Below are 113009 nucleotides of genomic sequence, written 5' to 3'. Positions count from 1 at the left end.
TAAGAACTGACATACTATGAAATTAATGATAATTTCCCCCAAATTTTGCTACACAAGGGTTCCTTACATTCCTGGGCACTATTCAATGACTTTTAGACACGAGAGTGAAATTTACCAATTTATTCACAGGCTTTTCTCGGTATTCCAAATGGCGGCGTGAGAAGACCCTGACAAATAACAAATCACGTGACCTCAAAATTTCCAATAGATAAATAGATAAGCTCAATCACTAATTTGACGCCTAGACCACGAGCAGTGCCATATCAGGCTTCCTTCAAGCGAGCGAGATTGCATCCTGCGAAGAGGCGCGATGGGCGAGAGAAACAGAATTAAACTGCTTTTTTCACGGAACATTCCATGAATCACTGAGTGTTACTGTAATTGTTTCTGTCCTGACATTTTTATCACTCGTCGTAGGCTGTGAACCTTTTCAAAACATTTCTTTCTTCGCGAAGTCCTTCCTTGCGACGTTTATATTTTTTTCACACAATCTCGACGTCTTTTGGCAAGAGCCAGATTAGAGAAGAGGATTTAAGAATTACATTTTCTTCTGAAGCTTCTCAGCTTCATGGTGGTACGGAGCCCCAAATCCTTGAACCTGATTGGCTAATGCCACGCAATCCAGCTATCCAATTTTTTCATTCGGACCCCACGTAACCCCCACGTACGGACCGCCGCTCGAAGCGCGCGAACAAATTACGGTAAACTCCGACAAAACGGCGGATTTGCCATTTTCTTGGACTTTAAGAATGGAACTTTTCGTTAACCCAGGGTTGTAGCTAAGAAATTTCTCTGCCGGTTAGCTGAGAAATTGAGCCGGCTAAAGAACGCGCGAAGTGCCTTCTGCCGTCGGCATAGCCGACTGAGGGGTAGGTATGGGAGGGGGTCACCCCCTCCCATTACGGGGTCTGGGCGGCCTCCCCAGAAAATTTTGAAAATTTTAATTCAATTTTTTGCACTCTGGTGAAATCTAGGGGCTCTTTTATGCAAAAAGAAACAACCATTAAAGAGAAGGTCGGCTGTGGTGCCGCAGTTTGAAACGTGTGGTACAGAGGTTCACCCTGAATTTATTCAAAATTTTCTCCCTCGCTTTGACGTTTCCATATTTCCTTCGTGTGGTTTTCGTTGTTTGGCGTTCCTTGAACTCTCTACCAGGTCTGTTCAGTGTGCCCCTAAGGAGAATGACAGACCTGGCTTCTGAGCAGACAGTGCTTTGTTTTACTTCAGTTCGTCAATCTATGCTGTTTTCTTAATTCTCTTTTTGGTGAGCTCACTAGAAGAATAGTTCTTTATTTAAACACGGTAAAATCCATCAGGAGTATAAAAATCAGAAATAACATAACTCTCCTAAACAAAATTCAAAACCTAACTACAACTAATCTAATCTAACTAAAACCCGTTTTTCATGAATGCCGTGTATACTCTAACATTAAAAATGAAAATACGTGCGTAAGATTTTCAACATTTACTTAACATTAAAGTAATGAGAACCAAAGCTACATCGCATTCCGCTCATTCCGAAAAGGTAAGTGCTTTTAAGTTTGCACTAGAATATCAGAAAATCGATTCTTATAAACGCTTAGAACTGCAAACAAAAGAGCTGTCCACTCGGTCGTTCAGCTGTTCATCCAGTTTCGCGGGTTCGTTCACGCGGTTTCTCGTTCGTTCGTTTTCGCCGGCGAGCACTCGGCGGACCGTTTACGTTTCTGGTTTGTTCAGTTGTTCCTCCATTTGCCCAGTTCTTCTTGCTATTCATGAGCATAAACATGTTATGAGCAATAAAATTTAACCAATTAAAAGCTGTGTTAAAACATTATGGAGAAGTTCCTTCATGTTTTTTTCTCTGTCATGCTACAGAGAAAGACTTCTTCTTTCTCCCGAGATTTGGCACAAATACCTGGTAACAAACTCGTTCCCAATCTTTCGCAACGCCTAATGCAGGGCCACCAAGTTTCGTGTTGACAAGATGGCGGACGCAGAAAACGGAAAGAGGACACGGTAAACAAGTTCTCAAAACAAGACTTTATTTCAATTACTTTATGGCATCGATACTCAAGGTAGTCAGGAGTTTATTCAACCTTTTCACTTAAAATATATTATTCTAAATCGAACAATTGCTTGTGGGTAACTAAAGAACTGTTCATGCCCTTTTAACCGAGTGCTTGCCACCCAAAATTCAGCCGGCGATGACCTCTTTCCCAGCCGGCGAATTTCGCCGGCAGCCGGCGCTTAGCGACAACCCTGTTAACCGTTGTAAAGTGAGAGAAAAATTCAGCAGTGGAGCTGAAAGGGCTTAAAAGTCCTCCAAAAAGGCAAGTATTTACGTGATTTTTCATAAAAAAAGTTAATTTGTTGGCTTATAATTAGTTCCGCAATTAGTTTCCTTTTGGTCCACGCCATTACGGCTTCACTTCAAATCAGTCTTTTGAAGGTTAACTCCGTTTCTTGGATGAAATGTTCTTTATTTCGCTCAGATTTTTCTCTCCTAAACTAATCGCATTAACTTTCAGCTATTTTCATTCACGACAATATTCGAACATAAATTTTCAAACGAAAGAATTTTTGCAAAGTGGTACCGTAGATTTAAACCACCGGCAAGGTTTTCCGTAAACTTTCAACTGAAAAGCTTTAAAACTCGCCTAGTTCAGCATCTTTGATTGAAATTCTTCTATGGACTTAGCACACAAATGGCTAACATATGGTATTATGGTAGAGATTTAAACATATGAGTCACGGTCATTGAAAGTCTTTCGCGTTGTAGTAAACCGTACTGATTTCAAAGGTCAACATGATTAATTTTGCACGTTTTCTCGACCATGTTTCCGCAAAATTTAAAATGAAACATTTAGTTTTCTATTTCTATGTAAGTTCTTCCTTGTCATAAAATATCACGGTTTCGTCTTATCATTTATTGTTCCATGATGAACTTAGAGTCTCAGGTTGAGAAAGGATGTCTTAAAAAATATCGTTTCAACTGACAGAGATAATTCTAGTTAAATAATACACAAAGAAATGTTGTATCCAAACCAATTTACCTCGCTTATGCTCGAAGAAAGTATATATATAAAAAAAATAAAAACCTTATTTACTGGCCTAGGTCAGTCTGTATAAGAAAAACTGTGCCCTCGGTTTTGAGTACGGCCCTTGGCTTTTGCCTCAGGTTCAGTTTTTCCCTATACAGACTTCCCGATGGTAAATAATATTCGGGAGATTTAACAACGACAACCTACGGCGACGGCAGCGAAAATGTGACTATTAAAATGAATCGCGTTTTTTTAAACGTCGTCGAGATTATTCTAATTCGCTTCAGGTGAAATTTCCTGGAGTTACATTCTTGGAGACCGCACCCAAGTTTAAAAAGAGAAAGAAAAATTTGTCGTCGTTTGTTTACCTCCTTCATAAAACGTGCCATCAGGAAATTTGACGTCTTAGGCGTGCAGTGGCGGCAAAGAAATGTACCAAAAAGTGCAATGCACGTGCAGAGTTGTTGTTTTGGTTATTAAGCCTATTGCTTTTTTGAGGTTTTCGTTGCGGCCGTCGCCGTTGCTAAAGCTCCAAAATATATGCACTGAGGTGTCACCTTTTTTAGGGGTAGTGGGCTTACACAAAAACCACTTTTCTGAGGAATGACTTGTTGGCTTTACTTTCAAATGGGAAATTAAATTTTCTGTTCGAAAGAAGTCCGCGTGGTTACTTAACAAGAGCAGGTTGGTCTGAATATTTTTTGCTTCTTTCCATCCCCTAGCCATAAAGCCAAGTTTACACGTACGACGCAAGCATAAGCATAAGCATAAGCACAAGCACAAGAAACCTACGTGTAAACCAGTGCGACGCAAGCATAAGCGCCTTGTGCTTATGCTTGCGTCGTCCTGGTTTACACGTACGACGCAACGACGCAAGCACAAGCACAAGAGAATGGAACGATTTCCATGCTCTTGTGCTAAGCACAAGCACAAGGAAAAGAAACTGAAAACAGTGACAAGTTGTCAGCGTATATTCTAGTCTGCCATGTTGGAATCAAATCTCGCGCGATTCTGCCACATTTTTATGCTTCTGCGCTTGCGTATGTCACCTTATGCTTATGCTTATCGCACGTGTAAACATCCTTGTGCCTGTGTTTGTGCTCACGCTTATGCTTGCGTCGTACGTGTAAACCAGGCTTAATCCTCACCTTCACGCAAATAAGGGAACTGGTCATAACAAGTTTGTTCGAAGAGGACCAACCTTGTCTTGGGCACAGGGTTTTCGAAAACACCACCTATCTCATGAACATTACCAACAAACTATTATTGGCTTTAAAATTTGAGTTGACATAGAAATATTCAGCTACCAAGAGTCAGCATTGCTAGATAAACAAGAAAAGTGAGCTTTGAATCTCAATGTCACCTTTCTACTGCTGGATGGAGAATTGGCTATGCAATAAAGACACCATCTTTTGAGGTTGGGGAAGGGGGAGAGTGGGGGAGAGGGGGGGGGGGGGGGGGTTTGCAGACAGAAACAACCATCTATTTTGTGGTTTGGTAGGTCCTACTTGAGTATAGCAGTTTTCACCATTTCCCTCATTCTGTCAAAGATAAAGTCAAACTAAAACGACAAACTGAATAACTCCGTCTTGTTCAGACTTATGTGCATCAGTTCTCAGTGGACTACTGAGTGTCCAGGATAGCTTGTTTTGTGATATATATATATAATATTTTTCCAACAGTAGTGTTAATTTCTTAGCAATTAACCTAGCCAAGAGAGTAATTTCCGTCGAAACTGGCTCATGGGGCTACAATCAGTTTCTCATAAAAGTCCCTTGCATTGATACAAGGATGTAAAATTGAAAATTGCGCCGACGATCCATAACCATTCACCTTTTGAAACCGCAAAACATTTAAAATTTTCCAGAATAGCGTATTGTGTAAATTTTCCCGGTAGGCAACAGAAATGGTTGCTTAGCAACTAACCGTGTCAGGCTAGATATTTTCGACGAAAATTGGCATTTTGATTGTTCTTTCTCCAAACAAACTGAATATCTTAAAACTGTGTTCTACAGCTTGACTACTACAGTCAACCTTGTCAACATAGCATATTTGGAATTATTTCTCATACGATAAAATTGATTCCTTGACAATTAAACGGAGCCAAGCAATAAAGCTATCGCCAGGTGCCAACGATGACATGCCAAAATTTTTTTAATCAAAGGGAGCGATGCAAATTCAACCATCAGTTGCATTTATCGTGATTATGTACTTGATTGTTTATCTGTGTGATATAAATACTGCACACTTAATCATGTGCAGGCCCGAGCAACAATTCAACTTAGGTTCGTAAAAGCTCATTCAGTGTGAAAGGACTGTGGAAGTGAAATTTCACTTCATGTACACGTACATCGAAAGGATGGGTTTAAAGGAACAGCGCAGTCAAAAAGGAGCAAGAACCAACAAAAGACTCAATCAACATAAAAAATCACCCATGAAGCATCAGTGGGCGGTACGCTTTTTAAGTTGCCCAACTCTGTAGAACCACACAGGAACATTAAATTGCTGATAGCAACCCTGCTTGTCTTAATTATTGTTTGTCAGTTGCTGATAGTTCGTGTTCCTTGCGAAGTATGCTGTGTAAGTTTAAAAGGGACCTCTTCGATCCTTGAAAGTCTGGTTCACTTTGGGTCATTAAAACGTTTCTCACTTTTTCAGACAAACTGTTATTAGTTTACTTTGTTCCGATTATTTTACTTTATTCATTACGTATATTGTTGTGTTACTAATAAAAATCGTGTGATGAAAAAGAAATATAAAAGATCAATCGGGCAGCAAGTTCTCTCAACACTGCACGTGGTTTATCCAACTGCAGCTGCGCTGAAACCACACTGAATTCAGTTCAATATGTATTTTATTTATATGTTTTACAGGCCAGTGCTGCGATTCGAAATTGAAGCCTACATTTTCTATTTACCTGCTAGTTTTACTCTCATACGAAGCATAAACAAACCAAAATATACGCGCTTTAAAAACGTACGAGAAACGTCGGCTCTATATTGCGCTATTTCGACTGCATAATGTCAATCTTTCTTGATTAATCTTTAGAGTACAAAGACAAACCGTGAAACTAACACGACACATTGAAGTATGGTTGGCGAGCAGCACAACTGATTAAACATGAAAAAAATTTAATATCCGTAACCGGAAACCTTGACACCTGAGAGTTCCCATATATAATTGGTGCATTCACAAGATAATTTAAGATCGTATATTTCTTCTGTCATTGCACGAAAGCAGTTTAATGTAAGCCTCTCCCCTTAACTCACAAACAACCAATCGAAGGCCACTAATTTCAGCTGTTATTTTTGCCTTAAGTTTAAGTCGTATGCAAACATTACAAAAGGCGAGTTTACATTGCCGACATTAAGATTTAGGGGCTGAGTTACAGTGCCGGATATATACTCATGGCAAATACATCGGATTGTACTGGAGAAATCTCTCTCTTTTCATCTGTGTTTCTTGGGATTTTAAACGGAATGTCCAGTTTAGCAGCCATAACTGGAAATGTTATGGTGTTAATAACCTTCTTTAAGAATCAGTCACTCCGACAGCCGTGTTACTATTTAATGGTGTCTTTGGCCACCATGGACCTCTCGGTCGGACTGTTGGTGAATCCATTGTACATCGCGTTAACGAACTTCGTCTCATGGCAATACAGAGAAGAACATCTGCTGCAGTTAGAAAGCTTTTTTGCCATGACAAGCTCCATGATTATCATGCACACCTTGACTTGCATGAGTATTGAGAGATATATCGCGGTAAATTATTCCTTAAGATATCATACACTTGTCACAGAAAAGCGAAGCTACATTGCAATCGCGATCGTATGGATCTTCGGTTTCTCTCTCAACGCCATGTTCTTCGTCACAAGCAACGATGACTTGCCAAAGATGTGGATAACTTGCGGAGTGTTAACCGGGATAGTTCCAATGATAATCATCTTTTTCTGCTACGAAAAAATTTTGCGAGCAGCACGCTCTCAGTCTCGAAGAATCGCTGACACAGAAAGGTGTGCTTCGTATTCCTCTTCACAAGACGAGGTAAGCACGGATAACAACAGCGAGAAGCGCGCTGCAAAGGAGGCCAAACGGGCCAGGAAGGCAGCCTGGAGTGTAGGAATCGCTATTGTGGTAGTGATGCTTCTTTCCCTGCCAGTAAGTGTGGTCAGCATCATGCAGGTGGTGTCCATGGGCGATGTGTGTCGCCTGAGGTTCAACAATCAGGTTTGGATGTGGTGTGCGACGTTGTCACTTGTAAGTTCGGTATTGGATCCGTGGATCTACGCCATGAGAATTCAAGAGTTTAAAGAGTGTTTTAAGCGAACTATGGGATTTAACTGACTTAGACTGGCTGTACATGTGATGCCGTCACTTCGGCATTGGAAGCGTTGGTCTGTGCAATGGGAATCCAACAGGTTAAAGATTGTTTCAAGCGATTTATGTCTGAGGGCTGTAAACTTATAATTAGCAACAGGCCAATGCTTTGGAAGCGTGAAATGCAAAACTTTAACGATTGTTCTAAGCCAACTTTGCGCTTCAGCTGAAAGTGGACTGCAATGCTTTCAATTCTAAACAACGTAATAGATAAGTCGCATTGAAGGCTTAAAGTTATTCGACGAAAATCCAAGAATTTAAAGTCAAGTTTTGTAAGCGATCTGTAAGCTTCAATGAACTGATTTAGGCGGGTCGAGATGCCACACCCCAATATTCGACAGTAAAGCTCAGCTGACATCTGATCTGGTCTCACTTAAGATTTCATCCACAGGCTCATGTTGGAATCACCTTAAACAGCATAATAAACAGCACCACAAGAAAGGATTGCCCAGTAGCTTTCACACTTTAAGATTTCATCCACAGACTCTTATATTAAAACCCTGTACAGCGAAGCTCTAATAAGTTGCTTTGACTTGATGAGACAAGCACTTTAGGATTTCATCCATGGACTTTACTGAACTAGCGTGCGGCCCGTATTAAGCACATACATTAGTGATTTCGGGATCTAATCTTCTTGACTAGTAGGACCGTAAACGGCACGAGATCAGTAGTCCCTTAGCCCACCAAAAAGCAGCTGAATTCTCCACTATAAACTCCACTATATTAGGAGTTCTTAAATTGCTACATTTGCAGATTTTAAGGTATATTTATGGCGCATCTAAGGTGCATTTTAAGGTAATTCCTCGAAACAAAAGTTGTGAAATTTTACTTAAACTTCCGGTGATTGGCTACTTCTCTAAAAAATGTAATAGAAAACATAGGTCACCATAGAGTTACGCCGTTATCTTGGCTTTTTCCAAACTTCTCTTTAAGATATACTGGCGCTGAGTAGTGAACATTGCTATGTAAATATTTTGATTGGTTCCTTCATTGCACTGTGAACGATTTTCATTTTTTTAACTTTTTAATTGTATTATAAATGATTTTTTCTTAATTTTTTGGTACAAGTATCATCTTAACATTTTTAATATTGGAGAGTAATCATATGATGGGAATTCAATTTCCCTCAGTTATTCTTCGGTCATGTAAGTCCTTCCCCCAACCCTAGACTGTAGTAATATAACATGACATAAAGTATTATTAAAACTTAAACTTTCAACTTATAATTGCTTGCAATATTCGCTTTGACATATGAATCTATTTGATCAGTTTTGCCACGTCTGGTGGTAACAGAAAGCAAAACTTAGAAAAACGTCATACATAGAATGTATCATGCGTAAGAAGCAATTAAAAATAAATTTCTTGGCACGCAGGCAAACATGAAGCTGTGTTGATCCGAAACGTTTCTTGCGGGCGTGTTCTCAGTATCACTATTTTATGCCCGCGAGCCAAGCTCGTATTTCTGGAAATAACTCATTTTTCTGTCTTCAATTTTTTCTAAAAATCTTTAAACATAAAGAGGCTAAAAGCTACGTTAAATTAATGAGATAAAAGAGAGGTCATTGTGCTTATTCAGGAGAAAATAACCGACTTTTTAATTGGCTGGGCTTAGCGTCATGGGAACACACAATGTTTTCAACTTGACGCCAGAAATTATGCGGTATAAGAATGCGCAAAGCAATCCAATGGAATCACCTTAAGATACATTTGAGGTACATTTGTGACGCAAAGCCACAACGTTCTAGCTGGTATAGAAACAATTTTTTAAGGTCAATTTCTCGGAAGGTTCGCGGAAAACTGTGCGCCATACACAGGGAAGGGTTCTTCTCAAACTCACTAATAATTCATCGAGAGAAAACAAAGAAAATCACTACTGTGGCCGTGGTTTGGATATATGTTCCTAATTATCATTTAAAATTTTGCCATCTTTAGCCTTGAATTTCTCCAAGAACTATTGATCATTTGAGAAGCCATATCAAACACTCGAAGGTGTGTTTCATCAGATATCCAAACACCTCGAAGGCATTTAAAAAAACACTCGGATGCGCCTCGTTTTTTCAACCTACTTCTCAGTGTTTGGATATCTGATGAAACACGCTTTCTCGTTTTTGATATATTACATCACTAACGCAAACAGTTCACTTTGTGAGAATACACAAACTGACTGAAAACAAATCATGAGTGGCAGCATCTTAGCCTTCTGCATAATGTTTTAACTCCTCCACCCCCAATTTCCTCCACTTCGGGAGAGGGACGATAAAATCGATAAAATACAGTATGGCAAAATTCGGACCGCTAAAGAACCAATCAGAAGTCGCCATTTCAATACGGATCAGCTCATGCACGCATTTAATACGGCAGTAAAAAAACAGTATCGTAGCTTTCATTTGAATTTGTTTCATTTTAGGATAACATCCAAACTCAAAAGTTAGAACCACATTGTGCAGCATGATAAGCAGCACCACATGAAAGTACTGCTCAGTAGCTTTCATTTGAATGGTCACACTTGAGGATTTAATCCACAGACTGAAGAGTTAGAACCACCTTGTACAGTGTAATAAACAGAACCACAGAACAGTACTGTTCAGTAGCTTTCATTTGAATGGTCACACTTGAGGATTTCATCCGCAGAATAAAAAGTTAGAACCACCTTGTACAGCATAATAAACGGCACCACAGGAAAGTACTGCTCAGTTGCTTTCATTTGAATGGTCACATGCACTTCACGATTTCATCCGTAGACTAAAAGGTTAGAACTACCTTGGACAGTATAATAAGCAGCACCACAGAAAAGAACTGCTCAGAAGCTCTCATTTGAATGGTCACACTTTAGGATTTCATCCACAGATCATCTAATACGCACACACATTTAATACGGCAGTGTAAAAAACAGTATCGTAGCTTTCATTTGAATTTGTCTTATTTTAGGATAACATCCAAACTCAAAAACTAAGAACCACCTTGTACAACACAGGAAAGTACTGCTCAGTAGCTTTCATTTGAATGGTCACACTTTCGGATTTCAACCACAGACTCAAAAGTTAGAACCACCTTGTACAACATAATAAATAGCACCACAGGAAAGTACTGCTCAGTAGCTTTCATTTGAATGGTCACACTTTAGTATTCAACACTGAGACGTGAAAGTTTATAGAGAAGAAATCTCTTTGCTCTCAGTTTTGAGTCAAGATGGCGACTGTACACGATCTGCCAAGTGTTGTCATTTGTTTATGTTCTCGGCACTCGCAACATAATGAATTTAACCTCGGTAAGGTCGGTTCTAAGATCTTCCGTCAGGTTTCAATTTTCATTTCGTTGTTATTGACTTTATGATATGCCATTCAATCAAACGCTCTTCACTTTATTCATTTGCATTTAGCACTTTTCATTTGATGGACATCACACCGCACAAGATGATAGCCTTAGAATGGTTTCAACGCGCACAAGAATAAAACAACGCTAAGTAAACGGCTGTCCCTTGAACTGTAAAAAGTGACAGCTCTCACTGATATTTTGAACAGTTTCAATTTTTCATAAAAATTTACAAGATGAAGGTTTATTGAAACAAATAAAACCGAACCCAAATGAATATTGTCACGTTAACCTCCAGTTGCCCATAACACTAAATCATTCGTTAAGGGTATTTCCTGAAACCTGAACTGAAAGCTTATCTTTATGTTCTGCTCAAGTAACTAAAGAGAAATAAGTTCTTTAGACACCTTCTTCACCCGATCCATATTTGTTTAATTTTAATCGATGTCCGCATGTTCGCTATTGAAAGATGCAGAGAGAAACTAATTTTCTGTGTATGTTTTTTTGTGTTACGGCGGTAGTAATCGGTCGTCAATTACTCACACTGATGGTAAATCGCAGCTTAGCAATTTTCAACTACAAATTACTTTTGCTGATATCAACAGAAAGTCCTTAAAAATATCGGATATTAGGTTTACACAGACAAATAAGGGAAAGGAAAAAATATATATTACATTGTAAAATTGATTTCCTCGGCCGGAAGGGGGCATGAAACTACTGAATATTTCATTTCGCCACTCGAGTTTTGTGATCATGGCCCAATTCGAAATATCGCGTAGTTTTAACATTCAGCCACCTATTGTTTAAAGAGAAGCACTTAGCATCTTGATTGCATGGGTACTGAGCGCAATTAATTGCCTTATGTCCTAGCAAATTTAGAAATTAAAAGCTTGAATCCATTGTTAGAGTCGGACACCTTTTTGCAGGATCAATTTCAAACATAATATCAGCAATTTGGCTGCTATAGAAAAGCCAACGAATCATATGGCAAAGCTACGCTACCCTTCAGGTGACCGTTTTGAACCGTAAAGATGTCACTTTGCTAATTAATCAAGGCACTTGTTTGAGGAGAAGCGTTTGATTAATCTTGAGAGAGCTCATAAGTCGCACAGGCTTTCGGTTGCTTTGTAAATGCAAATTTACATCCACTCTTCGTCGGACACCTGAAAATCATTTCAGGTAAAAGCCTCTAAAACTTGTAACAGTGTGATGTCTCTAATCCTTCAAACCACGGCGTCACTATTGTTAAAGGCGAAATTTACTAGTTTGACAATTTGCAATCAGCCATCGGTTCTTAACGACGTGCTATAGCAATCAACGAACAAACGTGTGCCGGATATAAGTTCACCGTAAAAAAGGTAATCAATTTAGACGTTTCTGAGACTGAGTCAACGTACGGGGACAAAGCTTAAAGTGTTACACTTTTCCTCATATGAAATTGAAACGGAACGGAATTAGCGAAGTCGATAGCAAAAGAGAAAAGCATGTCCGGCGAAGAGGACTGCTCCGGCGAACTCCGTTACGTGATTTCCATCATCCTCGCTGTCCTCCATTCCATATCTGGATTCATGTCTGTTGTCGGCAATCTTGTTGTTCTTCTTTCGGTTTATCAAACTCCAGCCCTTCATACAATTTCAAATTATTACATTGCGTCGTTGGCTGTTGGCGATTTTCTTGTCGGAATCATAATTTCTCCATTGTGGGTTACTAAAAGTGCGCTGAATGTGTGGCATAATGAACACCCTTTGACAGTAGCCGCAGAACTTATGTCCGTGCAAACATTGATCACCACCACATTCAACTTGGCTGCGGTAAGTCTCGACCGATATTTAGCGATAACTAACTCGTACTACTACTTGCAAGTTATGACACTGTTTCGTTGTTTGCTTTCGATTGGCCTGATATGGATATTTTCCATTGCCTTTGCCTGTTTTCGTCTCCTCGTTACCGAGCCTACAGATCTGCCAAAGCTATGGATAGCCGTGGCAATTGTTGGTTATACTCTCCCATTCGTGGTCATCAGTTACAGCTACTATTACATCTACAAAGCAGCGAGGCATCAATGCAGGAGGATCGAAGCTGATGCGAGAACTGTGACAGTCACTGCTTCCGAGGCAGGGCAGCCTGACAGTGCTTCTTGTAGCATTGAAACGAAACGCAATCGAAAGGCAGCCAACACAATCGGAATAATAATTGGTATCTATCTTCTCTTGGCTCTTCCAAGTATGGTTATAGTTGGAATTCAGCTGATAACAACAAACCCCTGTTTAAAGATTCGTATTATTCGATTTTGGTTCTGGGGAGCGCTGTTTTCGTTCAGCAGCTCAGCTGTCAATCCGTGGATTTACGCCGCGCGAAACCGTGATTACAGACAAGCGTTTAAACGGTTGTTCAAGGGCTGGTTTTCCAGCACTAGACAGATTGGCAATGACACTGTGAGATCCACTCAGACAACACAGGTCCATCAACTACCAAGCCTACCAAGCTATGGATGAACAGTTAAGCGTTCAAACACGCATTTTCAAGTGCTGGTTTCACAGCACAAGAAGTTTTAGAATCAATCGACTATAAGATCCATTCGTCCATTATCTTACACAGACCGCCACCTACCTAAGGAAGATCAGGTGTAGGTCAAGTCAAGATCAGGTCTACGTAACAGCGGCCATTCATGGCTAAGGGATATTCAGAATAGACGTGAGTGAACGGTTATTAAACTGGGACAGTATTCATGATAAAACAGCAACAACATGCAACAAAACAATAACAATACTCGGTGGAAGGTTAAATTTTGGGCCAGTGGACGGTTGATGGTTAATAAGCTTGGGAGAAATCCTCTAACGGATCGATTGGTTTGAGTGTTCAGTGTGATGTGTGTTAACTAAACAACCCTTAAGCGCTAATTCGGCTTTTATCAGATCCTTGTTGTATTCGGCAAGATATGCACAAAGAAGTAATGTACTGATCCGGGAGAAACTTGAACAATGGATGGTAACAATTTCTAGAAAAGATTTGGGATGTGAAGTCACTGTATATCAGTTTGGAGAGTATTTGACGAAGAACAGAAACCGCAGCAGCCGTTCTCAGTTAACAGTAGAGATTACTGGCTCTTGTTTGACGGCTGATGGAAAAATTACGGACCGTTTTACGCTTGAGCCGGTTTAAGGACCCTTGATTAAAGAAAATTTTCTCGGTGCCAAAGTTTGGATCGTTGTATTTCCAGCCTAGAGTTCGTTGAATTCTTCCCGCACCATCTGTCATTTTCCTACATCGAGGGTTGTACTGAAACGGCAAGACTTTATAATGCGGATAAAAATATAGTATAGCTAGTCAGTTTGAGAATATTTATACATACATTTATTGCAGAGCTCTATAGCAAATTTTTTTTTTTCGATGGCAAAAAAATTAACGTTGCATCAGGCGGGTGTTAGTTGTCGCAGAAAGTGATTGAAAAGAAAGTGTGTGAGTTAAAGGGGAAAAATCACGAAAATTTGCTGTCATTTCAAAACCCAAAAATGTTTGACTGTCGGCAGAAACAACGAAATAATTGTCAAGTTTGTTAAAAATTATCACCCCAGTGCAATAAAACTGTCGATTAGTGCCTCTGGCCAGAGACAGAGTAGGCCGGTTTGGATTGAAACTTGAAAAATGTTAGGCTAATGTTTTTCAAGATCTCGTATTTTTGTTTCCAAAATGCACTAGAACAAACAGATCACGAGTTGTTTCTTTCAAGAATTGAGTTGATTTCGTTCCTCTCGTCATTCTAGAATTATTTGTCAGGTGATTGAAAGTCTTATTTCATCATTTTTAACAAAAGATATCAAAAACCCCATGATACTTCCCCTTTAAAAAAATCTATTCTGTTGCTGTTTCAACTGAATAAAACATTATAAATAATTTATGATGTTGATATATGCTACTTTTTAACCAGTAGTTCGTTATACGCTGTAGAAGGTATATCCTCACACAATGCAGCAATCTTCTTTTGGGCACAATTATCTCATTTTAACGTCTTTTTACTGCTTCATTAGTGTTCCTCCAGGCGTTTTTTATCAGAAATGGCTAGGAGAATTCTCATTTACGATTTATAAATTGCAGTAATAAAAGTGCAACTTGGCTTTGAATCAGTTGTTACCACAAATCTTGTGACCAATTATCGTGAAAAGTTTATGTAAAGTTAATGGTCTCTTCGGCCATAAAATTTTTACACCCTCAATTATGAACCACATCATCAACGTCACAAAAGCGACTTTTAAAAAAAGAAAAATGACCTGCACAATGCTTCTTTTAAAATATTGTACCTTGATTGATGTCAATCAGTTTTAAATCATATTCAATAAATCATCGTTTTGCTTTCGTCGCTGATAATCACGGACCTGGCGAGAATATGCGTGGGTGTTCTTTTCGTTTTCCATCGCAGGATTTTGCATAATTCCTCTGAGATTTTTCGGTGCTGATCACTTCTGTTTTATTTTACTTTAAGTTGGACTGAAATACACAAAAACAGATAGGTGAATAGATGCAAAACTCCGCAGTTTTGCTATACAAAAATCGCAACGGGATTATAATCAATATGTTTTCATGAATTCTTGTGTTTCGTTTACTCCCAAAGATATAAAATGAAAAATAATTGAATATTTGGCAGGTGAAGATGTCTACCACGTCAAAACAGCAACGGGGATACGTTAATTCGATTGTTGGACTTTTAATTTCCGCGGCTTTCTTCATAAGCAGTACCAAAAGAATTGACATTTACTTATACCTTGGCACACGTAACGTTTATCTAAAAGGTGTCAAGTTGTAGGGGAACAGAATGGATGATCCCCTCCACCATTTAGCGTGTCTCCCTCCTTTGCGCTCCACGCTTTTTTCGCGCCCTATATATTTTCCACGCGCCTGCCACGCGGGCTATAGCAGGTCAGCAAATAGGAGAAATGTTTTGAATGTCAAAATCACAACGGGAATCTAAATCTTTCATGCGCTAAATGGAATGTTGTGTTTTCGTTCCCGCTGTAATCATTCAAGCGAAAACGCTTATTAAGTTAGTTGTTATCTTTTAGTCAACCTATTAAATTTCGAACGTCATCTAGTTCAAACATTTCATAAAGATTTCTCTTAGGCGAACAACGGCCAGTTTAATTATTGAGCAAGTCAATCCAACATGCCACGAGGCTTGAAACGTTTGATCAGCAAGCTATACCTAAGTACCAGAGCCGGTCATTTTTTAATACACCTGAAAACGTTTTGTTGAAAGCCTCCTTTTTTAATAATAATAATAATAATAATAATAATAATAATAATAATAATAATAATAATAATAATAATAATAATAATAATAATAATAATAAAATAAATAATATAATCTTTATCAACATATACCAAGCAGCTGAAATTGTTATTTACAAGTTAAAAGTTGAGAAAAGAACTATTAAAACCTATTTACAATTCATTCCGATTTCGAGACTAATTTTCAAGCATAAACTTTTCAAAAGAAAATACAAATGTCATAATAATAATAATAATAATAATAATAATAATAATAATAATAATAATAATAATCGTTAAACAGGGTGCGTTCTCACAAAAGTGGTTTTCAGAACGGCCCTGCATAAAATAAAGAAATAGATAAGAATAAAATAAAATAAAATTTACAGACATTACTATAACAATGATATAAGATGAAGGATAAAATAGCTACATTACTATACATAAAATTATAATTTAAAAAGGTAATAATTGGATATTAACAAAATACTACGATAAAAGCTGCACTTTCTTTTTAAACAATAAAAATGATTCAGTTCCCTGAATTTCTGGATTAAGATTGTTCCAATCTTTTGATGCCTGGTATGTTAGTTTTTGTTTTCCCCAGTTTGTTTTGGGAGCTGAGAGATGCAGTTTGTTACACTGGCGTGTATTACAATTGTGAAAGACAGTGTTATGCTTAAAATTAAAATCAAAGTCAATGATGTGATTCAAGCACCTAAAAATAAAAACGCATCAATGCATACCTTTCAGTGAAAGAGAAGAGGGCTTAGTTTCTAAAGAAACTGTGGTTCTGCGTCGGTGGGGAGTAAAAACAAATGTTTGGTGTTATCAACAGAGTTGATAAGGTAATTTGGCGACTACAAAGAGATTCGAGTGCTGATATTTCGAGCGTTAGCCCTTCGTCAGAGCGAAGAGAAAATTCAGTGAACCTCGGTAAAAGCCGTAAGCTTGTGTTTAAGTCTTTTAATAAAGTTTGAGTCTAGCCACCTTAACCTCAACTCCAAAGCCAGACAAAATTTAAAATATCTTACCTATTGAAATCCTTTTGTTTGACAATCTTAAATTTATAGCAAAATGTCGCTTGTAATAAATTAAAATTCATTCGTTTTAACCCCGTTGAATAAATACTAAAGAACTACAAATTAAAACTGTCCGAAAATGTTTGGTTAAACCACATTAAAAAAAATTACGGAATTATTCCACGAGCGCGCGTTGGATATGAAATGGCTATAATCATCTCACATCCAACAAGGGCAAGTGGAATAATTGTTTTATTAAAAACAATCAAGAAATATTGCAAGATCTTGCTGATTTCGCTGTGCGAGAGCAACCAGAAGACAATTTAATTTTCGCTATTTCTCAAGCATGGTATAATGGCTCATATACCATGGCCGCTAAGCCAATCAAACCCCTGGAAATGGTCGAATTGTTTACCCGGCTCAACGGGAAAAGATTTTGACCCAACGGTCAAATTTATTGCCCAACAAGCGAATAATACTGTGAATGATCCACCTCAACCTACGAAAAATAATGTAAATCTACTGGAATTCTGTCAGATCTTCTTCCACGTGCAATTTCATAGTAAGTGACGTTATCGAACGCGTGGATATCCTGGAAAATAAAAAACAAACGAACTGCGCATGCTTCCGATCTTTCATCCGACAAATTTTGCATTTTTTTCGCTATTGTAAAGAATAGTGTACATGTGCTGCCTTGTTTACGCTCGCCAGCAATAAATCTTCAATAAGGAAGCATACATCACAAAGTGGTTTACAGAAGGGTCCTTGCTTATTGGTTAATCGGCATTAGGAAATCCGCCTAGACTGACAGAGTCACTAATGAATATATTGTAGCTTATAAATCTTCAATAAGGAAGCCTGCATCGCAAAGTGGTTTACAGAAGGGTCCTTGCTTATTAGTTAATCGGAATGGAAAGAATTGCGTTCTTTAAATAGTTTTAAAATATTTCGTGCATTCTACTCTTGCTAAACTAAAATAACAATTATATGAATAATTTAGTCCAACGGCAGTAAGATTCTCCCGCATGCATGTAAAGTGAAGCTAGACTAAGTGCTCTTAATTGTTAAAGATGGTTTCATCCGGGTTATATGACGTCCAAAACATGTTTACAATGTTGAAATTGCTGCTTGTGTGAATAGAGCCTACTAAGAGCCTATTATAAGTACACAGATTAAAATAACAAAAGAGAAAAAGAGAGTGAAAGTATTCAATTTGCTCCGACCCAAACATACATGTATCGCCGATTCTTTGGGTTAACTGTTTCTTTTCCCACTTTTTTTTAGTTTGGAAGATTTCAGCTTTTTTAATATTTCTGCTCAACGTCTTTATCGAGTTTGCCGACAATGAAAGATCATAAGTTTCCCAGGACCAAGTATTTGTGTTTTAATACGCATTGTACTGTAAATGTATTTCAAAATGTCCTACTTGAAGAATAACGGCATTACAATACAAAGTGGGTTATTGTGCAAGGCTTGCACAATACGTGACCAAGACGCCAACAACAACGTATAAAATAAGAGTGCATTTTCATGGTTAAAACGCCCTGACCACAAGACAAAACCTAAATTTTCCTTAAACAGAATGTCTGTCCTCGGACGAGCAAGACACTCGTTGAGATTATGAGGCTATTAAGTGATCCACGTTCCTTCAATTGAGCAATCAAAAACCCAAGGGAATCCCCTGGTGGGAATAATAATTGTGGGCCAGTGGATACAGAGCCAATCATAAGCGTGGAAAGCTGATTTCCAAAAAAGAAAAGAATGCATTGATCTTTTAAAGTTGGCGTCCCTTTAAAGTTATTTCAGTCTCGCCTGACTTGCACGCAAGAGACGCTCCAAACGACGCTTAGCCCGGCTTTGACTTCTTTGCACGACAACCGATTTTGAACTTACTTCCATCTCCGACTATCATTTCAAGATGACTAACCTTCAAGAGGCCACTGGAGTAGATTTTGAGATTGCTCTCGCAAAGTTCCAACAAGATCTAGAGGATATAACAAGAAACCAGAAAACAGAGGTAAGTCTCGTTTGTTTACCTTCAGTTATGCACATAACGAAAACGTTTAGCTTTGAATTTCCATTTTCTTTAACAACCGAAGACACCTAAAGAAAACCTAGCATCTTTCTGGCAGCTTAGAGAAATAAGATTGGGAGCTACTGCATTTTGCAGAAACAAGATCTCTGTCATGTGCTGGCATCTTGTGGGTGTGGTTAAGTTGTTTCAGAAATGTCCTCAAAAGCTTCGATCGTTGTTTACTGTTTATTGATTGCTTGTTAGTTAAACATCTGACGATAAAACATGACGAAACAGTTCAACTTAGCTTTTAAAACTGTCGGAAAAAAGGCGAAAATAATGCAAAACTCGCAAGGAATTCAGTCTTCTTTCCAAATTTGCAAAAGTTCTGTTTACGTTGCGCAACCCAAGTTTGAAGAACTCTGAAATTGCGATTACTTGGCAAATTTGTTTGAATTTTGTCATTTGACGTTTTGGTTGTTAAAACAACCACAAAGGATTATTACTTTAAAACTATCACCATTTTCGATCTGTTGTGAGAAATAACAAGAGTTTTAATTAATTAATTTGTTCTAATATGCTTTGTGAATTTAAAGACGTTTTGTGCAAAAGTAAAACCTCTCCTTCGCAACTTTTTGAAAACTGCAAGTGTTTGTAAAATTTTCATTTGAACACCATACAGTCGATGTAAAACATAACAAAAAAATGTCACATTACGTGACTTCTTTCCACAAAACTAAAAGATTTAATTAGATTCGATTTGGTGCTAAGAAGTAAACGATAATGTCGCCAGGGCTTCTTGCATTATGGCTAAAGTGAATTTTATGTTGAAGAAAAGTTTGAAAATGTTTTATCCAATCTTCGTCTTACAACTCAACTTGATGGCCAAGTAACACAACTCTTTAAATTGATGCAAATAGAACGATCGAAGGCCTTACGAAAAATCAACCAGTTCACTGAATTCCCTGGAGCTTGATTGTTTTTGTTGTTTACATGGTATATCAAAGAAAACATTGCTGAGACTCAGTGTGCCAAAAGAGATCACAATAAAAAACGAAACGAATTAAACAATTCAAACCAGTTGATATGCTGCAGATATACATTTAAGATGATTTCTATTTCGTTGAAAGGTTTTCTAGGAAATTTTGGTTATGATTGTGTGACGATTACAAAAGACGCGAAATTAGTCGGCAAATTTACATACCTTTGGCCGATTGACTGATGAAGCCTATTAAAAGGGGAGTGAATGCTAAGCCAGATCCGCAAAGCTCTCGCTGTCAGTTTTCAGAAAGCCTTAGACTCAGCGAAATGTTGGCGACTTTATTTCTGCAAAACACAACTAAGCTGATTTTGGTTACACACACTCTTCAACCACTATAACAAAAGCTTATGAGCGTCTTTTGAAGTTATTAATTGTTAACAATCGATTTAAGAAAGGTCATCATGATGAACTAAACTCGAGGACTACTCTTTCAACGACTATTAATAAAATTTACAAATGTTACAACAAGTACATAGTGTAAGGTAGAAGTGTTTCTTGATAAAATCCCTACAAATTCCCGTAAGTTGGTTAGCGTCCTTCTTAATTGTCATTGAATTTAAGCCTTTCAAAAAACAAAAGATTTATAACTTAATTCTTCTGGAATGTTACTTTACAACTTCCAGATTACTGACACCAAACTTCTTCATAGCCCGGCGTTCCCATTATTTAACTACGAAAATGTCATTGTATCAGTTAACGAAGTAATTCGACGAAGTTTTTCAAGAGCGAAACTTTGTAGAAATAGCAAAATGTCAAGGACCGCGCTTTTGTTCAAACTGCCGCTGATTAGTGAATGAGGGCCTATTATAAAGCAACTTAAAACAGAATCGAGAAACAATTTTCCACTCGACGGTGTAAAGCAATAAAATACATTTAACACAGCAGGCAAAATTAAACTCAAGGCCAATCGTTCCAAACATATAAACAGAAAACTAAAACAAAAAACGTTTGTTCCGTGAATGCAAGGCTGACTCTGACTCAATGATCTCTTCCGAAGGGATCTTTCTTTCTTTGTTTTTTTCAAGTGTCGACTTTTAGAAAACGGACGCCTCGATAATTTGTTTTCGGTTTCTAACCATTAATGGTTAGTTGAGCTACTGATTAATTGGAACCTTGGAAATTTTAAAGGAAATAACAAAAATGCAGCCGCAAGTACATTTCGCTGGAAGGATCACAACCGTCCTAGCTATCTCACTAACTCTATGAACAATCTTTTGTTTTAATTTTACAAACTATGCTTTGTTGTTTGTTAGTTACACCAACTCAATCAAAACTACATGGTATTCTGTGCAGGTTAAAAGCCAAAACAAGGAACCAAATACGTAGGAACATAAGTTTTGTAGGCTTCATAACAAGGCATTGCCTCTTTTAAACTCTGTTATCAACAAACTCTGAACTTTGCATTCCCAGTAAGACAAACAAAAACAAAACCGGACTAACCGACAAATAAAGTTTGAGAATTCAATCATTGGTGCTTTTTCTCGATTACTTATTTATCTTAATTTTACATTAATTGTTTAATTACCCGCAAATAGCTAGCAAGCTAATCGAGGCGGGTAGCGGAACGAAACTTGGTAAATAGCGTCCATGTTATTACAATAAATATTCACAAGTACTTTTTAACATTACGTGGCTTTTAGAGTACATTTCAATTAGCATAAAGCTGTGATTCAATTTAGCTTAATGAGCATGAAACATCACATCGAAAATAAGAACCAGAGCGCATTGTTTTCTGTTAATTTGATAATTCTGACAAGCTCTAAAAACGATGGTCGAATTTCAATTTAAGTATAGAAATGCGCAATAGAAAAAACACGATTTCTCAACGATTCTCCTGTTTGCTTGGTCAAAATACATTAGTACAATAAGTACCTTTGGTTATACAATATATGAATGTTCTGTGAATACCTGTGGAAATTACGAATGAAATTCTCGAAGGGGGAGCAAATTAAGTTTAATACGTTTTAAGAGATAAATAGTCAGTAATTTCTCAAAAACAGACTCAAATTCTTCCAAATTAGTATTGTTTTGAAAATGAACGCTTCAGAAAATGAAATTTATCCAAACCATTCTCCAACAAGCCCACAAGCACAGCACTTCAGTGGTTTTGTTTGACACACTTTACAAGATAGCTAATTCTAAAGTGTAGCTATTAAACTCACTTTACCACTCCCCAGATAGTACTTGCTAAATGATGTTAGTATTAATGTTTGTATTATTTACTTGACTAAATAAACTGAATTAAACTGAGTTGTATTTAACAAAAACCATTGAGCTGCACTTTCCTGCGGTGCTGTTTATTATGCTGTACAAGGTCAGTTATATATTTTTGGGAGTGAATGAGACAATATGTGAACATTCAAATGAAACCTTTTTAGTAGAGTTATGAAGTTTTGTTATGTTTTCAGAACCAGCAAAATAAAATTTGGGATTTTTATAGCATTGTGATTTTCAGTCTCGAATCTATTGGGGTCTGGGATTGGAGATTTAAGGTTCAAATTGCTAAACTAATTTTTTGTTGTTGTTGTTTTAAGGATGCCTTGTCGACCATGGAGAAAAGCGAAATGAAGCAGGAAGTGAAAACCTTGTACGAACAAATTCTCTCCTTGTCAGAGTCTTTCAGCAGTGTGCACTTGGAGAAAGGTAAGATTGACGAGGCTTTTGATCAATTGAGGAAAGCCGCCAGTACTGGAGAAGATGGCCAATTCGACAATCTTGACCTGGCCACAAAACGAATCCACGAGCTTCAAGAGGAAATCAGGCAAATGAAGGAGGAAAACGAGAGCAAGTGCAATGACAATGGCAGCTCCCTCAGTCAATTTTCTTCCATGGAAACTGCCCTTAAGCACAGCAAAGAGAGAGAGGCTGAACTGCAACAGGAGGTAGTAAATGCAGAGAAGAGAATCTCCAATTTGGAGTTCCAGCTGAAAAAATCCAAGGAGCAGCTCAGTACTGCAGAACTCTCCGTCAAGCATTCCGAGAGCGAGGTTCTTACACTTAAGGAGGAGCTCATGGTCGCTATGAAGAAGGATGCAGCATTGGCGGATACCAACAAACAGAGGGAGGGCCTGCAGAAAGAAATCGTAGAATTGAAAGCAAGCATCAACGAGTATCGTCAAGAGCTGTCTGACAAGGAAGGCGACATCAAGCGACTCCGTGCTACGATAGCAGACAAGCAAAACATTATGGAGGGGTACGTTGGCGAGATTACAAGGATGAAGGAAAGTCGAGTGCGGAGTGAAAGCTACTCGAACAAGGAGCACGAGTCCGTGAAGCTCAAGTTTGATGAGGTTTGTAAGGAGCGGGATTCCTTGCAGCGCGAAGTTGCCCGCTTGGTGGCTAAGAGGCAAACAGACGTCTCCATCCAGATTGAGAATCAGACTGATAGCTACCGCAAGCAACTTCGGGACAAAGATGAGACCATCGATCGACTTCGCACTGAGAGTATAACGATACAGTCCGAGAACGATAAACTGAAGAGGGAGCGATCGCTATCAACGCTATCTAGTCCTTCTCGTTATGATGAAAAGGAGCACGAAGCTCTGCAACGTCGGTATGACCGCATGTGGAGTGAAAAGGAGTCGCTGAAGAAGGAGTTTGAGGAGTTTAAGATGAAAAACCGCAGTTATTCCGTAGATATCGAAAGTTCCCGTCAAGAGATCAGAGAGAAAGAAATCTCCATAGACAGGCTTCGTTCCGAGAACATCACCCTGCAGGCTCAGATTGAGGCACTGAAAAAGGAAAACGCTGAAGTCAGCATAAGGTCTGACTACACAATGAGAGTTCAGTCCAGTGCAGTGCAGTTAGACAGCAATGAAGACTTTTATCGGCAGGAGATCAAGGATAGGGATGCTGTTATCGACAGGCTGAGAGGCGACGCGATCACTCTGCGTGCTGAGATAGATGGATTGAATCGAGATATGAAGTCGTGCTTCAGTAGAACCGAGTATGAATCTCTTCAAATGAAATACGATGGGGTTTTGGAAGACAGAGATACCCTTCGTGAAGAACTGATAGTCGCCAAGTCAAGCAGTGAACGAGATGTGTCCATCCACATTGAAAGCCGTATGGAAACGTTCCAGAAGAACTTGAGGGAGAAGGATGTCTTGATTGACAAACTACGCGCAGAAAACCTGACCATCAAGAACGAGTTTGAAACGCTAAAGAGAGATATCACAGGGAAGGCCTCTGTATCAGATGGTTATCTTTCAGAAATCGAGCGTCTCCGCCAAGAGATCTTATCTATGAAGACCAGCGTCACCGACTATGAGTCCTTGAAGAGAACATACGATGATGTCTGCAAGGAGAGGGACTTTGTAAGGAACCAACTGATGGAGTACAAGACCCAAAGTGAACACGAGATCTCAGCTCACATCGATAGTTATTCCGAAGCGTATCGACATGACGTCAGAGAGAAAGAACTTGCCATTGACAGGCTGCGGGCGGAGAATACGACGTTGAGGGCCGAACTGGAGGGTTTGAGAAGAGAAATGTCAACCTTTTACAACAGAACAGAATACGAGTCCTTGAAGCTGCAATACGATGCAATGTGGAAGGACAGGGACGACCTGCGAGAGAAGTTGATAGATGTCAAGTCAAGGTGTGAGAGAGATGTTTTGATCCAGGTGGAAAACAAGACTCTTATTTTCCAGAAAGAGATCAGAGAGAAAGAAATGGAGATTGGAAAGTTTCGCTCCGAGGGCATGTCAATGCAGATGACCATAGATGGGTTTAAACGAGATTTGGAAAGCAAGCAATACCTGATTGAAGGCTACCAAGCCGAGATAGAGCGGCTGAAAGGCGAGATCGCAAACCTGAAGTCTACAACAGTTACCATCACCGAATACGAGTCTGCGAGGAGAATGTACGATGACGTGCTGAAGGAAAGAGATGCCATTCGAATGGAGCTGTTTGAATTCAAGTCCAACAGCGAGCGCGAACTCTCCCTTCAGGTGGATAATCAAGTGAAGATTTACCGAGAAGAGATTAGGGAGAAGGAGGTGATCATCAACAACTTCCGTTCAGAAAGCACAAAGTTCCAGGCAGAGAACGACAGGCTGAAGAGAGAAGTTGAAAGCAAGCAATACATGGTTGACGGGTACTTGGTAGAGATTGGCCGCTACAAGGAAGAAATCGGTATATTGACCAAAACTGTTACAGAGTTTGAATCACTGAAGAGATCTTATGAAGATGTCTGCAGAGACCGAGACTACATCCAAAGGCAGTTTACAGATTTCAAGTCAAGGAGCGAACAGGACACAACCTTCCAGATTGAAATCCAAACAAATGGCTTACGACAAGAGATCAAGGAGAAAGACCTGGCGATTGAGCGATTCCGCACGCAGAACCAAATGCTAATTGAAGAGGTTGATGGCTTAAAGAGGGAACGAAGCAATTTTTACAGCAAATCAGAGTACGAGTCCTTGAGGCAGCAGTATGAAAACATGTGGAAAGAAACAGATGATCTTCGTGGACAAATTGCCGAGCTCAAAACCAAAGGAGAAAGGGAGCTTATTATTCAGATAGAGAGTCGCACCGAGACATACCGTACGGAGATTAGAGAGAAGGAGACAGTCATTGCTCGCTTGCAATCAGAGACCATGAAGTACCAAGCAGAAATCGACGGATTGAAAAGGCAGCTTGGAAACCAAGAAGGCTATCTGGTTGAAATTGAACGCCTCAAGAAAGAAGTAAACACACTGAGATTCCCTGATATCCGTGGAAGTGCAGAGTATATGTCCTTACAGCGATCATATGAAGAGGTTTGCACAGAACGAGATGGACTGCGAGCACAAATTATTGACGTCAAGATGACAGGTGAACAGAACCTTGAAAACCAAGTGAAAATCTACCGTGAGGAGATAAGAGAGAAAGAAGTGGCATTTACCCAACTTCGCTCAGAAGACATGGCACTCAAAGCTGAAATCGAAGGTTTGAAGAGGCAGTTGGTTAGCCAAGAAACCTACCTGGTTGAAATCGACCGTCTGAAGAAGGAGGTTAACACACTGAGATTCCCTGATATCCGTGGCAGTGCAGAATACGTGTCCCTACAGCGATCTTATGAGGAAGTTTGCAAAGACCGAGATGGACTACGAGGCCAAATTGTCGATATTAAGATGAAGAGCGAGCAGAACCTTGAAAACCAAGTGAAAATCTACCGTGAGGAGATAAGAGAGAAAGAAGTGGTATTTAACCAGCTTCGCTCAGAAGACATATCCCTCAGGGCTGAAATCGAAGAATTGAAGAGGCAGGTGGTTAGCCAAGAAGCCTACCTGGTTGAAATCGACCGTCTGAAGAAGGAGGTTAACACACTGAGATTCCCTGATATCCGTGGCAGTGCAGAATACGTGTCCCTACAGCGATCTTATGAGGAAGTTTGCACAGAACGAGATGGACTACGAGGCCAAATTGTCGATATTAAGATGAAGGGCGAGCAGAACCTTGAAAGCCAAGTGAGAATCTACCGCGAAGAGATGAGAGAGAAAGAAGTCGCATTTAACCAGCTTCGCTCAGAGGACATGGCAATCAAGGCTGAAATTGAAAGTTTAAAGAGGGAACTAGAAACCACTAAACAGAGAGGCCAAATAGAGGTGGAACGCGTGCGAAAGGAGTCATCTGTTGTTAGCACTTCAGTTATCCGTAGCAGTGCCGAGTTTGTCACTCTGCAACGATCATATGATGCCATCTGCCAAGAGAGAGATACCTTATGCCAGCAGTTGGTGGAAATCAGGACAAAGAATGAACGGGAAGTCACAATTCAAATCGACAATCAAGTAAGAGTTTATCGTGACGAAATAAAGGAGAAAGATCTGACTTTGGAAAGGCTGCGTTCTGAGACCATTACACTTCGATCTGAAATGGAGTCTTTGAAGAGAGAGCTAGCGAGCAAAGGAGCCTACACTGAAGGATACACGATTGAGATCGAGCGTTTGAAGAGGGAGATCGTATCCAGCAGGGGAGACTATGATTCACTGAAACTAATGTTAGATGAGGCCAAGAAAGAAAAGGATCGTTTCGCAGCGATGAATTTTACCCTGGAGCGTGATCTACGCATTGCAAAGGAGACGCCAGTTCATGACCCGAAGATTGACCAAGAACTGTTCAACCTGAAGACCAAGTATGCCAAGCTGCAAGAAGAGTACAACAGTATTATGCTGGCGAAGAGTAAGATGGAGGAAGAGATGGTTATCAAAGTCAACAGCGGAATCGCTGACAAACAAGATTATATCTACAAGCTTGAGAAAGAAAACCGAGAGCTGAAGTCCGCGAACGAGTACTACGAGAAGAGCACTGACGAGAAAAATGCTACCATCGGAGATTTGCGCTTGAAGATCGCCGAGCTGCAGCGAAAGGCTGAAACCTTGAATAAAGATAGATTCATTGCTGATGAAGCTTGTGAAAAAGCAGAGCTTCGATTGAAAGAAGTGCTGAAAAGTGAATACTCGCCAGTCACATCGTATGAGATCCTTCGCTACAGAACCACCTCAACAGCGACAAAAGAGGAGTCGCCTAAGATAGATTACAGCACTTCAACGTCTACATACAAGGTGGACAAGAAGATCAGTGATGCTGATGCTTCGCATTTCAGTGCCACATCGACTCCAATTGCCTTGCGTACAAAGTCCATGGTTGATGGTGAACGTAAGGGTGGGGATGCTCCCATCGATAGCGACTTGGCCATGGCAGAGGGAACATTCCAGAGCTCAACGACAACTACCAAAACCGATCACGATGGCGAATCTGATACTGCAAGTGTGACCTCTGCAAGTGGCAGGAGACACTTTTCGACATATTACACCCAGCCGAGCCGCAAGGCCAGTTCTAGCACAACCTACCGCACCACAACTGGCTACACAACAGGGCCCCGTTCTTCCGTTTCTGGATACAGGTCAACCTACTCAACCGGGCGCAAGTACTCTGGCCGTCCCTCAGTGACCACCAGGAAGTTCTACTAAACAGAAACAGGACTTGCAACGAAAATAAGACACTCATATCTTGATATATAAGTAAAAGATAACGCAGTTTTAATATACTGCCAACAGTTACCGGCGATATGATTTGGCTGTGTCCTTGTTTTAGGCACGCTACTTTGCGCAAATTAACATTATTTTAGGCGATTTAGCCACGCTGATACATTATTTTAGACGAAAATTAGTCACACTTGGAAAAACTAGTTTAGATGTTTCTGTCGAACTAGGATATACTACTTCAGCTGAAAATCTGTCCCGCTATGTCACACCATTGCGGGCGATTCTGCAAAAATTTTTCATGGATTGTAAGATGAATTGAAACAAAAATTACTTTTCTTTGGGTTGTGAAAATTAAGTTGCAATGGCGCATTTGAAATAAGTACACTGTTTTTAAGGCTCAGAATTTTGAACTATTTATCTGTGTACGTACATGCACTTTCTTGAATAGTGCGACCTAGCGTTTAAGATAAACTCAATACTTGTAAACACTTTTTCAACACTGATTTTCATTCACTTACTTTATAGTCTTTCTTTCGCCTTTTTGTATAAAGTTAACTTTATGGAGTGAGAAATTGTGCTAAATTGTGTTAAGAAGTCAATCATTTTTTTCCTCTCAATTAAGAGAGACTAGTTTTTAATCAGATATAAACACTTGAATTTCAAATTGTGTGTTGGCTAATATGGGTGATAATTATGCATGCATTGGCACATTACTGTTTTGAGAGTTTAGTAGGAGTGTCAAAACATTTTGTGGGAAATTTCTTAATATGGCCTTCACCTGTAATCCAATATTTAAACAACCGTTTTCAGTCATTATTTCTTAACTAAGGTCTTCTTAAAGCTCCTGACAACTACTTCAAAGCCACATCTTTGTGGGCGATTACTGCTGTCTAGTTAACGTTTTGTAACATATATTTTACATTCTATCAAGTTCCCAGTTTGAGGAGCTAATAACAGCATTTTAAAGGACCACTGTCATTGCATATGGTTATGTTTTTCTGAAAATTTGAAAAGCTCAGGTTCTCACAGGAATGCCAAAATTCAGTGATGTTTGCACACTACTAGTAAAAAAAAGGGATAAACGGAAAATGTACTTAACGTATTCTTTCAGGTTTTACTCAGAATCTTTCAACTCAAGAATCATCTGATGTTCCATCCTATATTGAATCTGTTAAGTTTAACTCATATTCTAAACTTTAGACTTTTTTGTGAGTCTGTTCCATCAATTAACACACTGTTTTTGGGAGAAATATCCAGTGACAGTTGTCCTTTTATTTGTCTGCGAATCATCATTTCATTTTCTTATCATATTTTTATATTATATACACTATAATCATGTTTTTCCTGTTCATATAATTCATTTTCATTGGACATTAAGGTTAACAACTAAAATAGTGTTTGAGGCCAAGATTTATTAACAACCATATTTTTCATTGCAATGTATGTAGGTGACAACATTGGGCTACAAATAACTTTAGCATGGGCATTAAGGTTAGCCCAACCACAGTGTGTTTTGCTTGGTTTTAAACTTGCTCTTGGTACTGGGCTCAGATGTTGTAATTGCAGCAATCATCGTCGGTTGGTGTAACTTACTTTTAATTTGGTGAGTGCAAAAAAAAAATAGTTATTTTGCAATTTCTTCAATTATTGAAGAATTATCGCAAAATGCTGTGGTACTGTATAAAGTGTTGTGACTTGTCACTGAAAAAATCTTGATACATGCAAAACCTGATGGCTGTTCATAAGTTTTCCCTTTTAACATGTACCCAGTATTGTCATTGTATTAATTCTTTTATATTTTTACATTTTAATAATAAAATAAAATTGTTATGGAGGAAGGACTGTTTGAGTGTTATCATTTATTTGCGACACTTTGATGAAGACTCTGAGAGAAACCTGCCTTAACATAATAATAATTATACATTTCGTGGTGGGTGGTCCATGTGGTCAATTTTATGCATTCCAGCCGTAACCTTGGCAAGAAATATTTTTTACACCCTGATAGTAATAAAAGCAAAAATTCAATATTTAGGATGCTCTTGTCCAGAGCTTATAACAACAATAACATTAACAATAATAAAAGTCGTTTTTTAAAACCACTCCAAACAGCAAATGCATTTAGATGTAAAGACATGTAATTTCTGAGGGTAAGATTTTTCTGTTGCCACTTTAAAAAAACAACACAAAACAAGGCTTCCACATTTTGACAGCTCCTTCAAGCAAAAATAACGGGATCTTTTCATTACAAAAACTAACAATCTTTAATTTAGGGGCAGCAAGGGGAAGGGTATGGGGAGGGGGTGAGGAGGTGGGGTGGTACATGATATGGATAAAAATGATTATGAATAATGAGAACATCCCTGGGGATGGTCCTGGCTAGACCAAGAACTCAAAAATCAAATCTTAAAAGTGCTATCCCTTCATAGCAAAAAGTAACAATCTTTAGGGGAGCAGGGGGAAGGGTAGAGGAGTGGTGGGTGTGGGGGAGGGGGTGTATGGATAACAAATGTATAAAAGGGAACATCCCTGGAGATGGTCCTGGCTAGACCGAGAACTCAAACAATCAAATCTTAAAAGTGTTATCCCTTCATAGCAAAAACTAATAATCTTTAGGGGGAGTGGGGGGAAGGGGAGAGAAGTGGTGTGGTGGGGTTGTATGGATAACAAATGTATAAATGGAACATCCCAAATCTCAAATCTAAAAAAAGAAAAACCGAAATCTCAAATCTTTATTTTAACACGGTAAAAATCCATCAGGTTTAGGTGCAATATAAAATACAACTACATAACAAAATACATTATTTATCCCTAGGGATACATGGTCCTGGCTAAACCAAGAACTCAAACAATCAATCTCAAAAGTGTTATCCCTTCATAGCAAAAACTAACAATCTTTAGGGGGAGGGGGGAAAGGTCAAGGGAGAGGGAGGGGGGTGGATTGTGCATGGATAACAAATGAATACAGGGAACATCTCTGGGGATCGTCCTGGCTAGACCTTAAAACTTTATCGTTCACTTGAATAGAAGCTTATAAAGTGTGCAAAAGATCTACCGTACGCGTATTAAAAACAAAATACACCGACCTTTCCAACCTGATCAGCCTCCAAAACTAAGGCTTGCCTTTAAACCGTACCACAATATATTCTAACCAGTTCGCATGAAATCAGGTGGCAGAAATACTGTTGTGGGTAACAAGTTTTCTTTCCTGGCTCAGGCAAAGCACCGGGGCAAAGCAAGGCGTTTAAAATATTCCGCCATTTTGCCAATCTCGTACCCAGAGTCTTCAGGCTTTTTGGTCAGCGGGGCAACGCCGGGAAGACTCTGGGGACATCGAAAAAATTCAATTTTTTTGATTGGCTGTTCCGTAACGGTTTCCATTGTTTTACCGCAGAAATCCTGCGGTAATAAAATTCGATGTCCCCAGAGTCTTCCCGGCGTTGCCCCGCTGACCAAAAAGCCTGAAGACTCTGGGTACGAGATTGCCATTTTGCTCTCAACCACCTTTGTAACCGCTCCATTGTTCCCAGGGCCAGACAGTGTATGACACAGGCTACCCAGTATGTGGTTACCATAAAGGAGGATGAATTGGAGTTGTTGCCGACATAAACGATTTTGTACTTGTTTGCAGTTTAAAATGAAGAAATGTGAGGCGATCGTAACAAATATAGCTTTAGCCTACTGAACGGTTACTGAACGGGAAAGTCTTTTGCCATGGGGTCAGTATAAAAAAAAATACCCTGCGCTTCGTCTTACAACGTTGTGTTCCAGTAACCGTGACGAAGTAAATATCTTATTCTAATCCTCACAGCACCGGCGATAACAAACAATAGCCGCGAGGCGTGTGACAATGTGCATTTCAGGGCAAGTTACACTGGGGAAAGTTTTTTTTTCGGGGTTTTTGTACAACTTGCCAACTTATATTTATGTTGCAAAAAAATTACAATACGAACTGAAAAAAAAATAGTACATAAAATAAGTGTTCGTCATCATCATCATTATCATATTAATTTTGCGATCTGTACTAGCTACCTCAATAATAATTACAGTGTTTTCAAAATATACCCTAGAATCATAATTTACTGAAAAAAGGTTTCTATTATATAGTAAGTAGGATTGCAAAGTACTTAGGCTATCCCAGCTGAACTCTTGCTTCGACAGGGATGTTGTTCCGGAGGACAGATCTATCCTCTAAAGTGAAGGCTACATTTAGCAATCTCCAAATTAGGTTTAGGAATATGCAAATAAATTGATGGATTTCTCAAGTTATAGAGATTCTTTCTTGAAAATCTCTCTTAGATATGATAGAGGAATATTAATGACAATTTTGTGCGCTCCTATGGTTCAATCTTTCCCAGCCTAAGTCATTCACACTGTCAGTAAATTACTAGATCGTGCTTCATAGTTTGAGAGCGATATTGAAAAGTGTGACAGGTTTCTGTGTGACATGTCCTTTGTGGAAAGAGTGGTGACCAGCAGAGAAAAGAAAAAGGATAGAAAGTGAAAAAGAAAAAAAGAAGGAACAGTTATTAATAATCAATTAAACAGTTATGTGGCGCACTCGTTAAAAGAACTGAACAGGCAAGAGTTTAATCTTACTAATCGCGTACTTTTTAATTGCCCCTTACTAAGCTAATAATTCCTTGCATTTAGGTTTAGCTTTTCTGCGTACATGTGACAGCGGACGCAAGGAGAGAAAACTGGAGATGGCCATAAAGTGGAAGGAGATATTCAAGAGCTTCCTCTACTCCCTTTTCGGTGTCGCCAAGTAGGTAGTAATTACCATTAACTTCTGTAGAGAAAAAGTTAATATAGATAGGTATTTTATGGACATTGAAAGCGACTGGCATAGATATTTTAACCATATTGAGAGTATGAGTCGTGTAATTCGACCAGATCGTTACGGAGTACGTTGACTGCATTAACCGGTTTCCACAGGCTTAGTAGGACACTGTCCCTCTAATAGGCCTTATCACGGTTTTCGACGCCATTTTGACGGGTAGGCAAACAGGCTTGAAATAACAGTGTTTGTATGGAAATCCGATGTCAAATAATTTTCATCAAACATCACTTCTGAAAAATTCATGAATTGGAAACTTTTGGCACTAGAAAAAGGATTTTAAGAACAAAATTGGAGGGATGTAGCTGTGACAGAAAGCGTCCAGTCGTGTTTTGAACTTTCCATACATTTGTCTGTATAGCGAACCAGCCGTGAGCTGCTGCTAAAAATAGATTGCGGGAAAAAATACAGGGAAATGTATGGAAAGTTCAAAACACGACTGGAGGCTTTCTGTCACAGCTACATCCCTCCAATTTTGTTCTTAAAATCCTTTTCCTAGTACAAAATGTTTCCAATTCATGAATTTTTCAGAAGCAATGTTTTATGAAAATTATTAGACATCGGATTCCCATACAAACACTGTTATTTCAAGCCTTTTTGCCTACCCGTCAAAATGGCGTCGAAAACCGTGATAAGGCCTCATTAAAAATCTGATGGTTGCAAGCAATCTGGGCTGGGTAGTTCAGAGACTGGCCATTTTAATTTCTATTCAAAAAACGTTTTCTCAAAAATTACGGTCCTTAACTTTTGAATCTGACTTACATTTTTTCTACCTTTAGCTTAAATTTACCTTTAAAAAACCTTTCCAACTAGGTAGTTGGTTAACTTTAACGTTGGACTAGCGTTAATTGCTTTTTGAATTACCGTGTACTGATTTATAAATTTGTCATTTCATGATCGTATCTTCCGGTTCTTCAATCGATACTCCTTGATATTGCACTTCACACTCCTCTTCATCATCGTCTTCATTTCCAAGGCGAGATATCACATTATACATGATCAATATTAGGAAGGCGAGAACCCGCAAGCAGTTGATAAGCTGCTCGAATGCCAATGAAGCTGATAAGAGTTCAAAAAAAGATGGCACCGCCTCCCAAACCTGCACCCATGTATAGACCAAACAGAATTCCTGTGAAAGAGATGTAAAAACGGAAGTATTGGCATTACTTCGGCCCATGGGTCAATTTAATAAAACATTTACACTTGTATTTTACAACTGACCTGGGTGGTTGGTTTGGTATGCATAAACAAAAGGAAACACACAATGAAACGTTCAACTCATACTTTGCAACCAGAGTTTAATAATCCTCGTTAATGACTTCAGTAACAATGTTTACTGGGTTCACTTTCTGCATGCGCTGTCGAATTACACTATGGTTTGTTTTTTGTTTGTGCATTGCTATTGAAAAGTACATATTCAATCACTGACGGTAAGAAAACAACAGAAAACGATGTTCCTCTTGTAAGGAGACACCGTGAAACGAATCTCTGCTTTGAAAGGAATCTTACGTGTGCGCAAAGTCGTCGACTGTGAGTAGTCTCTTTCTTATTTCTACTAATTTATTAAGCGTACGTTGGATTACTGATTCAGCAAATGACGAAGACGAGAACCGCGACAAACGTAGGTTCAGTCTCTAGCCGAGGGTGGCTCCAAGCGCCTGCAGTCTTCCCACCCGCGCAGACGCATCGTGACACACAAGGCTGAAGATTGAGCCTATGGGGAATGCCACTAATGGGTAGGATTTGAGGACTAAAGTACGACTGCTCGTATTCTAGCCCAGCCAAATAAACCGGTCAGATGAACACTTTTTCACACTTTTTAAGGTCAGTGTAAAATGTTCACTTTCTTATGGTAGGGAACAAAATAGTCCACAATGGAAACCGGTTTCATCACTATGGCGTCATTTGCACTATAAAACGATATATAAGCATACTTCAGCTTTATGCTGTGCAGTAATAACTATCTCGGTCATGATAGTAGGTTCACCCCACCAGCTGTACTGTATCAAGAATGGTAAATGTTGCCAGTATCCCTGTTGGTTTTGTATTTCTATCAGTTTTAACCAACTGGTTCCAAAATCTCATACCACCTAGGAAACGGTAAAAGTAACAATGACACATGTATGTAAATTTCTCATCTTGTTTTGGGATGAGATTTTCAGTCGTAGCTGAAGCACGTCCCTTTCAAACTGATGCAGTCCCCATTTTCTTCGCAAGAATATTCTGGCAACAAAACAGGAGAGGCCTCAGCACTGACGCGCCCTGAAAAGTTTCTGGCCGTGCTGGCGGGATATGAGGACAAGAACTAGCACCTCAGAGGCACATTGCCTTGTGCAGAAGCTCCTAATCCAGCTGATGAAGATTTCAATCCGACGTATGCCACGCTTGGCACCCACGAAATTGCGAAACCACTGCCAGCCAAAGCGTGCAAAATGAGACCAAGCCATGGGGCCTGAATGACGGTAAAGCATGCAAAAATTACAGCGTACACGGCCAAGCTAAGGCTTATCATATTGGCGTAACTTAGAAAATCTAATACATAGTTTGCCAGGAAAAACACCACCGCGGTGAAGGCGTAGTGGGAGCTTGCCGCCAGACCTACAATAACTGAAGAGGCTCCCAGGTCATCTAAAAACCACGTAGTAAATTCCGTTTGAAATCCTTCTAGAATCCCAAGGCAAATGGACGTGATCCAAAACGTGGTTTTTTGCAAAGAAGTGAACAGGCGTCTGATTCCATTAACGGTAGCTTTGTTTGATGACTTGCAGCAATAGACAATCTTGATGAAGAAGATGCTGACAAAACCGATTGCCATTTGTGCAGCAAAGAAGTAAAAGGCAATTCTGTAGTTGTCCGCAGTAGTAGTAAGTTGATTCATTTATAAAAAGTCCAATTGCTAACGTGCCCAAGGAGATAGCAAATGAACTCCATAATCGGATCCGCCCATAACGACTTCTTTGGTCTCCTAGACAATCAATGAGACATCCATCAGCCACGGGATGAAGTATGGCGGAAAATATCTCGCCAAGTATGGTCAGAGCCGGGAGAATGTAAAGGATAACTATCATTTCTCCGTTATTAATGTTAAGACTGTAAAGGGCAGAAGCTTTAAGACCACTGGACGAAGGTTTAGAGTCTTGTTCGGTGTCAGCCAGCTTGGAAAACGTCGTCCACTACTGTTGTAATCCTTCTCGTTTCGCGTTTTGGGCGTTTTCATAAATCCAGGTGATACTATATCTTTCTGCTTATTTCTTGTGTGTGAATTACGCTTTGTCATAAACATCTTCCAGTTAAAAACACGATTCATCATTTTTGAGTCAAGCAGTGGTTGCCTTCCACGAACAAGGTTCTCGCTAAGTGCAAAGTTTGACATTGAGTTATTTTGATGGATTACAAGGCATTCTTGATGCCTTGGTTGAACAGCTAGTATGAGCATTGTCTTCAATGTCCAAGCTAATGCTCCCATGAATAAAACATACCTTCGCTTTTGATGCCTGTCTGCGAGGAGGCCCCAAAAAGGTGAAATAAGAGCTAAACATAAAGGGCGAATGCTGACCAAGATACCAGTTTCGACAGCTGAAAATCCGAGTTGTTTGAAGCACAAAGGAAGATACGGTATAAGACAACCACCCGCACCATAAATGGTCGCGTATAATAGTTTGTAGGGAATAAAATCTCTGTCACTTTGCACAGCGTCTAGAAGACGGCCAAAGATGCTCCTTTTATCATCCTCATGTTTCTGCAGATGGCTGGTTCGTTTGGTGTCTGATTCCATGAAGACAAGATCGGTTTACTCCACCGTCAGTCTCTTGGAACAATTGGTAAAGAAGCTTTAGAAAAATAATTCTCAGGTCAACTGGAAATTAAATATGTTTTGAATTTAAATCCAAGATCCCCTTTTGCTTAATCCTATCAACAATTAAAAGCCAAAAAGGTTCTCTGGTTAAAAATATCCTTAAAGAAATGAGCTTTCTGCTACCAGTCTGCAGCCGTTGACGAATGATAAAAAGCGCGCTAGTCAGTGCATGAATATGTAACTGAGCCTTAGTAAGTGCGAAAAAATAGCGGAATAATAAACTAATTACGAGTAGGTATTTTAAAAGAACCGAGTATTGCCTAGGAAACAGAATGGAATTGTTTTCTGTTTTGCATTAGAAATGTTTGATCCTTTGTGGGTAGTTTGGCAATTGGGTATTACGATTTTAGAACTAGTAGCTTATTTTATCGATCGCTTTTCAAAGAAGAAGCCGAATTCGAGCTACTTCGGATATTCCATCCATCTTCAGTACAAGGCTGGTGGGTGTGATATAAATGCAAGAAGGATTTAATCAGTAGTGTTTAGAATATTGCTAATTAAAAACGTAACAATAAATGAAGAGCATATAACTAATTACAACGTGGCAAAAGAAAGCAAAAATATAATTAATAAATATAAATAAAAAATAATAAATATAATAAAAAAATAGAAAAATACAAAATACATACTGAGTAGACAAACAAAACTAAATAGCCATTGAAAGATTGACAAAATTTGCGTGTTGAGTGAGGATTTTTACTAATGACTATGCAATGCCTCTTTGATTTGAGCTGCCGAAGGGGGTGGAGGCGGTGTCCGAGACTTGAGTCTTCAATCCTCCTTATGCTCGGGCTCTCCGCTGCCCAGAAAACATGTCTAGTTTTGACTGTGTAGAACTGGATCAACTATGCGAGAATTTCTTTGAAGTTTGACGAGCCATTCTAGGATTTTAATCTTTGTTTTATTTGACTACCCAGGCTCTATTGTATTGTTAGCTAAGATTATTCTCTATAGGAGTTCAGCAACCTCGTTCCCAGGGCTTTCTCCCTTTAATATTGGGAGGGGAAATTTTAAAGGGAAAAAGGCCTGGGACCGAGGTTGGGAGTTCAGTGCTTTCTGGCCTGTAGAGAATCCGAACTGAATTTGATACATGTACTTTCGATGGTTTTCAGCAATGGGATGTTTAAGCTTATACCCAGTAGCCCTTCACAAGCATCCACATAACGGGGGGAGGGGGGGGATCAAAGATAAGAGAACTGGTCATAAAAAGTTTGTTTGAAGAGGAAGCACCTTGTCTGGGGTAGGGGAGTTATTAAAGATACCATCTATCTCATAAACATTACCGACAAAATTTTATTGGCTTAAAAATTTGAGTTAACACGGAAATATTCAGCTTAAAAGAGTTGATCAGCATTGCTCGGATAAACAAGAAAAGTGAGGTTTGAATCTCATTTCCATTTTTTTACTGCTGGATAGAGTGGTGGCTATCCAATATATAAAGACACCATCCGTTTTGAGGTTGAGTAAGGGGGCTGCAGGCAGCGATAACTATCTATTTTGTGGGTTAGTCGGTCCTGTTAGAGTATAGTAATTTTGACCACTTCCCTAACTGAAGCGACGAAAAATATGGCGGGGGAAAAGGGGAGAGAGGATTGTAATGTAATTTTTTCGCGTATACATGTCGACCCTACCCTTTTTTCGCTCTCCACAGTGCAAGCCTGGAACAGGCTTAGGCTATTTACAACTCTTTTAAAACTGATAAATCACAAAATACGTGATCCTACGATCGTTTTTCATGAAGTTGCATGCAGAATTGTTTTTCTTTTCTTAGCAGTAAATTACAAATATATATTTTGAGGAAAATTTGGAACACGAATATCATACCAGTTTTGCCCGAATAAAATCAGTAATTTCCTTGGCTTCTAGTAAAGAGAAGCAGCAGGCTCTCCCACCCCGCCCCGCCCCATGCTCCGTACGCTTATGAACGAGCCGCGATAAGGCTGGTTCCAAACGAAGGCGTGCTCCTTCACATGTGAAACAAGGACTTGACCGAAACCAAGAACCGCGCATGAAAGTCTCTGGCACCCGGGATACAACTTCAGACAATATTTCCAACAATTTAACGTGAATGTGTTATAAGAGTGGACGTTCCCTTTAAAGAAAAACTTTTCTGCCACGTTAGAAAGGAAACACTAAGCAAAGTTTGTCGTACACACGCGAATATAAAACATGTCAAGTTATTATAAGACTTGGGTTCAACCTCAACCGCACGAGCAAGTCTGTCTTTGTCACTCAGCAAGGTTTTTTACAGCCGGACTTCTCGAGGAAAATTGAAACTAGCTTGTCCAGTTGACAAGTTTTGTTTTACCAGTTTAACAAGGTGGTGTGTCAAGGAAAAACCTGACAGGTTTTGTCTTGGACACGCGAGTGTAAACTATGACTTGTCAAACGCTTCATAAAGCACAGAATTTCATTGAAGCTTATCTTAGCCAAGACATCATAACGGGCGAGAGCACTTCCTCATTACATCCCTCATTCTAACAAAAAGGCGTCTTGAGATATTTGAAATCGCCTTAATTCCAAGAGGGCTAGGCAATAGTCAATATTATCCCATCTTTGTACTGCGCCTCGACCAGAAAAAAACATCACGCAACGCTGGTCGTCACACTATCTACTAAGGACAAGTACGTGCTAAGGAATAGGCCTTATCACGATTTTCGACGCCATTTTGACGAGTAGGCAAACACTTCTGAAATAACAGTGTTTGTATGGGAATCCGATGTCAAATAATTTTCATTAAACATCGCTTCTGAAAAATTCATGAATTGGAAACTTTTGGCACTAGGAAAAGAATTTTAGGAAAAAAATTGGAGGGATGTAGCTGTGCCAGTAAGCGTCGAAAACCGTGATAAGGCCTATTCTTCCTAGGTCTCCTACATTCCAGAGGTTTTTATATACGGTAAAACAATATATACGGTATAACAATGCAACAGTGAAAATAAATCTGGTTGTAATCGCTCTAAACTTAGAGCGACCTAATACAGTTATCGCTTTAAGGCAGACATCTGTGTTGGCTTGTCACGGTCTACCTTGCGGTCTACCCTAGCCTCGTATGCAGAAGTTCTTAGGCTCGTCACGTCACGCACTCCTCCCCACGAGGAGTGCGTGACCGCCTGACGTGACGAGCCAAAGAACGTCTGCGATATAGGCTAGGTCTACCCTGGGCGCTAGAGGCATGGCTGCGCGGTTTCCGGTTCTGTCGAAGGCATGTCGATCCCGAGTCTTCAATGGTGCGCGAGAAACAACCTCTTTTATCCAGGGTAGTCACAGTCCGATTTTTTCAGTCCTCCAGCAAAACTCTAACGCATCCCTAAGGGTTGCATATAGAACTATAGTCCAAACAGTGCTCGCTTCAGCGAGAGCTGATTGTAGATCTTAATAATTCATAAGAAATGAATCAGGGAGGCAAGAAAAGGCGTTTTTTGTAGGACTTTTTTCATTTAATGGCCTAGTTCTCAGGGTCTCCTATAGCTCAGTGGTAGAGCTTCGGAACTAGTAATCAGAAAGTCTCAGATTCGACTCCTGATAGGAGCACTCGGATTTACCTTTACCGAGCATGCCTGTGTCAGTCACTGAAAAAATACATCATTCTCCCAAATACGTTCGTTAAATATTCATACAAACTTTTAAATGTTACGCTGTCTTCTAGGCCAAGTGCCTTACATCTTATTTCTTGTGCAAAACGTTTTCATACATTTTAATCCAAATTCAGTCAGCGTGGGATCTGCATACGTGTTTTTTAATTAAATAAACGTGTATTGTAAGTTCATTATTCTTCGTCAGCGTCTTCTTCTTGACTTGGTACCGCTCGATAACTTGACGTTGAATCACCGCCATCTTCATCAGTGTTTCGCCCTTGCCACTGACAAGCAAGGAACAAGAACACGGCCAAGGCGAGGAAGGCAGCAAACAGTCTGTAGGTTGTCCGAATTCCTATCTGACCGACCAATAAACCACCTATCATGGTTCCGCTTCCACTTCCGACACCCACGAAAAGACCATTCAGGATTCCTGTGAGATTAGAATGAATTAAAATAAGAATTGAAACCTGGCTTTCCAAACGTTCTGTGACTTCCCCGGCGCAGTACCAGGAAATTAGCCCGCGTTCCTGTAATCACGTTACAGGCTTACGTTCGCGTTCTGTACCGAGCTACCGTGTATGCCGCTACGTCCTGATAAGGATACGCGCCCATTCATTTCCTCCACTTTGGGGAGGAACAAAGACCAGACTCGATAGAGCAGCTGGAAAAGAGCCTGTTTCAGCCCCATAGTGTCAATTTAGCCCTCTTGACCCAAGAGCTGATTCAATCCCTTCTTCTTTTTTGAGTCTCAAACATACCCTGAAGAAGAAAGGCCGTGCCTTTCGAAATATTGGAAAATATACTTCCCTGACCGTGAAATCAGCCTTGCTCTTTTTTTAGATTATTTCCTTCTATAGGACCATTTTGGTCAGAATTTGAGGAGAAATGGCATTATGAAAATTTCAGCCCAATCTCCAAATCATTTTATCCTTAGAGACATTTCAGCCCTTTGGCCCTAATTTAGGAAAGCCAAGTTAGCACTGAAAAGAATTTACAGTGCAGCTTACTTATTTATTTATTTATTTATTTATTTATTTATTTATTTATCTATTTATTTATTATTTATTTATTTATTTATTTATATATCGAGGGACAAAACCCATGGACAATCAACAATAAGACACAAGGTCCCTTACAAGGGTCGACCTCAAAAAGTATACATGAGCGCTAAAACTAAACAGTAAAAACAGTTTAGATGAAATCTCATTTATGTATTTTAGTTCTGAATGAGATGTTAACGCTTATCCTAGATCAGCTCAAAAAAATGTTTTGAGTGAAGGAAAATTAATAGCTGACATGCAATCTAAATTCAAAAGTTCTCTTTCAGTCCAAACATTGGGGTCGTTTTGGTGCTTATTTTGTGGACGGACCTTATTTGGCTCTCCTACATTGCGGGCAAATTAGCTTAATCTCAGGGACTGATTCGCACATAACTCTAAAAATGGGTCCCAGCGGGGACTGAAATGGTGTTTGAAGGCAAATTTGTCTTGATAAATGACGGACAAACTAGCTCTAATTTCAATGTGTGAATTGCTCGTACACCAAACCAACCCATGTGAGAATGAGCAGGCTTTTGCAATGTAGTATTCTAAATGATCATATGACCTGTGCTTTCTCTTTCATTGAAAATTATTGAGAAGATCCTCGTGTGAAGGCAGTACGTATTAGCGCGAGTGAGGGAGGAAATTCAAAAGCGTGCATCATTGTAACTTATATGCGCGCTGTAGTGTATACCTTGTGCTGCTGCTCCCAAGCCAATAACAGTCGATATCGACCCCACATACGCCACGCATGCCGTCCACGTGACAGCAAACACTCCTCCCATGAAAGTAAAAAGGACAACTGCAACCCACGGGCTTCGAGTAAACGAATAACACACGAACACCACCGAGTACGAGGCGATCCCGACTACGATAGTCTTGTTATAACCAAGCACTTCCAGGATATAATTCGCGAGATAGAAAAACAGAGCACTGTTGATGAAGTGCAATGCTGCCGCCAGACCCACCTGCAATTATTGCACTTGATTAGCGGTAACACTTGGCTCAAGGTCAGAAATCAGTTTTACTTCAGACTTCAATATTTCTCTCATCTTTCCTCTCCCCATCCTCCTCCCTCAAAAACAGCTCATTACATTTGCCACTGTCGTTATATATTTCATCCTGTATCCACCCTTGTGGAGGAACTTTCACGGCAATTTTGTTGTATTTTGGTCAAAGCAGCTCAAATATTTAACATGAAATTGTTCTGAACAATTTCATGTTGTTTCCGAATTTCAATTGTCCAGAACTTGCAAGAAAATATTATTTCTCCGATGAAGAACAAATAACAATCAGGTCTTGGCCACTTCTCTAAAATACACCTGAGAAAAAACCTTGTAAAAAAAAGGCCACGCCGTTTTCAAGACGTAAACCATTTCCATTCTAGCCATCCTCAGTCAAACATAATTAATACTAGTATCTTTGATATTGTACTAGTAGTAGGGTTATTGTTAACAAAATTGAACCATCATTTTAACGATTCCAACGATCCAAATACGTTTTTTGGCAATTCAACGTGGCACTGCCCCTATAAGCCTCATCGCGCCTCATAAGGTTAGTCGAAGATAATCTAAACTGGAAAAAAGGGAGATCGATAAGTCTACCTTAAATACCATATTGTATCTTTTCCTTCCTACGCCGTTCGTGATTTGACCAACTGAAACAGACCACAGGGCATGGAGTTCAGTGAACGGCTCTCACAAAGGCGGACACCATCGGAAAAGACTTTTATTTGTCAGCATTCTACCGACCAAGCTCAGTTTTCTTTTTTGCGTCCACTTTGAGAGAATCCACTGTGGTCTGTTTCCAGTAGCTCCAATCACGAGGGGCGTAGGAAGGAAAAGAAAAAATATGGCAATGTTAAATAGTGCTACCGATCTCTATCTCGCTACTGCACATACGTTCTGCGCATCTCGAGATACTCGGGTTTCCTATGGGTGGTGCCTACTAATACTGGGATATTTTTGCGCGGTTTAAAACTAAGCGGAGAAAGTAGAACTCAGCAAGTGCACTTGGTATCCAAAATGAAAATTGGGGTAACCATGCATTTTTAAGAGATAATAAAGCTTCAATTTGGAAAAAAAAAACGCCATACACTGATTTGTATTTTACGGCTTTTTAGAATAGTTGTTGCTTAATTATCTCTAAAAAAAAAAGGGGTGGTTAAACCCAATTTTCTTTTTGGATTCCAGTAACCCTTGCTAAGAACTGATTTTCCCGCATAGTCATAAACCACACAAAAATACTTCGGTATTAGTAGGCACCGTCCTTAAAGATATGTTTTTCAAATCGCCAGACATCTTTCCTTCGTTCCTCATGATTCAGTAATCTGAAAACTCGGAGCAAGCTAAGGGACGGAGTTTTGAACCACGCATTATGTGTCATTTTTCAACATTTGTAACACTGGTCAAATATTTCAACAGTATCCTACGATATACGTAATTTTGTGTGGCGGGAAGAAAAAAATTTTTTTCTTTAATTCTCTGCTATAAAACTTGACTTTGTTATCAATATGTTGAATAATAAAACAACTATCCTGCTTAATCTTGCGGAAAATTTTTAGCCAACTCATGCTCAGCCAACGGACTCGTTGGCTAAGTATCAGGCGATATTCCGCGCGATATCGCTGGATAATTGTTCAATATCTACCTGAAATGATGTCGCCTTAAGATCATCAAGAAACCAAGAGTTGAAATCGGCTTGAAATCCATCGCCTATTCCAATGACAATCGCCACGAACCAGAAGGAGACCTTCAACGGGGAATTGAACAAGTTCTTCACCCCCGTCAGGGACTCTTTTGGTGTATCAGAATACACGATTTTCAAAAAGAAAAGGCTTACGATCATGATCGCCATAAAAGCGGCGAAAATGTAGAAGGCAATTGCATAGTGTTTGCGGACCTCCCCGCAGTATTGATAGGTGTAGTGATTTATAATCATACCGGCCATGAAGTTTGTCAAGACCATACCCACGGATCCCCATAAGCGAATCCGTCCGTATACTTTCCTGTCATCTCCAAGGTAATCAACGGTGCAGCCATCCAACAGCGGATGAACAATCGAACCAAACAACTCCCCTACAATCACCAGAACCAAAAAAATGTAGAATATGTCCGCGAGCTCTTCATTGTCCACTCGTAGGAATTCCTTGTGTTTGTCAAGAAGAAGACTTGTGACCGATGCAACCGATGGCAGGGTATTGTTAAGTAATGAGGCGTCATTCACTGGTTTTGTTATGCAGACTTGATGCTTTGGTCGTATGACTATAATCAACATATTCTTAATCAGCCAAGCAGAGGAACCAAGGAAGAGAATCACCTTCCGCCGTTTGAACTTATCCGCGAGAATGCCCCAAAATGGCGCCCCTATTGCTTGGCACAATGGTCGAAGACCAACGAGTATCCCAGTTTGTGAGGCTGACAAGCCTAACTGTTTGAAATACAACGGGATGAAAGTGTATAGGCAAGCAAACGCACCATAACACGCAAAGAACACAACTTTGTAGTGGAACAGTTCGAGCGTGCATCCATATAACAGGTTCAATCTTTCGAGAACGTTTTGTTTTCCTTTACCGATTTCTTCAGAGACTTTTCTCTTTCGCGGTTTTTCTTCCATTTCGATTTATCTCTTTGCCCATTCGCCGGCTTAAATGAATCCAATGCTTGAATATTCGTGTGATCTCATTCAGCTGTGGGATGTGCAAATAAACGTTGAACTGATATGCAAATTCTTTTGGTGGTCAAAGTTAACTAAAATGTGAATAAATTTCATGGGAGAAAGAGCAGCCGGCTCTCTTGAGGAAGATATTAATTATAAGTTTAAGGGCATGCAGATATATCTTATTTTAATCTCCCGTCCCCTTTTACGACGAAAAACGGGAAATAAAAGGAGAAGTACGCCAGTTGCAAGATAGAAAAATGATACAAGGGAAGAATCGGAAGTCGTTTAATTCATTGTTCGAAATCATTAACAATTTATTGATTCACGAATAAGGGTGTCAAGACTTTCAATGATAACTGTTCAATTTAAACAACTGTCAGCTGAATCCTGTCCGACTGGATGGAAGTGCAATGTGAATTGCACTTAATTTCTTGGAGACCGGAGTTTTCCTTACAAATTTGAAGAATTTGATTGTTACTCTTTGTTATAAAACGAGGCTAAAATATAATTAACAGCAACCCTTTGATTCTTCAAGTAATATATCAAACACGAGGAAGAGTGTTTCATCAGATATCCAAACACTGAGAAGTAGGTTGAAAAAACGAGGCGCAGCCGAGTTTTTTTAAACGACTTCGAGGTGTTTGGATATCTGATGAAACACGCTTTCGAGTGTTTGATATGGCTTCTCAAATGATCAATAATTCTTGGAGAAATTCAAGGCTAAAGTTGGCAAAATTTTATGGTAATTAGGATCACATATCCAAACCACGGTCACGGTAATGATTTTCTTTGTTTTCTCTTGATGAATGATTAATGAGTTTGAGAATCATTATTCTGTCTCTACCCTTCATACGACGAAACGTCGCGGAGACTTCAGTTTATCATTGTCTGTTTTGAAGTGGTCACCAATTCTTACCCGCATGTCCTATTGAGGGATTTAGAGTTGTTTACGGAAAACAGCACGACCACTGATATATATTTATCCTATATTTGCCGCTCGCTGTTTTCAGTTTCTCAGTAAAATTGAGTAGTTGTGCGTTAGCATCAAAGGCCAGAATTCAGGGTTTCCACTATTCTCATCTATGTATTCATTTTTTCAAGAAAACATAACCGTGAATTTCCCGTTTGCCGTTTGCTTCAAACGCGATTCTGAATTTCTCTTCTTTTTTTGTTTTGTTTTTTTTTTTCACCACGACATACAAACATAGAAAGTTACAATGAATAATAGACTAGGATTGTACATAAGTTAAGAGTAAATAATAATAGTAAAAGAAGAAGTAGGAAGTGGCGAGGAGACCTTAAGAAACCCCCGGGCTTGTACTGAGAGGTCTCCTCGGAGACATGTTAGGACTTTAAGAACAAGAATTTATGAACAAGGTCCTCAGTGATGTGCTAAGAAATTTTAGCTCTTCGCTAACGATGTAAACACTTATTAAGGGAACTGCACAGAATACCAACCGACCCGATTTTCCGGCTCGTTTTAGTGCTTGATTTCCCCCATCCTCGTAGTTAATCGTCCGGCGTATTGGTGTCAAATGAGTCTCAAATTGATGGCTGAATTTTTATAATAGTTGAACGATAAACGAGGATGTTTTTGAGGCGCTGTAAGGAAGTTTGTGCACTTTCGTAGTCTGAATTTCAAAAGTTGTCATTTCGCCTTTCGTCCATAAGAAATTTTGTTTTATCTGGAGTGATGTAACAAATAAAGCATTTAAACATTAAAAACTCCTGATTTACCAGACAGATCACCTTAACATTTACTGGTGACTTGTCCAGCACAACAACTGAATTGGAGAAGAACTTTTTTTTTTATTAATATCAGTGCCTAGCCGGCCAGCTATGACAAAATAATAGAAAATGTCCTAATTCACCAAGAGGAATGGGAGCTCAGTAAGATTTAGGATTTTTGTCTCTACGAAACAATCGTGAATTGTAACTTGAAAATAGCATTACTTTACGTTGCTTAACTTCGGTTGACGTACATTTGTTTGTTGGTACAAGACTAGGTATTGATCTCCGAATTTTAAAACAAACGTTTTCTAGTTTACACTGAAGGTGTCTTTATAAGTCGAAGGCGTCTGGTTTTACAATTTTAAATTATGATCCATCCAGCCGTATAACAAACACATCACGTTAACTTTATTTCTATGGAAGTTGAGTATTTGCATAATTCTTCCTCAAATTTCTGAATCTTGAGATCCTAAGCTTCAACATACTCCAATCTTATAGAATTTAGCACATCGTTTCTTTTACTTTCAAGTGAGCTGTTCTTTTATGTTGGACAAAACATCTTTGCCGTCATCAACAATTTCCTACTCGACCGACAACATACATCACCCCCACATGATCGCGTTTATCGGAAAATTTTGCTTCCTTTTCTTTTTTCTTCGCCTGGCAATTTTCTTACGTGTTCTGAAGTATTTTTCCCTTCAGTAGGATCAAGTTTAATAATTTGGTGTCTACAGAACAATTAAAAGAGTGGCGAATACTCGAGTGGACTTATGAACTGGCTTGCGCTACTTAATTTTTTTATTTATATATTTTTTTTATGAGACAAAAGTGTAGATAGACCTTGGGTCTATTTCACTTTCCACCAATCACAACATAGCTTTAAGGAGTCACACCGAATGAGGAAGAGTGTCCCTGTAATTTTCCAGATTTTCCCGTCAAAACTCACTTTTGCTTGAGAGAATGGATCAACGAAGAATCTCATTTACTGCTTGGTTTTGAGAGAGGGATTGTGCACTTCTAGCGCGATAGAAGGTATTACTGAGAAACATTATAATGAGATATGACCACGTGAATATTTTAACCTACATTTGCCCCTTGCTCAAATCGAGTAGGTTTGCGTTAGCATCAAACGCCAGAACTATTCTCATCTTTGTACTCTTTATTTCAAGAAAACATAAACGCGAATCTCACGTTTGCCGTTTGCCGTAAACGCGATCCTTAATAACAATAACATTTATCGCGGGGGTCCAACTCGCCAAAGCGGGCTACAGTTTGTTTCAAAGGAGCAATTTCAGAATACCTGTCCACTCGCAAAGCACATTTTGAAACCTGTGGTCCGTGCTACCGCGCTCAACAGCGCCGGGTTGTTCGAAAGCCGATTAACGCTAATCTACGATTAAAAGTTAACCGACGTTTTCATCTCGCTCTTTAAAAGTGGTTTTAAAGGCTAATTTCAAGCTAAAGGTAAAGAAAAGTCTAAGCCAAAACTGAGGGCCAAAAATCATTTGAAAGAATCTTTAGCGATTAGCAATTACACTCGAATAAAAGTTCACGTAATCCAGGATTAGCTTAATCGGGCTTTGAACAACTGGGCCCGATGAATAAGTAATTGATCTAATTATTTAACTGGAGTGCTACCGCGGTCCGCAGTCCCGTAGTGGATGAAGTAATCGATCTAAGTATCAACTGGAGTGCTACCCCGGTCCGCAGTCCCGTAGTGGATTAAAGAACGAGGACATGGTTAGGGTGAGCAATAATAAGCTTATTTGTTTGTGATTTTTAATTCGATTTCTACTAGACGCTCCAGGCATTTAATTTAAATTTTAAATATTAGCCATTCGATGGAAACGTAAATCAAACGACGTTCGATGTTTTTGTTTGCGTGTAAAATCTCTGATGTAGTCACAGACCACCAGATCGGTATGGACTACCCCGATAGACTACCCTTAAAATGGAGTACCCCTAAAAAATACTTTTCTAAATGAATACTAAAGAAGCTGCTATTATACTTACATTGCACGTACCTTGTTTATTTTCGTCTGTCAGCCGCCATTTTGAACACAAAAAAAACAACCGCTGAACACAAAAAGCGTAGACTCATGCAACATCGAGCTCAGGTACCCGAGCTTTGCAGTGGATGGGTCAGGTAAGATTTCATTAGTATTTCTTAACAAACGTCGTATGATATTGAGCTGGGAGCCTCAGAAGCCTTTCTAAGCTTGTCTAGGAGATCCTCCATTCAGTAATATGACAATATCATTTTGATGACTATTGTAAATAGGTTGGTACACTAGGTACTTCAAGTGCACTTGAGTCTTTAGTGTGAACCCACCTAACAAGTTACAGTAAGCTTATAACATGTAAGTATTTGGATTCTGATAGAAGAGCTAGACAAAGACATAATTACCTGATTTGTTAACATAAAGCAGGATATCCTAAAATATTTCTGAAATGTGAACTTTTTTTATTTTTCTTGCTTAAAGTCTCATGGGGTTTTTGACCTGTTTGGTTAAAAATGGTGAAATAAGACCTTCACTTTGCTACAAAACAATTTTAAAGCAACGAGAGGAAAGAGATCAACTCAATTCTTGAAAAGAACAACTCGTGATCTGTTCTAGCGCATGTTGAAAACAAAAATGCAAGAACTTGAAAAAAGTTAGCCTAACATTCTTCAAGTTTCAATCCATTCCAACCTACTCTCTCTCTAGCCAGAGGCACTAATCAACAGTTTAATTGCACTAGGGTGATAATTTATAACAAATCTAGGCAATTATTTTATGTTTCTATTGACAGACAAACATTTTTGAGTTTTGAAATGACATCAAATTCGCGTGATACTTCCCCTTTAACTTTCATTATCAAAAATCTGTTTCCAGACCTCTCAAGTCTCACGTTTTTGCCATGGTTTTCAGTTCATGCCAGTCTCATGGTCTCACAACAAGACACAAAAATCTGAAGGGATACAATTTCCTTCTATAATTTCATAATTTTTTGGCTTGCTTTATAGCTGACTTCTTGCGCAATAGGCCTTATCATGGTTTTCAACGCCATTTTGACGAGTAGGAAAACAGGCTTGAAATAACAGTGTTTGTATGGAAATCCAATGTCAAATAATTTTCATAAAACATCGATGCTGAAAAATTCATGAATTGGAAACTTTTGGAACTAGGAAAAGGATTTTAGGAACAAAAATTGGAGGGATGTAGCTGTGCCTGAAAGCGTCCAGTCATGTTTTGAAGTTTCCATACATTTGTCTGTATAGCGAACCAGCCATGAACTGCTACGAAAAATGGTTCGTGGGAAAAAAATACAGGGAAATGTATGGAAAGACTGGACGCTTTCTAGCACAGCTACATCCCTCCAATTTTTTTCTTAAAATCCTTTCCCTATTAGTTCATTCACTCAGTTTTAACTGTTTCTTTGTTCATGCTGATGGGTGTTCTCTGGACCATTTTATCAGTAACTTGGTCATTTGGCTATCCGTTTGCTCATCCTGTTTGTTCATTTGCTCGTTGTTCTGCTTAGACTGCATTTGTTTGCATTAATTTCTGCTTAAACAGTTGTTCCTCCATTTGCCGGTTTTCCTTGCAATTCATGAGCCTACAATGTAAACATGTTATAAACAATTAAATTTGGTTAATTGGAAGCTCTATTAAAACATTATAAAGAAGTTTCTTTATGTTTTAATGAAATGGCTGTTATGCTATAGAGAAAGACTTATAATCTTTCTCCATTTATCTGATCCACAAAACGTCTCCAGACACCGATGTTCTCCTAGCTTCTTCCTTGTGTTACAAATTGTCATGAGATCGGTTTTGTACTGCAGTCAAAGATCTTCTGCACTACATTCCAGCCCATACGATTGCCCCTCAGGTCTTGGTCCTGTGATGTGCAAAGCCCTCCCTTCCTTTTCCTTTGACTGTATTGTTATCATTATTATTGTTAGTGTTGTTGTTGTTATTATTATTATTATTATTATTATTATTATTATTATTATTATTATTATTATTAGAATTAGTGAGGGTCAGTATGTACATATGCCAGGATGATTGTTGCAGTCAATAATATTACCCTGACTTGATGCAGCTGTAGATTGTCAAAACTGGCAGTAAATATAAATAAATAAAATAAAAATAAGTTAACCTTTCTGAGCTACTGTGTAGGCCTTAATTAAAGTAAGGAGAATTAAGACTTTTAAATGTTTATTTCTGCAGGAGCTCATATTTGCACTGTGATTACCACACCAATCGTCTTGTGTTTTGGCAAAAGATTTTGGGTGGCCATGGATTTTTTGATGTTTTTGGTATGTCCATTGTATGTATGTTCTAATGTTTCTGTGATTTCGATTTTGACAAAGTCTGTAATTTTTAAAACTAAAGGTTTATTTACATGGACAGATTAGTCAATTTTACTTGGCCCAATTTGACAAAGAAAACAAATGAGTAGATGAAAACCAGCTGATTTATAAAAATCTGTGGCCAGATTTTTTTAATCATGCCAATTTTCACCTGACACGTTACACAAATATCGTAACATACAAACTGGCCAATGCCATTGTACCAACTAATCAGGTAACCTCATTCCTCCCTCTAGCTAAAACATGACTGCCAATGAAAGTTTGGAGGCTACTGGCTATACATCTAGCACACATACATGTAAATTATACTCAGAAAATTTTTTCACTTGCATTACAGGTTGGTTTTGTTGCTGCCCTTCCCTATTTTGCCAATTAGCAATGGAAATTGAAGTTAGCGGACAGGTAGCCATTTTCCTGCATAGAAAGTGAGTTCTAAGTACATTGTGAGACAAAGATAATATAATTTGTTGGGTCAATTCAGTTGGTAAGCTAATTGTACAATTTGTATACATGTATGTTAGCATTATAGTTGGGGTGACACTATACAGTCAGAACCCTTGACCCATAGACCTTCACGGATAGATTACCACTGTACATTTTTCTTAGTTGTGCATTGCATGGACTATTACTACCCCCTTGGTGGAATGCTTGTCCATCACAGGGTAACCCTTAGCGTTTTGTTGTTGGTATCTATTTAACAATTAGACGGCGAGCTCGAGGTTTCTATCGGCTGATAAACTATCAAAGGCGACTGAAACCGAGAGCGAGCCATCTAATTGTTTTAGCATACCTCAGTGATCAATCTTTGAAGCAAAAAAATCTCTATATTTCATAAATTTTGATACATTTGTGCAATGATGCACGCTAAATCGCGCGCGTCTGACAAACTGCCGTCGATGGATAGACGGCACCTGTGTAGCCAATCAGATTGCGCGTTACGCGATAGTCGGTCACTGAGGTATGCTAATTACTGTAAGTTACACCCAGGTGTATAACAGAGACCTTGACTCATAGACCTTCATGGATAGACTACCATTGCACATTTTTCTTAGTTGTGCATTGCAAGTTTAACCCTTTAATCCCTAAGAGTGCCAATTGGCACATAATGCCATAACTCTGTCAATATTTGACAGATTTCTATGAATTTTTGACACCAAGGTGGTCTTGTGAAAATCTTCTTATTAAAAGGATGAAAACTTAACCCACTCCGATATGTGATAAGGTTGACCACCGCCATAACTTTTCAACTTTCCCCTAGAAGTTGTGGGTCTTAAGGACGGTGCCTACTAATACCGAAGTATTTTTGTCCGGTTTATGACTATGCGGGAAGCGCAGATCTTAGCAAGGGCTATCGGAATCCAAAAAGAAAATTAGGGGTAACCATGCATTTTTCAGAGATAGCTAAGCAATAATATCTCTAAAAACCGCCAAAATATAAAGCAATGTATGGGATTTTTCCCTAAATTGAAGCTTAATTATCTCTGAAAAATGCATGGTTACCCCCAATTTTCTTATGAGATACCAAAAGCATTTGCTAAGTTCTGCTTTCTCCGTATAGTTTTAAACCACGCAAAAATATTCCTGTATTAGTAGGTACCCCCCATAGGAAACCCGAGTATCTCGAAATGCGCAGAACGTATGCGCAGTAACAATAGTAGGCACCGTCCTTAAGACATCTCTCACATTAATGAAGATGTTGAGAACTGCAAAATAAGCTATAGGGGTATACCTAATTTACACAATGATTGACACGTTTTTGAGATGTTAAATTTTGGTTTTAAGCCCATTCATCTCAAAGCCATAACTTTTCTCATTTATAATTATATGAGTTATGAAATACACTCATGAGAAGCTTTAAAATGGTATATCATACTTGTACATTGAGTTTGTATTCCTGGATCTGGAAAAAATGTTGTTTTGCCTTAGGTGTTAACAGGGTAGGTAAGGTAAAGTTACGTTGAAATATGAACCAAAGTGGCTATAGAGCTTAAACAGGTTCGAAGTAATATATCAAACACGAGGAAGATTGTTACATCAGATATCCAAACACTGAGAAGTAGGTTGAAAAAACGAGGCGCGGGTGGGTTTTTTTAAATGACTTCAAGGTGTTTGGATGTCTGATGAAACACACTTTTGAGTGTTTGATATGGCTTCTCAAATGATCAATAATTCTTGGAGAAATTCAAGGCTAAAGTTGGCAAAATTTTATGGTAATTAAGATCACATATCCAAACCACGGTCACGGTAGTGATTTTCTTTGTTTTCTCTTGATGAATTATTAATGAGTTTGAGAATGGCATATTAAGCAACTAGGACAATTTTCCGCCCTGGATATAAAAACGTTTTGGAGTTTTGACACCAAATTTCTATGACACTTTTCCTTTAATTTATTACAAGATAATAAATCCCTGTTCCTTACATTAATGTCGTACATTAGTATGTGGAAATAAAGAAACTTGAAACTTGAAATTTGGGGCTCTTCTCAAGTGCAAATAGTACGCATTAAAAAGAAATGTGTTGTTAAATAATTTTACTAATTGAAAAAACGATGGTACCGGCTCAGATTGAAAGCACTTTGGAACAAATGTAACATCCAGCAGACCTATGAGTGTGTTGAAATTCTGTGTGCTAGTGATAAAAGATGAATACTGAGTTACAGTTTTTCTTTCAAATATCTCTCAGATGAAATTAAGGTGGCTGGCATCGGCTTGCTGCTCTTTTTAGGACTTATACTTTGACGGAAGAATACTGCCACTCTTTGTCATTAATACATCAATAATGGTATTAAACAAATGTCTAATTATCCGTGAACAAGATATGGTTATTTTCGCAACATAATAGGTTACCATAGCAACAAGATAACCTGTAAGAAACACCCCTAACTTTAGCTTTAAGTAGTAAAAACTCAAAACGAGCTCGATGAGCATGTTCAGATTTAACCTTTTGCAAAGTCAAGTTCAAGTTTTTTCAAAAATGCAACCAGGAAAAACAAGGAAGTAGACTGACCCGCAAGTAGCGAGAGCTAATCTTGGCAGGCCAGACTTACAACTATGAAAGGATAAAATTATTATTGAATCTATCACAATCAAAGACACTTAGAACGATAGAAACGGAATTTAGGGAAGGTAAAGAAAACATGAGGAAAACAAAAATGTTGAAAATTAAGGAGTTGTAACTAATTAGCTAGACCTATTTTCTGTATTATAATAGGTGTTTCAATATAGTCATTTTCGTTTGCCAAAATATTGAAAACAAGCCGGCGAATTTCTCTTTTGAATACTTTCTCAGGTAAATCTCTTATACGGCGCGGTATCTCATTCCACAGTCTTACGCCAAATCGAGAAAAAGAACGTTGATGTATTTCTAGCCTTATGTTTTGGACGCAAAACTTTCCAGAGGTACATGATCGCGTGTTGTATGAATGGACGTTGGAAGTTTTTAAAAAAAAGTTGTAGGAAGGTGTTCAGAGCCACTTTAATTCTGATTGCCTCTTGATACTGATGTGCTTGGTGAAGATGATAATGAATTTCGATTGAGAAGAAAGAAGACCCGTCAGGGGCTAGGTAATAAGGGACCAGTAAAACGACGTTAGATGCGTGAAGTTTGAGATAGGCTTGCAAGAACACAGGCCCCAGTTGTTCAAAGGCGGATAATGTTTTTCCACTGTTCGCTATCCGGCAGATAAAATGTGTGCAAGATTTTCACGATAGTCCTATAATTTGTGAATAGAGTAGAAGCATATGTCAAATTTAAGAATAGGATTGTGCGGAAAACTTGCCAAAAGCATTGGTTGGAATACATTGGCTCCGCTGGAAAAGGACCTATCCAGTGGATAAAGTTATCCGCTTTTTCAACAACCGGGGCCAGATCTCTAGAAAATTCCAGTAAATTTGCGAGATATTTTTGTCGGAGTGCCCCCTTGCCAACAAATCACAACAATCTAGAATGGATACTCTCGTCTCTGATTAAAATTATTGAGATCAGCCCAGATGCTCGCTTTTCTCGTGCGGGTTTTGATTTCTTTGGCAATTTTCGCCAATTGTTATTCTTAATCAGTGATTGGCTTCAGTTTCTAATCCATATTCATAACGCGCTTGTGAGGAATTCGTAGACTTGCGAGTCTTCGTTCGAACGATTTGCCTAACGGTCATCCAGAAAGAAGCAAAATAGTCAGATATGGAGGCATAAAGCAAGGAAATATGTCTGTACGTTAAGTGAAGGTGAGCTCTGCTTTGCAAGTATCATTAAAACGTTGTTTCGAACAGCATAAACCAGCATAAATCTGTTGCTAGCTGACTGAACACGTGCGCTAGCTTCACTTGTGCGATTTAACCGTAAACGGAATCTACACAGTATAAACCTTATTCTTATTCGTTAAATCAGCGTCTTTGTAGACATATTATATGTATTTTGTTCAGTTCACTTCAATATTTGAGTGAACTTGGACACTGTTTTTCCTGGACAAACAAGTTTCGACAAGTACATTATTTAAAGTATAACATGCATACGACATTTGCTTCTTAAATTAGCTGTTTTTAATACCGGACAGTTTGAAGCGATAACTTCGAAACCTTCAGCATAAATGTTAGATCAGGAGTTGATAATTTTAACTGATATTACTGCCAAAATTGAAATTGAAAGTAAGTTAAAATTTATGCTAGTATTGTGGCAGTTTCTGGAAATATGTTAAAAAATAATGTGTCTACCTTCCAATGATTAAGTTAATAATTTGTAATTTCAGGAAGTTTCTCAGTAAATTGGAGGAGGAATGTGAAAACAGAATTCAAGAAAACAAACTGGAGTCAGAAACTAACACCTCGAAGGTAAAACATTGTAATTGTATAATTTGCTTTCAGGTCTGCGATCGTCTGCGATCATATGGAAACTACTTCTGCGATCGTCTGCGATCCTGCGATCGCGATCGCGATCGCAGACGATAGAACCATGTTCTATCTAAAGGCTGGTTTCCATATGATCGAAGACGATCGCAGACCTTATTGCGATCTGCGATCCGTGATCATATGGAAACCAGCCTTTACTAGTTATCTTATAGCGACGGGCGACGTGAGAAAAGATCAAGACATAGGGCATGATTCTTAGCGTTATTTTTCAATTGCTTTTTTGTTTGTTTTTTTCCGCTTGCCGAGACTTGTAAGTTTTACGCACCCGAACACAAGCGATCTGATAACGTTCAGCCGAAAATAAAAAAAGGAAGCTCATGAAGCGCGATTCACGTACTCGCGAATTGAAACATTAACAAGATGCCTATACGGGCATTTACGCGTGATGCAGATTCATTTATTCCAATTGTATGCTTCGCAGATTGATAAAACTATCCTTGCTAATGGAATAGTTTCAGTCACGATGATCGCGTTATGTTGTTTCCCTTGTATTTGTACTGGAAATCCATTAGTGATTACCATTTACGATAACGTAAGCTTATAAATGACCTCTTCTTAGTCTCATCGTGGTTCTACAAATGTCAAACAAAGCATGATTCCTTCGCCAGGAACTATTTCCACTGTGTTAAATGTCGAGTGCTTCTTGGAAGTTTTTCTTTCGATTTACCGCTTTTACCGCGGAAAGTGCCATGTCACGTCGTAAACAAAATTATGCAAATTTGTGGTGAAATAAACATATATGATGCAATTCAACCTGACTTGCACGTGATTCGAAGTTGCAGCCAATAAAAACCACGCAATTCTTTCGGGACGGGCACGGGATACGGGAAAGTTAAAAAAACAAGGCAATTTTTGACTCCCAAGACGACGAAAGGAATGCGGTCCCGAATTTAAGACGCTGGCTGACTACGTCATCCCGCGTAACAAGCGTGTCTCCAAATATTCGCTTCGCTGGAAGATTTTAAGACCTTTACCTACTTTTAAGTGTAGCTTAAAGCTATTGTCTTCTTTTATGTCAGTGTCGTACTCGAACAAACGCGAGTTCGTCCACTAAATACAGGATATTCGAAGTGCGAGAACGTGAGGGATTCAAGACTACAGAAAGACCGTTCGCGCAAATATCGCAACGGGTGCTTACACCGGCAGAAATATGCTGTCAATCAAAGTAAAATTTAACTTCCGGTGGAAATCGCTTACGTCCCAATTTCTCGGCAAATACTCACTCTTTTTCGAAAATTCTTTTTTTGTTTGTAAGAACTTACTGGGAGTTTATTTTTATGTAAAAAAATGAAAATCCAAAAATTTTCCCTCTAAAGGTACACGGTAACTTTAAACAGTTAAATTGGAAATTTTGGCATTTTAAAGTCGTAACAGGAAGCACAAGCAGCAGAATGATTGATTTTATGATTTATATTTTTAGGAAGGCCAAAAATGGAAGTGGAAAGGAAAGACTGCGTCAACAAGACAGAATCATTGGAAAAAGAGGAAGCATCACAAACAAGGTAAGAACTTTGAAAGTATTTCGATAAACTAAAATAAGTAACTTAAAAAAATTGTTGATTGCTGATTCGAATTTCATTTTGTCATCTGTTTTGATTCCGGTTGGATTTGAATTGACTGTGATTTGACTCGAATAATGAAACAGATGGATCACCAGCAATAATTAGTTAAATCTGGAGTGAATGATGTCGGCCGCTATTTTTTGAAAAATGTCGGTAAAATGGAGATTGAACATTTTGCGATCCTTCGCTTACAACTGTACAAAATTGATATTTTACCATTTGTAGCTACTCAATTTATCTGCTTGGTATTTGCGCCAGTATTCATTAATAATAATGATGATGATGGTGGTGATGATGACAGGGCCGAAGCAAATACGTTATAGTCTTCATCCAAACTGGTAGTTTGCCGAATACTTTGGCCAAAATTGAAGCAAAGTTTAACTTTCCCGATTACAGCTCGCTTAGTTTTCAAAGAGCAAGTCACTGTTTCGTAACAGCTCTTGATGACGCCATGTAGTTTATTTGTTATTGAAACACACAAAAAGTGCAGACATTCAAGACTGGTTTACCTCAGACAACAGGCAATAGGTTGCTGGGCATTTTCTAAGTTTGGCATCAAACAGTATTTTGGATTAGACTTGAAGCATTTTATTTAAGAAAGTTGGACTCCTAATGGACTTGAAGAACGAACAAAGAGCAAAAGTCACCACATGCGAATGCAGTTTTCATAGAAATTTTCTTGTTTTCCACCTTAGTTAGGCTTGTAGCAACTCAACAGTAATTTGTCTTTCTGTAAATCATCATTTGGGCTAAAAGGGTTCTTGTTATCTCATCACATTACAGTCGGGATCTTAATCTTAATAAAAAGCGGTTAGTTAACATGATACCAGAGCATTAACCACAACATCAACAACTAACAAACAAATGGACTTGACTCAATATAAATGAAGCAGATTTTGTTAAAATTTTCCACAGAAACCCTGAAAAGAACTGAACTTTGAGGAAATAGGGTTGCTAACAAAGTAAAAACAAAAGTGATTTAAATACAAAACGTTCATTTAGCAATTTAATGGTATTTCAATTTTTTTACATGCAAGTTGCAGGTTTTCCTTACAAAGCACTAATTTAAAAATAGATTCTCATCGACCTGACACACGAGCACGAACCTCGTTAGAAAAATTGGCAGGAAAATCTTCGTGTTTCCTAGTAAGCGCGATATCTAATCAGTTAATCAGTCGAAACGGTTTGGCAGATTTTCTGTTGCTCGATGATGTATTGCTTCACTCTAGCAAATATAATTGCAAAAGAAGTATTAAAAAGCTCAGATAATTTTGGAATAATAACTTTAATGACAAACTTTCTTTTAATTTGATCTATTTCATGCTTTTTTTTTTTACCCAATTTAGCTTAGGGTTTTGTTTCTTCGTTCCTATAGCTTGGGGGAGGGGTGGGGGCGGCGGTAGTGGCCGTTCAAGATCGTTGAGGCTATAAATGGCAATGATCACATCACTTGTTTTTCACAGCCTTCATCATAGATTTGTCGATACCTCCCAAACCTCTGAAAAACGTCCAAATTTTGGTTTAAAATTTATCAAGTTACGAGAACAAACTTATGACTTTCTCATAAAAAAGGTTTAAAAGATCCAAATTAAAAAAAAAATGGCTGTCAAGATCTTGCTGCTTTGGGAATATCAAGTTATCTGACCAATCAATTATTATATCAAATTGTTGCCAGATAATTATTAGGAAAAGTCACAAAGTTTGGTGATGTTTACGTTAATATTAAAAACGTTATGAATATTGAAAGTCAGCCCGGGCACTTTCTGTGCTCCCTTCTCTCTACTCTCCCCCCCCCCCCCCCCTCCCTCCTCCACATGCATTTTTGTAGGCTGAATAGGGTTTATACATGTAGACACAAAGAGGGAGCATCATTTAGCCTAAGACATTTTTGACAATTTTCGCCTTGGACTATCAGAAAATGTCTCATAATGATTTTGGGAAAAGTAAGCTGATGAGCTGAAGCAATCTGTTTTTGGACAAAAATAACGAGATTAATGAGCAATTTTTACAAATACAAAGAGAATGTTTTAAAATTATGACTACTTTCTTTTGCAAGCTTGTGACAAACTGCGAGATAGTACTTTGAAATTGCTCCAAATAATGGCGATTTTGAATCGCGATTAAAAACCCCAAAACGTGGCGTAAACTTACCGTCAGTTTACTGTCGATGCCTTATTGATATATTTTTCAGTGTCATTTACAAAAAACGCAAAAAAAAATAATTGGACTGAACAACATATGATTTTTTTTTAACCAAAAAATACAATGTTATAGTGAGGTTTTCCGGAAATAATTGAATTGTAACAAGTTAAAGTTTCTGAACAATTTTCATCAAACCTTGTTCGCCCACAGAGATGAATACACTTAAATTGATCTCATAAAACAAGAAGCATCTCCTAACCGTTTCTTATACGGACATAAAAAGTCGTATATCATTGAACTTCGAACAGACGTTAGGCTCAGACCAGTAGAACTTTGTTTTCGAACAGCTGAATGAGAGAGTTACCGTTACCGTATACTCTAGATTATTTTTCATCGATTCAAGAGAAACATTTTTAGTCTTGGAAGTGGTGAACAACTTTTGGTTGAGGAGAAAAACAGTGGTATCAGTACATTTAATTTTGTTAAATGTTCGAAGCATGAATAAGGCTTGACACCTTGCAAGTTCGGAGTTGAAATTCGTCTGAAGATTTTCACGCTTATTCAGTGCTCGTAATTGGTTTTATCCGTCATTTGCTGTTTTACGTTTTTACTCCATCTTGCGAGTTCGTAGTTGAATTCGTCTGAAGATTTCCACGCTAATTCAATGCTCGCAATTGATTTTTTTTTATAAAACATTTTAGTCTTGAAGTGGCGAATAGCTTTTAGTTGACGAGGAAAACAGTAGTATCAGACTTGAGTAAAGTTTATTTTTGCTCGAAGCATGAAGAACGCTTGCCATCTTGCGACTTCTAAAAGTTGAAATTCGTCCAAAGATTTTCTCGCCAATCCAATGCTCGCAATTGATTTTATCTGCCTAGTGTCTGTTAAGTGTGCCTTGAATTTATCGAAGGCAAAAAAAATAGTTTCAGCCGAGCTGAATCCAGTCTCTACCGAGACAAATCAATAAATTTTACTGCGATTGGCCTCGTATAAATGTCTAGAAATTTTAATGTTGGGCTGCTACAAATGTGTCCTTGTGCTGATTTTTAATGCAAAACAATTTTAGCAAAAACGAGCAAAAGAAAAAGAAAAACAGCTCGATAAATAATGAAACAACTTATGGTTAAGAAAAAAAAAAAAAAAAAGCAAAATTGCTGGCTGCATCGGGGCTTGAACTCCAAGCCCCTCGAAGCAACCTAAATTTAACGACGGCAGAGATAAGGCCGTCGTTGTCTAAATCCGGGCGTGTGCTTATCCACAAGACCACCGAGGCATTGCGTGATGAGTGAGGGTCAAAATTCCCTGCAAATAGGTTGTGGGTCCTATTGTTTACAGTGAATCTATTAAAATTAATTAGTCCGTTCAGCTTGAGTGCTTTGTAACCATGACAGCAAGGTCGTGAACGCGTGCGAATTGTGAATAATAAAAAACATTTTTCAAAACAATAATGGTTGGTGGAAAATTTATTGTGATTTTGTAAAGTTTGTTCCGCGAAGTATTTTCATCGGCGTCAAGGATCGCTGTTCCGTTTCCGATTTTACTGAAGCAAAAATGGCAATTTCTATGAAAAAAGCTTGATCTTGTAACTAATGAATTTCTCAGTGTGCACAAAACAAATAATTCAAGCCGTCATACGCTTTTGATCCACGATGGTTATTGTCTTTCTGAAACATTTGAATGAAGGCGGATACAAACATATGATTTTATACAAAATAAACTTAATCTATGTAGAGATGTGTTGTATGCGCTAGCAAACATCACGCGAAAAAAGTACAAAACTGAATGTATTGATTTGTTACGAAAATGAGCAATAGGCCATTTCCGAGTTGCTTTGAACCTCATTATGAAAGTGAGGCTAAGTGCAAAGTTTTTGTTATGAAAATTAGTTTCCATTCATATGCAAACAAAACTAATTTTCATATGAAAAGTTTTGCACTTAGCTTCGCTTTCATAGTGAGGTTCACAGTAACTCGGAAATGGCTTGTTGTAAAGTCCAGTTAAATCAAACGTTGTCGTAATTTACCCGACTAAATTTATCAAACAAAATGTGTGAAGGCTGTTTATGGTGCAACTTGTGTTTAATATTGATTTTCTTGTTGTTCAGTTGTGAAGCTTAAACAAGTTGGATTCGACGCAAGACGAAGAATAGAGAGAAAGCGCTGTCGAGCAAGCAAGGAAGGAACTCAAGTTTACAATATTGAGACAAGAGAGAATGAACATGGCGAAACATTCTGGACCAGATAAAGGTAGAAAATGTATCTTGAATTATCATTCAGCTCGATCGGTGCTAAACATGAAGTTCCACTTTTAAACTTCTTAGATCACTAGCCTTAAAACCGGGAAATGGACATTAAAGTTTTGATAGCAAAATTCAACAAATAAACTGAATTGTTTTGTTAACTAAATTTACACTAAAAACACTTAAATTTGAATTACTTGGCTGTCAAAAAGTTTGATTGAATAGAAATTGGATGGAGACACGTTTGGCTCGAAGATGGTTATCCGTTAGGCCGTTTTAAAAAGTGCAACAACAACAAAACTTTAGTACAGCACACTAGACAAGTTTATACAAAAATTCTTCCACCTGCATGTAACTGGCTAATCGAGGCCGAGGAAGAAGAAAAAGAAATTGCAAATAACTAGAAATCATTTTTAGAGTGGAACTTCTTGTTTACAATGCCTGTTCAGTACTGGAACAAAACACGTTTTCGGGATTCACTCGTAAGTGCACGATACAAAATCTTACACTAGTACAGCAAAGGTTCCTTGTTTCTTGTAATCATCCTAAATTTTGCCCGGTTCTCTCCTGGAATCCTCTTCAAATCATTGCTTGTAAGTTCGAGACGTAAACTTTTACTAAAAAACAATGGAGTTTTGAGTGGAAAATGTATAGAACGCTGTTTAAATTCAGTTTGTAGAAATATTTAGAAAAATGCTTCAAATCTCAAGTCTCCTTAAGGTTTAAATTCTTATTATATAAACAAAAATGTAGTTTTCAAGACGCACCGGAATACTTTCAGCAGCAAAACGTGAGCTTTGTATCGTACACTTATGATTTTCTTCGGTTTCGGCAATTCGTAGAACTTTTTTCTTGTCTTATACAAGTTCGTATTTTGTTATTTTCAAAGGGTACAAACATGGCTTGAATGTTGCGTTTATGTGGAAATTCAAAACATTTTCTAACCAAATATCGAATTTTATCGGTAAATATTTTACCAGTCAGTTATTCAGTTTAAAACTTGAAATTTTATCGTTTGATTTCCACACAAACTCAATTTTGACCATGTTTGTACTCTTGAAAACAGCAAATTTGTCAAACAAATTGCCAAAACTAGTTTGAGACTTCAGACCTCAGTGTCAACAAAGATTTATTCTTGAAGTTTTAATTTTCCAAGAAAGACTTAGAATAATTTTTCCTTTTTGACTTCAGTAATTCCTTTCACAATATTGTCAACCAAAATATTATTCTTGAAGCTTCATTTTCCAAGAAAGACTTAGAATAATTTTTCGTTTTTGACTTCAGTAATTCGTTTCACAATATTGTCAAGTTCAAAGTATTTTTATTATCACTACTTAAGTAGTTACAATAACTTGTAATTAAGATCAATTAGTCAATAAAGAATTCAAAACTATTTCATTGTTCCACTTTATTTGTCTTGCATTCATTACAATGATAATAAATGAAAAAAAATTCGCGCTTCTAAAAGGGGCCTGGTAACTAGTCATTTTGTAGGCTATCTCTTTTACTTTTTTTTGCCTAGGAGAGGTTGCCGAGAAGAAAAAAAGTCCTGCGCTTTTAACACGGGGTCTAGCACAAAATAAAAAAAATTTCTTGACTTTTGAGGGGATAAATCCGGCTTAAACATGCACAGATTTTTCCCGCCAAAAGACTTAGAATTTTTTTCACTCAGTACTAGAACAGCACAAAATCAAAAAACATATCTTGACTTTTGAAGGGCTAAATCCGGCTTAAACCTGCACGGATTTTTCCCGCCAAAAGCCTTAGAATTTTTTTGACTCAGTACTTGAACACCCACATCAAAAGCACAGCGCTTTTTTTTCTTAGTAAAGGCAATCAAACATAGGCAAAATGTAAAAGAAATAGTCTACAAAATACTAGTTTTCAAGCCCCCTTTAAAAGCGCGTTTTCCTTTAAGAGTTTTCTCTATCTATTAAAAGCAGAAACGTTGCTCCATTAAAAGTAGACAAAAATCTTATGAAATAGCGATTTCCTCTCACTTCTTGCATATTGAAAGCTATTAAAGTAAAATAAAAACCTGATAAAGTTTTTTTGATAAAATTTTTTGCTCTGTGCGCTTCCGTATACAACAGTAAATTTCACTGAGAATATTTTTCGCAAAACGATTTTGTATTCAGTTTTTTTTCCCTGAATTTTAGCGTCGCTGGTAGAAACAAAACTATATCAGGTTTGTATTTCGCTAATTTGCTATTTAAACGCAAAACGTGAGAAAAAAATCGCTCTTACACTTTTCCCAATTTTGTTTTCAAATCGTACATAAATCATCAGGCTGATCTTTTTTAGGATTTAGGACTCAACTTCGATTTAAGTCTCTGAAAACGCACTTTTAGAGCAAAGGTGACCTGTTTTAGGAGCCAGTTATTGTAAGTAAATTAAGCTAAACCAGGGTAAATATTTACATTAACTTCAAAACTGTCAATCAATACAGATTGGAAATGTGAATGTGAAAGATAAAGTTATAAAACCCGAACGTTTCGGCGTCGTCATGACGCCATTATCAAGAGAAAGATAATTATTCTAAGATTGTGAGAAGACCTTTTGAAAGTTGAAAAAAATAACCAAGGGCATTAAACAAAGGCCTTGGCGCGAAGAGAGGCAGTTTTCACGTGCTAACTGTCTTGTTCTTGTTTTTCTACTATATTTTGTTTCTGTTACTGTAAATCTTTACAGTTTTGTCTTTTTTTCTTTTGCTCTTGTTTCTTATGTTTCTGTTTCTCTATAGTTTTTCTCTTGTTTTCCTGTCAAATTTTCTTCCTTTCGCTGTTTTGTTCTTGTTTTTCTACTATACTTTGTTGCTGTTCCTTTTAATAGTAGTTTGCACGTGCAATCTGCCTCTATTCGCGCCGAGGTTTTTGTTTAATGCCTTCTGTTAATTTTTTCAACTTTCAATAGCTCTTCTCACAATCTTAGAATAATTATCTCTCTTAATAATGGTGTCATGACAACGTCGAAATGTCGAGGTTTAATAAGTTTATCTTTAATATTCACATAACTTCAAAACGTCCGTTTTTCAGAAAAAAAAGGTTCCAAAAATAATTTCGATTGCCTCGTTTGGTCCAAAATATTTCAGTTTGGGCTAACGTTAGACTCACATAGAAAACCGAATGAAAGATTTTCTTTGAACGTTTCAAAAAAATCTGTTGACTTTTAAACCCTGGATGAGCGTTAAATTACTTCCAACCAAACCGGACCCTGTGGTTATATACCCTGATGCCTTTTGTCCTAGCGGTCTAAATTGAATTTATCTTTACACCCTATTATACAGAATATAACAATTCGAATAGGAAATACATTATCAAGTTTTAAACCGAGATTTGTTTCTATAAAGTACTGTTCTCGTTTCTCTGACAAATTGTCTTCGGTTTCTTCAGTTTTGCCAAGGTGTATCTTAGTCTCCTGTATTTATTTTTTCCTTTTTCCTCTATAGGTTTTCGCTTGTTTTCCTGTCAAATGTTCCTCTCATTTCTCTGTCTTGTTCTTGTTTTTCTTCTACATTTTGTTCCTGTAACTGTAAATTGTGCAGTTTTGTCTCATTCAGTTTTGTCAACTTTTTTTTGCTCTCGTCATTTTTTTTTCTGTTCATCTATAGTTTTTCTCTAATTTTCCTGTAAACTGTTTCTCTCATTTCCCCGTCTTGTTCTTGTTTTTCTACTATATTTTGTTCCCGTTACTGTAAATGGTACAGTTTTGTCACTTTTTTGTCAGCTATTGCTCTTGTTTCTTATGTTTCTGTATCTCTATAGTTTTTCTCTTGTTTTCCTGTGAAATATTGCCCTCATTTCTCTGTCTTGTTGTTGTTTTTCTGTTTTTTTGTTCCCGTTACTGTAAATGGAACAGTTTTGTCTCTTTTTTGTCAACTTTTTTTTCATGTCTGTTTTGTTTCTGTACCTCTATTGTTTTTCTCTTGTTTTCCTGTTAAATGTTGCTGTCATTTCTCTGTCGTGTTGTTGTTTTTCTACTATATTTTGTTCCTGTTAATGTAGATGGTCAGTTTTGTCTCTTGTTTGTCAACTATTGCGCTTGTCTATGTTTCCGTTTCTCTATAATTTTTCTCTTGTTTTCCTGTCAAATGTCGCCTTCTTTTCTCTGTCTTATTCTTGTTTTTCTGGTGTATTTTGTTTCTGTTACTGTAAATGGCAGTCTTGTTTCTTTTGTTTTTGATCCTCTATAGTTTTTCTCTTGTTTTCCTGTCAAATGTTGTTCTCGTTTCTCTGTCTTGTTCTTGTTTTCCTACTATATTTTGTTCCTGTTAGTGTAAATGGTCCGTTTTGTCTCTTTTTTTTTTGTCAACTATTGCTCGTCTCTTATGTTTCCGTTTCTCTATAGTGTTACTCTTGTTCCCTGTCAAATGATGTCTTGTTTTTGTTTCCTATATTTTGTTCATGTTTCTGTAAATGGTACAGTTTTGTCTCTGTTTTGTCAACTTTTTTGCCCTTGACTCTTCCTTTTCTGTTTCTTTACAGATTTTTGATTGTTTTCCTATCAAATGTTGCTGTCATTTTTCGTTATATTTGTTCCCGTTATACAGTTGTCTCTGTTTTGTGAACATTTTTCTATCTAAAGGTAGGCACTATTGTTTTCCTTTTCCGTAATATTTTGCCTTTGTGTTTTTTGCCCTATATCTCTGTCTCTCTGTGTCTGTTTCCTATCATATTTTGTCAGTGGTTTTACTCTTCAGTTTTACTCTGGTTTTATGTGATCTTTTCTTGTTTCTCGATAACACTCTTCGTCGTTCTTTCATGTTTTGTTCCGCTTTCATGTAATTTTTCGCCTTAATTTCTTTATGTTATGGTGAGTTTTCCTGACATGTTTTGCTGTTTTTATTTTCCAGTTTTTCAATTACTTTTATGTGATGATTTGTGTCTGTCAGTTATTGTTCATTAGTTTTTCTGTCATGTTCTGTTTTGTTTTCATGTCGTGTCTTGCCCTTTTTTTCATGTGATATGTTGTTTGTGTTTCTCTCTGTTATTGTTCGTTGTTAAGTTTGTTGTTTTTTCATGTCTAATTCTCCTTTTGTTTTCATGTGATATTTTTTCTCTGTTTCTCTGTTTTTCTGTCATGTTTGGTCCTTTTCAGGTCATGTAACTTCTTGTTTCTGTTCCTCTATGTAATTGTTCGTTGTTCTGTCATGTTTTGTTGTTTTATCATGTCTTATTCTCCTCTTGTTTCATGTAATGTTTTGTTTCTGTTTCTCTATAGTATTGTTCGTTTATCTGTTAGGTTTTGCTCTTGCTAATCCGGCTACAATTTTGAGGTCCCTAATTTCATAACGTGCCATGGTCTGCCTCTGCGTTTTGTCCTGTTTTCTTTTAGTCTTCGTTCTCGTTGTAATTTGTTTCTGTGTTGCCTGTTTTCTGTCATGTTTTGCTCTTGTGTATCTACGGCTTCGCTCTGTCTTCAGGTCGTGTTTCGTTCTCATTGTAATGTCATATTTTGTTTGTCTTTCTTTTTTACAGTATTGCCTGTTTTCCGTCATGTTTTGCTCTCGTGTACCTACAGCTTTGCTCAGTCGTCAGGTTGTGTTTCGGCGTTCTCGTTGTAATGTCATATTATGTCTCTGTTTTGCTGTATTATTGCACGTTTTCCAGTCATGTTTTTCTCTCGCTGCTATAGTTTTGCCCTTGTTTTTATTTTCGTTTCCCCTCCGTTTTGCTCTAATTTTCATGTAGTGAATTGATTCAGATTCTCATAGTATTGCTCTTTTTTCTGTCTTGTGTTGCTGTCGTTTGTCCGTTCAGTTTTTCCCTACACTTTTCACGTGGTAAATTGATCTTCAGTTTTTCCTAAGTATTGCTAGTTTTGTTGTCACGTTTTGCTCTCGTTTCTCTTCAGTTTTGCTCTAATTTTCATGTCGTCAATTTTTTCATTTTTCCCATAATATTGCTCGTTTTTCTGTCTTGTTTTTTTGTCGTTTCTCTTCAGTTTTGCCCTATACTTTTGATGTCGTAAATTGTTTCAGTTTGTCCATACATTACCCGTTTTGTTGTCATGTCTTTCTCCCTTTTCTCTTCAGTTTTGCCCTAATTTTCATATGTAAAATTGATTCAGTTTTTTCGTGAGATTGCTCGTTTCTCTGTCAAGTTTTACTCTCGTTTCTCTTTAGTTTTACCCTAATTTTAATGTCGTATTTTTTTTCAATTTGTCAATAGGATCAATAACCGTTTTTCTCTCATGTTTTCCTATCGTTTTCCTACAGATTTTCCCTTAATTTTCGTGTCGTAATTTTTTTCAGTTTTTCCGTAGTATTGTTCGTTTTTGTGTCCTATTTTACTGTCGTTTCTCAGTTTCGGTTTTGCCCTCATATTCATGTCGCAATTGTTTCAATTTGTCCCTAGTATTACTGGTTTCGCTGTTATGTTTCGCTGTCGTTTGTTTTCTGTTTTGCCCTTATTTTCATGTCATGAGTCGTTTAAATTTTGTTGTCATGTTTTGCTGTTATTTCTCTTCAGTTTTGCCCTAATATTTTTGTCGTCAGCTTTGTCTCCGTTTTAAATAATCGACTGTAGGTTCGTTCTTGGTTTGTTTGACATGATGTTATTGTTATTGTTTTTGTTTTGCCGTCACTATCATAATTGTATCTGTCGTGTTTTTGTCGTTTCTTCACGTACAGAATTTCGTCTAGTTAGAAATCATTTTTCAGTCGTTTCGTATAGTTTTTCTACGGTTCTGCTATTATTCTCGGCAAAATTAAGTTTTGAAAACTAAACGACCTCGAAAACAAAAGGCATCTGGGTGACGGTAAAATACGTTATTGTAAAATGTTTACTTATTGCAAAATATTTATTATAAAAAGGTCTGACTATGTTAAAACTAAAATCTGGTAAACTTTCAATCTTCTCAAACTAGTTGAGAGGCGATTTCCCTTAAAGGTGCAGAGAAATTTTGCTACATTGCCCGGTACCCTCGAGATTTTAGATTCATGAGTCAAACATCGAAAACTCGTAACAACAGCCAATTGGCTCTTACTTTTACGTCTTTGGATAAAATGACAATGTTTGACTACTAAACAACAACAGAATATGTTGTACTTATTTGCATGTACTAAGTCTGTGAATCAAATGTCGAAGAAATCTCCACATAATCTGCATAATGTGACCGCTCAAAGGAAAACTAGTGAGGCTTTTTTGTACTATGGTACTGTCAGTTATATTACTGTAAAACCTGCTTCATTCCATCTGTGAATAAATGAAATACTCAAGAGTGATATTCAAGTGAGAGTTGTTGAGCAGTACTTTCCTCTGATGCTGGTTATCTCGTACATAAGGTGGTTCTTACGATTGAGTCTGTGGATGAAACTCTCCTGTGTTGCCATTCAAATCTGAAAGTTACTGAACTGCACATTTCCGTGATACATACTGTGCGTTGTAGCATTTGAGTCTGTAGATTTTGGAATAGCACTTTAATTTGCTAAGCTGTAAAAACTCGAATTTTAAACCTATCAAATGGATCTTTCCTACGGCTCTCTTTTTAAGGTGGCTGCCGCAGGTTGCCAGTTCTTTCCAGCACTTAAGTTTGACGGATCAATACCACCACTCTTTACCAGTTGATACAACGATAATTGGATCAATATCAACCAAATATGCCTCATTATTGGTGAACTAGTTATAGTTGTTTTCTCGACTTTATAGGTTACCATAGCAACAATATAACCTCTTAGAAACAGCCCTAAATTGATCTCCACATGAATATAATCAAACAACGAGCTCCATGACCTCCACATTTTTAAATTTTTGAACATTAAAGGTGGCTCTGAATCCCCTCAAGTTTCTTTTAACTTGCAAATAGTTGCAACTTGACATCTTAACTTCAATTTGATAGTAAAATAACGTAGGTCACCGAGCTCGTTCTTGAGATATATTCACACAGCGCTAAAAAATAACGCTGTTTTAAAAAGGTTATCTTGTTGCTATAGTAACCTATTAAGTAGAAAAGATGACCATAAGTTGTTTGCCAATGTAAAATCTTTATTTGATATCAATTATAACTTGGACTCTAGCTTTTGATTCTGTCAATGGAGCAATGGCGGACCTGTCTTATATTGTAGATAAAAGTGATGTGATGTGTAATGTGCGACGACTTTTCATTTTGGTGGGAAACCTGTTGTATCTATCAATAAAGCTTAATGAGAGGAATTCACCAGAAAGTTGGTAAACAGGACCTTCCTCTGTTAGTTATCACAACACTCTGCAAAGTGGCTATCACGTTTGATTACACCGTTCAAATGAAAGTTGATGAGCTATATTTCCGTTGAGTGCTGTACCGTGCACCTAATGATCCTTTCGTTTGGGTCTGTGGAAATCCTAAAGTGTAACGAAGAAAAATGATAGCTATATTGAATGATTCTTTGTTTTGGTGCTGGGTTTTTTTTGTGGATAGGCCGGTACTATGTTTTGAGTCTGTGGAAAAACCTGTTGTGGCAGTCAGAATGAAACCTTAAGAGCTGACATGAAGATGAAACCTAGTGACAATGGACGGTACTTTAATGTTTTAATGCTTATGAAACTCTGCAAATTAGCTACACCTTTTGACTTGACCATTCAAATGGAAGTTGCTGAGTTTTGTTTTCGTGTGACGTTGTTCAATGTATTAAACCTGGCTCCAGTTTTTCAAAGGCCGGATAACTTTATCCAGTGGATAAGTTACTATCCGACAGTTTCAATCTGTGCAAAGATTTCAGTATTTCATCTTGTACAAGTGAATATGCACACTCTAACCAATGTTAATTTTGGACGTGTACGAAAACCTTGGACGACGTTTAACGAGAAGTATATTTTGGAGCATGATGGTGCCTTATCCAGCGGATAAAGTTATCCGGCCTTTGAACAACTGGGGCCTGATGGTTGCTTAAACGTTTGGATCTGTGGAAATCTTACTAAAGTGCATTGAATGATACTTTGCTATTAGCGGAGCTCTCGCGCGCGCCGCAGGCGCGCGCAGCGGAGCCCCATAGCTAAGAGAATTTGGTAACCCATGAATGCGAGAAATTTTGGTTTGATTATGACGTCACTTTTGTCCGTCCGTACACCGTACGTCCATCCGTCCGTACGCAATCCCACAATGCTAATGCGCCTGTGTTTGTTTGGCGGGAAGTTGCATGGCGAGATAGTTTGGCAAGATGCGTTTACAACAGAAATGCTAAAGAACAAAAACACAAAGACAATTTATACGTATTTGTTGGATATGTTGACAAACGTGGAAAGAAGGGAAAGAGAGAGAAAAAGAAAACAAAAAAGCGGAGACGATCAAGCAGAGTTGAACGTGGAAGAGAGCGACGGATAGCAAGTTAGAGCAGGCCGACCGGAAAAGAAAAGTAAGCTTAAGTTTAAAGAAACCCCACATTTACCTATATCACCCGTTCGTGATCAGTTATGGTAACTTTTAGAACTCTAAAATAGCTTTACATAGACTCTCTAATCGCTTTCGATACCAGCAATATTCGAGAAGTTAATTTTGAAAAATTTGTTTCGTGGCCGTGTGTTTTTTCGTTCGCAGCGCACGGCCCTTAAGCTTAGGAATGTGTTTGTAAACAAACACAAGTTTCAAAGCTCTGAAATAATTCTACCAAACACCAAATAGTACGTTTCGGTATTCTCCTTTTCTTAAACTTAGAGACTAGAATTATTACTAATTAAGAGCAGAATTGACACAGTTTTTAATATCCAATAATTTTTCGCCGGGAGCTTACTTGCTCTCGCAAAAAATACCATGTTTACGTGATTACGACGGCCGTTTCAACAGATCATTTGTAAACCAAAAAGGTTTCTTCCCGGAAAAAAATCGATAACTTTCCTTTATGTTACGTGTTCCAAGCTTTACACAGATATTTTAATCGTTTATTAAATTCTCGATACCATCGATATTCGTGTAGAAATTAATTTTTGAACATTTTGTTTCGTGGCCGTGTTTTTTTCATTCGCACCTTTCGGCATTCATGTGTTTGTAAACACACATAAGTTTTAAAGCTCTGAAATAATTCTACCAAACACCAAAGACTATTTTCCCGTATTCTCCATTTGTTAACGTTTATTTAGAGACTAGAATTATTACTATAGGACCAGAATTGACACAGTTTTGGATTTCCAAACACTTTTCCCCGGGAGCTAACTTGCTGTCGCAGAAAATGTCATGTTTACGTGATTCCGACGGCCGTTTACAGATCATTTGTAAACGAAAATGCTTTCTTCCAGGTAACAATCGATAATTTTATTCATGTTATGTGTTTAAAGCTTTACGCAGATGCTTTTATCGTTTTTTAAATTCTCGATACCATCGATATTCGTTTAAAAATTAATTTTTGTACAATATTGTTTCGTGGCCGTATTTTTTTCATTCACACCACACGGCTCTCATGCGTTTGTAAACAGACACAAGTTTAAAAGCTCTGAAATAATTCTACCATACACCAAAGACTATTTTCCCGTATTTTCCATTTGGTTGACGAGACTAGAATTATTACTATAGGAGCAGAATTGACACAGTTTTGAATTTCCAAACGTTTTCCCCCGGGCCGGTAACTTGCTCTTACACAAAAAAAATATTATCATGACGTGTAATTCGACGGCCGTTTACAAATCATTTGTAAACGAAAATTCTTTCTTCCAGTACATGTATTTCCTTAGATTGGTTCTCGCAACCGTTAAACAGAGATCTCGACTCGTCTTGAAGAGATGGGGAAAACCACCTGAGAAAATCCGAGCTCGCACTGAAGTGCCTCGAGAAATTTTAGCTATCTGGCAAACAAAAAGATAGACGGAACTCGTACAAAGTAATTGTTCTCAGAAACATCAGATCTAGAGCCGCTTGAAAAACCGTTCAGTTTCATAAAAGATCCAGAGTTCTTGCAAGCAACAAGGCACTAGATGCGTTTGTCAAAACACTGAGGAGTAAACCAAGAAACACTCACCCAAAAATCGTTGCAAAGCATTTCCAGTCTTTCAGCTCGGCCCAGCTGACACAACAAATCCTTCGCAGCTTCAAAATACTGCTTGGCTTTAGCTTTTGGTGCTAGAAATTTGTAGAAAATCTTGCCGAAGCGATTGGCGCACAAGACGAGTACTCAATTTTTTACTGAGCTTGATGCAAAACCCTCTCGATTTCATTCAAACTTGAACAAAGCTGCCACTTTCATTCATGCCGGTCCGCGCGCGGGAAAATGTTTGACAAATAAAGTTCAGCTTTTCTGCTATAAATCTGTACTTTGTCATCAATGTGTTGAATAATAAAACAATTATCCTGCTCAATCTTGCGGAATATCGCCTGATTTTAGCCTACTCGGCCTACGGCCTCGTCGGCTAAGTATCAGGCGATACTTGTTCCGCGCAATTTCGCAGGATAATTGCTAATTGTAAGAAGAAGTAGCGAGTTGAAAGCACTTGCATGGTCGCCATGACTGATTTCAGTTTCTCAACTGAACAAATGTCAATCCTATCCAAGTTTTTAGCTTTGACACAAATAATCCGGCTTTTGCTGATTCCTGTAAGAAACACGAAAACTAACGTTTAGGAATTCCCTTTCTAGCTGCAGCACTTGATTTCCATGTATTTGTGGTACAAACAACCCGGCTTAAACAGTCGAACTCCAAAGAACTTGAAAGAAGTCGTTGTTTTTGGACACAAAATTAAGAAACCAACGGAATGTAGAACTGGCGTGTTCAGCCAGCCTCCATTGTAACAAATCAGCATTCAAAAAAAATTTGCCCTCTGCATTGCATTGTTATTGTCTGGGCGGTTTGCTGCATATGCACTAAAAATATAACTGCAAAAAGGATGAGGAACTGGTAAGGTTATTACGTTCACACACTAAGCAAATTTTTATAAATGCTATGACAAAAATTGGAGCTCCGCTTTTAGGCTTGCCTAAATATATATATTAATTTTATCCTTGAACAGTTGTAAGTCTGGCCCGCCTAGATTAGTTCTCGCTACCTGCGGGCCAGTCTCTCTTTTTTGCTAAATTTTTGAATTTTTGAATAAACGTGAACTTGAACTAAACTTGGCGATGATTATTACGCTGTACAAGGTAATTCTAACGTTTTAATTTGTGGACGAAGCTCCAGAGACCAGTTTTGTGACAGGTATTGGACAGTGCTATATCTTTTTTGTGATGCCGTTTATTATGTTGTACAAGGTGGTGAGTGTGTGAATCAAACCCTAAACTGTGATCATTCAAATGAGAGTTTAACTGAACAGTACTTTCGATTCCTGTGGTGCTGTTTATTATACTGTACAAGGTTGTTCTACCCTTTGAGTCTGTGGATGACATCCTCAAGTGTGACCATTCAAATCGAAGCTACTGAGGAGTACTAATACGTTTCTGTGGTGCTTTTTATTATGCTGATGTACAAGGCAAATGTAACTTCCTTAAAAGTGTCATATTGTTTGTTTGCCGTTTGTTGATGTTGTTGTTTTACATTTTAGAAATGTTCGAAAAGGTTGGCACTAAAATTCGGCATTTTCCATGAAACGTGGGTAACCTTGTCAGACCTTCTTATAATTGAAACTATACAGGCTCAGTTGTTCAAAGCAAACTTAGGCTAATCGAGGATAAGTAACTAAAATTCATATTCAGAAATTAAATTTCACTCTTTCATTTTGTTATTCCCTTTTCAAACTGAATTTAGCATTGATATAAACGCCTTTTCTCCTTGAAATAAAACTGAATATCACTTTGAAATATAGAGAGATAACATTTTGGAAAGTGAAGCTAAGGCTTGATTATGTCAAGCCTATAGTATTAATCAGCTTTGAACAACTGCGCCATCAATCTTAAGTAAACTACAAGTTAAACATTTAAACCTTTGCTTCCTCCAAAAGGTTCAGGTATTCCTCGGTCCTCCGTCGGCAATCCAATCCAGTTTCTTTAATCCACCTCCTGGCCTCTCCATTCCTTAGCGGCTTCTAGTTATGAGCAAAGAAATAAAATATCATCAGTTATGTTGGATCGTTTTGAGGCTGACCAGTTAAACAAAGTTACATAGCGTAGCAATGAAATATTTATCCTGACCGCATCATCTGATCGTAAAACCATTCGCATGGTCGGATGTATACATAAATTTTGAGGAAAGAAAATCGGAAAACGCGGAGAAAAACCCCCCGAGCAGGGACGAGAACCAACAACAAATTCAACCCAGATGTGGCCTCAATGCTGGGATTCACATTGGTGGAAGGCGAGTGCTCTTAGCATTGTGCCATCCCTACCCCCCTACCCCCCCCCCCCCCCAATTTAATGTAGAATCTACTGTATGTTTCCCTTCCGGGGATTGGTAACCCTCAACAGTTTGGGTAAAAATAATCTCGGCTCTGTTATAGGTGTAACTCTTTAACCTTCCCCTCCCCAATTTGTGGGCCTAAACACAATCAAAGGCCAGCAAACTTGTAGTCAGGTTAGAACAAACGTTACCCTGTTTCTGAAAAAAATGATGAACGGGCACAACCTGTTTCAGACAAAAATGGGTCAATAACCACACCCTTCTTGAAAGCATATAACTGCATTAGACATGCACCTTTCAAAACGTTTTCACTGGACCCCTATAACCTGCAGCAGCATTGTTTTCTAGGGTTGGGATCATTGTTCTGTTGTTCGTTCTTTTGTCCTCTCGATCAATCACGTAAGACGTTGCAAATGGTGCATGTCGCCGCTATAACTGTGTCAGTAGACAGTATCTAATAAATCCAATGTAGCCCCCCTCCCCTTCCCCCCAACGGGAAAACAGTGTATTCTCATCATTTTCCAATACTGATATGCTACAGAAACAACAATGAAGGTGCTGATCACCATGCAAGTGTGAAGGTTGTTAGCTCACCTTTTAACGAATCCTTATCTTTAAGAAGTCTGCCTTCGTTTGGTTGTAGTTTTTGGTCTCAATTTCGCCGTCCATCCGTGCGTGATATAATCGGCCTGGAAAGAAAAACATAGCAACGTCAAATCTCGTTATAGTATTTCTATTATCCTCCTTGTTGGTTCCATGATCATGCCTATAATATTGAGCAGACACATTGCGTGAGAAGATAAAGGATCGAGGTGAGGGGGAGCAACTACATGTAATCGAGAACTGAACCAAATCTGCAAAATTCAATACCTTTTGATGGACTGCACATAAATTGTAAATACATAGGTCATAAATCATCGGCCTGTGAGGAAAAACATAACCAAGTCAAGATTCAGTATAGTATTTTTATTATCTTACTTGTTGGTTACATGATTATGGTTGTAACATTGAGCAGACACGTTGCGTGAGGAGATAAAGGATCGAGGGAGGGGACCAACTAATCGAGAAACTAAATCTGCAAAATTCAACACCTTTTGGTTGACTGCACATAAATTGTAAATACATAGGTCATAAAGAAGTATATATCGTCAGGGAAGCTTCGCTCCGTGTTTAGTTCAAGACCAGTTTGTACGTGACAGAGTGCTGGGATATTACTGAAGCACCAAATGAGGGACGCTTTACACATTATTTGTTAGTTTTATATTTACTGATAATAGATATTGAGCCATATGTGCTCTGATCTAATGTGAGTGAAGCTTATAAGCTCACCTTTCAAATCATACCATTGCTGTCTTTCACTGTATAACAGTACTTGTGGAGTCCCAAACTGACCGGCCTAATCCTTTGCGCCTAAGTGTATCTGAAGAGGAAAAACACGGAATTGAAACGAAACAAAAACCAATGTGGCCTTAAAGCCAGGATAGAACATAAACGTTACCCTGTTTCTGAAAAGATGATGAACGGCCACAACCGGTTTCAGACAAAAATGGGCCAATAACCACACCCTTCTTGGAAGCACACAATTGTGTCATTACTTCCTCCTCCCCCCCCCCCCCACCCCCCGTACCCCGACGGGAAATTAGTGTATTCTCATCAGTTTTATTTTTTAATACTTATTGATATGCTGTTAGCAATCACAAGACTGAAGATGCTGATCATCATGCAAGGGTGAAGGTTGTTAGCTCACCTTTTAACGAATCCTTATCTTTAAGAAGTCTTTCTTCGTTTGGTAGTAGTTTTTGGTCTCAAATTCGTCCATCCGTGCGTGATATAATCGTCCTGTAAGGAAAAACATAACCAAGTCAAGATTTATTATAGTATTTTTGTTATCCTACTTGTTGGTTACATGATTATGGTTCTAATATTGAGCAGACACGTTGCGTTAGGAGATTAAGGATCGAGGGAGGGGAGCAACTAATCGAGAAACTAAATCTGCAAAACTCAATACCTTTTGGTGGACTGCACATGAATTGTAAATACATAGGTCATAAAGAAGTATATATCGTCAGGGAAATTTATCTCCTTGTTCAGTTCAAGACCAGTTTGTACGTGACAGAGTGCTGGGATATTACTGAAGCACTAATTGAGGGAAGCTTTACACATTATTTGTTAGTTCTATATTTACTAATAATGGATATTGAACTTATATGCTCTGATCTAATGTGAGTGAAGCTAATTATGAGCTCACCTTTCAAATCATACTTAAGTTATCTGTCACTGTTTAGCAGTACTTGTGGAGTTCCAAATTGACCCAATCTATTTGCTCCTAAGTGTATCTAAAGAGAAAATACGGAATTGATAGGATTTATCGTGACAGTGTTATTGCTCTTTTCCTAATGATAGTTATGAATGCTGGGGTAGAGTGGGGAGTGGGGCTGGTGGGGTGGTCACAGGGGCGGATCTAGAATTTTATAGCAGGAGGACTGGAGGGAGAAGCGATAGGGGGGGCTTACGGCGTGGGTGCCTAAATATATGGGGGATTAGGGTGCGTGCTTCATTAGAAAAGTTCGAAAATTTATATTGTGAAATAGTCTAAGGAATTTATCAATTTATAAAGCTCTCAGCTTCTCATAGAGGGGTCTGCAGCCCCCCTCAACCATCCCCTAGGTCTTGCAATTCACTCTTGGGCTCCATGAGCTTTATGGAGCAAAACACTAAAACAAACAAAAGTGCTTCCCTTAAAAAACGATTTTCACCTTTACGCTCAGTTTGCAAACTAAAAGCAAACTCACCTTCTGTAAAATTTTTCACTCTCTGGTCATCTGTTTCTTTTGGCCAATTCCGCACATGATGTCTGCCTGGAAAGAAACATGGAAGAAGAAGGGAGTTTACAAAATTTGTGATAGCTAAAGAAAAAGTGTTCACCGTTTTGTCAAGCTGTACAAGGTGGTTCTAACTTTTGAGTCTGTGGATGAAATCCTAAAGTTTGACCATTCAAATGAAAGCTACTGAGCAGTACTTTCCTGTGGTGCTGTTTATTATCTTGTACAAGACAGTTCTAACTTGAGTCTGTTGGTGAAATTCTTAAGTGTGACTATTCAGATGCTGTAATTATTCTGTACAAGGTGGTTCACCCTTTTGAGTCTGTGGATGACATCCTAAACTGTGACCATCTGAATTTTTCAAGAAGCTGGTAAAAAAAATAACTGAATAAAGTTATGACACAATGACAACTTTTTCTAAAGCTCGTAACAAAACTCTCTAGGCCTCCGAAATAAACTAGGTACCAATTTCATATATAAACGAGTAAATCGCATCGTCGTAAACCAATGTAGTTCAAAAAAATGGAGAAAAAGTGTTCGAAAATTGGGTGATTACAAACCTCCAACGGCCTCTGAGGTAGCAAATCTTGAATTAGTTCTCGTCGAATCGGTTCACCCTGCCATATTTGCGACGAAAGGTTCGAGACAGTCTGCATTGGCACTTTAGGCGCGTACCAAGGGAGGTCTACCATGACGTTATTTTCACTAGATGTTATATGCGTTTTTTGACCGTAGCTTTCTTAGAGGGAGATAACTTTAAACGATATGAGTCTTAAGCGTCATCCATCTTGCCATCAAGTTCCTCGTGGTAATAGGTGACAGAAAAATATGAATAATTAAGGGTTAATCTACAATTCAAATGAATGCCCTCGACTTCAAATTCTTGACTTTTTTCAGTTTTATATGTTAATATCAGACCATTAAAAAAGGTAAAAAGGAGTAAAAAAAGTTTGGGGATGTAGGTCGTATAAGACGTTGTTACTTTTTTGCGGGACGAAGAGCGATACGATATATTTGATGCTTAGAAAAAAACTGGGAAAGGATTTTGAATAGGAAAGGAAATCGAAAAGGTTATTTTAATAACCTAATTAAATCTTTGGTAAGGCCCTGAATGAAGTTTCCAACCAACCACACCACAGCCTGCTGAAGAGCTTTTATTCAAAATAACACTTTAAGATTTTATCCAAAATCACAACAGTTAAAACCACCATGCGAAGGAACTGCTCAGTCACTTTCATTTGAATGTCTTCACTTTAGGATTTCATCTCCAGACTTAAAAGTTAGAACTATCTTGTACAGCATGATAAACAGTACCACAGGAAAGTACTGCTCAGTAGCTTTCACTTGAATTGTCACACTTTAGGATATCATCCACAGACTCAAAAGGTAGAACCAGCTTGTACAGCATAATAAACAGCACCACAGGAAAGCATTGCTCTGTAGCTTTCATGGTTGCACTATAGGATTTATCAACGGAGTTGAAAATAACCACCTTGTACAGCATTGTAAACAGCACCATAACTTATATTTTTGAGATTCTCGCCAGACTGAGGTCACCAGAGAAAAACAGAAAATAATACGAAATATAAATGCTTCTTACCTATACTTCATTGTCCCTTGATGTATCCTGTCTAGTTTAAACGCTATTTGTCGATTTTTTTTTCACCCGAGGTACTATCCTTCATTGGTTCTACAAATTCTTCTAAACTGTACGTTCGGAAAATGGTAGGGTGAGTGAGGGCGGGGCGGGGATGGGGGCGCGCATGGCGCAGGGGTGAGGGCATTCGCTTCCGACCAATGTGGCGCGGGTTCGATTCCCGGCGTCGACGCCATATGGGGGTTGAGTTTGTTGTTGTTTCTTGTCTTTGTTCCGACGGTTTTTCTCCGGGTTCTTCGATCCTCCCTTCATAAACACAAAAGCCAACATTTCCAAATTCCAAATTCGCACGGTCGCTTCGTGCGTAAACAAATTACATTTACATTTTTAAGGTGTGTCATATTCTAGAACTGTAATATCACCTGTCCTCTAAATTGAGGCATTCCACCGGTGAAATGATCGGTCGCCAGTTCTGACACGTGGAAAAGCACCGAAAAAGATAACCAGGTATTTTTAAACCTTTTAAATGTTGTTACAATGCTATGGTGTTTTTATCAAATCTCCCCAGAGTTGAGCGAGGGCCTGGATAGTACGTAATGACGTCAACACTGAAGGGAAATTCTATTGGAGCGATGGCACCCACGTGACTTACACTAAATTGGATTCCAATCAGCCGGACAACAAGAATTATTATCAGAGCTGCGTAGAGATGAGAGGTGATGTAGGAAAATGGGAGGACGAGATCCGTTGAAAATATCTTCCCTTTACTTACGAAAAGAAAGCCTGAACAACTGTTAAGAGGTTATCTCTGTTAAATGATTGAAGGATTATGCAAATAGCTGGGTGTCGTACTCGGAAATGGCAACAGGCATTCTCGAGCATGCAAGATTAAGTTCATCTTGTTGGTTCGGGAAGGTGACCAAGCATTTTAGTCTGTCTCCTCTAAGCTTTGGAATGGGGTCCCTGTTATAGTCCGGTGGTGCAAAGGTTTGTCTGTGCTTTGAAAGAATTTATACCTATAAAATGTTCAAAGAAATGTGCGCGCAATGGTTGATGAAACCGAGTACATTATCTCATGATGCAAGTGCTCCACGTTACTCGAGCGCAGCCTTCAGTTATGAAGGTCAAGCGTGTGCTGAAGCAAGACAAGAGACAGACAAGTTACAAGTAATATAACTAGAGAAACCGACGGATAATGTGATTCAACCAATGATAACAATTATATTTAATATAAACTAACATTATTGGATTAACTTTTCAACAATTTCATCATCAGCCTTTGACATTAAAAGAGCGCATTTATCCCGCGCCATTTTATAAAAGAAAAAATACATTTTGTTCCTCGTGCATTGTTGGCTAGTATAAGTACGTTGGAATCTTAAAGAACACTCGAGAAGCACAAGAAGGACTTCACTCGTGTCCTTAGGAAAACAAGTTTATGCAACTCAATAATGCAGTCGGTGCGTTTTTCACAGCTTTAAGTAAGACATAAATACCAAGAACGGAGGTATTAATCCATCGTAATGTTATGGTCCTTATATATTGTCTAATCTTGTTAATTTAGCCTGGACTGTCTCTGTATATACTAGCTATATATGTTACACCAGATGTTCCAGCATAAATATTGATATTAATAAATAAATAAATAAATAAATAAATAAATGAATATATAGGTACATCTCGTCACCAGTTTTCATCTCTTTCACAAATCGACGGCAGTTTTTTGTGGTCACGAGCCGCAGACGAGTGGTTTCACTGCTAAGTTTTGAACATTTTATGGCGTCATTTTATGGTCTACAAGAGTGTAGACCATAGAAAACTGCCGTCGATTTAATGCCAGATTTGTTTTTAACAATAACATGGAAAAAGTACGATTGGAATTGGCTATATTTTTCAGAGCCGGGTTGTTCGAAAGCCGATTGACGCTAATCTAGGATTAAAAGTCACTCTTTAAAAGTAGTTTTAAAGCCTAATTTAAGATAAAGGTAAAGACCAGTCTAAGTCAGAACTGAGTGACAAAAATCTTTTGGAAGAATCTTCACAGATTAGTAATTAAACTTGAATCAAAGTTCACATTAATCCAGGGTTAGCTTAATCGGGCTGGGCCCAGGTGTTCTTTTCTACCAGTGTCCATAATCGGTGTTCATAATGGTGATCATCATGTATTTAATCCCAACTTTTTCTTTCTTATGCTGCCTGTAAACTTCAAGAGTAAGGCCTCGGTTAACTATCAGTTGAGTAGTGAAGTGAGCAGCCTTGGTGAAGCCCCCTCCCTGCGCAGTACTACACCCGCCCGATGCGTTACCCCGCGATAACTTCAGTGTGAAGACGAACTTGTCAGGGAAAGACACATTCCCAGCGGTGGGACCTGTTCCATCAGTTTTCACATCGCTCGTTAGATTAGCTCCAGAAGATCCTTGTACTCCAAAACACGGGGCTCTATTGTCATAGCCATTTTCGTCAGGTGTTCTAAATCCAACGAAACTGGTTCCGTCTGACACCCCATAACTTGGATCACTGTCTGTTGATTGTGCAATACTGACGTCATTAGCCACTATCATTTCAATGGTTAGCGGAGTTTTATCTGACAAGGCACCAGCAACCACCATCGGGACTTTTAAAAGCACTGCATTACCTAATGAGCCCTTGGTAAACGTTATCTGGTCATCGGATACGCTGTGATCGCTGTCAATGTAGGACGCGTGCGCCTTGAGCCATAGAGGCGTCATGTGCTGTTTAAATATCACCTGCCAGCAAAAAAGAAATTTTATTGTCGTTTTATAAAATAAATGTCGAATTCTAAGAGATAAAATGTGCCTACCAAAGTCCAACCCCTAGCTCTTGTCGTGGTAGGTGGGCAACAAGCCAAGTACAGGGACGACCTATCAAAGATAGGCTACTATGGGATAGGATAATTGCTGATAATACTCATCCCCTTCATGAACTGCTTCCACCCCAGAGATCAAGAAACCTTAGGAAAAGGGGACACCCTTACATCCTGCCACGTGTCAGAACTGAAAGTCATAAACGCTGTTTTGTGAATAGATGCCTTTTCAATTTTATCTAACTGTCTTTGCACATTTGTCAATAGTTTGTGATTAGTTCTTTTTTATAGTAGTTAGTTAAATGAAATTGTAAGTCCAGACGTATGACTCTGGGCATGTTTCTTTTGGCATTTGCTAATAAAGAATTCATTCAACCTGCACCATTGCAACGTCTTACAAGGTTGGTCGAGAGGACAAAAGAGCGAACAACGGAGTAATGATCCCAACCCTAAAACACATTGCAGCTACAGGTTATCAGGGTCCAGTGAAAATAGAGCTTTTGAAATGTGCAGGTCTACTGCAAGCGCAGAACTGCTAGACGGGGTGAAGTATGGTTGGTGACTTGTTCTCCCGGGCCGATGTAGTACCCATGAATGTCTATCTAGAATAACGAACTTGTGTCTGACCAATGGGGAAATGTTAAAGCTACATGGAGCAGTGACCCTTGTAGTGGATGACAGCGATTTACAAAAGCTTTACAAGAAAACGTTGAGATCCTACAAGCTACAGGAGGAGAGAGTGGTGAGGCGTGCGCAGTACAGAGCAAGCTGGAAGGATTTCTTTCCGAAGACCTATGCCTTACTTGGGGTGAAAAGAAAGAAGAGAGAAAATAAATGTTGAACGCAACAAGAGAAAATACTCGCTTTGCTAATATAAAGCTTACCGATACAAGATTTCCCATTGTGATTCGCTGTGATAAGTTCCAGTGTATTGAACAAATGACACCAGAAAAACAAACGTTCTAGATGAGAATACTGCGGCTCATCTCTAAATTTCGACTCGGCATCTTCAACCTCGTATAACTGTAGCTTATAAGCACTTGGATTATACAACTTTCTAAGAGGTTTTGGATAGGCTGATAAATGGGGGGGGGGGGGAGTTATAAGAAAAAAAAAGTTCGAAATAAGCTTACAAGAATGTAGTCTCTTTGGCAGCCGTTATTAGGGTAGTTACGCAACGCTTCTTCTTGGTGGAGAGAAGCTAACACAAACAGAGATCTTTGATGCTGTATTAGACATATTCTGGGTCCTTAAGTCGCCGTAACTTGGGCGACTTAAGGCGCTATAAGGCGATTTAAGGCGACTTAACCAAAGCTCGCTATAAAATTGAAGCGATTTTTGGCAACTTTAGGCTATTTTTGGATGACTCAAGACGATTTTAGGCTATTTAAGGCGACTTAAAGTCCCAGAGTAAGCCTTGTGTTAAATTGAAGCCTCTTCAAGAGGTGCTCTGCATGGTGGATTCTAATAGTAGTTGTACAAGTAAGTAATACTGCAGTAAAACAATGAAAAGTTACTTATTGCCCTGCAATCTTTTCTAACTTTCTTTTGCGCAGTGTTCTGTGAACGTGTTTAATATTAACATAACAAGAGATGTGGGGGAGGGGGGGGGGGTTAAATCCGGGAGAAGAGGGGCTTATTACCAGCGCGTATTATGATGTGTATTTTTTGTTTACAGGTAGATGGCCCTATTACCGGGGGAGGGGGTGTAAGGGGCCGCTGATGTTTTATACGCGATGCTTTGTCTAGCTTAACATTTACTCACAATTTTTTAACTCTCGACTGTCTTAGTTTTACATTTCCTTCAAGATCATGTTACTGAGTGTTGAGCATCAAGTCTACATGGCAAACATCCATGTATTAGGCACAATTCACTGTTGGCATTATACGCTTGCAGCCAGTTAGAGTAAATATGAAAGCAATTTTAATTAGTGACACTAACCTTTGAACGATAATCACTGTAGATATAGCCATCTTTAAACTCAAACTCCTCTGGAAGAGTGTGCCTGTCAGAATCATTTAACTCACAACTCAAGTTACGAAGGTGGAAATTAGTGCTATTACAGCGCTGATCCTCCGAGCATATGATGAGACAGTGGCCGAGGTCTTTCGCATCTCGAGTAGACATCACGCGACCTTTAAGATAGCGCCCCGATACAGAATATGTAGTTTGACACTGTTGGGAAGAAGCAACGATAAAGAGCAACGACGCCAGAAGAAGACACCATTTCATTTCTAAAATTTTGGAAAAAGAGAAAGACGATGAGAAGATTACCCGGGAAAATCTACAGCTGTTGAAAATAAACATTTTATGGTGACATGCTGAGGTATTGTGCGATGTGTACCACATTAATTCTACGCAGCCTTTTGAGGTATATTTAATAATTTACAGGCCTGGAAATTAAACTGTAGCGGATATGCTGCTTCACTTTTGTTTTTGCTTCAGTTCCAAATCTGTCCACACGATCCCTTCTGTTTTAGCTCCGGTTTCCTTTTCCAGATTTAAACTGTAGTTTTTGACGCTTACACCTCATTTGGTTTCAGGGTCAATTATTATTCTTCAATGTCAGTTTTTCTAACTTTCTACTCACTGTACAAACAAAAACAAACTGGATTCAGAAAAGAGACCAGAAGTATATTAGAATAAAGTTGAACGCGGAGAAAGTCTCTAACTTGTTGGGACCGAAACAACTGTGATACGGCCTTCAATCCTAGGTTTAGTAAATGTTAAAACAGTACTTCCATTCGATCCGGATTCAATGTTGCTAATTAAAAAGACATGCGCCAACAGAAAACTAGATATTTTTAATCTAACCGAAATCTCCGCGATCAAACTTAAAAGAAAACAAATTAAGAAAAATCCTTTTAAAATAAGGTCAGACTACTCAAGGCCTTATAACTGAATTTTTTTTTGTGAGTCTAAACGACTTTACGATTTACTAAAGCTGTTTCAAGTTTTGTTATAGTGTATAATTATGAAGTATGTGGAGATTGATCAGCATTGTGTGTCTGCATTTACTGTTAGAATGTGTGACAAAAGTCTTCTCAGTGTCACGGACTATAAGATCCACCGGCAATTTTTTTCCGATTCTGCCTCTCCTATTTGATATAATCAAGGTCCTTTGAAAATATAGTCTGCGTCTTTCTTGCTCTGGTAGTCTTTGCCCCTGGCTACGAAAACACGTACATTTTCGTAGCCAGGTTTAGTCCACAAGAACTATCACGCAATTAAACATACCAGCTCGTTGTAATCCTCACAGATTTCCGTCGTTCAATCCTTCCAAAGAGCTGTCTGTTTATTGAGCTGAAAGACAAAGAACTTCTTCGATAGATATTTTTAAATAAATCAATGAACAGTAAGCGAAAATTTTATAAGATAGGGCTATAAATTATTCAAACCCTCATAAAAAAGATGTTCAATTTCAATTTCAATCAAGTTGATTCATGTTTTTATTTCGGAGTTATAGGCGGAAACAACGCACTTTGTTAACTTGAAGGCTGACGATTGCGGGACAGGATTTGTTTGAATTCACTACGAACAATTTTGCCCCCCCCCCCCCCCCCCCGCTGGGATAAATTTAAGATTAATAATAAGAATAATAATACTAATAACAGGTAGCAATAGCAATAATTAAGAAGAAGGAGAAGAAGAAGAAGAAGAAGAAGAAGAAGAAGAAGAAGAAGAAGAAGAAGAAAAAGAAGAAGAAGAAGAAGAAGAAGAAGAAGAAGAAGAAGAAGAAGAAGAAGAAGAAGAAGAAGAAGAAGAAGAAAAAGAAGAAGAAGAAGAAGAAGAAGAAGAAAAACAAGAAGAACAACAAGAAGAAGAAGAGGAAGTGACAAGAAGAGGATGAAGAACAAGAACAAGAAGACAACAAAAAAAAGAAGAACAACAACAACAAGATGCAGAATGAGAAGGTAGATGTTGATATTGTGCTTGCATGGCTGACACGCAGAGATAATTAATTGAGCAACAATCATTCGCTGAAAGCTGTAAAATACATGGCAATTTTCTCCACATCTCAAGAGTGGGACCTTGGCCTCGTGTACTATACTCTATCATCTTTAGTGTCAAAGTCTCCGTCAGGCGCATTGAGCTGCAAGCCCTTGCACGGCCTTTCAAGGATCAGAGTCAATTATATGTCTCGGATGCAGCCATTATCGCTAAACATGGCACAACCCCCTTGTTCTATCGGTCACGCGTTTCAAATCCAACCAAATTCTTTCCGTCTAACAGGCCATAATCTATTTCACCTTCAGATGATTCACCTATGCTTACGTCACTTGCTACGGTTGTGATGGTCAGCGGCGTTTCATCCAACAAAACTCCAGCAGCCACAAATGAACTTTTAAAAGAAGCGCGTTGTCTTATATAGACGTGAAAACTGCAATGGACCGCAAAGTCAACTCTTTCACGTAGTATCAGCCTTGCAGTTTGTGTTACTTGTCTTATATGCCTGCGTTAAACGTTACCTGGTGAAAATGTGCGTGAAACGAAAAGTTTAAAAAAAGAAAGAATTTAAAAATTACTTAAATTACTGAAATCTTAAATCTATCTAAAAACCTGCTTCTTCAAAAGACATTTAAAAGTAGAAATATCCTTAGCATTTCTAACAAACGTAGGTAACGAATTCCAAAGTTTTGCAGCTACAACGACAGAATCCTAGAAATTCAATACCTTTAAATCCTACAAAAGACGTCCTCTCTTTTAAGTCTTTATTTTTTTTTTCAGTTAAACTAGCTCGAAAATCAATTTAATAAAATTTCACCTTCACTTAGTAGGCAAAATTGACAATTCCTTGGCTCTGTTACATTGAAATCTTATCAGAATTCAAAACTGATAATTTCAAAAGTGTTCCAAATTATCATGTGTCGAGAAATTTAAAACATTTACATCCTTTAAAAAACCTCCTTTCTTTTAGGTCTTTAAACTGGCTTGAAATCAACTTCGATGCCAATTTTTCGGTTCTTATGTTTTGAAATCAGCTGAGAATTCAAAATGCTTTTCTTTTAATTGACGTCCACTTTAACCTACTCTTTTGGAGGCGGTAGGCCGCGTGTTGTTAGAAAAGCACGATTTTTTTTAAATCAATTTTATTTCAACAACGCAACAAGCAAAAACAGTACATTTTACATTACAACATTATAATTACTAAACAACAGGCTGAATGTTACGCTATTTTAACACACCCCATTCTTATCCTTTGTACCTCGCTCTTCCTGTCCCCCTCCCCTCACACACATACCCACACAAACACAAAAAATAAATGAATAAAAAAAAATAACGTAAGAGGAAACAAGCCCCATTGATCAACTTGATTAAAGTCAGAGCAGTCATTTTTCATGTCTACTTTATGGCATTTATATACAGAATTGAAATGCCAGAAAAGCACGATAATAAGTGTTCTCACAACAAGAAGTTCTTACAAGTTAGAAGGAATAGAGAAATTCAGAATCACGTTTGACGTCAAACGGCAAACAGAGTTTTCAGAGTTTCACGTTGATTTTTCCTTGAAGAAATGAGTATGTAGATGAGGATAGGGTAAGACAATTCTGGCCTTTAATGCTATAATGAAAAACTACTCAATTTTACTGAGAAACTGAAAACAGCGAGCGGCAAATGAAGGATAAACATGGTCACGTGGTCATTTCTGCCTTTTGCAGTAAAACGTGATTCTGAAACTCTCTAATGTCTACGGACATCAAGCCCATGTTAAAATCAAAACTGCTTCCTTCCCTCCCACTTCATCCTCCTTTGCAGTCTCGGGTTTCTGATTCCTTTTGCCTCATTTTTCGCGTGCAAAATGTGCAAATGGAACAATGGGTTGATGGCGAGTCACCTTCATACAGTAGGTACGGGACGTCTTCACATATAGACCCGGGTTTTTCCTGTATTCCTCAAATAAACTATGATTTGCGTATTGAACTGGTGCCTTCTTTTGAACGTCGTCAATAAAGCCTTGCCAAGCTTCTTTAGTTCCTCGAAGCGACTGCGGATAGCAACGATGCAGCGGGTTCTCCAGCGCCACTGGGAAAAACAGCAGAGCCTGCCCTCGGAATTTTAATTCCACAACGAAGGCCACGTATTTGTCAGTCAGCCATCAATTTCTTCCCTCATGGTGCGTGTCCAGCGGAAATATATGAGGAACTGCATTAACGTGAAACGCGTTAAAAACAGGGTCAAAGAATATCGTTGGATTGGATACAGAAGAGCTGTTAAAGTTCCCGCAGATTGTGCACATTTTATTGCGAACATTCTGTCCCTCATTTCGCAACTCATAATCGACAACGCCGACCGCTGGTTCGAAATCAAGAAGCCAGTTTTGGAAAGCGTCGATTGGAGTGAACTGCTTCATTTCAGGTGTGTAGGCATCGCTGAACTTAAGGACTACATCGTCATCAGTAAATATATAGTAGATGTAACCAAGTCTTTGGTCCATTGCGTGGAAAAAAAGCAAATTTCGGCCTGATCCCCAAGTGGTTCTTTTGTCAAACAAATAAGTGAAATGGGGCGGTTTGTCTTCTATGCATTCTTTCTTGTAACTCAACACAATCACATCACATCGGCATCTCCAACTGGTGTTCAATTCCAGATTTTGAATCAGTTTAGGTGACGGACACTGCTCAGTTTGCGTAAAAAAAACGAATGGCTCTTTGGTTATCTTCGTCCTCGCCAGGAAGTTGTTTGCAGGGATGTTCAAAATGATAGCATAGACAAACATTACTAACAGACTTAAGGCAGAAAAACAGTAAAAGATCTTCTTCATGACAGTACGGGGACTTTTTGAGCGGTGTATCAAGTTGAAAACTTAACCCCGTGAGCTGTTCAATTGTAATAAAATTTTGTAAAACGTATTGTGCCATTTGAGTCGTACTAATAACATTGATAATTCAGTCAGCAAGAGTTATTTCCATAGATATTCGCTAAGTAAGTAAATCTTGATTTCAAGGTAATAAAACAATCTTCTTATACTATTGAAAGAGGTGAATGATTAAAATAGCATGCATACAAGGAAGCCGAAACTAACATGGTTTCTGGCATAAGAGATTTCTCCCTTAATTTCATTTTACAACTGAAAAAGTTAATCGATTGGAAGCATTTGCGAAGGGTCATTCTTCGGGGTGTTTTTTTTTTTGTTGTTGTTGTTGTTTCTTCTTTTGTTCATTCCACAACCTAATATTAAGACGGTGATAATTTGATATGATTTTTTTAAAACTTTGTAAAGCGCTTAGAACAGATCTGGATGAGGGCTATATAGGTAGTTATTATTATTATTATTATTATTATTATTATTATTATTATTATTATTATTATTATTATTATTTAAAACTGTAACTTTTTAAAGTTACAGTATTGTGAATACTTACACGGACTGAGTAGCTGAAATATGCTTAAAAGTGATCTCTGCTCCGAACAGAAATCGAACTTTAAAAAAAAAACCAATATCTTTGAAAATAATGTAACATTAGAATCGAGTTTGCGGCAAATGGCAAACGCAAGATTCGCGTTTATGCCGGTTTTCTTGAAAAAACTGTTACACAGATGAGAATAGTAACACCTTTAATGCTGACACAAAACTACTCAATTTTACTGAGAAACTGAAAACAGCGAGCGGCAAATGAAGGATAAACATGGTCACGTGGTCATTTCTGCCTTTTGCAGTAAAACGTGATTCTGAAACTCTCTAATGTTTACGGAAATCAAGCCCATGTTAAAATCAAAACTGCTTCCTTCCCTCCCACTTCATCCTCCTTTGCAGTCTCGGGTTTCTGATTCCTTTTGCCTCATTTTTCGCGTGCAAAATGTGCAAATGGAACAATAGGTTGATGGCGAGTCACCTTCATACAGTAGGTACGGGACGTCTTCACATATAGACCCGGGTTTTTCCTGTATTCTTCAAATAAACTATGATTTGCATATTGAACTGGTGCCTTCTTTTGAACGTCGTCAATAAAGCCTTGCCAAGCTTCTTTAGTTCCTCGAAGCGACTGCGGATAGCCACGATGCAGCGGGTTCTCCAGCGCCACTGGGAAAAACAGCAGAGCCTGCCCTCGGAATTTTAATTCCACAACGGAGGCCACGTATTTGTCAGTCAGCCACCAATTTCTTCCCTCATGGTGCGTGTCCAGCGGAAATATATGAGGAACTGCATTAACGTGAAACGCGTTAAAAACAGGGTCAAAGAATATCGTTGGATTGGATACAGAAGAGCTGTTAAAGTTCCCGCAGATTGTGCGCATTTTATTGCGAACTTTCTGTCCCTCATTATGCAACTTATAATCGACAACGCCGACTGCTGGTTCGAAATCAAGAAGCCAGTTTTGGAAAGCGTCAATTGGAGTGAACTGCTTCATTTCAGGTGTGTAGGCATCGCTGAACTTAAGGACTACATCGTCATCAGTAAATATATAGTAGGTGTAACCCGGTCTTTGGTCCATTGCCTGGAAGAAAAGCAAATTTCGGCCTGATCCCCAAGTGGTTCTTTTGTCAAACAAATAAGTGAAATGGGGCGGTTTGTCTTCTATGCATTCTTTCTTGTAACTCAACACAATCACATCACATCGGCATCTCCAACTGGTGTTCAATTCCAGATTTTGAATCAGTTTAGGTGACAGACACTGCTCAGTTTGCGTAAGAAAAACGAATGGCCGCCGTGCTGATTCTTTGGTTATCTTCGTCCTCGCCAGGAAGTTGTTTGCAAGGATGTTCAAAATGATAGCATAGACAAACATTACTAACAGACTTAAGGCAAAAAAACAGTAAAAGATCTTCTTCATGACAGTACGGGGACTTTTTGAGCGGTGCATCATGGTGAAAACTTAACCCCGTGAGCTATTCAATTGTAATAAAATTTGGTGAAACGTATTATCTCATTTGATCCGTACCAATAACATTGATAATTCAGTTAGCAAGAGTTGTTTCCATGGATATTCGCTAAGTAAGTAAACATTGATTTCAAAATAATAAAACAGTCTTCTTATAATAATAAAAGAGGTGACTGATTAAAATTGGTTTCTTTCATAAGAGATTTTTCATTTAATTTCATTTTTTAACTGAAAAGGTCAGTCGATTAGAAACATTTACGAAGGGTCATTCTTCAGTTTCTTTTTTTTTTTTTTGTATCTTCTTTTGTTCATTCCACAACGTAACTGTAACTTTTTAAAGTTACAGTATTGTGACTACTTACACGGACTGAGTAACTGAAATATGCTTAAGGTTACTTCCATGTTTCACGAGTGCCTTCAGGGAAATCTAGTGTACGCGCGCTGCTTTCGATAAAACCACGGAAAACTATATATCACTTTAAAGCTGATAAATTGAAGTTTGCGAAAATATCAATGTTTTTTTTATTTTGTTGGATACATAAGCGCTCAGAGGCCTACAAACTCAATACTAGCGACGTGTACTTAACTGAATTACCCACTCTCACGTAAAGGCGCAAAATCAAACAGACTGCACAATATCATCAGGAGATAATAGGCTAACAAAGTTTGTCAGGCTTTTTCTTTATTCCAATTGGTTTGTGAGAAAACCCATCTTAAAGATGGACAATGGAAAATTTTTGTAGTCCCGTCAGATGTTAACACGTCACGGGAAAAATATTTTGAATTTCGTAAAAGCCTGACACACTTTGATGCATTAATATCTGATGACCATTTTGGCCAAATTTCGTTGAAATCTGGCAAATCTACATACCCATTAATTCATTTGAAGATGGGGAATTCGCGCAAAAACAAAAGCCGTGTTTTCGGCCTCGAAACATTTTCCGAGTTTTCGCACCTCGTTAAAATTTTTGTCAACGCGCTCACGCCGCCGGCCAATCAAACACAAAGAAGCATTCCCTGGGGAATTCTGTAAGCATTTAGTGTTACTGTAATATTAATAAAAGCGATTTCGTTATGAGAAAAGTTAAGTCAAGTGCGAGAAAGCCACCGGCTAAACTAAAACAAAGAAGAAAACGGCAGATAGACGCAGAACATGAAACTGGCAGCCCCAGCGGAGTTGACACGAGACACGCACTTCTCACCGCTATCAGTACACGAGGCTGCGTGCTGAGGTTCGATGCTTATTTTCAGCCGGTCAACAACGGCGAAAGTGGCTGGATTGTCGCCGGCATCTTCGATTTCGGACTCCGAACTGGTGTTCGACTCTCCACTATCCGATTTCTCGTCCTTGAATTTCTCTACTGCCGAGGCAGTTATAGAAAATCTGACTGGTTGTACCAAGAACCCTTGTGGCTCTCTGCCAGCTGAAGTTTTTTGGTTTCGTCAAATGATTTTTCGACCTTCTTTGGGCCGGGTTTTTTCTTAACTGTCACCCAAGGTGACTTTTCTAGTTTCGCTTTCTTCATAACAACCTTTTACGCAATGCTTGAATCCAAAAAGGAACGCTGTGTCATACGAAAATTTTACATACAACGCCGTGACCTTGCGATGAACACGATGTAAACAAAAATATGCAAATTTGCCGGTAATTCAAGATCGCGGGTAAATTTTGCCGCGTAATATCTCAACACAGCCCGCATAAATTGGATTATGACACCTTCGCTCGCTCACCGCTTTTCCTACAAACCTTTGTTTTTTAGATAGCTTGCGTTCTTTTTAAGATTTCTAACGGCTGTTTTCACGAAACTTTGCATCCCTTTCTTGTTTTAACAATTATCTAAAAAAAATTATTTGAGAAAAATTCGACCTTTCTTCCCCATAAGTAACCTTAAAAGTGATCTCTGCTCCGAAAAGAAATCGAACTCTGAAAAAATACCCCAATGTTTTTGAAAATAATGAAACATTAGAATCAAGTTTGTGGCAAATGGCAAACGCGAGATTCGCGTTTATTTTTCCTTGAAAAAATTGCTACACAGATGACACAAAACTACTCAATTTTACTGAGAAACTGAAAACAGCGAGCGGCAAATGAAGGATAAACATGGTCACGTGGTCATTTCTGCCTTTTGCGGTAAAACGTGATTCTGAAACTCTCTAATGTCTACGGACATCAAGCCCATGTTAAAATCAAAACTGCTTCCTTCCCTCCCACTTCATCCTCCTTTGCAGTCTCGGGTTTCTGATTCCTTTTGCCTCATTTTTCGCGTGCAAAATGTGCAAATGGAACAATAGGTTGATGGCGAGTCACCTTCATACAGTAGGTACGGGACGTCTTCACATATAGACCCGGGTTTTTCCTGTATTCCTCAAATAAACTATGATTTGCGTATTGAACTGGTGCCTTCTTTTGAACGTCGTCAATAAAGCCTTGCCAAGCTTCTTTAGTTCCTCGAGGCGACTGCGGATAGCCACGATGCAGCGGGTTCTCCAGCGCCACTGGGAAAAACAGCAGAGCCTGCCCTCGGAATTTTAATTCCACAACGGAGGCCACGTATTTGTCAGTCAGCCACCAATTTCTTCCCTCATGGTGCGTGTCCAGCGGAAATATATGAGGAACTGCATTAACGTGAAACGCGTTAAAAACAGGGTCAAAGAATATCGTTGGATTGGATACAGAAGAGCTGTTAAAGTTCCCGCAGATTGTGCACATTTTATTGCGAACTTTCTGTCCCTCATTTCGCAACTTATAATCGACAACGCCGACCGCTGGTTCGAAATCAAGAAGCCAGTTTTGGAAAGCGTAAATTGGAGTGAACTGCTTCATTTCAGGTGTGTAGGCATCGCTGAACTTAAGGACTACATCGTCATCAGTAAATATATAGTAGGTGTAACCCGGTCTTTGGTCCATTGCCTGGAAGAAAAGCAAATTTCGGCCTGATCCCCAAGTGGTTCTTTTGTCAAACAAATAAGTGAAATGGGGCGGTTTGTCTTCTATGCATTCTTTCTTGTAACTCAACACAATCACATCACATCGGCATCTCCAACTGGTGTTCAATTCCAGATTTTGAATCAGTTTAGGTGACAGACACTGCTCAGTTTGCGTAAGAAAAACGAATGGCCGCCGTGCTGATTCTTTGGTTATCTTCGTCCTCTCCAGGAAGTTGTTTGCAGGGATGTTCAAAATGATAGCATAGACAAACATTACTAACAGACTTAAGGCAGAAAAACAGTAAAAGATCTTCTTCATGACAGTACGGGGACTTTTTGAGCGGTGTATCAAGTTGAAAACTTAACCCCGTGAGCTGTTAAATTGTAATAAAATTGTGTAAAACGTAGTGTGCCATTTGAGTCGTACCAATAACATTGATAATTCAGTCAGCGAGAGTTGTTTCCATGGATATTCACTAAGTGAGTAAATCTTGATTTCAAGGTAATAAAATAATCTTCTTATACTATTGAAAGAGGTGAAAGATTAAAATAGCATTTTACATTTACATTTACACGTTATTAGGTCGGTAAAGTCTCGATCAGATATCACACCAACCTTAATAACCGCATGCATACAAGGAAGCCGAAACTAACATGGTTTCTTGCATAAGAGATTTCTCCCTTAATTTCATTTTACAACCGTGAAAAAATTAGTTGGTTGGAAGCATTTGCGAAGCGTCATTCTTCGGGGTTTTTTTTTGTTTCTTCTTTTGTTCATTCCACAACCTAATATTAAGACGGCGATAATTTTTTTTTAAAAACTGTAACTTTTTAAAGTTACAGTATTGTGACTACTTACACGGACTGAGTAACTGAAATATGCTTAAAAGTGATCTCTGCTCCGAACAGAAATCAAACTTTGAAAAAAAAAACCAATATTTTTGAAAATAATGTAACATTAGAATCGAGTTTGCGGCAAATGGCAAACGCGAGATTCGCGTTTATGTTTTCTTGAAAAAACTGTTATACAGATGAGAATAGTAACACCATTAATGCTGACACAAAACTACTCAATTTTACTGAGAAACTGAAAACAGCGAGCGGCAAATATACCCACTCATACATGCATAATAACTGGGTTGTTTGACAACGAGCGACTAAGTTAAAATTGACCCGCCTTAAACTTCCAATCTGTAAGACTGACGTATTTGTTTCTCGACTAAATGAAACGAAAGCCGGCAAAAACAAAACGAACCAAACTTAATATAAAAACAAAAATGTTAAAGATAAAGAAAAAATTAATTGCAAAAGAAAAAGTCGTCCCAAAAACCTTTCCTTATTTTTGCGTCTTTGATATTGTAGCTTAGTCTGTATTCTTTCTTTTCGTCATCCTGGCCCTAATAAAGTTGAAGTCGAATCAGTTGGAGACATATTACTCAAGAGAAATACTAAGCTATAATTACTGAACAACTCGGCTACGTCATATGCCCAAAATTAAATATATCAAAAGGAATGAACATAAGATGGTTGGCCGCATTTAATTTGGGATCAAGACAACATGAAATATTAATTTTCAACAGCTGTAACTTCCAGTGAGCGACCGTCCCATCAAAATGTTTTCCACATTACAGAAATGAAGTCGTACATTTTTGTTGTTGTCGTCTCTTCTCAACGTAGCCTCACCTCAACATCGTCGAACGACATATTCCGTATTTTTTATTTTTATTTTTAGTTCGGATGCGTTAACACTGAGCTATTGGAGACTCGAGGAAGCTCGGATAGCTCAATATTAGAGCGTCCGAACTAGTAAGATTTCAGGTTAACTAGTTTACAGCCCTGATGGTGCTTCGTGAAAACAACACAAACGAAGTTAATCTCTTTCGGTGACTTCGTATTTTCAAGCTTCAAAAAGTACGGCCTAAGGTCTTGTTGGAACATTAGTCTTGTCTTTTAAAGTGTTTCTCTGGGATCAGAAGTTCACAAATTAAATGTAATAAGTAATTAAAAACAAGATGCACTCATATACACATTCAGATTCTTGAAATGAAATATTTTCAATGAGAAACAGTCATTTACGAACTATCTTTCTTTGTAATTGCCAGGTGACACTCAATAAGGAGTACTACATGACGCCTTTGTGGCTCAAAACACACGCATCCTACATCGACAGTTATTACTCCATGGCTGATCACCAGATAAAGTTTAACGCAGGCGCAATAGATCGAGCTCTACTATTGAAAGTCCTATTGGTTGCTGCTGGTCCCGTTACAGATGAAACCCCGCTGGCCGTTGAAATAAGGGACCGTTCATTTTTTATGAGCATGGGGGGGCTGGTGGGATTTGGTTAATTGCCACTTCGAAACTGTATGACCCCCCCTAGCATGCAATTTTTTTCCACATGGCCCCCCCTAGCAGAACTATTTTTTTCTGATGACCCCCCCCCCTCCCGCCCAATCAGAAACAAATCATACTCCTAACTTTAACAAGACGCTTATGTGCTGTTTATATCAAAGATAAACGTAATTGTTACTGTGATTTCTTTACAGTACTATTAACAAGTAACCGTTCTCTACTTAGGTAAAGATTTCTCTTGTTTAAAAAAACGTTTTATAGATAGCAACACGTTTACGGCAACGACAAACCCTAAATTTCCATTTAGATTCTCAAAGAAACTATAAAAATTAATCAAGCAAATGGTTAACGTGAAATTACTCCCCTTCGAGTAGAAACAATTAATACACGTACAGATCTGACTGACAAAATACGGATCAAAGCATACCAATCAACGATTACGAGTCATATTAAACAGAAAAAAACAGCGGACGCACAGATATCAGTCGCGTAGGTAGGGGTTAGATAGGGGTGTTCGTTGAGCCCCAAATCTTGCTTACTAGGGGGGTCCGGGGGCATGCTCCCCCTGAAATTTTTGAAAATCTAGGTTCCCAGAAACCTCATTTCCTGCATTTTGAGACCCATTTTAGGCAAATCACAAATTTGTTTTACAGCAGCTTTTTGAGCTATATACATCATTCCTACGGCATAATTGTTTCAACTTAAACAAGAAAGTTCAATGTACATTCCGCGCCCTGTCGAGTTCTGATAGCTATTCGATCTACTGATAGTCATACACCAAGCTGGTAAACTGCATCATTCTCGGGTGTAGGCCTTCGAACAAATTGACTATCTCGTCAAAATTGACAGGCATATCATATTTGATATGCATTAGAACCAGGGCAGACATTCTACTCTCTCGCATGGTACACCTCATGTAATTGTTCAACCTCCTCATTAAGTGCTTTCTCTTCCGCCATTACTGATCTGTAAAGGGGGTTCGTTCGAACCCCTCGAACCCCCCCTCCTACGCGCCTGGATATTAAAGTACTGCTATTAAAAATGACAGTTTCAAGCTTTTCTGAAGATGGCTTACGGCTCAGATTTACCGTCAACTGAAGTCACCAACAACAGTTCTATTATTAAAACTAATCTGGATGTTCACACTAGGCATACTACTGAGTCTACTGATACTCCTGGGTTCAAATAATTTACTAATCAACAGTCTTTATAAAAGTGAGTACTATTAAAAAGAACGTTAAACAATCTATTGATATAGTTCAGAGTACAACCACTTTGTAGAAAACTACTCCCCCAAGGATGATTCAATAGTGAGACTGATACGTTTTTATATTAATTTGAACTTGTACAAACATAGGTGTCTACCTCAGTTTATATTCATTATTGCTTTTCCAACAGATATGCTTCATTTCCTCAGTTGTTTTTAATATAAAATGCAGATTTCGACCTCAGTATGTAAAACAAATTAAAAGTGGTTAGGAAAATCGCATTAAATAAAATTGAAATAATATTCAATTTCTTCATCTGTTTCTGTGTTGAGCCACTTTCAATTTCCCCTACTAGCCAATTATTTCTGGTGACCCCCCCCCCTCTTTCACTCATTTTTTTTTGGTAGCCCCCCCCCTTTAGTGCCATTTTTTTTCTCGTGGCCCCCCCCTAAATCCCACCAGCCCCCCCATGCTCATAAAAAATGAACGGTCCCTAACAGTAGTTAACGACGTCAACATCGGACAATCAGTTGACAGTGATGTTGCCTATGGTCTGTCAGACGGAACCATCTTCATTGGATTCAAAACACTTGATAAAGGAAACTATCACAGATTTGTTCCTTGTTTTGAAATTCAGGCTAAATCTGGGTCAACCATTATTGTTCAAAAGGTATTCGAAAACAAAGTTCCAACCCCAAGCGACAAATTCTACCCCGATAAGTTTGTCTTTACTTTCAATCTGAAGAGATCGTTGGGTTCGTGCTTCACTGTGCACGATGGCGGCTTCTCCAAGACGCTCAAGTACAGTGTGCGACTGATGCTCAGCCAAGGCCTTACTCTCCAGATTTATAAAACGGATAAAAGAGAAAGAGTTGGTATCAAGTATATCAAGACCACCATTATGAATACTGAATAGAACAGGACGATGAATTTATCATAGCGTTAAACACCTTCTCAGTTCAAGCAATACGAAGTTTCTTTCCTCAATGTATAAAAGCAAGGTATAAAGTACTATGTGAAAATATGGCGCGCCAGTATGGACTCCCACCACGGTCTCCTGCATTCACTTAGTACGAATCTAATTCGTTGAATTGCTGCCTGTTTCTTTCCTAGCAGCCGTTTCACTCTGTCAGTAAAACGTTAAGGTGGCGCACAACGGTTTCCAGCACTTCCCAGCATTTATAATTTGATGAATCATTACTCTTTATCAGTTGATACTAAAATAATAACATCAAAAATGCCTAATCTTTTGTAACTTATAGGTTATGGTATTTTTTTATTTAATAGGTTACCATAGCAACAGTTACCCCTCTTAAACCTATCACCCTTAGCCAATTCCTTTTTTTCTCAAAACTAGACATCGCAAGTAAGCCTAAACAAGCAGAAAAATGTGATTTAAAGTTATTCTCGATTTTAATACGCGATCGAAATTAAGGTTCTCGGAGTTAAAACCGCGCCACAAGGAGGCTGTGAATTTAAACAATGTGTCGACAGGAGATACCCTAGGGACCTGGAAGTTTTTTTACCGGATAAGTCACGACGGAGACTGTTGTCATTTTTTCCTCGAAGTTTAAGATGGAAAAAATTCTTTATAGAAAGCCATGTAGCACATTTTACGTCTTGCAATGCATTTAGTTTTCACTGTTTTTAAGAATTAATATTACCTCTGATGATCGCTTTGACAAAACTTGGTTGTTAGTCAGTAGCAATATTTGTATAGTTCAGTGAATCATTAGTAATTTCCTGTTGGAAAATAAATACAGACCGAAAATGAGAGGAGAAGTATTTTACATTGACGAGAGTTCAATTTAAAGCACTTTTTAAAAATGGTGAATTAAATCACGTTAGCTAAGCAAGAAAATGAAAATAAAAATTAAACTTCTCACCAAGAGAAAAATATGCCTCCTCCCTGTTGCTGTACAGTTCGGCCTTCAGTTCTCCATCCTTGCGGTTGACGTTAATTCCCTCCGTGTAGAAGTGAATAGCGTTGCTGAGATCTCCCTGGCTGTATCTATCATTACCCACATTACTGTAAACCTCTGCTATTGCTAAAACAAAGAAATTGAAAGAAGATTTGTGCAATACTAATTCATGTAACCATAGTTAATTGAGGGACTGGTTATGAAACCTTGCCATGTTCAAAGTTGATAACAATGGTGCTGCAATTTAGGTTGGAAGGGCCGCGACTGTACACAATCCTTTGTTTTAACGTTCACACTACAGATGAATAGGTTAAAAGGAACGTTGCTATTGGCCAGTGTCAACAGATTTCAAAATCTTTTGTGGTTTGTACACGGTCAAGGCCAAAATGATAACAAAAAAATATAACAAAGAAACTTGTTTGGCTTGGCCTTTATTAACTTTGATGTAACCTAAGGTATGGTTATTGGGAGTTTAACAAGTTTGTGAACGTTTGGACAGGGAGGATGGGGCCGGGGCACTTACAACAGGGGATATACCTCCGCGGTTAATAAAACGTATACCCGGCTTGCGTTGCGGAAAAGGTTGAGCCTGGTTCATTTTTTTCCGCAGACGAAAGCTGTTTTCCCTGTTGTGATTTACATAAACGTTCACGCGTACGTCAGTAACGAGAGCTCTCTGAACTGGGTCAGCTTGCCTTCATATATGAACACATCGGAGTATCCACAAATCTGGGTGAGGTCGTTTCCTGTCTAGGAGCAACTAGAAAGGACGCTAGTCCATGTCATTAATGTCATTAATTTGTGTATACGACTTTTAGTCCTAATGCATATTTTCTCTCTTTCCTTAATATTGCTGTCCTAATGCATATTTTCTCTCTTTCCTTAATATTGCTGTCCTAATGCATATTTTCTCTCTTTCCTTAATATTGCTGTCCTAATGCATATTTTCTCTCTTTCCTTAATATTGCTGTCCTAATGCATGTTTTCTCTCTTTCCTTAATATTGCTTCAAAACGCACATTAACAGTGCTGTACAAATTTCAAATTCCATTACTCCACTTCTGGAAGTTTTGTCATTTTTCCAAACACGACTCGTGTTTTATTGACGAAACTCAGCACAAATTATACAAATATCGCTAAAAAAGCGTTCTCCACCCTCAGACCCCGCTAAATGTTCAAAATAAATTGGTTCGTCATTGCATTCAGCTGAGATTAACTCAGACAACGGCTTTATATTAAAACTTAATCATTAGGAAAAACTTGAGAAAACTGTTTAAATTATGGTGCATTTTGTAGTATGCTTGTTGTATTCGCTCGCGTATATAGGAATTTTATATCGTTGAAAACAGTACAAGATTGTTCTTTGAACCGACAGATGCGTCAACTAAATACGTTTGCTACAAATAGATGTCGTTGTTTGAATTGCTAGAAGATCACCTAAATGTAATAAAACGCGCAATAATGAAATTAAGTTTCTAATTTTAAACTGTATTTATGACGTAATATATCGCACTGTTTCATAACAATATACCCGCGCGCAAATCTGCGCGCCTCAGTTAGCTGAAAAACGTTAACTCTCAAAATGTCGCCTGTGGCGCTGCTTCCAAATAGAAGACGCAAAACAACCACGCTTATTCACTACGGACAAGTGCAAACTAAACCACGTGATCTTCAGTCACGCGTCCTTTCCCCAACCCGCCGTCATAACCCTCAGCCATTGGGGCTGGTTTATCAGAGTCCATTACATTCAAATGCTCAGGTACGGGAGTTAACTCACGATTGTTTTTTTTACCTTTTGTTTTAACTGACCGAAATTGTTACGAGTGTTTGCTTTTTTTTGGTTGAGCTCTTTAACTGGTTTAACAAAAATTCGGTACAAAGTGCGGCTTCCCGTCCAACATATAGCTTTCACTAATGAGTTGTCATTTAAGGCACGAAGCGTCGTGCAGTGGAAGTACTTGGCCGAGTTTTTGTTGTGTTTTTTTCAGCACGAGCCCCGCGGGGTTGTGATACCAACCTCAAGGTTTCCTACCAATTTATTTGCTGTTATTATTATTATAATTCTGTCAATAACAAAATGCTTGAATATATTGGTTCTTAACAGCCCATATTTATAGCTTAATTTTGCTATGTAACTCCAAAACTGTCCGATTTGACCTGAAATTACTCGCCCGATTACTCCCTGAATTGTACTCCACTCAGTCCTATTACAATTACTTATTATTATTATTATTATTATTATTATTATTATTATTATTATTATAGTAGTAGTAGTAGTAGTAGTAGTAGTAGTAGTAGTAGTAGTAGTAGTAGTAGTAGTAGTAGTAGTAGTAGTAGTAGCAACCTCAAGGTTTTGCAAACGATTTCGTTATTGTTGTAATCAATTTTTGTTTGTTTTCTTTCATCTATTTCACATTACTCTCAGAACAAGACTTTTGTGTTGAATAGCTGTTCAAAGAAAATAAGTACCCGCTAATTTCTGTGGCCTGAAATTGTCTTTGCCTCCACCTTTTGTTGTTGTATTGCGACGTTTTCTTCCCAGCGTTTAAAGTTTTGTACTGATACTAGTTTAAGTTTCAAGACAGTCTGCTACAAAACTGGTCGTTACGATAGCTTTACGTGTTTCACATCTGTATGCTTTCCGATTTGCACTTAGCAATAATGTCTCGTGATAATTTTCGGACCTAATTTTGTCTTTGCAGCCTTACGCTATCTGGAACCCAGACTTTCGCCACACTCGAACGCGATATCCAACACTTGTAGGACATCTGGGTGAGTTTAGTTCGGCTAAAAGTAACGTTGATATACACAGAAATAAACATGAATTATTGCCGTGAATATAAAAAACGACGTTGTCAGGAACTACTTCGCGTGAATAAACTATAACATCTACTCGACGCGAAATTTCCAATTGGGCGCCCACGTAAGGTGGCCGAACACAGTTTTCCAGCATACAGGTGTTAGTAAACATTTGAAAACCACGTACTTCAGAGTACCCGAAATTAGCATGGTGCAATATTAACTAAGAAGTATACTTCTTGATGAGCAAGGTATCGTTGCCATGGCAACGCAGCAAGACATTAATCGTCCACAAATAACGGTTTTTCTTAATTTTTAGAAAAATGCACTCGTTAGATTTTTTCCATTTTTTGTATCCAGAAAAACTCACAAAATACTGACATAGTGAGGCTGCTTTCATGCAATTTTAACAGAGAGATCTCCGGTAAATGTTGGTTTTGCACTTTAATGTTTTTTGAAGATACCCTCTTTTAGATTTTGGGCGAGTTAAGCCCGTTCATATTTTAAATAAAGAAATCATGATTTCACAGAAAGGAAACATTTGTTATATAATTCCTGCACCTCTATTTTCAACGCCCTCGACAGGCTTATTGACTGGGGTCTCTTTCTTTTGTTTCCAGTTAAGAACTTTTAAAAGTTATGAAAGCGGAAGCATTGATGTGCCAAGTCTCAGGCAGTCTATGTTAAGATTTGTTTCATAAGCTGCAAGAATCTCCAATAATTTTATTTACAGCTAAAAGTATGTCATGGAATTTTAAATCACTTTTGAACATTATGAATATCTTCCAACAGATTCAACAAATTTCTCTTGCGGCTCAACATCACAAGTATCACCGTATGAAGAGAGAGGTATTTCTTAGTGATCAACTGAAGTTTGACAACACTTCAATAGGCAATTTCCGAGTTGCTGTGAACCTCACTATGAAAGCGAGGCTAAGTGCAAAACTTTTCATATAAAAATTAGCTTGTTACATATGAATGAAAACTACTAATTTTCATAACAAAAACGTTGCATTTAGCGTCGCTTTTCAAAGCAACTCGGAAATGGCCTATTTGATTACTTTTGGAAGAGCACGCATGCTCGAAAAGAAAAGACATGCGCAATAAAAAACTGACCGACTGCGTCTTAAAGCAGTTTCTCTAATGGGAAAGGAACAATTTTAGGGGGATGGACTTCGCCCACCAATATCTCGTACTGTCCTTGACATGCACTTTAAAGATATTGTATTTTAAGGGAACTGGTCATAGCAAGTTTGTTCGAAGAGGAACCACCTTGTCTGGGGTATGGGGTTATCAAAGACACCACCCCATCTCTTGGACATTATAATTACCGACAAAATTTTATTGGCTTTAAAATTTGAGTTGACACAGAAATATTCAGCTAGCAAGAGTTAGCATTGCTAGATAAACAAGAAAAGTGAGGTTTAAATCTCATTATCATTTTTTATTGCTGGATAGAGGGGTGGCTATGCAATAAAAGACACCATCTCAGTTTTGAGGTTATCAAATTTTGTTGTTTGGTGGGTCCTGTTAGATTATAGTACGTAGTTTTGACCACTTCACTAATTAACCTTCGTCTTGTTCACGTCAACAGGAGGCCCACCTACTATTCAATATAGTCTCCAGTCCACATCACGCTTTAGCTACAGGAACCCTTCCCAGTATACATTGGGAGGAGGAACGAAGTGGCCCACCCATCGTCCTTATCGACCCGAGCCAGATGGGCCAGCTGTTGGGATAAGTAAGTGGAAAGAAGCTGTATTAAATACGACAACTGAATGATGCAGTTGCAAAAACTGACAGAGTTAGTACATGAAAAAGGCAATTGTCTTTAAGGGACAGCGGGTGTGATCGTTGTTTATAGGTGATTAGACCAAAGGAAGACTAAGCAAATCAGAGTTCACGTATTTATAACAGAAACACAGTGAAAACAATGATGGCCCCCAAACCACATGTACTGGATAAATTTTGCCACACACATGAAAATTAAATACTGATTTTAGAGCGATTTTTGAGCCGGAGCACTGCTGCCAATTTCCAGTCTTTGAAATGAGGAAATTTTAAATTGAAGAGGTATCCGGATTGGTACACTATAAAGTCAGGCCACAGTTGTTCAAAGAGCGGATAACTTTATCCAGTGGATAAACAACACTTCTGGCAAGTTTTCCACACAATCCCATACTTAAATTAGACATAAGCTTCTACTCTATACATAAATTATAGGGCTATAGGGAAATTGTTGTACACATTCATTTGCCGCATAGCGACCTATCCAGTGGATAAAATTATCCGCTCTTTGAACAACCGGAACCCTGGATCGAGACATGTACATGACGGAATTTATCTGGTATTTCTTGGATAATTATGGGCTGTTTTGCTCAGTTTTGTTTATTTTTTGCCGTCTCTGTTCACATTCAGTGCTAGAGCAGGAGATTTCTTTGCAGATACAAAAATTGTTCTGGAATAACACAACTATCTTTTCATACCTCAAGAGATTTCACACAATCGAGATGGCTGCTTTCTTTTCGAGACGATTTTCTCGTCTAAGAAGAGTTAATTTATTTTATAGCAGTTATGATATGCCGAATTAAGCTATTTAAATGTAAATAAAAAGAGTTTCGGATCAATCGGACTAAAGGACTAATTTTTGTCTCTTTTTTCTATCTTTATCTCGTTTTCAGTTCCTCCAGGTCTCCCTCGTTTGTCAGCGGAAAGAAATGTGGTGAATGTGCGGCAAGGAAATGGCGAGGTATACTTTAAAAAATCAATTTACCGACGACTTACGGACCGACGGACGTTTTGTTTTCTTTTTAATTTGCTTCTAGTAGAAACAGGGGATCGGATTCGTAACTCATATCAGAATATGATTTTCCTTACAGATTGTCTGGATATAGAATGTTTACAAACAATACTTAGGATTTTTTAGAATCCTAACTATTGTTTCTAAACATTCTGTAAACATTTCAAAACAACGACACAACGTGTGAGTTTAAAAGGCGTGTTTCGGATACTTCAGTCAAATCTATCGTCATTTCACTTTCCTTCAAAAGGCTCTTATAATTTCTTTTTTTTTCCGTGGCGTACCTGTAAACTAGCTTTTTTAGCTAAGCGTACTGACAACATTAAACATATTGATTGATTGATTGATTGATTCACGGATGTTTACAAATTTGTTACAAATTCGCAAACATCCTTCAACTGACGATGGATGCTGAAGTTCGAAATATGTCTTCTAAACTCAAACGTTGTGTCATTGTCTTGAAATGTTTAATATCTGCTCTACTTCTGCGAAAATTCAATACTTAGTATAAATCGTAACATAGGGGAGCAATACTTATGATACCTTTTAACATCGACGTTCTTTGGATGTTGGATATCTATCATCTAGTATCCAACGTGCGCTCGTGGAATAATTGTCAATTACATGTGGGAGATTTTTAACGACCCTTGGCTTCAAGAAGACTTCGAAACGTTCGTTTTTATTGTCGCTTATTTTGATTTGAAATATTAATCAAAATCATTTTTGATATGGAAACTTTTCATGGGTACAAAAGACATTTTATCCGTGTCTCTATAGAACTAAAGAGAAAAATGGCAGAATTTTGCAAGAACTTGAAGCAACCATGGAAAAATTGTCAGTCTTTAGATGGGGTTCCAACATTCTTGCTCTCCAAATCGTATAATCGTGTCTCTATAAAACACTCGTTCAAATGAAAGCTTGAGTCGATTTATGTGTTGTAAATCCCCAATTATAATACCCTCCCCCTTCTCTGTGCCCAAATATGATATTAAATACGGTACTTACCGAAAATTCCAATCTCCGCGTCATCTTTCCGTCAAAATTAGAAGTTGCAGTTAGCCATCCGTGTCACAAACGCCTTGTCAATGCAAACCTCCAAGCTCCTCACTTTGCAAGGTTGCCAGAACTGCCTGGCCCATGGCAAAAATACCGTCTTGGGGAGATGTAGCTTTCAAATTAACAGTTGTTCATAACATGATGTCATTGAGACTTTCAAACTAGTACATATTAATCCTGGTTCCTTACAACTCTTGTGACTGTGTTTTGACGATACTGTTTTAAAATTCGACATCAGTACGAATCATACAGGCTCGAATTCCCGCTGGAACGTTTTCTCTTGACGTCACAACCACCACGTTCGTGTTAAATTTGACTGTCATGCCTTTTGTCATTCTAATCTCTGGAGACTGAATGAAAACGCTCTATGAGCTAGGCCCCGTTGCCATTCAGCTAGCAGTTAAAACACCGCAAGTACTTAATATACGAGTAGATTTTAATCGAATGTCGAAAAAAAATTGATTTTCCTTTACTACGCACTGATTGGTTAGCAAAACTCGTGTAACTTTTTAACCAATGAGGAGCAGCTATGAGGAGCAAAACACAAAGTAATCATGACTTGCGGGCATGCATTTTCCCGCGCTTGGAGCCGTTAACGTTTGGTGCGTCGAGTTCTGATTGGTTCTTTGCGCTGTTTACGTCTGTTCTGATTGGCCAGCGTAATAGGCCATTTCCGAGTTGTTGTGCGCCTCATTATGAAAGCGAGGGTAAGTGCAAAGTTTTTATTATGAAAATGTAGTTTTCATTCATATCCAGACAAATTTAATTCGTATTAAAAGCTTTGCAGCTAGCCTCCCTCGCTTTCATAATGAGGTTCACTTCGGAAGTGGCCTGTTACTACTAACTTTGGTTTTACGACACCCAATTGAAAACTGCTCTATATGCTAGCTCAATACACCAATTTCTCTTTCTTTTTTACTTTTCAGAAACCAGATAAACACGGCTTGACCAACGCAGCCTTGAGGGAAATAAGGCGATATACTGGCCATGCAAACGCCGCTTGTAAACCATGATATTTCTATCGGAGTGTCAGAGAGGTTCACCAGCCCTCGTGGAATAGACAAATAAATATTTCAACCTCCCATAACAGTTTTTCTTGATTCATTTAAGACGTTTTTACAATTCTTAAACTTTAGGCCACTTCATTACAGGCTTCACTCTTTTAAATTGTAATCATTTAAATTATCTAATAAAGATAAAAATACCAAAATGAGTTTTTCTTTTTCTCAGCAAAAATTCATCAGCGTTTTGAAAGCAAACAGATTTCAAGGCTACTTGTGTATCAGAAAAATCATTTGAACATCACGCGGATTGACGTTTCTTCATTTATCAGTACGTAAAAGTTAAAATTATTTAAATGCTATTAGCAAAATATCAGACATTGCACTTTGTGAATGAACGAAAACCCTCACGATTATTTTTCTTGATTCAAAAGCTTTCTAAATAAAATAAAATATATCACTTTATTTAAGCGGCAATGTATTTTAATAGCACAGAGCACTAATTGGGGACACTATACAGAACTTGATAATGGCGTCATGACGACACCGAAACGTTCGTTTTTATCGTTTAATTTCACTTACCTATGTATAATCTAGACCTTTACTTATACGGACTATACAGATCGAATTGGAATTTGGAAATGTTGGTTTTTTTGACGAAAGGGGAAAACCGGAGTACCCGGAGAAAAACCTCTCGGAGCAAGGACGAGAACCAATAACAAACTCAACCCACATATGACGCTGAGTCTGGGAAACAAACCCGGGCCACATTGGTGGGAGGCGAGTGCTCTCACCACTGTGCCATCCCTGCTTCCCTGACTGGGGAAACGTAATTATTTTTTTTATCCCTAGAGTAGATATCACACACACACTTGAAACTGATTTAAAAACGTCTCTTTTATTAATGAAATAAAGCTCTACGAAACCTTGTTTAAAAATGAAACTTCGCTTTGGGTGGTTTGTCAGCTCGGATGAAGAAACACGTAAGATAAATACCTCCAAGTGACTCGGCCGCCATTTTGAAAATGTGAAAACGGCGCGAATTACAGTGTCTGTATGGGGATCCAACAACAAATAGTTTGTGTAATAATCATTTTTTAAAACAGTTAAACTTCGCGTAAACTGAAGAGATCTGGAAGATTTAACTGGTAAATGTTGACCCTCTTAGCTATTACTGTATTCTAATTGCCTAAGTAACCATCAAGTATGTATAATTATAAATTAGAAATGGTCACATGGACCATTTTCGAGTTGCTGTGAACCTCATTATGAAATAGAGGCTAAGTGCAATGCTTTTCATATGAAAATTGGTTTTGTTTGCATTTGAAAACTAATTTTCATAATAAAAACTTTGCCCTTAGCCCCTTGCTTTCACAATAAGGTCCAAAGCAACTTGTAAATGGCCTATTTTGTATACTGTATTGTAAAAATGTGGCTCCCACTTTCTTCGACTGGAAAAAGGATCAATTCACGTTCATTTCAAAACGATTGGCAAGTACATGTAAGAAAAAAATATTGTACACAATTTTGTTGTTCCATGGCCTCTTTGCCTCCGATTACATGTATGCTAAGTTAGTATCTCTCCTTGGTATGTAACCATCCACTGAAGATAAAGTCTCTGCACACCAGTTCAACAGCACTAATTAACAGGTCTTTTAAACAACAGCACATGTGGCTCTATCAAAAAAAAAGAAGAGAAAACAAAATCTGTATCCTCCATGAAATCAACAAATACTGAATTTTCAAAAATGGACTGCTGTGTTGCTGTTTACTAAAATCGCACAGAATTCATTATCAATTTGCTGTTAATAAAATAGTTCATAAGATCTGTTGTTAGAATTCTACACCAGGCTATAATTGGCAAAATTACCACTGAAGTGACCTGGTCCCATGGAAGTCACTCACTTTGATTCAGCCTTAATGAGTTTTTGAGCCAAGAATGCTCTACGTCCCCTTCCATGTGTGGGAAATTGGGAACTTTTGAGGCCCCATCCACACTAATGCATTTTCATTTGAAAACATATCCTCTTTTTAAGACGTTTTTGCCTACCATCCACACTAAAACGCCCCAAAATGGGGATGAAAATGGAGACTTTCGAAAAGGGTTTCATAAGTGGAGACGTTTGAAAACCCATCTTTTTGAAAACGCTCCGTTTCTAGTATGGGCAGGTGAAAACGGAGACTTTTGAAAACGGTCACGTAAAAAGCATCACATGCCATCGGTTCCAGTCCAAATTGGAGCATCTATCCAAGATGGCGGATGGTCTTATGACATGGTCTTGTTAACATAATATGTTGACAAGACCATGTCATATTATGCGCAATCCCAAGTCCCAGTAGTTTTCCTCGTTTTTGAGCGTTTTAGTGTGGACAGGTGAAAACGGTTCAAAAACGCTAGTGTGGACACAAATATTTGCTTCGTCTTTGCCGCGATTAAAACTTAACAGATACTTTTTAAAACGCATTGGTGTTGATAGGGCATGAGACGGAACTTTACAAACTTCCCTTCCTTGCCTGAGGTCCCCTCTCAGGGAATGGCTGATGATAGGTGCATGACTCTAGACAATATTTGTGAGCAACTTGTCTCACCAAAACTTGTGAAACAAGTCTCAAGAAAAAAGTTTGCTGTTGTGTCATACCCTATAGTGGCCATTTCATGCTTGTTTAGATATAGAATGTGTGATGTCAGGACAAAGAATCCAATTCAATTGATTTTTCCCGAAGATTGCCACAACGTACACAGACACTCCCAAAAATGCAAGACTACATTTTATCCTGCAATGCAAGCATTTTCGGGCAGCGTGCAAGAGCCAGAATCTTGGCTAGTCATAGCTGCCATGTTGGATTTTCAAAATCTTGGGGAGCTGGGGTAAGGAGGTGGGGAGGCCCCCCTCTCTCTCTCCCCTCCTTTTCCTTTCAGGCTAATACCCACCCCATTGGTCACACTTTCTCCTCTCCCCAATCTTCTGGTTTTAACATCCAAGATGGCGGCTATAGCACTTGACCATAATGATATGCCTGTATTGCAGGTAAGACTACCTTGTATCTATTGCAGGGTATATCACACTTAGAAGATAACTTTTTTGTAAGGATGGGGGGGAGGGAAGGTACCTTGCTTTACAATTTTGTTTGGAAACACTGAAAATGCCATCTTACCAGGTTCATGGATCAAATAATGAATCCATCCTGGGGACTGTTGTACTCCAAGGTTACGCCACTCACTTTCTGTCATCAAGTGGGTCCTGGGAACAAGCTCAGTTAACTCTTTTGGTAGGATCACATGCCTGACAGAAGAAAAAGGAAAACGTACAGTATGGGTACAAAACATCGGTGCAAAAACTTGAAACAAGTTACCAGGTAGCCTACAGTGCAGGCATTTTTTTGAGGCAGGCGAACCCTCAGTATTTTCTTTTCGAAATGCCTTGCTGTGATCTTGGATTATGACGAGAAGTAGACTGGTGAGACTAGAAAATCTGCCTGTAAGGGTGGACATCAGTTTGCACACGATGTGACACTTTGTCTCTGTTTCTTGAGGCCAAAATTCTGTATATTTCAGAGATTTTTTCCCTAATTTGAAACACCAATAGATCTTATGTGTGCCAAAGGAATCAAGAAAAGGTTATTCTTCTATAAATAAAACTGCTAAAAGTACCCATTCAATTCAATTTGCACCACAAGAAAGAAACTTGTAACAGTGGTTGTGTGCACTGAAAAGAAAGCATCTGGAAGGGACAAAAGATTAATGCACTTTTATTGGCTTGTTTCTATTTTGTAGTAGAGGGAGAGTTTGTGAGAGCAGAACACATGATGCGACATTGAAAATTTGGGTCATTTCTCTTTGCTTTACGATTCAAAAATTCGATGTATAAACTCTGCTATATGTTCTGCACATCTCAAGATACTCGGGTTTCCTATTGGTAGTGCTCACTAATTAATACAGGGATATTTTTGCGCTTTTTAAAACTATGCAGAGAAAGCAGAGCTCAGCAAGTGCTCTTGGTATCCAAAAAGAAAATTGGAGGTAACCATGCATTTTTCAGTGATAATAAAATATTGTTTAAATACTAATAATAATACTACTAATAATAATAATAATAAAGGAAAAAAACAGGGAGATGTAAAGAATCGACCATATAAGGACACAGAAAAAATCTGAGCCCCAGATGGGATTCGAACCCACGACCCTCTGTGTTCTAGATCTGATGCTCTAACCTGAGCTACTGAGGATTCATTGGCGAGCAAGGGTCATTTTTGTGGGTTGGACTAACGAGACGCGGTCCATCATAAGCAACACATTAAGGCTTAACTGCATCACGCATTCACATTATTATTTATTGCAAGAAATGTCTCACCTATGAAGGAGCCTCCAAACAACCAACCTATCTCACAGCATGATATTATAAAGGAAAATACAGGGAGATGCAAAGAATTGACCATAAGAGGACACAGAAAAAATCTGAGCCCCAGATGGGATAATAATAATAATAATAATAATAATAATAATAATAATAATAATAATAATAATAATAATAATAATAATAATAATTTATGCAGCATGATGCATGGGCAAAAAGCTGTAGGTCGGATAGACACTTAAACACAATTTTTTCATATAAAGAGGGGATGTCCACCCAACAAGGACTGTCTTGTAACATGTCCCTAATGGATTCCAAGATAAAGCTCAAAACTCTTCCTTGCAATCTTATTGAAATCTACCCTCGCCCCAAAGGTTTTTATAAGCGATTCAACCATTTAAGGACGGTGCCTACTATTGTTACTGCGCATACATTCTGCGCATCTCGAGATACTCAGGTTTTCTATGGGTGGTGCCTACTAATACAGGGATATCTTTTGTGGTTTAAAACTATTCGGGGAAAGCAAAACTCAGCAAGTGGTTTTGGTATCCAAAAAGAAAATTGGGGGTAACCGCGCATTTTTCAGAGATAATAAAGCTTCAATTTGGAGAAAAACATCATACATTGCTTTGTATTTTACTGCTTTTTAGAATAATTGTTGCTAATTATCTCTAAAAAACACATGTTTACCCCCAATTTTCTTTTTGAATTTACATAGTCATAAACCGCGCAAAAATACTTCGGTATTAGTAGGCACCGACTCCACACGTGCACTCCACACAACCATGGTGATATTTGCTGACGAGCAATCTGCAATACTCTAACAATCCAAGAACAATTCAGATACTTACATGTAATTTTCTCATAAATAATGTTTCTGTTACTATAGAGCTTAGCTCAATGACGTGCTTTTCAAAGTCACGCCAAACGAACATGCAACACAACACTCAAGATCGATGCTTACCTGTACTCGTATTTATCATCCGAATACTTTTCGGAGTAAACAATTTGCGAAACAGGCATTTCTTTGAGCTGTTTTCGAAGATAATAGCCTAGAAGATGACGGAAACTTCCTAAAAGAGGCGATAAACCTTTCCCTTGACACGCAGTTGAAATTGCGGCGAGCAGTGCTGGCGGCGATACGAGCTGGCCTTCAGCGAGGTTACCAAGCCGTGTATTGAGAGTTCACACTTCGATATGTATCACTTATCAGGTATTTCGCCAACTTTTTCCCAAATTTGAAACAGCAATAAACCTTACATGTACATGTTGCCAAGAAATCAAGAAAAGATTATTCTTTTATTAATGAAACTGATAAAATTACCTTTCGAATCAAACTTTATAATGAGAAAGTAGCTTATTAAACTG

The 113009-nt window shown here is 38.3% G+C and overlaps 9 protein-coding genes, 1 long non-coding RNA gene and 2 pseudogenes across 12 annotated transcripts; 4 read left to right on the top strand and 8 right to left on the bottom strand.

Moving 5' to 3' along the window:
* The first annotated feature begins 6184 nt into the window (after positions 1-6184).
* Positions 6185-7366, top strand: LOC146449217 (trace amine-associated receptor 6-like). Its single transcript, XM_085101874.1, has one exon. The coding sequence runs from the start codon at positions 6431-6433 to the stop codon at positions 7364-7366; it is 936 nt and encodes a 311-aa protein (XP_084958000.1). The 5' UTR covers positions 6185-6430.
* A 4464-nt stretch (positions 7367-11830) lies between these two features.
* LOC146449216 (trace amine-associated receptor 9-like) lies at positions 11831-14832 on the top strand. Its single transcript, XM_085101512.1, has one exon. It carries the CDS (start codon positions 12196-12198, stop codon positions 13204-13206), a length of 1011 nt encoding a protein of 336 aa, XP_084957638.1. The 5' UTR covers positions 11831-12195; the 3' UTR covers positions 13207-14832.
* A 7698-nt stretch (positions 14833-22530) lies between these two features.
* On the top strand, positions 22531-29850 carry LOC146449215 (uncharacterized). Its single transcript, XM_085101705.1, has one exon. The coding sequence runs from the start codon at positions 22601-22603 to the stop codon at positions 28004-28006; it is 5406 nt and encodes a 1801-aa protein (XP_084957831.1). The 5' UTR covers positions 22531-22600; the 3' UTR covers positions 28007-29850.
* A 3894-nt stretch (positions 29851-33744) lies between these two features.
* LOC146449214 (major facilitator superfamily domain-containing protein 6-like) lies at positions 33745-36633 on the bottom strand (annotated as a pseudogene).
* Positions 36634-40128: 3495 nt separating this feature from the next.
* On the bottom strand, positions 40129-48793 carry LOC146449213 (major facilitator superfamily domain-containing protein 6-like). 2 transcript variants are annotated; one of them, XM_085101502.1, is made up of 4 exons: positions 48751-48793; positions 43985-45023; positions 42030-42303; positions 40129-40725 (listed from the first exon to the last, which is right to left on the bottom strand). In XM_085101502.1, exons 2-4 carry the CDS (start codon positions 44948-44950, stop codon positions 40484-40486), a joined length of 1482 nt encoding a protein of 493 aa, XP_084957628.1. In that variant the 5' UTR covers positions 44951-45023; positions 48751-48793; the 3' UTR covers positions 40129-40483. The 2 variants fall into 2 exon arrangements, with proteins under 2 accessions (XP_084957628.1, XP_084957627.1); XM_085101501.1 differs by having other exon boundaries at positions 48740-48788.
* Positions 48794-76900: 28107 nt separating this feature from the next.
* On the bottom strand, positions 76901-78740 carry LOC146449212 (uncharacterized). The gene is made up of 4 exons (XR_014860628.1): positions 78538-78740; positions 77948-78013; positions 77404-77491; positions 76901-76994 (listed from the first exon to the last, which is right to left on the bottom strand). It is a non-coding gene; the product is annotated as an uncharacterized LOC146449212 (long non-coding RNA).
* Positions 78741-81383: 2643 nt separating this feature from the next.
* Positions 81384-85842, bottom strand: LOC146449211 (uncharacterized). The gene is made up of 3 exons (XM_085101660.1): positions 85637-85842; positions 84341-84633; positions 81384-82321 (listed from the first exon to the last, which is right to left on the bottom strand). The coding sequence occupies exons 2-3, from the start codon at positions 84629-84631 to the stop codon at positions 81695-81697; spliced, it is 918 nt and encodes a 305-aa protein (XP_084957786.1). The 5' UTR covers positions 84632-84633; positions 85637-85842; the 3' UTR covers positions 81384-81694.
* Positions 85843-86905: 1063 nt separating this feature from the next.
* Positions 86906-89162, bottom strand: LOC146449210 (uncharacterized; annotated as a pseudogene).
* A 944-nt stretch (positions 89163-90106) lies between these two features.
* On the bottom strand, positions 90107-91478 carry LOC146449209 (uncharacterized). The gene has a single exon (XM_085101703.1). It carries the CDS (start codon positions 91204-91206, stop codon positions 90181-90183), a length of 1026 nt encoding a protein of 341 aa, XP_084957829.1. The 5' UTR covers positions 91207-91478; the 3' UTR covers positions 90107-90180.
* A 1791-nt stretch (positions 91479-93269) lies between these two features.
* LOC146449208 (uncharacterized) lies at positions 93270-94483 on the bottom strand. The gene has a single exon (XM_085101517.1). The coding sequence runs from the start codon at positions 94466-94468 to the stop codon at positions 93476-93478; it is 993 nt and encodes a 330-aa protein (XP_084957643.1). The 5' UTR covers positions 94469-94483; the 3' UTR covers positions 93270-93475.
* A 6651-nt stretch (positions 94484-101134) lies between these two features.
* LOC146449207 (uncharacterized) lies at positions 101135-107342 on the top strand. 2 transcript variants are annotated; one of them, XM_085101602.1, is made up of 6 exons: positions 101135-101389; positions 102333-102402; positions 103222-103278; positions 104024-104170; positions 105111-105178; positions 107212-107342. In XM_085101602.1, the coding sequence occupies exons 1-6, from the start codon at positions 101213-101215 to the stop codon at positions 107296-107298; spliced, it is 606 nt and encodes a 201-aa protein (XP_084957728.1). In that variant the 5' UTR covers positions 101135-101212; the 3' UTR covers positions 107299-107342. The 2 variants fall into 2 exon arrangements, with proteins under 2 accessions (XP_084957728.1, XP_084957727.1); XM_085101601.1 differs by having other exon boundaries at positions 102333-102423.
* An 822-nt stretch (positions 107343-108164) lies between these two features.
* On the bottom strand, positions 108165-112784 carry LOC146449206 (cyclin-dependent kinases regulatory subunit 1-like). The gene is made up of 3 exons (XM_085101603.1): positions 112606-112784; positions 110443-110570; positions 108165-108963 (listed from the first exon to the last, which is right to left on the bottom strand). Exons 1-3 carry the CDS (start codon positions 112662-112664, stop codon positions 108926-108928), a joined length of 225 nt encoding a protein of 74 aa, XP_084957729.1. The 5' UTR covers positions 112665-112784; the 3' UTR covers positions 108165-108925.
* Between the last annotated feature and the right edge of the window lie 225 nt (positions 112785-113009).

The sequence above is a fragment of the Pavona decussata genome, unplaced genomic scaffold (assembly GCF_977016875.1).
Source record: "Pavona decussata unplaced genomic scaffold, jaPavDecu1.1 SCAFFOLD_602, whole genome shotgun sequence".
NCBI classification, from domain to species: domain Eukaryota; kingdom Metazoa; phylum Cnidaria; class Anthozoa; order Scleractinia; family Agariciidae; genus Pavona; species Pavona decussata.
The sequence above is the reverse complement of the archived record's forward strand: the minus strand, read 5'-3'. Positions and strand labels throughout refer to the sequence as shown.

Excerpts from the sequence above, each read along its gene's own strand:
- LOC146449217 (XM_085101874.1), top strand. The coding sequence starts at position 6,431 with ATGGCAAATACATCGGATTGTACTGGAGAAATCTCTCTCTTTTCATCT.
- LOC146449216 (XM_085101512.1), top strand. The coding sequence starts at position 12,196 with ATGTCCGGCGAAGAGGACTGCTCCGGCGAACTCCGTTACGTGATTTCC.
- LOC146449215 (XM_085101705.1), top strand. The coding sequence starts at position 22,601 with ATGGAGAAAAGCGAAATGAAGCAGGAAGTGAAAACCTTGTACGAACAA.
- LOC146449213 (XM_085101502.1), bottom strand. The coding sequence starts at position 44,950 with ATGGAAGAAAAACCGCGAAAGAGAAAAGTCTCTGAAGAAATCGGTAAA. Across the intron at positions 42,304-43,984 it reads TTAAGGCGACATCATTTCAG|GTGGGTCTGGCGGCAGCATT; the intron begins GTAGATATTGAA and ends CAATAATTGCAG. Across the intron at positions 40,726-42,029 it reads CTTGGGAGCAGCAGCACAAG|GAATCCTGAATGGTCTTTTC; the intron begins GTATACACTACA and ends CTAATCTCACAG.
- LOC146449211 (XM_085101660.1), bottom strand. The coding sequence starts at position 84,631 with ATGAAATGGTGTCTTCTTCTGGCGTCGTTGCTCTTTATCGTTGCTTCT. Across the intron at positions 82,322-84,340 it reads ACAGTGATTATCGTTCAAAG|GTGATATTTAAACAGCACAT; the intron begins GTTAGTGTCACT and ends TTTTGCTGGCAG.
- LOC146449209 (XM_085101703.1), bottom strand. The coding sequence starts at position 91,206 with ATGATGCACCGCTCAAAAAGTCCCCGTACTGTCATGAAGAAGATCTTT.
- LOC146449208 (XM_085101517.1), bottom strand. The coding sequence starts at position 94,468 with ATGAAGAAGATCTTTTACTGTTTTTCTGCCTTAAGTCTGTTAGTAATG.
- LOC146449207 (XM_085101601.1), top strand. The coding sequence starts at position 101,213 with ATGTCGCCTGTGGCGCTGCTTCCAAATAGAAGACGCAAAACAACCACG. Across the intron at positions 102,424-103,221 it reads TGAGTTTAGTTCGGCTAAAA|ATTCAACAAATTTCTCTTGC; the intron begins GTAACGTTGATA and ends ATCTTCCAACAG. Across the intron at positions 105,179-107,211 it reads TGCGGCAAGGAAATGGCGAG|AAACCAGATAAACACGGCTT; the intron begins GTATACTTTAAA and ends TTTACTTTTCAG.
- LOC146449206 (XM_085101603.1), bottom strand. The coding sequence starts at position 112,664 with ATGCCTGTTTCGCAAATTGTTTACTCCGAAAAGTATTCGGATGATAAA. Across the intron at positions 110,571-112,605 it reads GATGATAAATACGAGTACAG|GCATGTGATCCTACCAAAAG; the intron begins GTAAGCATCGAT and ends TTCTTCTGTCAG. Across the intron at positions 108,964-110,442 it reads TTATTTGATCCATGAACCTG|AGCCACATGTGCTGTTGTTT; the intron begins GTAAGATGGCAT and ends TTTTTTTGATAG.